General features: G+C 44.8%; 1 pseudogene; it reads left to right on the top strand.

Annotated features, from left to right (window-relative positions):
* The first annotated feature begins 67,535 nt into the window (after window positions 1–67,535).
* On the top strand, window positions 67,536–67,698 carry LOC121290995 (annotated as a pseudogene).
* The last annotated feature ends 76,481 nt before the right edge of the window (window positions 67,699–144,179 follow it).

Below are 144,179 nucleotides of genomic sequence, written 5' to 3'. Positions count from 1 at the left end.
AACTTACAAACATTAATTATGGTTTTGAGAACATCTGAATCACCTTTTACCTGAGTCAACTTTACTGTAACTTAAATTGAAACTTGCAAGTCCCAATGCTCTCAATAAATTGCTGATCACAGATATTAAGACATGTGGCATTCAGGATGTTTCTTCAATTGATTGCAGAGATAAATGTCTCATGGATTTGGGCGCATGCCGGCTCTCTATAATGGAGCCCAGTGCTTAAATGGTGTGTAAGCTGGCAACACTTAAGCTTAAGGCAATCAGGCCATTCCAGTGTCAACGTGTGCATAACTTCTGCACGCAAAAACATGGGAAGAATCTGGACGCAGATGCAGCTTCATTCCGACATGAAACTCAAAACGCTGAATTTACCGTCAAACAATTGTACTGGCTGATGATGGAATGTTGCCTCATTCCATGCAGTGTTTCAATGGTTGACTGGGAACGTGTACATTTAAGTGTAAGTGCACCTCACACAATTAAAAACAGATGGAATAAGTTTCAGGACTTGAAAGTATTACATTCCATCGGCCACTTGATGACGTCTGTACTGCCACGGAGGTAATAGCGCAGCAATTTATTAATGAAAGCGTAATTGCTTAGTAAATTATTAAATACTTATCTAAATATGAATGTCAATGACTCACTGAAGGGAACAATAATATTAATTAATGCTTTTATACTTTAACCAATCTAAATACACAAGAGTTTGGGCTGTGTATAAATTTGCACGATTGTTCTTTGTGGAAGGAGGCAAATAGTATACGTTTGTCACCTTGCAAAGGAAGAAATAACTTTTTCACTTGCAGTTCCTCATGTCAGCATCAAGTACTTCCAGATGAGGTACAGTATAGGTTAGCCGTTGGGTAAAGTTTTCTGTTTTGTCCCAGAGGAACAGTCTTGTGCATCTGTGCAGCATTTTCATGTTACAAATGAAGATGCATGAGCTAGAGTATCAGCAGCGACTCAACTGGTAGCTTCTGAGTCAAAAGGTGGTGGGGTTAAATTTGAGGCCAGAGATGTCAGCATAGGATCTGGAATAATGATTCAATGTAGTATTGAGGGAGTGCTGTACTTTCAGAGTTGCTGTCTTTCAGTTGAAATGTTAAACTGTGGCCCATGAAAGAATAACGAGGTTAAGGCACTTGATGGAGGAGTGATTTATGGAATGTGACTGATGTTCTCAGATGTATTATGTATCAATTGACAGATATTAAAATCTAGTAGTTTTAGCAGATGAATTTGACTCATATATAATCTGGGATGCAGCCAACCCATGATTGTGTTTTGTTTTGATTGAGAATACTTTGCAACTTGATAGAAGTTTTGAATAAATATTGAGGAAAGCAAAGCTTATTGTTGGTGTCTGGAGTCTGCAGTATATGTTTAATGTGATCCCTGTGACAGCCAGTACATTTTGCACCAAAGACAACTGACGCAAACGTCTCTTCAACATGACGCAAAGGATGGTTTCTCATTCTGGAACTACATCATGATCTCCGAGATCTGGCACTGGGAGATAATCGCTCTCCCTCATCACTTCTCTAGCATCAGGGTTGCAGTTGGTGATGGGCATGGGGATGGGGCAGAAGTGTTGGAGATTGTGGGAAAGCTACTGGCAGCTGTGACTCAGCCAAGAGACTTTTACATCTGTCCAACTGGATGGTGTTCAACTGATGCATTCCATCCTCAGCAACACACAGCAGCTTGAACTTTTGAAACTATCTGGGCTCCATCTACTTGTTCAAAAGCTATTGCAACAGTGGATTTCATACACAGAACAGAAGAGTTCATATAGAACAATCGTAAATTATTTTTTTAATGGTGTATCAGGCAGATGAATTATTGATATGGGTTCATAATAGAAACAATATTATCAGCTTAGATTCTCCCCAAGTGGCCGCTCAACAGAAAGTTGCCTAGTGCCATTAGAAGATCAACCTTCAGTCCACTGATCCTGTCTCTTTTTGATCCTCATTTTATTTATGTCTGTGAAACCTAACCAATTAATTAAATTTGAAATGCAAAATCCCATAAACAGCAAATGACCTGCCAAGATTTTTGTTTTTCTGGTGTGTGGTTGGTAGATGAATGTTGGCACTGTTCTTTTACACATTGTGCCCTGAGGTGTACTGCACCCGCCCGAACAGAGAGATGAAGATTTGCTGCAATGTTTCGACCAAAAGATAACACTCCTGATAATACATTCTACCCTCAGTGTCATGTTGGTGAATTAACCTATATTACCTGCAATGGTACTGGAGTGCAGCAAAGGTGGTGGGGGTGCTTGGACTGGCTTGATGCTTGAACCCACAACTTTCAGGTTTAATGTCACCCAAGCCACTAATTGAGCCAAACTGATACCAGAAACAACACAGAACATTCTATGCAATGTTCACAGGGTACTTAGTGAGCCATATCATATGCTCAGCATTCCTCCTTCCTCCTTCAGGTACTATGCCCTAAGAGGGCATTGGCAATCATGGATTTCCATTATATTGGTCCAAGAATATGCTTGGCAAAGCACTGCAGTGGTTTGCTGTTGCCTTCTGCAGGATGGCTGGCCAAGAAGTGCTCCACATTATTGCCTGTCAGTCATCAAATGTATTGGAAGGATTTACAGGCTGATAATCAAACTGTTTGGCCATGTTATGAATACAATTTCTGTGGCCATCAAGATCTGTAGTGGAATTTTAACCCAAGCTTCTGGCCCAGAGATAGGGATGCTACCACTGCACCACAAGACTTCCCCTCTCAACATTCACCCAGGCGCAAACCAGAACTTCTGACCTGAGACCAACAGTTGAGAAATAGGCTTCTTTCCTACTCCCTTAAGCTTTCAAAACTTTTCCTTTTGTTGTCTTCTTTATTGCTGAGCTTTGCTTTTTTTTATTATTATCCATGCTGTGTAAACTGTTCTCTTCTCTGGATTGGCTACTTAACCCTTGTGGTTCGGATGTCTACTCTGGATATCAATGACACAATGTACGCTTTACTTGCATTACAAGCAACACTTATATTAATGTAAATCCCTTAGCATATAAATCGATATCAATGTAAAAATATTGATACAAATATCTGCTAATGTACACTCACAATCTGGTTGCTTGGTTTCTTGAGAGACAGACAAGATCGGGTGGTCGAACCATTCTGTTCTGTAACTCACACTGATAGCTGACCAAGCTATCCTCTCTTCCAACCGCAGCCATGAGTCTCCTGCACATCCAGTACTTATACCCTTCTGTTGGGCCTGCATACTACATTTGCAGTGTGATGCTTTCTCATTGGCACAGTACTTTCAGCCTCAATTTACCCCACAAGGAGATGGTGGGACCTTGGGGTCATCACAACTGCCCACATCCTGATCGTAGCATTCAAACCACGCTGGGCTGATCCTTTGCTCTCGGGTGCTGCGTGTGTAAGTGTAATTTGACTCGTTTCTGCTTACATGACTAGGCATTTTCTCTCTCTTCTGGTCATTGCCTGTCCACAACCAAGCCTTCTTCCCATCAGTTCTTGGTACACATGTGCTAAACTAGAAATATATTGTTCAATCTCGAATATTATGTTTGGTATGACTTCTACAAAGAAAACCAGTACATAAATCATTTCAAAAATGTGGATCAAAGAACCAGACTACAAAAATGTCAACATCTATAATAACATATGGTGGGCAAGTTCCATTCTGACAATTTCATCACAATCTTGTTCTATCTCTATGCTGCAAAAGTAAGTGGTTAAGTTACAGATGTTATTCTCTTCATGTACTGACAACTAAACACTATCTATTGTTTAACAACAATGTATAGGTTGCTGTTGCCAGGCTTATTAACATTTTTGTGCACACAGCTCTAAATGGTAAATGCATTTTTTTTCACTTTATACTTGATCTACAGTCTTCAATTATCAATAGAATCATAGCTGCTGATACAATTTTTCCTTACAGGGAGGTGTTAGATTGACATCTTTTCCATCATGTGTTTAAATGTTTCCTGTTCTAACCGATGGCTGTATTTGCCAACTTTTCTTTCAACTGAATCTGGGCAAGGTCTCTATTAAGCTCATTATCATTCTATCAGGATAAAGTGACAGCCACTCCTAATGATTTATATGGATGTGCCATTTTAAGTCCATTTTTTTCATGGTGCGAGGGGACAGAAGAGTAACTCCTCTGATCCTACACCATCAGTGAGGAGCTGTGCATTATGAGGACACAGGTTTGAGAATCAGGAAGCTAAAGTACTGCAACCCTCTCTCTGACCTGTGAACTCGGCTCGCTGATGGGAAGCAGGGAATTGGTGAATTTACCTTTTAAATTACCTGTGAGAGATACAGAGCAGAATTCTGTGCTGCACCTGGAGACGAGCTTGGAGGGACAGAGGCCTATTAATCGGGTGGCAGGATGGAGGGTGGGTACTCTGCCACCTTTCCCCCTCTGCCTGGTTAAGGTCAGGGCAGGAAAGCACATGGGCACCCTCTCCACCTTGCCACCAATTGAGCCCCTTAACTGGGCAATTAATGTCCACTTAAGGGCCTCATCCCAATGCCATTGCTATTCAGTCAGTGGCGGGTGGAGGTGACGCCACATGGGAAGCCCCGAAAGCAAACTCTGTTGTGTTTGCTTGTGGGCTCCTAGGAGAGTTCCCTCATTCAAAGGCACACAGTGCCTGATCGAGGGACCCGGCATGAGGAAAGTGCAATGGGGAGAGGATGGTCCCACTGACAGCCCCCCTCCCTCCCCTTGCTGCCTGCCCGTCTCATCTGCCTCTCCGACAACCCCCATCTGGCGACCCCCATCTCATGCGGGCTGGGCTTGTGTTACATACTGCCCACAGAATGCATAGTATCTGTGATAGTGGCTGTCTGTGTAGGAGATAAATGGTCTGCAAACATCTAATGGTGCATCAGCAACCTTCTTTACACTTTTCATGATGTTTGATTTTCATTGAAATTAATGGGTAAGGAAATTGGGCAGGGTATAAACAGGTTGCCGGCACGCTTTCATCCATTCTCCATGCAGGGCCAATCATCTGCTGTGTTTTGAGGAATATAATGGTGCCACCAGCTAAGATTCTCTTTCAGATCCCTCCATAGTCTCTCCCCTTCCTATCTCTGTAATCTCCTACCACCTTAAAACCCTCCGAAATACCTGCATTCCTTTAATTCTGGCCTCTTGGGCATCCCCAATTTTAATTGCTCATCCATTGGTGGCCTTCAGCTGCCTAAGCCCTGAGCTCTGGAATTCCCTCCCTAAACCTTGCTGCCTTTCCACAGGCCAGGTTGTTTGTGGGGTCTGGGGGTTGGGGTGATCGGTGGTGGCGGGGGAATGGGCTGGTGGGGTGGTTAGTCAAGGGTGGGGGTCATGGGATTGGGGTAGTTGGCAGTGGGGGGTGGGGGGGGGGGGCAGATGTTCAGTGGGGTCCCATGGTGGGGGGAGGTGGTGTGGGGGATGGGGGGAGTCCAGTGGGGTGTCAGCGCTATAGCTACCCAGAAGCTAGAAGTGGTATTAATTCTTCTAACTTTTCCTGCATAACTATTACTGTAAGATAGTCGGAACCACCCGAAGTTTGCGATTTAAATCGTACTGTCAGACAGTTTCCACTGCAGGACATTTGCCTGACAGAAGCTTGAACTTCCTAGGCAATTACTGGGTAATCCTTATCTGGGGACTTCCAGGTGGTGGGGGGAATGCCCCAATGTATCTTTGGGGTACATTCCGAGTTACATCTCTTGCAAACTTGGAAGTTACGGGCCATAGAAATTAGTGTCGTCTCTACATGGATGCACCAGGAAGGAGCTAAGCTCAGGGCAGCTCACATCCTAGCTCTGCTGAGGACAGAGGTGCAGATCTTAAAAGAAAGTTAATTCCAGTCTTCCAATAATTGCTGATTGCACAAGACTGCTGCTTAGGAACCTTCCAGAATGTGTTACATAACCCTGGTGAGGTTCTCATTCTTTAAATAGATGCTTAGAGGCAAGCATGAATCTTGATTGTGGCTGGAGGTGAATCCCCAACAAGAATCTCCCAAGAATCTCTGAAGAAAGGTCACACAGACTCAAGACGTTAACTCTGTTTCTCGCTCCGCAGATGCTGTCAGACTTGCTGAGTTTTTCCAGCATTTTCGGTTTCTATTTAAAAATCTCTCAGGATTGTTTATACTGTGGTCACATCTGGAGTCAGCAATCTCCTCCAACTTGAACAAGCTGAGGTGACCAAATGGATAGGGCCACTAACTGGATGACAGAACTCCTACAATCTGCTCTTCTGCAGATCAGTCAGTGTGTTGAGAATCAACCTGTTTACAGGCACAATCCTGCACAATGGGATATGGATTGGATAAATAATTGCTCCAAAAAACTCTAAACAGCTTTACCTGAAAGCAGCCAAGGATCTTTTGAAGAAACATTTGAAATGGCTACCATGTTTGGTGGACAGTGGCTAGAAGTGACGGTGGCATTGGAGAATAGCATTTGCATCACAATAATGTTAATAGACATCTAACTGAATCTATTCTCGATGATGGGAGCTCTGGCTATCCAGGAATGATGCCACCTAGAAAATCAGATCAGCTATGAATGCAGTTGTAAGTGTGTGGAACAACTCATGGAATCATAGGATGGTTACAGTGTCATACCGGCCCTCTGAAGGAGCACTTTGCCTCTTGCCACTCCTCTGCCTTTACCCACAGTCCTGCAACATTTTCCTTTTCATTAATTCAGTAATGAATTAATTCCCTTTTGAAAGCCTCAATTGACCCTGCCTCCATCATAGTCTCAGGCAGTGCATTTCAGATCCTAATAACTTCATCTGTAAAAAAGATTTTCCTCATGTTGTCATCGCTTCTTTTGCCAATCACCTTAAATCTGCGTCCACTGGTTCTCGATCCTTTCAGCAATGGAAACAGTTTCTCCCTATCTAATCTGTCCAGATCCCTTATGATTTTGAATGCCTCTATCAAACCTGCTCTCAACCTTCCCTTCTCCGAGGCAAACAGCAACAATATTTCCAATCTATCTGCGTAACTGAAGTTCCTCAACCCTGGCACCAATCTCCTGAATCTTTTCTGTACCCTCTCTAATGCCTTCAAATCCTTCATAAATCGTGGTGCCCAGAAGTGAATCCAGAACTCCAGTTGAGTCTGAACCAGTGTTTTGTACAAGTTTAACATAACTTCCTTGCTTTTGTACTCAATGCTTCTATTGATAAAGTTCAGGATGTCATTTGCTTTATTAACTATGCTCTCAAGCTGTTCTCTTACCTTCAATGATTTATGCACATATACACACAGGTCCACCTTCTCCTGCACCCCACTTTAGAATTGTACCTTTTATTTTATATTTTCTCTTTGTGTTTTTCTAAACAAAATGAATCACTTCACACTTCTCTGCAGTAAATTTCATCTGCCCCTTGTCTATCCATATCAACAACCTGTCTATGTCCTTTTGAAGTTCTGCATTGGTTTCCTTATGGTTCACAAAGCTTGCAAGTTTCATATCATCTGCAAATTTTGAAATTGTGCCCTGTATACTAATGTCTAAGTCATTAACATATATCAGGAAGAGCAGGGGTCCAAAAACAAACCCCTGGGGTGCCCCACTATAACTTCACTATAACCTCCTTCCAGTCCGAAAAACAACCATTCTCCACTACTTTTTGTCTCCTGTCACTCAGCCAATTTTGTATCCATGTTGTTACTCTCCCTCTTAATCCATGAGCTCTACCTTTGCTCACAAGTCTGTTTTGTGGCGCTTCACAGGATTAGGTAGGTAGGTCAGGTGTTTCTCACGTGTCGGTGCAGACTCAATGGGCCAAAGGGCCTCTTCTGCACTGTGGTTCTGTGTTTCTGTGATTCATCAAATGCTTTTTGGAAGTCCATGTACACCACGGTCAGAAATTTTGCGCAGACGGAGAGGCTCTCTGTCTTTCCAAAAATTGTGCCGGAAGCCAGATGTGGAGGTCTTGTCCCCGAACCCAGCCTCTGTCATTTTCACAGTTTCTAATGTGCACATTCTTGGTTTAAAGAGGCAGCTGCACATATTAAAGTGCAGCTGCCTCAGTCAGATCCCATTTTTGCTAGTGGGAAGTCCAAAACTTGAACTGTGCATTGTCGACCTGATAGAAGAAGGTGTCAAGCTACCAGAGTTCTTTGGAGAGGAAAGAACGCTTTTGGAGAGGTGAAGTACCCTTTTGGATATGGTCCTGGGACACCTTTGGGAGAAGTCAGGTGCCATTTGGGATTGTTAAAAGTGGACATGAATGTGCCTAAAGAGTGCATAAACTCAATGGAACTGTCAAGAGAACTGGCAATCTGTCAAGGCATGTCCTGCCCTATAAATATTAGAAAAAACTGTCTGCAGCATTAAGAAAAATCATTGCTTGATATTTTACTCTGTTGACTTTAGCCAGAGGGTTATCATTACTGGGTCAGTGCTGCATGTTATCTTAGTTTCAGAAACTAAGATAATCACAGTGGGGTGCCTGGCAGTTCACAGTTTGATTGACAGATCCGATTGATTGTCAACTCTTTGAAGTGGGGTTATGAATACAAATGCTTCTTTTCATAAGGGGTTAAAGGAAGTTAAGTGTAGTGAATGGAGTTTTATCAACAAGTGTTTTTTTTTTAAATAATAGACACTGAAGCACTGAAGAACTTTATTTAGTCTCAGCATGAGTCCTGTGGTCTGCCCATGGTAGATACTTGGTGAATTGGCATGGTATTTTTAAGGGCAATTGGTGGGGGATGTGGTTGGCATGAGTTGGCACTACGTTGGAATGGGGCTATAAAGAGCCATGAGGAATGGGTAGAGAGGCATAAGATGGCATGTTTTTTATTCATTCATAGGATGTGGGCATTGCTAGCTATACCAGCATTTATTGTTCCTCCCTAACTGCCCTTGAGAAGGTTGTAGTGAGCTGCATATGGACTATAAAGGGCCTTGGTGGGTGGTTGGAAAAGCATAGGTTGGCATGAAGGATATGAGGGGCCATGGGAGTGGTTGTGGGGCATGACGTGTCATGGGCTGGCATGGATGGGGCATGGGAATTAGAGGTGAGGTGGTTTTAGGGTTGAGGGGCTGCTTTTGTCTTATTTATTTTTTGATATCTTCCAAAGTGCTGGAGCACTGAGGCAGACCTTCCACTTAGTCTGCCTCTGCACCTGGCAACCTCCAAACACTTTCTGGGGTTGCCCACCACCACTCCTGTTTTCACCTGCCAACCCACTGGACTGAAAATCTGAACTTCCGGGACATATTTTTCAAGGTCGGGTTTGTGGAGCCTGGAATTGTTCCAACTCTGTGCTCCTGACCAGGGAGCGAAAATTCAGGCCTACATCAACAGCTTTATCCATGTCAAGCCCCGCGATTACCTCATCAAAAACTCAAGCAAGTTAGTTAAACGCACGTTGCTCTTAACAAACCCATGCTGGCTTTCCTTAACTAACCTACATTTGCCCACGTGGATATTAATTTTATCCTGAATTATCATTTTTAGAAACTTGTGGTTGCTGGACTTATCTTTACACTCTTTTTTGAACAACGTTTGCAATTCTCCAGTCCTGGCACTATCCCTGAGTCAAAGGAAAATTGAAAAATTAAGGCCAGTGCCTCTGTAATTTCCATTCTCATTTCCCTCAGTATCCTTGGATACATCTCATCCACTTGTGGTGCTTTATCAACATTAAGTACAGGCAGCCTATCCAATATCAATTTTAAACACTTCAAGAGTCTGAACTATCTCCTTTTTCACTATGACCTCAGCAACATCTTCTTCCTTGGTAAAGACAGATGCAAAGTATTAATTTAATACCTCAGCCATGTCCCCACATCCACATATAAATCCCCTTTATGGTCTTAGTTGACCCCAATCCTCCTCGTACCATCCTTTTACTATTTATATGACTATAGAAGACTTTTGAATTTCCTTTTATGTTGGCTGCTAGTGTCTACTCATACTCTCTTTGCTTCTCTTATCTGCTTTTTCAATTTCCCTCTTCTATATTCAGCCTGGTTCTGATCCACCTGATATCTGTCATAAGCACACTTTTTCTGCTTCACCTTAATCTCTACCTCTTTTGTCATCCATGGAGCTCTGGATGTGTTTGCCCTTTCGTGGGAATATATCTTGACTGTATATAAACTATCTCTTCTTTAAGTGTAGACCATTATTTAGTTGCAGTTTTATTGCTAATCTTTGATTTCAATTTATCTGGGCCAACTACACTCTTACCCCATTGAAGTTGGCTTTTCCCCAGTTAATTATTCTTGGGGTGGATTGCTCCTTGTCCTTTTCCATAACCAACCTAAACATTATGATACAATGATCCTGTCCCTAAATGTTCCCCCACTGACACTTGATGCACTGAGCCCCACTTTATTTCCAAGAACCAGGTCTAGCAATTCCTCCTTTCAAGTTGGACTGGAAACATATTGTTGCAGAAAAACACTCTAATAACTATTGTCCTTCTCTGCACTTTACCCGACTACAATCCCAGTTTATATTTGGATAATTAAAGTCCCCCATTATAACTACTCTATAATTCTGGCATCTCTCTGTAATTTCCTTGCAAATTTGTTCCTCTACATTTTTTCAATTAATTGGTGGCCTATAGACTGTACTGAGCATTGTAATTGCATCTTTTTTGTTCCTTAGCTCTAGGCAAATAGATTCTGTCCTTGACCCCTCTGGGACATCCTCCATCTCCAGTACTACAATGTTCTGCTCAATCAATATTCCGACCTCTCTTCCTTTCCATCTGTTTCTATCTTTCTGGATACCTTGAATAAATAAATATTTGATACCCAGCCCTGCCATTCTATTATCACCAAAACATCATATTTCCATGTGGCTAGCTGCATTTGAAGCTCACTAATCTTATTTGCCACACTTTGCACATTCATATACATGCACTGGAACATTAATTTAGACTTTATTACTTTCTGTCTCATGCTGAACCCACCTAATACCTTATTATTTCCTACTTTAATACTACTTGTGTCTCCCAATATTCTTTGCGCCTTGGTATCCCATTTTATTATTATCTCCTGGTCCCATATCCCTGCCATTTTAATATAAACTCTTCTCAATAGCACTAGCAAATTGCCCCACAAGGCAATTTGTCCCGGCTTTGTTTAGGTACAAACTATTCAGCCTGTACAAGTCCCATCTCTCCAGGACCGATCCCAATGTCCCAAGAATCCAAAGTCTTTCCTCCTGCACCACCTACCAACCACATATTCATCTGCTGTATCCTTCTATTTCTATAATCACCTACACATAATACAGGGAGTAATCGGAGATTATTGCTTTTGAGGTCCTGCTTGCCAATTTCCTAAATTCTGACTGCAGGGACACATCCCTCTTTCTACCTATGTCATTGGTACCGATGTGGACCATGATCTTCCCCTTCAGGGTGCTCTGTAGTCGTTCATAGAATTATCCTTTACACTGACTATTTTACCCTCTGTCCCTTATAGCCCCATTTATGAAAAAAATGAAAGACTTGCATTCATATACAAAGAACAAAGAAAAGTACAGCACAGGAACAGGCCATTCGGCCCTCCAAGCCTGTGCCGATCATATTGCCCGTCAAACTAAAACATTTTGCACTTCCGGGGTCTGTATTCCTCTATTCCCACCTATCCCTGTATTTGTCAAGCTGCCTCTTAAACACCATTATCGTATCTGCTTCCACCACCTCCTCTGGCAGCGAATTCCAAACACTCACTACACTCTGTGTAAAAAACTTGCCCCGCATATCTCCTCTAAAGTTTTCTCCTCTCACCTTAAACCTATGTCCCCTAGTAATTAACTCTTCCACTCTGGGAAAAAGCTTCTGACTATCTACTCTGTCCATGCCACTTATAATTTTGTAAACTTCTATCATGCCGCCCCTCAATCTCCGTCGCTCTAGTAAGAACAATCCGAGTTTCTCCAACCTCTCCTCATAGCTAATAACCTCCAGACCAGGCAGCATCCTGGTAAACCTCCTCTGCACCCTCTCCAATACCTCCATATCTTTCAGGTAATGTGGCGACGAGAATTGCACACAATATTTCAAGTGTGGCCTAACCAAAGTTCTATACAGCTTCAGCATGACTTCCCAGCTTTTATACTCAATACCCCTGCCAATGAAGGCAAGCATGCCATATGCCTTCCTGACTACCTTATCCACCTGCGTTGCCACTTTCAGTGACCTGTGGACCTGTACACCCAGATCCCTCTGCCTGTCGATGCACTTAAGGGTTCTGCCATTTACTGTATAATTCCTGCCCGTATTAGACCTTTCAAAATGCATTACCTCGCATTTGTCCGGATTAAACTCCATCTGCCATTTCTCCGCCCAAGTCTCCAACCGATCTATATCCCGTTGTATCCTTTGACAATCCTCTTCGCTATCTGCAACTCCTCCAACCTTAGTGTCGTCTGCAAACTTAGTAATTAGCCCAGTTACATTTTCCTCCAAATCATTTACATATACTACAAACAGCAAAGGTCCCAGCATTGATCCCTGCGGAACACCACTAGTCACAGCTCTCCATTCAGAAAAGCACATTTCCACTGCTACCCTCTGTCTTCTATGACCAAGCTAATTCTGTATTCATCTTGCCAGCTCACCTCTGATCCCGTGCGACTTTACCTTCTGTACCAGTCTGCCATGAGGGACCTTGTCAAAGGCCTTACTGAAATCCATGTAGATAACATCCACTGCCCTTCCATCATTGATCATCTTTGTCACTTCAATCAAGTTAGTGAGACATGACATCCCCTTCACAAAACCAAGCTGCCTCTCACTAATACGCCCATTTGCTTCCAAATGGTAGTAAATCCTGTCAAAAAGAATCTTCTCCAATAATTTCCCTACCACTGACGTAAGGCTCACCAGCCTGTAATTTCCTGGATTATCCCTGCTACCCTTCTTAAACAATGGAGCAACATTGGCCATTCTCCAGTCCTCTGGGACCTCATCCATAGCCAGTGAGGATACAAAGATTTCTGTCAAGGCCCCAGCAATCTGCCCCCTTGCCTCCCTCAGTACTCTGGGGTAGATCCCATCTGGCCCTGGGGACATATCCACTTTAATATTCTTCAAGACGTCTAACACCTCCTCGTTTTTGATCTCAACATGATCCAGGCTATCTATACACTCTTCCCTAGACAAATCGACCGCTAAGTCCTTCTCTTTGGTGAATACTGAAGAGAAGTACTCATTTAGTATCTCTCCCATTTCTTCTGGCTCCACACACAGATTCCCACCTCTGTCCCTGAGTGGGCCTACCCTTTACCTGGCTACCCTCTTGCTTTTTACATATGTTCACTTCATAACCTCAGGACATCCCAAAGTGTTTTACAATCAACAACAGATTTTTTGAAGTGTAGTTCCTGCTGTAATGCAGGAAAAGCAACAGCCAATTTATGCACAGCAAGCCCCCTCAAACAGTGATGAGTACAGGGTGGTGAAAAGTCACATGCTACCTCAGCCTGTGTATTGACTGCACACCGCAAAATAAAGTGCACATTGCAATAAAGTATTGACAACATGTGAAAAATAGAGTATACTGTCTGTAATTAGTGTGAGTGTGAGACTGATAGAAAATGCACAGTTCTGTTAAGTAGTGAGAGTATGTGAAAAAGCACGCACAGTCTCTGTAATTATCCTGGCTGCATATGATAGAGAGTGCACACTTCTGATAAGTAGTGACGGTGTCTGAAAGAGAGCGTACAGTGCATGCGATATTGAGTATGAAACAGTGCATAAAAGAGAGTGTGTGAAAAAGAGAGAGATAAAGAACATATGGAAAGAATATAAATATGAGAGACTGTGGAGGAAAGAAGTCTGGTGCCAGAAAAGTGAGATTGAGAAAAGCTAATTGAGAGATCAGAAGGCAACATTACAGAAACAGATGAGGAAGTTTCTTTAGAAAATTGTCAATTATGCAACTTAAAATTCAAAGTTTATCTCACTGATGTTTTTAAGTGTAGTTTTCCATATGTAGTGCAATGGTTTGTTTTGGTTACCCACACTGCTCTTTTCATAAACAAGGTCTTACAGCAGTACCTCCAAACTTTGTTTATCATGTGGGAGGTCACAGGACTCAGAGACAGGCTTTGGGCTAGTAAGCTGAAATTGAACTAATTATCTTGTTTATCTGATGGAGCAGGGTGCACTATCTGGAAGGTGAGTTATTTAGTAGCTGAGGGGACACTTACCAGCCCCTACAGCTCATTGTGTCCAATCAGAAGAAGAACGTTACATAGTGCCCTGTCAAGATAGTCAGGAATCCCATGATGGAGCTGTCTCTTGGTTCCCAATTGTGTCTGTATTACTGTCTCCTCTATTCTATCCGTTTCTATGGTACTCCACCCCTGCAATTCATTCATTCATTAAATATTACAGCAGAGAAACAGTCAATGTGGCCAGCTATGTTCGTGTATTTTTCCACACGAGACCCTTAGTCAAATCCTTCCCTCTTTCCTGCTCACTCCCCATTCCCTTTAATAGTCCTCTGTTTCAAGCGGCTATCTAATCTCTTTAAGAATATGTTTTTATACACAGCTTCAACAATGATTGATGGCAGAGAACTCAAAATTTAAATCACCCCCCTATGCCAAATAAAATGCCTAACTTCTCCTTTAATTCCTTTTATGATTATTGTAAACCTGTGCCTTCCTTTTACCCTCTCATGGAACAGCTGCACCAATCCATCAGTATAATTGGATAATTCTTCATAAGTGTATTACTCGCTCGCCTTTTCTCAGTCGCTCTTTGGGACGTCCTAAGGTAATAAAAGGCACCATATAAATCCAAGGGTTTTTTTTTTACATTCCATATAAGACAGAATAAACAGCGCAGAAACCAGCCCACTCGGCCCAAATAGTCCATGCTGGATCAATGTTCCAAGAGGCAGTTCCCACCTTTCTTGATTCATTTCTCATGACCTTCTATTTCCATCTCCACCATCTGCTTATCTAGCCCCTGCTGAACAGCATCTGTACTGTTTGCCCCAACTACACCCTATGTAGTCAATTCTACATTCTCACCACTCTCTGGGTAAAGAAATTCCTTCTGAAGATCGTTGAACAGAATGTAAGATCGGGATGAGAGGCTTCATGTCTTTTTGTGCCATACTGTTGCTTGCTTTATTCTACAAAATCTTTGATATACACTCCGTAGAAATATTGGGCGGAACTTTTCCACCATGAAACTAAGGGCAGTTTCAGTAGAAGCCAGCCCGCTGTCTGTAATGGTGGCAACTCACCCCCGATTCTGCTCTCGGAACCTCATTAATTATGCATATCTGTCCGAATGACCTGGTGGGTCGGGAGATGATTCGTTGGCCTGCCATCAGCTGGTTGGTTCAAAGGCTTGGGCGCCATATTTTAAGGCCAGTCCAACACACAATCTCACTCTCTCCAGCCCACCAGGGATGTCTGGCGGCCAGAAGGGGAAGGGCTGAGAGCCTGAACAAGAAGGCAGCACCCTGCTTCATGCAGCAGGCCCTCCAGGCCTTGATCAGAGTGGTGCCAGCACACAGGCAAGTGCCCTATCCCAGGGATGGCTGAAGGAAGCACGGCAGCCTCGCCTCTCCAGCTTAGGAGATTGTCGTGGAGCAGGTTAACGCGGCACATGCCTGAAGGGCCACCCAGTGCAGGAAGGAGATGAATGATCTCATCCGCTCCAGGGTAAGTCATCATTCAACAACGTCTAGTATCAAAATCTCATCATAGCACCATACACTCAAATGGCTTACTCTCTTCAGGGGTTTCACGCAATCATTAGTGGGAGGCACATATCAACACTCATTCTCTCGCTGAGACTTTCACATCACCACTATCCCATCTGTTGTGTTGTTCACTGTCCATCCTCTGGCCCTTCTGAGGAGGGCTCACCAAACACAGGGGACGTGCACCTCACCCAACTTCTGCTCCATCCCTGCTCATTACATACCTTTCTTTCTTCTTCATACAGACCAAGCTGGCTCACAACAGACAGGAGAGAGCATAGACCAGGGGAGGGATGTTCGACATCATCACCCTCACTGAGTTTAAGGAGGCTGCAGCTAAGCTAGCTGGAGAGGACAGGGATCGCTTCTGTGGGGAAGGGGGGATTGGCTTCTCCCACCCACCCAGTATGAATCACGGCTCCATCACTTCATTAAATTCTGACAATCTCAGTGAATCACATGCAATCTTACCTGCCAAATGCTCATTAGCCGAAAATCTGTCTTCCATTTTCTAGGCACCAGCAGATCGAGGACCCCCAAGCCAGTCCAGCACCACCAGTGCGAGACCCCAGACTTCATCTGAAGAGGAAGAACCATTACTGCACTCATGTGCCTCCCCAACCAGCTCAGAGACACACAGGTCGATGGGGCACAGATGCAGATTAGACTCAGACTCACTTTCTGGGGAACACCTCACTGACACATCCCCACAGCCCTCAGAGGCAGGGACAGCCCAGGTCTCCAGCACTCGAAGGGCTGCTGGAGACCAGCCACCCGCTCGGTCAGAGTCGGATGATGAGCCTCTGGAAGCGGCTGCCAAATCTATGTTGGAGACGCAATGGCAGGAGGTGGAACATCAGGCAGAGATTCGGTAGTCACTCAGGAGACTAGAGTGAACGATGGAGGAGTCCGTCCGGGTTCTGTCTGATATCATGGCTCCGACATGTGAGCACATTGAGGTCACCATGAGAAGGCTGGCAACCACCATGGAGACCTTGTCCAGCAGGCGTTGCCAGATTTGCACTTGGGCCTGCACTCCATAGCCACACACCCTGGTGGGTACCATCAAGAGGTAAGTGACACGGGAATGAGGCACCTTGACCTCCCTCCAGGTGCACCATCTCCTGCAGGAATCAGGGCAAGGACCCCCAGGCATCCACAGGGAGAATAAGTGTCAGCCGGACACCCCAGGGGCCTCCTCGCAAGACATTCCAAGGATGTGCAGCCGCTCACAGCCCCCTCTGACTGTGACCCCATCCACTCCAGCTTCTCAGGCCGCTGAGGGTGCTTCTGCCCCTGAGTAGGTGGCCCTTAGCAGGCCGGGACCTTTCAGGCCATGGGCCACCAGAGGATGTCCGCCAAGGTCATCACAGGCATCAGGATGTAGCAGTCAGCAGGCTGCCTCCACCTCTGCAGCAGATGTCGGGGCTGTACCCAGGCATCGAACTGGAGTTAGGAGGGTTAAAAAAAAAATGTCACTTTTGGGTCACGGGTGTGCTATACATGTAAATAACTTGAACTTTTCTAAATACATTTGGTGATTATGTGTATGTTCCTGTCAAATGGAGGCATTGGGATTTTGTACTTTGGATCCTCTTATTTCAAAATTTAACCTTCCTCAGTGATAGTGTCCCACTGTGAGATTCACAATCCTATGATGTCAACCTCAGTTGAACAAATATCCACACCCCTTGTGTGATGTCAGGGAGATGTGTTTAAATCTTTATTGGAAATGTGTGATGTAAGTGTTTCTAACCCTTCTTCCCATAAGGAACAACATTGGGTGAGGGCAGCTCATCAGCATTGATAATCCAGAGCAATTTGTGTCTCCTGAGCAGTAATGGCAGAAGAATAGACATGCACAGGAGAAGGAGATCCCTAGGTTTATCCGCCACTCAGTCACAGCAGTGTTTGCATCATGAGATATTGACGAAGGCTTCAAGTCTTCTCTTGCATCACTCTTGTTCCTAAGGTGGGCCTCAGTTCCCAGAATGAGCTCACTCACCGGGCCCAAAGATCAAAGCAGAGATCATGGTCTGGCGATTCTTGAGGCAAGTGTGAATGCGGGACTCATTCACCCTGCAAGTGGGTGCACATCCCCTGAGTTGAAAGAAAGTGGCATTGAGGGCCAGGATGGATGTGGCCATATTCCCTCATTTGACTTTACTCCTTCTGGAACCTGTCAGCGATTAACACATCAGGGGCACGTCTCCCACGTCTTCCTCCCTTCCTGGCATGATCATACTCATACTGACCCTCTGCAGCCTCCTGAGATTCATCGGCCTCTGGATCTTCATCCTCTGACGAGCTCTAACCCTCCTCCAGGTGGTCCTCTGGCAGAGGGGTGACCTCTTTGCATAGCCAGATTGTGAAGGGTGCAACACACTGCGATGATGAGGGAAACCCTGTTGGGAATGTATTGGGGTGAGTTAGCTGCATTGTCCAAGCATCTGAAACACATCTTCAGAAGCCCTATGGTCTGCTCTATAAGGGAGCATGTGAAACATTGAGCAGTGTTGTATCCCTCCTCAGAACGACTCTGAGAGCAACAAGCCGGTGTCATCAGCCAGCATTTCAGTGGTAACCCCATATCCCCACAGACGGAGTAGCCCCTCAAAAATCTCAGCCACCTGGGAGTGACTCAGGATGTTGGAGTCATGGCAACTCCCAGGGTACTGTGCACAAACATGCAGTATGTGCTGCCAGTGATCACACACCAGTTGTACATTGATGGAATGATAGCCATTGCGGTTTATAAACATTAGGACCCGCTATCAGGAAGCCCGTATAACCACATGGGTGCAGACTATTGTACCCTGGGCTCTTGGGAAGCCTGAGATGATGGCCAAGCCAGTGAATCTCGCAGCCTGGCTATCTTCATCCAGAGCAAACCTGACATAATGACGGGCCTTCATGTAAAGGGCATCTGTGACCTCCTTTATGCATCAATGTGTTGTGAACTGAGAGATAAAGCACAGGTTGCTTGTTGCTCCTTGGAAAGAACCAGAGGCCAAGATGTTGGGCGCTGCGGTCACCTTCAAAGCCACTGGCAGGGGATAGCTTCCAACTCCACATGGCATCAGGTCTTCATGAAGAATGTAGAACATGTGATGTACCAGAGCTCAGGAAAGTGCAGATCTGTGCGGCATTGCCTTTAACTCATTTGCAAATAGGAGATTCTCAGATGATAAAGCCTAAGCCTGGCAAATTGCCCCATTTGCCTGGGTCTCTTCTCCTGACCCTCCTGTTCATGCTGTGGCTCCACTTGGCCATGTCCCTCCTTTGCCTCTTCCATTGCACTGAGCCCTGAATCCATATCTGCTTTTGTCTTCCTTCTGAAAGGAAATATTGAAGACATTAATGATTCAAGGGGCAAGAAAGCGAAGCTCAGGAGGTAATACATTTGGAGACTGTGAGGGTCCGTAGTTTCTCCTGCCGTACTTGCTTGCTGGCTGATGCTGCCTTGTCCCTGAGACACGAGCACGCACATCAAGTTGACCAAGATGTCATCCAGATGTAATATCTTGAGCCCTGTGTGGGATGCTAAAGTTTAAGTGAAATGACTGAGCCAACCTAGCTCTGTGCTTCATTCTGATGTGGCATATTAATGACCAATCAATTGCTCATGGTCATTGAGTGGATGCCCTTTGGCCCATTAGGAGTGTGACATCTGGTGAACACGTGACAGGCCTCCATTGATGGAATGCCATATATGATACAGCTGTGCCTCCTTCGCTATTACCTGTATTCCCAAATTCTACATCCCAGTGTGTTACTCCTGAGATGCAGTGACTGCGATGTGTAGCCGCTGAGCTCTGAGTAGCCCTTTAACAGGGTTAATGAAGCCATCGGCTTTAAGTGGCTTTCATTGCAAGGAGGTATTACCCCTTTCTTTCTAAGCAGACTCCTGCTCAGTCCTGAGGTTAGAGGGCGACCCCAGAATACCTCCCATAGTGTTCACCCTTCCCTCTCACTGCCATTCCACAGCCTTCCCTCTCCGTTGTCCCCATCGTGTTCGTCACCCTGACTCTCGCCTCACAGACCACTCCTGGTTGAAGTGCTGGTCTCTGAAAGTAGATCCTGCATGAGTGCCACAGCACAGTGGTGGTCCTTGGGACAATGGAAGCAAAGGGAAGAAGCAGTTCAACCCTACAGTCCCAGCAGAGTGGTGTTCATCGCAACAAGGCCGGAGCAGTGCTACGACAAGTATGTTCCATTCACCTCAAAGTTACCAATGAACTGAGGTCCGACTAGTGCACTCCACTCCTTTTTCAAAACGGGCTTAAGGCCGACGTAATTTCCCGCTGGTGTGACGGAAGATTGGAAGATGTGGCAAGATTCCGGTGAGCAGCTGTTTCAATGAGCATTCATGACTTGCTAATGAATGCAAATGGCATTCGCACCACTAGCCGACGGGGTAATCGGTTGGCCATGAACATACCGTCTGGAGAATTACGACATGTTTTTACGATGTTACGGGTTTGCGGACTTTTTTTCCTGCCGCTGGATTCTCCACTCCCACCAGCCACAAAACCAGCCTCGAGCGGAATGGGAACATTCTGGCCATTGACTTTTTACATTGCAGCAATCTCCTTGCTCAGACCAAAAGCCTGTGTTTTAAAAGCATATATTTTTCATCTTGACAATTTCCTTAGCTCAATATTATCCAACTAGCTTATTTGTTTAATCATCTAAAAGTGTCCATCCTCACAGTACATCATCTTCAGACCTGAAGTTCATCTCCTCCAATGATTTTTTTTTTGATTTTTCTATTTTCCTTTCTCTGTTTTAATTATCTTCTTTCTCCCCCTCACATTCCTCTCTTTTGTTTTCCGAGTACATTACTGTACCTCTGTTGTGCTCTCTCTTGTTCTAACTTTCTACCTATGCCTCTGTTATTCGTTACTATTGTTGTTAAATCATCAGACTGCTTATTCAATATCTAGTGCTGGATGAGTAGAAAATTCCCCAATCAAATATTGGGAACATAAGAACATAAGAACTAGGAGCAGGGTAGGCAATTCAGCCCCTCGAGCGTGCCTCGCATTCAATAAGATCATGGCTAATCTCATTTCGGCCTCAACTCCAATTTCCCGTCCTCTCCCCATAACCTTTCAACACGTTACTAATTAAAAATCTGTCTATCTCCTCCTTAAATTTATTCAGCGTCCTGGCATCCACTGCACTCTGAGATAGTGAATTCCACAGATTCACGACCCTTTGAGAAAAGTAATTCCTCCTCATCTCTGATTTAAATCTACCACCCCTTAGCCTAAAACTATGGCCTCTCATTCTCGAATGCCCCACAAGGGGAAACATCCACTCCACGTCTACGTTGTCTATCCCCTTTAGCACCTTATATACTTCAATTAGATCTCCTCTCATCCTTCTAAACTCTAGCGATTAAAAGCCTAAACTGCTCAATCTCTCCTCACGAAACAAGGCCTGCATCTCTGGAATCAATCTAATGAACCTCCTCTGAACCACCTCCAAAGCGACTACATCCTGCCTCAAGTAAGGGGACCAAAACTGTACACAGTACTCCAGGTGCGGTCTCACCAATGCCTTGTACAGTTGCAATAACACCTCCCTATTTTGATACTCTATTCCTTTCGCAATAAATGCCAAAATTGCATTTGCCTTCCTTATTACCTGCTGTACCTGCATACTGGCTTTCAGCGATTCATGCTTGAGGACACTCAGATCCCTCTGCACTAAAGCATTCTGAAGTTTCTCTCCATTTAAATAAGTTGCTTTTTTATTCTTCCGACCAGAAGATGGAAGCCATTTTTTGTTTTCAGTTCTCGCTCCAAAACCCACTCCCTTTTACTGACTCTCTCTCCCTCCCTGACAGTAATCTCAGATTGAGCCAGTTGACTCACCACCTTGGTCTCATGTCTGATGCTGAGATGAGCTTCCAGCCTTATAATTCAGGCCATCACTATTCATGCCACCACTCTAAGGTCGCCTACTTCCACCTCTGTAATATTGCTCAACTTCGCTCCCGTCTCAGCTCATCTGCTGCTGAAACGCCAATTCTTGCCTTTGTCACTTTTAGACTAAAATATTCCAACACACTCTTGGATAGTCACCCACAATCTACCCCTCTGTAAACTTGAGGTCATTCAACACTTTGCTGCCTGTATCTTAACTTGCAGCAAGTCCCATTCCCCTATCATCCTGTGCTTGCTGACCTACATTGAATCCTAGTCAAGCAGCATCTTAACTTTAAAACTCTCATCCTTGTTTTCAAACCCCTCCACAGTCTTGGCCCTCCCTATCTCTGTAATCTCCTCCACAACACTTCGAGATATCTGTGCTCCTCTAATGCTGGCCTCTTATGCATTCCCAATTACAATTGCTGCACTTTTGGTGGCCTGGCCTTTGGCTGCCTGGGCCCCAAACTCTGGAATTCCCTCCCTACACCTCTCTGCCTCTCTTTCTTGCTTTCCTCTTTTAAGACACTCCTTAAAACTTGCACCTTTAACCAAACTTTTGGTCACCTCACCTAATATTACCTTATGTGACTGAATAGCATACTTGGTTTTATAATGCCCCTGTGAAGTGCCTTGGGACGCTTCATTATATTAACTGTGCTATGTGACTATGAGTTGTTGTTGTACTGTATTAGTCCATCACCATTAATGTTCCTGCCCTTAATCACTAATCCGAATGGAAATATGCATGTAGATGCTGGAGTGAGGACTTGGCTTACCAATAATTGAGAACCCTGCTGACTCTCACATCAGGCCTACAATTGCTATGGATAGGGTCCTGAAGGGTGTCTGCGGTTCATGAAACAATGCTTTTCTTTATTCATTCGTGGCATGTGGGCGTCACAGCATTTATTGTCCATCCAGAATTTTTAAGAGTCAACCACATTTCTGCAGGTCTGGAGTCACATATAGGCCAGTAGATTCCCTTCCCTAAAGGGCATTAGTGAACCAGATGGGTTTTTACAACAATCGACAATGGTTGCACAGTCATCATTAGACTTTTAATTGCAGGTTTTTACTGAATTCAAATTCCACCATCTGCCATGGCAGGATTCAAACCTGGGTCCCCAGAGCATTACCCTGGGTCTCTGGATTACTAGTCCAGCAACAATATCACTACACCATCGCCTCCCCCATTGCAGGCAGTCTTGTGCCTTCATCAGAGGTGTGAATGAAGGCAAGAGTGCATATGTTGAAAGAAAGGAAATGCCTAATATAAACTAAATATATAAATTCATTCAAACAATTACATTTTTGATGCATAAATTGTGTAAATTATTAAACAAATGTTTAAGTCATTCATATCAACAGCCTCTCTCCACTACTTTAACAAAGATATTAAGCTATTTATTATAATAAAAGTAGGGACGTGATACAACTGCATTAAACAGCTTGTAGTTGAGTCGTGTTTTTTTTCTCATTGGTTTATGGGATGTGGATGTCGCTGGCCAGGCCAGCATTTATTTTCCATCCCTAATAGCCCTTGTGGTGATGAGCTGCATTCTTGAACCGCTGCAGTCCATGTGGTGTAGATACACTCAGTGCTGTTAGGGAGAGAGTTCCAGGATTTCGACCCAGTGACAGTGAATGAATGGCGATATATTTCCAAGTCAGGATGGTGAGTGGCTTGGAGGTGAACTTCCAGGTGGTGGTGTTCCCATGTGCCTGTTGCCCTTGTCCTTCTAGATGGTTGCAATCACGGGTTTGGAAGGTGCTGTCTATGGAGCCTTGGTCAGTTCCTGCAGTGCATCTTGTAGATGGTACACACTGCTGCCACTGTGCGCCGTGGTGGAGGAAGTGAATGTTTGTGGATGGGTAGCCTTCAGTGATCTATTGACCCTGTCATGACAGCAGATGCAGTATCTCTGCTTCAACTGTCAACTACAAACAGCAGTTACAACTAAGGCATAAGGAAATGGCATTTTTGAAAATAGTCCTGTCAGAATACATTAACAACAGTCACAGATTTTTAACATCCCATGTGTCTTGGCCAATATTTATTCCTCAACTATCATTGAAACATATTGTCTGGTCATAATCATATTGATATTTGTGGGAGCTTGCACATGTCTTACATTACACAGTGACTGCACTTCAAAAAATAATTTATTGACTGTGAAGTGCTTTGAGATGTTCTGAAATCATAAACAACACAATATAGATGCAATTTCTTTTTCTTATTTTACTTCTTCTCTGAAGTTCTTTCTACTTCCCTGCCCCCTTATTTTAATATCCTCTTCCATTTTGGATCTCCCTATTGTCGTAAACCATTCCTCCATTGTCAGGGTTGGTGATGACCTGCTCCTAGGCCTTCACTATTGCTGCTCTTCATCTTTCAATTTTCTCCTTCAATCTTGGATAGCTATTTTTTTTTTCTCTGTCTGGTTCTACCTATGGGTTAAAAAGATGAGAATGACTCATTTGATGACAATGGGTGCGAAGCTATATCCTGTCTGTCTCAGTTGCACTGTATATTATAGCATTGTATACGGTATATAATATAAAATGTCTTCTTTTATTCTTTATATATACTATATATTGTATACAGTATACATTGCTATAATACGAAGTGTAACTGAGACTGACAGGATATAGCTTCGTACCCATTGTCCTCAAAAGAGTCATTCTCATCTTTCCAGGTAGAACAGAGAGAAAAAAAATTGCTACCCAAGAGTGAAGGGGGCAGGGAAGTAGAAATAACTTCAGAGAAGAAAGAAATAAGGAAAAGAAATTGCATCTATATTGTGTCGTTTATGATTTCAGAACATCTCAAAGCACTTCACAGTCAATAAATTATTTTTTGAAGTGCAGTCACTGTGTAATGTAAGACATGTGCAAGCTCCCACAAATATCAATATGATTATGACCAGATAATACGTTTTAATGATAGTTGAGGAATAAATATTGGCCAGGACACATGGGATGTTAAAAACCTGTGACTGTTGTTAATGTATTCTGACAGGACCCTTTTCAAAAGTGCCATTTCCTTATGCCTCAGTTGTAACTGCTGTTTGTAGTTGGCAGCTGAAGCAGAGATACTGCATCTGCTGTCATGACAGGGTCAATAGATCACTGAAGGCTGCTCTTTCTCAAGATGGGGCTATTCTGAGTTTGTACATCATTAGGATTGCGACAGAGTTGACAAAGTGCATCCAGAAAAAAATGTCTCCATGGTTATTGGGCATCCAGTCAAAATAAAACAAATTTGTCAAGCTAACAAAGTAGCGATGTTAAATTGTTAGGTCACTATGAACGCCGGAAGCATCGGTGAGGCAAAGGAAGCCATAGTGAATTCATTTGTTTAGAAAGGAAGATGTTTATAATTGTGAAGGAAATTGCTACATTTGATTCAAGCTAATTGTTCACCGTGACAAAAGGTTCAAGTACTGGGGAATGCAAGTTTAAAAATAGGCAATTAAAATTAAGAAGGTAAATTAGGCATTTTTCTTTTGCCAGTAGAGGATAATAAATTACAAGGGAACATTAATAAAGTTGACAGTATAAGTTAGTTGTCTTTCTGGGGAGATAATTAGGGATATGATGAGAAGGTAGATAGTATTGATCTAACAAGAAGAGATGAGTTCTTTAAAATTCCTACATTGTTATATAATTTGTAATTGTTTGCAGCTGTCAATAATTGGAGCTAATGTTAACCCTGCACAAGTTGCTGATCTAGATCAAAATTAATTGTCCATAATAGAAAGACTGAAGGAGATGGAGGAAATTGGCCACAATGAAAGCACAATGCCTTTGGTGAAAGTAAACTAACGTTTACATAATGCCTTCTACAACTTCAAGGTATCCCAGAATGCTTTACAGTTAGTTCAATATTTTTGCTGTAACGTAGGAAACGAGGTAGCCAATTTCCATACAGCAACCTCCCACAAGTAACAGTGATAGTGATTAAAAAGATACATATTGGTCTTGTTATAGACATGAGGGGGGTTAATTTAAACAGCCCCGATTTCTCCTCTCACCACCTGTCCATAAACAGAAAGGTGTTTTGACTTCGGTTTCTCCCTTTTATAAGCAATGGTGTATTTCCCAACCACTCAGTTTTGGTGTGATCCAATTTCTATTAATCAGCCCACAGCAAACTCAAGATAGGGTAAACTCAGAGGCTTAGTTTATTTACACACACTCAAAATGCAGGAGGGAGTTATCACTATGTAGTGCATTCATATAATAAAGGAGGGATAGAGAAAGAAAGATTCACAGGGCAAAGACCACAGAATAAGGAATTATTGTTTCACATGAGTCGAAAGTCCAGAATCAAATTCCAATGATGCATTCTTTCACAGAGGTTGGCAGGTAGAAGACGGAGATAAAAACAAAAAAACTGCGGATGCTGGAAATCCAAAACAAAAAACAGAATTACCTGGAAAAACTCAGCAGGTCTGGCAGCATTGGCGGAGAAGAAAAGAGTTGACGTTTCGCGTCCTCATGACCCTTCAACAGAACTAGGTTCTGTCGAAGGGTCATGAGGACTCGAAACGTCAACTCTTTTCTTCTCCGCCAATGCTGCCAGACCTGCTGAGTTTTTCCAGGTAATTCTGATTTTGTTTAGGTAGAAGACGGATGCTAGATAATTCACTTTTCCAGTTGAGATGACTTCCGTGACAAGATAGGCACACAGAAATGAATTAGTCTTGTTGACGTTAGTATAGAAGTTCAGAAGTTCCAGTAGAAACAACGTAGATGGGGCCCAGCTAAATCAGAGGTCCGACTGGCGACAAAAGACACACAATGAGGCCTGGGCCGAGGGCCTCACACTCTGCTCTAATTGTGCTTTTTTAAATGGTGCCAGGAGACATTAAATGACATGCTTCCCTGATCTGAACCATATCCTCCCCCTGCCTCCTCTCCGCCCTATGTGCCTCAGTCATGCCTGGCTGGGCAGGTATAGGGGCAAGTTAAAAATGTACATTAATTTGCGACATCATCGACATGATGTACAAAGCTTATAATGCAGTCGCCTCTACATTGGAGAGACCAAATGTAAACTGGGCGACCGCTTTGCAGAACACCTGCGGTCTGACCGCAAGAATGACCCAAACCTCCCTGTCACTTGCCATTTTAACACTCCACCCTGCTCTTTTGCCCACATGTCTGTCCTTGACTTGCTGCATTGTTCCAGTGAAGACCAATGCAACTGGAGGAACAGCACCTCATCTTCCGACTAGGCACTTTACAGTCTTCCGGACTGAATATTGAATTCAACAACTTTAGGTCTTGAACTCCCTCCTCCATCCCCACCCCCTTTCTGTTTCTTCCCCCTTCCTTTTGATTTTTCCAATAATTTATATAGATTTTTCTTTTCCCACCTATTTCCATTATTGTTAAATCTTTTATGCTCTCCCCACCCCCACTAGAGCTATACCTTGAGTGCCCTACCATCCATTCTTAATTAGCACATTCATTTAGATAATATCACCAACTTCAACACCTCTGTGTTCTTTTGTTCTTTTGTCTGTGACATCTTTTGATGATTTGCTCCTATCACTGCTTGCTTGTCCCTACAACCACACCCCCCTCCACTTCTCTCCCCCAACCCAACACCACCCCCCCCCACCTTAAACCAGCTTATATTTCACCCCTCTCCTTGGATTCACATAGTTCTGTTGAAGGGTCATGAGGACTCGAAATGTCAAATCTTTTCTTCTCTGCCGATGCTGCCAGACCTGCTGAGATTTTCCAGGTCATTCTGTTTTTGTTTTGGATTTCCAGCATCCGCAGTTTTTTGTTTATATATATATATATATATATATATATATGAGGGAGATGGGGGGCTGGTTTTGAGAGGCTAGAGTAGAGAGGGTAAAGGGGAAGTGTGACCTTGGTGGGATGGTGTCTCAGATGGGCAAAAGGACCCAAAAATAAGTCCCCAGCCCTTGCCCTACACCAGCCCACACAGCTCAAGCTGCTGGGCTTCCCACATGGTGTGTGCCTCCTGTGGTGCAGTTAAAATAGCAGCGGGGCTGGGGTGAAACGCTTAAGTGGCTATTAATTGGCCACCTAAGGGCCTCAATAGGCCTAAGGGTGTGCAGGCTGCCTGATGCCTCCACTACCCCCTGTAAAATTTCAGACTGGTCAGGGGTGGGTGGGTAGGTGGGGGGAAGGCTGGATTTTATGAGCACCCAACTTCAAACCTATTGGCGGGAGATTGGGAAATCCAGCCCCATATTTGAATTACCTTCTGTATAAAGACGTTTATCTTGAATTCTTTATTAGATTTATTATTGTCTATCTTATATTCACGTTCATTATTTTGGACTTTCCCATGAGTGGAGATATCTGCTTGCATCTGCTCTAGCAAATTTGAGGACCTCTATTAGGTCACCCTGAGCACTTCCCTTTTTTAGGGACTAAAGGCCTCACAGCCTGTACAGTTTCTTCCATTAGCTATAAACATAACTTTTCTATGAAATACAGAAATTCCAACAGATATTTCCCTGTGCACTCAAGTTACTGCAAAGGGAAACATAAATGGCAGAGATAGCATAGAATTATAAACCCTTTGATCACATATCCTATTCAAATGACTAAACTGGCAATTGGCATTCAAGTTTGAACACAATATAACTGCAATCTTTCTTGTCTTGGGAACATTATGCCCTTAATTTCAGCAATTAGGAAACAGGGACATTTTTATGTGGCTTTTAATTGGATTCATCTTTAACATTTGTTTAAAAAAAAACATACAAGGAGACATATACAAAACTATGAGATAATTAAAGCTTCTGTTCAAAGTAACCTTCAATGAAACCAACTTTACCAACAGGGACCCCACACTGGTTTCAATCTACATCAATGACTTGGTTCAGAATTTTAATGCAATTTGAGGTTGATGGGAACATAAGAACAGAAGTGAAACCTTCAGCCCTTTGAGCCTTTTCCACCATTTAATTAGATCACAGCTGATTTATATCTTAACTCCATTTAGCTACCTTGGTTACCTAGCCATTATACCCTCGCCTAACAAAAATCCCTCAATAATGAATACATCCATCAATTTTAGTTTTGAAATTTTCAATTGACCTCCAGCCTGAACAACTCTTTGGGAGGAGAATTCTGGATTTTCACTACCTTTTGTGTGAATAAGTGCTTCCTGACATCACTATTTGTTCTAGTTTTAAGGTTATGCCCACTGATTCTGACTCCCCCACTATCTACCCTAACAAATGACTATCTACCCCATCAAACAATCATCTCTTAAGCGTGTCATTTAGATCACCCCTTAACCTTCTATAATCAAGGGAATACAAGCTTAGTTTATGAAAACTGTTCTCATGATTTAACCCTTTTAGTCTCATTATCATTCAGTAAATCTATGTTGATTCCCTCCAAGGCCAATGTATCTTTCCTGAGATGCGGGGACAAACTGAGCGTAAGACTCCAGATGGAGTCTCACAAGAGCCTGATACAACTGTAGGACAACTTCCACTGCTTGACGTTCTTACTGGAGGGGCCTACTAGAGGGTGTTGTAATATGATGTATATGTACCTTTAATGATATGTATCTTAAACTGCTGTTGTTAATGCTTCTACTATCTTTACAACCCAGAAAGATAAACATATTCCCTCAAACTTATTGCTAGCTTAGAGACTCCAGTGAAAGAATTTTCAAATCATTAAAAGGAACATAGTTCGTTTAATGACTCGTTTCCGCTCCAAAGGCAGTGTTGGACCTGATTCTGGAAAATGAGTTGGCCCAAGTGGATCAAAAATCAGTGGAAGAGCATTTAGGGGACAGTGAGCATTGTATCATAAGGTTTAGGTTATCCATGGAAAAGGACAAGGAACAATCCAAAGATCAGATAATTAATTGGGGGAAAGCCAACTTTGATGGAATGAGAATGCATCTAAGTCTTGTGAGTTGGAAGCAAATGTTGGCAGAAAAGATGATGGCTGATCAATGGGCCACCTTTAAAGAAAAAACATTGCAGACAATGTCAACATATATTCCCTTTAAGGGAAAAGGCAGGCAAAATAAATCCAGAGCACCCTGGATGACAAGAGAGACCAAAGTGAAGATGAAAAGGAAGAAATGCACATACGACAGATGTCATGTAGAAAATACATTGGAGAATGGGGCTGAATATAGAAGGGTGAGGGGGAAGTGAAAAAACTAATAAGAAAAGCAAGGAGAGGACATGAAAAAAGACTGGTAGCCAACATAATAGAGAATCCCAAGGCCATCTATAAGCATATAATTAATAAAAGGGTTGGGAAAAAAGAGTGCGGTCAATTAGGGAGAAAAAAGGGACTTGCATTGGAGGCAGGGGAAATAGCAGAGGTATTAAGCTATTATTATTATTTTTATTCAGTCTAACCTTGATGATGGGGAAGATACTAGAAAGAATTCTGAGGGACAGAATATATCTGCACTTGGAGAGACATGGGTTAATCAGGGATAGTCAGCATGGATTTGTTAAGGGTGGGTTGTGTTTGACAAACTTGATTGAATTTCTTGAGGAGGTAACCAGGCGTGTTGATGAGGGTAATGCATTTGATGTGGTCTACCTGGACTTAAGGCTAGTCAAGAAAGTAAGAGCCCATGGGATCCAAGGCAAAGTGGCACACTGGATCAAAAATTGGCTGAGAGGCAGGAAGCAGAGGGTGATGGTAGAGGGGTGTTTCTGTGACTGGAAGTCTGGTTCCAGTGGGGTTCCGCAGGGCTTGGCACTGGGGCCCTTACTGTTTGTGGTGTACATAAATCATTTGGACTTAAATGCAGGAGGCATGATCAAGAAGTTTGCAGATGACACAAAAATTGGAAGGGTGGTAAACAGTGAGGAGGATAGCCGTAAACTGCAGGAGGATATCAATGGAATGGTCAGATGAGCAGAGCAGGTACAAATGGAATTCGGCCCAGAAAAGTGTGAGGCAATGCACTTGGGGAGGGCTAACAAGGCAAGGGATTACACTATGAAGGGTATGACCCTGGAAAGAACTGAAGATCAGGGGAACCTTGGTGTGCATACCGACAGGTCCCTGAGGGTAGCAGGGCAGGTAGATAAGGTGGTTAAAAAGGCATATGAGATATTTGGCTTTTTTTAGCCAAGGCATAAAATACAAGAGCAGGGAGGTTAGGCTGGAACTGTATAAGATGCTGGTCAGGCCACAACTGGAATACCGTGCTGAGGAGATTTACCAGAATGCCGCCTAGGCTGGAGGGTCTGAGCTATGAGGAAAGATTGGATAGGCTGGGGTTGTTCTCCTTGGAGCAGCAAAGGTAGGAGGGGACCTGTTAGAGGTGTTATTAAGATTATGAGGGGCATAGATAGGATGGATAGGAAGGCATTTTTTTTTTATTAGTAGAGGGGTCAATAACTAGGGGGCATGGATTTAAGGTAAGAGGTAGAAGGCTAAGAGGGGAGTTGAGGAGAAATGTTTTCACCCAGAGGGTGGTGGGAGTCTGGAACTCACCGCCTGAAAGGGTGGTTGAGCCATAAACTCTCTTAACATTTAAGAAGTATTTAGATATTCATTTGCACTGCCATAGCCTCTAGGGCTAAGGGCCAAGCGCTGGAAAATGGGATTAGTATTGTCAGGTCTTGTTGACCGGCATGGACACTGCGGGCTGAATGGCCTCCTTCTGTGCTGTAAATGTCCATGGGCAGAATCTTCTGGCCGGCGTGCAGGGGTGGGCCCTGCTTGCTGATGCGTAAAATGACGTGTGGTGATGTCGGGTGTGCGTCCCGATGTCACTGCGCGTCATTCTGATCTTCTGTTCAGCGGGTGCCCACCGGAGTCGGCTGTGCACGCGCCGAACTGTCAAAGGCCTTTTAAGGCCATTAATAAACTAATTAAAGCAATTGTCAGGGCTGGCCGTCCAGCCTTAAGGTTGTGGGGGGGGGGGCGGGGGTGGGGGGGGGGGGGGGTGGGGGGGGGGGGGGTGGGGGGGGGGCAGGCGAAGAGCCCAGGTGGCCTTCACATTTCTCATGAAACCTCATCCATGGGGCGGGATGAGTTTTCATGAAGTATTTGTTAATTAATTCAAACATTTTATTGACATTCATAAACATGTCCCAGCTCATGTGACACTGTCACTTGAGGGGGCATGTCTGAATAATTTTACATTTTTAATTTTTAACCACTTTTTCCACGGAACATAATCTCCCTGAAGCAGCCCCTTCCCTCAGGGAGATTTCTGAGCTCTTTCACAACTCTCTCCCTCCTTCCCCCACCCAGACAGGTAGCGCTGAGTGCTTCCGGGTACACATCACGCTGGGCAGGCCTTAAATGGACCACCCACGTAAAATGGCTGCGCACAGCCGATCATGGGCAGCAATTGGCTCCGTGCCCGCCCGCGCCCGCTCCTGACCATCCCGCCCAACGGGAATAAAATTCTCCCCTATGAGTCTATTAAATGAATATGTTGCATCTGTCTTTACAGAGGAAGAAGAGGCTACCTCTTCACCAGTGAAGCCCAACGCAAACGGGAGGAACAACACCTCATCTTCCGACTAGGCACTTTACAGCCTTCCGGACTGAATATTGAATTCAACAACTTTAGGTCTTGAGCTCCCTCCTCCATCCCCACCCCCTTTCTGTTTCCCCCTTCCTTTTGTTTTTTTTTTCCAATAAATTATATAGGTTTTTCTTTTCCCACCTATTTCCATTATTTTTAAGTATTTTAAAATATTTTATGCTCTCCCCACCCCCACTAGAGCTATACCTTGAGTGCCCTATAATCCAATCTTAATTAGCACATTCGTTTAGATAACATCACCAACTTTAACACCTATGTGTTCTTTTGTTCTATTGTTTGTGACATCTTTTGTTGATCTGCTTCTATCACTGCTTGTTTGTCCCTACAACCACACCCCCACTCCACTTCTCTCTCTCTCTCTCTCTCTCTCTCTCCCCCCACCCCTCCCCCACACCTTAAACCAGCTTATACTTCAACTCTTTCTTGGACTCGAACTCAAGTTCTGTCGAAGGGTCATGAGGACTCGAAACGTCAACTCTTTTCTTCTCTGCCGATGCTGCCAGACCTGCTGGGTTTTTCCAGGTAATTCTGTTTTTGTTTTTCATAATATAACTAGACTATTTAAGATACATAGAATTTTTTAACCCATCGGAATAACAGTTAGGATAAACAACCAAATACTGATTGAAGATAATTATACCCACAATCCAGTATAATTCCACCTTAATTTGACATATCTTTGTTTCAAGATGATAGGAAACCTTGGCTAGGCCAGGACTCAACCTATGTCTGAAGGTGGCTGACTAAAGTCTGCAAGCTATGGTGCCTTTTTAAAGACAGGTCAGCTAAAGTGAAACAGAGTTTCATTGTCTATTGTTCCCTTACAAAAACAGGCTTATTAATAAGTCTTATCAAATTAATAATTTTTGCAGGTCATGTTGTTTATGTCTAGAAAACACCAGCTGACTGGCATGCTTCCAACAGCAAGGATGTGATTGCACTGGAGAGGGTACAGACGAGATTCACCATGATGTTGCCTGGGCTGGAGCGTTTCAGCTATGAAGAGAAATTGGTTAGGCTGGGGTTGTTTTTCTTGGAACAGGGAAGGCTGAGGGGGTACCTGATAGAGATTTACAAAATTATGAGGGGCGTAGATAGGAAGAAACTTTTCCCCTTAGTGGAGGTGTCAATAACCAGGGGGCATCGATTTAAGGTAAGAGGCAGGAGGTTTAAGAGGGGATTTGTGGAAAGGTTTTTTTCACGCCGAGGGTGGTTGGAATCTGGAGCGCACTGCCTGAGGGGGTGGCAGGAACCCTCATAACATAAGAAGTATTTAGATAAGCACTTGAAATTCCATAGCATACAGGTCTAGGGGCCAAGTGCTGGAAAATGGGATTGGAATTGATGACAAAAACAGAAATACCTGGAAAAACTCAGCAGGTCTGGCAGCATCGACGGAGAAGAAAAGAGTCAATGTTTCAAGTCCTCATGACCCTTCGACCAAACTGATGGGTGCTTGATGGCCTGCATGGACATGATGGGCCGAAGGGCCTGTTTCTGTGCTGCATAACACTATGGCCAGGATTTTGCCCTCGGTGATTTGGGGGCGGGGCCCGACATCATCCCGGTCCCTTTAAATCTTCAGGAAGGCGGACGGACAGCAAAATCAGCTGTCTGCCCGCCGACCTGTCAATGGCCAATGAAGGCCATTGACAGGCTAATTAACCTTGTTAAAGACCCTGCCCGTCCAGGCTTAAGGCTGGCGGGCAGGCCAGGAGCTCCAGAGGGCTCCAGATTATTTATGAAACTTCATCCACTGGTGGGATGTAGTTTAATGTCCGTTTTTTAAAAAATTAATTAACTTTATGTGTTTCTTATTAACATGTCCCATCTCGTGTGACATTGTCACCTGAGGGGGACATGTTAATAACTTTAATATTTCTCTATTTTTTGACTTTTCTTACTTGTCAGTAAACTCCCTGAGAGCGCACTTTGACAGATGGGGAATCCCTCTACTCCCCCAGCACAGGAAGTGCATAGGGCTTCCTGTCAGGAAGGCCGCTGAGTGGGCCTTAATTGGCCCACCCACTCAAAATGACAGCCGGCCCCGTTTCGGCGGCAGAATTCAGCTGCCCGCCCACTGCCGAGCCGGTGGGGCCCACACGCCATCTGAGAGCAAAATTCTGCCCTTTGACTCCTATGACTCTATGGCCTCAAGGATTTCTGTAGTTGCTGGCTTTCTGACTATGCTCTAAACACAGCAGCCATGTTTTTAATGTCAAGCTGTATTCCTAATTGTTTATGCCTATTAATGCTAATTGACATCTTAAATTCCTCATCAAATGTGTTAATCCTGTCACTCTGTCAATCACTATCACTGACACAGAATGTGATGTAGTCCTCCTGTGACTTGTATTCATTCTACAGCAGTAAATGGTAGAAATCAGACATCTATACTTGGCCTCCTAGTTAACATTATTTGTATAAAGTCTTATTTTCAAAGAAAGAACCTACCTTATCATTTTACCAATCCTTGTCATATGATTGGCAGGTTTATGTTGAATATAAGAACGAAACAGAGGGAAGAAATAAAGGGATTTAAAGTCGTAAATTTAAATGCAGACAAGATTAAGCTACTGCACATTGGAAAGAAAAATATGTGTCACACATACACGATGGGTGATGTAGAAACAGCTAAAGGTGAAGCTGAAAGGGATCTGCACAGAAAACATGGAATCTGTTAATCTTGGTGGAGCGGCAATAAATAGATGAATAAAACAGAATACAATACTGAACTATCTCACTAAATCTGCTAAGTATAAGGGGGAGAGTGACACACTGAAAACGTAGTGTTCTGCTGAGATGATAACCTGAATACAATGTCCAGTTTTGGTCACATGAGCCAATGGGGAGATAGTAGTGTAGTGTTAATGTCACTGGGCCACTAATCTAGCAGCTTGGGCTAATGCTTTGGGGGCAAGATTTCACATCTCATCAGTACAGCTACTGTAATTTTAAATTTATTTAATAAATTCAATTAGTAGAATCTGGAATTGATAGCTGGTCATGAAACTATCATTGTTTGTTCACTAATGCCCCTTAGGGAAGGGAATCTGTTGCCCTCACTTGGTCTGGTCTGCATGTGACTCCAGACCCACAGCAATGTGGTTGACTCTTAACTGCCATCTGAAATGGCCTAGTATGACCCTCAGTTGTATCAAATCACTGCAAATAAATTGGAACAGATGGGCTACAGTGGTTCAATAAGGCGGCTTACAAGTCAGGATGGGCATTGACTTCACACTCCGTAAAAGAATAAAGAAAAGGGGAAGCTTTCATTTGCTGAGAACTGACCAGAGACAAACCATGGTGGCTGATACCTAGCTTTGAGTTCCGAGGAACTTGGCATGGTTGACTAATTCAGGCAAGGGTATTAAGTGTTATGACATATGTAGATAGTTAATATTCGTTCAGGTGATGTGGGCATCGCTGGCTAGGCCAGCACTTATTGCTCATCCCTAATTGCCCTTGAGAAGGCAGCGGTGAGCTGCCTTTTTTGATCTGCTGCAATCCATGTGGCTTAGGTATAACTGTAATGCTGTTAGGGCAGGAGTTCCGGGATTTTGACACAGCTACAGTGAAGGAATGGTGATATGATTCCAAGTCAGATGGTGTGTGGCTTGGAGGGGAACTTGCAGGTGACAGTGTTCCCATGTATCTGCTGCCCTTGTCCTTCTAGATGGTTAAGGGTTTGCAAGATGTTGTCGAAGGAGCCTTGATAAGTTGCTGCAGTGCACCTTGTAGATGTTATGCTCTGCTGCCAATGTGCATTGGTGGTGGACAAAGTGAATGTTAAGGTGATGGACGGAATGCCAATCAAGTGGGCTGCTTGTCCTGGATATTTAGCTTCTTGAGTGCTGTTTGAGCTGCACTTGTCCAGGCAATTGGAGAATATTCCATCACACTCCTGACTTGTGTCTTGAAGATGACCTGATGAATGGTGCAGATGCCTCGAGGGAATGAATGACCTACTTTGACATGGTACTGACCATTTATCTTCAATCCTTTCTTTTACTGTTTATAATATTACAAAGTTCCCTCTGATTCCCCTTCTTTTGGGACCAAGGATTTGTGTTGCAATTGGTGCCAAAAATGCAGCTCAGCAGCGATCACAATGATTCCCCTGCACTCCCCAACCTGAGAGTCTGTCCTTTAACAGACACGAAAGAGGGTGAAGTACCTCTTAAAGTTTCACGCCACCAAAACACAAGGTGGCTATTCTCCTTACCTCATGTGTCGAAGCTCTACTAGTGAGAAAAGAAACCAATCATTGTCAATGTGTGCTGGGAGAGATATCTTGGTTCAAGCTGAGTTTCCCGTACCATAACATGATGATCAATTTATTTTTACTTTGTTGGTCTCACTCGGGCATCTAGGAAGTGGTCTGCAGTGCAGAACAAAGAATGGTGAGTGCAACTTTTGTGTAAGAATAAATAGAAACAGGAAAAGTGAACTTCAACATCGAGAATGTCCCAAATCACTTTACAGCCAATGAAGTATTCATTTTGAAGTGTCAGTGGTAATGAGTAACTGACCAGACAATCTGATTCATAGTGAGGTTGCCTAAGGAAAAACTTATTGGGCAGTGTTCCAGGAAGAACTGCCCCTCTTTGAAATAGTGCCAAGGGACCTCTTACATCTGTTGTGATTTTTTTTCTTCTTGTGCTTACGCTGTAGATAAACATCAAGGCACTAGGAATGCTTAAGGGATTGACTAACAAGTAAAACATAGGTTCATCCATTAAGAATTGGATAAGATGGTAACAGTATTACACAGAGAACTTGCAAACATGCCTGAGCCGGACACTTCCTCAGAACAAATTGAAACTAAGCGCGGAATCACCCTTGCCCACTGGCATTGGGCGTGTTCGGTGGCATGAGCGGACAATATGGAGAGATGATCAAAAATTGGTTTTGCAACATCATGAAACCAGTTTGCGATCATCTGCTCCATTTGCCAATGGCAGGCCACATTTCTTGCCATTGGATGTTGAGAACCTCATTGTAATACATCAGCATATCATTATAAGGCCAGCCCGCTGGAATCATCCCCCCTCCGCTGCTGGATCATCCACTCACATCAGCCTGATTGCACAACAGCATATAAAAGACATGCACTTGGCAGGCTGCACTTTGAGGGGAAATCAGAGGTGAGTGCACAGGAAAGTTGGGGAGCACATGCCCAGGTCGTCTGTTGGACATCAAGGTTGAGACACGTTGAGGGGGCAGGGAAGGGTGCAGCAAAGGCTGCTGTGCAGTTGAGGTGCTTTGGGGGTGGGCAAGGGCAGCCCTGCATTTGAGTTGCATTGGGGAAGGGTGGGGGGGGGCAAAGGCTGCCCTGTAGCTGAGGTGGATTGGGGAAGGGGGGCAAGGGTTGCCCTGTGGTTGAGATGACTTGGGGGGTGTGGAGGCAAGGGCTGCCCTGCAGGTGAAAGTAGCGCATAAGCATGTGTGGGGTGAGGGGTGGGGGGTTTGCGGGTGAGGGGGTTGGAGGGAGGGTGCGGTGCTGGGTGAGGGAAGCGGCTACGAATTAGGGAAACCTTGTATAAAGTGACCATTCCCGAGCAGCTAAGACAGTTCAGTTGCAGCCACATTGATGATAGGAGTCAGGCTTCTAACTTATCTGCCCACTCAAACAACGCAGAGGCATCAAAGTGCCACCAAGTTCTCCAGATCTTTTCACCCTCGGGCACAGACAGCGAAGTAATGGGCCTTGTAGTGGACTGCAGGACAGTTGGATGGCTGGGCATGTTGTACAATCTCTTTGCTAAAGCTGGCCATGGAGCAGTCACTGGTGGAAGTGCTCACAGCCCCTTGCAATGTCATCATCCTGGTTTGGACCAATCTCTCCCATGGTTCAAGCTAACAGTGCAGCCTTGCAGTGTGGGTTAGGAGAATGTCTGCACCTGAGCTGAGAGCACAGCATGCAGCCCATGGGCAAAGCTGCCGCCAATTGGTCAGGTGGAGTCGGGCAGAGGTAGGTGGGGTTTTGGGCAGCCATGGAGCGCACTAAACTCTGCCCATCTAAATGGTGGCCAAACGGGGTACATTAAGGGGCCTTCAGACTTAAACAAGACAGGTTCTTTGTACACCTATGCTAACACACCCATCTCTCTCTTTCATCCTGCAGGAGGAGTACATCAGGGTCATGGAGCCTGGTGAACTAGCTGTATGCCTTGTGGAGTACAGAGAGCGAAGACGATGGAGAAGAGAGTGTCGGAGGTGTCTGGCTGCGCAGAGGGAGGAGCAGCAACCTCAAAAGAAGGGGTGGCTGGGGCTCCTGCACAGGCCTCCAAAGAGCCACAGCGAGCCATTGAAGGCCAGCATCTAGCGACACCCAGGATCTATAGATGCCGTCTTCCATTCCTGCAGATGACCGAGAACGAGTATTGATGAAGCCTGCACATGTCTTGGGAACTGGTCGGTCAAATCTGCCAGCTACTGCAGGATTTGGCGCCACATGGACATGGAGGGCGTCCTCTGCCAGTGGCCGTGAAAATGATGACAGTGCTCAATTCCTAGCCATTGGCTACTTTTACGGCTCCATAGGTGACCTCTGTGGGTTATCACAAGCCTCCACCAACAAATGCCTCCATGAGGCCATGGATGCCATCTTTGCGAGGCACAAACTTTGTGCATTTCACCTGGGACCAGGACAGCCAGGATGCAAGAGCGATTGGATTTGTTCAGATCTTGGGTTTCCCGCAGGTGCAGGATGCAATCGATTGCACTCATGTGGCACTCAGATCTCCATCGCAACATGTGGTCAACTATATCAACGACAAGAGATTCCATTCGCTGAGTGTGCAGCTGCTTTGCGACCATCACAAACGTATCCTGCAAATCTGCTCACGGTTTCCAGGGACCGTGCATGACTCCTACATTTTCAGTCAGTCACAAATCCCTGAAGTCTTCCAGGGTCCACAGAGGCTGCAGGGATGGTTCCTCGGGGACAAGGTCTACTCGCAGGGACTGCGGCTGATGACACCCATGTGGTGGCCTCAGACTGCAGCAGAGCGGAAGTATAACGAGGCTCAAGCTCACAACTTGGTGGAGCAGACCACCGGGATGCTGAAAAGGAAGATCTGGTGCCTGGACCAGTCTGGTGGAGCCCTGCAATATAGTCCACAGAGGGTGTCACGCATCATTGTCACCTGCTGTGCCCTTTACAATCTGGTGCTGCAACAGGGAGAGGAGTTGGCTGAAGAGGAGCTGGAGGTCTCCTTCGAAGAGGAAGATGCTGACTGGGATGAGGGTGAGAAGGTACTCTAAGACAAAGATGATGGGGATGAGGCCCTCGCACTAGCTAGATGAGGCAGGCGTGCTTGGGAGGCCATCATAGCTGGTAGATTTGTGGAGGATGATGATGACATGCAGTGAAGAAACACCATAGATCCTCACATTGCATCTGTGAATGTTTGACTCATGTCTGGCTTATGGTAATGCACACACCCTCTGTGAGAATGCTCCTGTCATTGAGACGTAGTGGAGACCCTAATAGTCGCTCGATTGCAGGAGGATGATGATGACATGCAGGTGAAGACATTCCACAGATCTTCAAATAGCCTGTGAGAATGTCTGACTCCTGTCCGGCCGAGGGCAGCTTGCTTACGCTCTGTCAGAGTCATATCATAGAGACACAGCCATGAAACTTTAAAGGCATCTGATTCTTTGTCAGCCTTCAGCACCTGAGCCCTTCAGGAGCACAACGTCATTGGTCACAGATGCTGAAGAGATCGGGTCCAGCCTCACCTTAAAAGTGCTGAGAGCTATGACGCCTGCCTAAAATACTCTGGCAGCAATGACAAGCACCATTAAGTCACAGGCATCAGTAATGTGTCCAGGGAGTGTGAGGCTGGACCATCATTTTGGTCTGAAGACTACAGAAAGCACAGGGAAGAGGCCCTGGACTGAGGCATCTACCTTTATCTTGTGCAGAAAGGTTTCATGTCTGAGTGACATGAACACTGCTCATCAGAACAAGGAGCCATAGGCAGGGAGACATTCTTGGGAGTCTATTTACAATAGTGAACATTAAGTACGAGCGATTAACATCCATGTCCAGGCTGTGCAACTTTTGAGCTTGGCCTAAATAGCCAAGTGGTTATGGTACTGGGTTTGTAACCCCAAGATCAAGATTTCAAATCTCACAATGGCAAACTATGAAACAATGTAACTTCATCTGAAACAGATGGAAACGGGTTTGTACTTGAACGAGTTACATCTTCTTAACTTTCCTAACCCTGCCATTGCATCTTGGTGCTTCCTGGGCATCTGCAGAGGAGGTGGAGGCAGCCTAATGACTGCTATGCCCTGTCTATGATGACCTTGGTATGCATCCTTGGGAGGGCTGAGACCTAGAGGGCCTCGGCCTGCTTTTGTGGTCCTGTTGTGTAAAATTGACACCCTCCTCGGCCTGCCGAGCTGGAGCTGCTAAGGTCAAGGAAGAGGGGGTTCAGATGGGCCAGACACTCCCGGAGTCATCTGGATGGATGGCCCTAGGGGGTACACTTCTGATCCTCCTCCCTATGGGTGCCCAAGGGCTCCTGGCTGGCTCCTTGAGGACAAAGGGTAGCTGGAGTGAGATCGAGCTGCCCTGCACCACTCTCTTGTACACACTGTTGGAGGTCAACTATGGTGTCAGCGATGGAGTTGAGCCCGCGCAGCAATGCAAGACCAGCGTCCTGGAACAAATTCTCCATAACACCCGCCATCCTACCAATGTTGACCTCGGTGCATTGGTATGCCAGTGCTATCACCTCAGCCTGAAGGTGGATTGACTCATCCATTGTGCCTTTCAATCTGAGGAGTGCAGTGGCCATTCCTTCCTGATGTTTCCAAGCTTGCCTTTCTAGCTCCAGCAACTGTGACATGACCAAGTCCAGTGTGTCATCATCTGACTCAGACTCAGCAGATTTTTGGACTCCAGCAGTCCTCTGAGAAGGAGGACACCTAGGAAGTCCATGTCGCCACCTGCTGTGGATCAAACTGTCTGATGTGCTCACAAGATTGTGATCCCGAGGCTACTCTAAAACCAGGTCCCACTGAGGTGTGTGTCTCTGCGCTGGTGGAGGGTGTGGGTGAGCGCTGTGATGGGACTTCAAGGAGGGTGCCTTCAGATTCCTCTTCAGAGGTTTCTTCGGTGCTTGATTGGAGGCCCTGGGTCGTGGATTCTGTCAGCTGTTTCCCAGATGTGCCTGTAGAAGCAAGGGGAGGTAATTAGTGCAGGGCAGTGGCATGTGAAACAGGACACATCTGATGGATGTTGCACAGCTGGATCCTCACTAGGTAGAGCACTGCCAACCTCACCATCAGCACAGGAATGGTCCAGATCATCACCAGCCAGCGGGATGGCTCTGTTTTCAAAGTACGTGAGGACCTTGATTTCAGGCATTCCTCCGCCAGTCTGCGACTTCTCCCTCTTATTGTGTGCCAGCTTGTCCTGCATGAATAGAGATGGAGAGAGTGTATGCAGGGCACCTGCCAGGCCAGATGATAAGGAAGCAGGACACCTGTCAGGCCAGATGATAAGGAAGCAGGACACTTGCCAGGCCAGATGATAAGTAAGCTTGGCATGTGTGGTTGGACGGGGTGAAGACAATGAAGGTGTGTATGAGAGAGTGAATGATGATGTCCCTTCAATCGGCATTGTGTGAGAGCCCTATGGATGTGTGGTGGGCTTGTGAGTGTGTGAGTTGAGAGTGATGAGAATAGTGACTTACCCTGGTGGTATGGAGGAGATCATTCATCCTCTTGCGGCACTGGATGTCTGTCCTCTTTTACAAGGCTTTGGTGTTGACCACCGCTGCCACCACCTCGCAAACTGGATTAGTGAGGTTGCTGCCCATACTGTGGCCAGAGCGGGGGTAGAGGACATCACGGCGAGCCTCCACTGCATCCAAGTGGCGCTTGAGAGACGCAGCATTGAACCTGGGGGCTGCAGTACTTTTGCCTTTCAGGGCCATGTCTTCTTTGCAGCAGCCGTGGGCTGGAAGCACCGTGATTTGTGTGCGCAGCTGGGCTTTAAATATGGCGCCCGGCGCGGTGAAGCAGCGGGGTGATGGCATGACAAGTGAATGAGTGCCCACCCGCCATGGAAACGGCATGTTTCCCGGGAATGCATAATTAATGCAGCGGGTTTGGGACGACACGGCATGAAAAGCCGCCATTGCGGCTGACAGGTAAAACGGTAGTGCACATCTGGTATGATTCCGCCCTAAGTCTGAATCACATGATACGCTGCATCCTTTCCCTTGCAGCAATACATAAAACATAACCACACCCATTGAAAGGCATACCACATCAACCACCTGAGAGGGCAGGTGGGGCCTGTTTTTCAATGTCTCTTTTGAAGGTTGGTGCCTCCGGCAGTGCATCACTTCCTCAGTACTGCACTGAAGTTCCAGCCTAGATTTGTACTCACATCCCTGGACTGGGACTAAACCCACAATCTTCTGCCTCAGAGGTGAGAGTGCAACCAATTGAACGATAGCTATGTTTGTGCAGTTGTTCCAGTGGTGCAACAACTTTCTTTCTTTCAATCGTACCACAGCAGATCTGGCACTAACAAATGACCACATGAGATCTAGATGCTGCCATTGGATAGCCTTGGATTTCCTTACAGATCACTAGGCTGTCTGGTCCAACAACTGCCATCAGATTTTGTTTTTTATTCATTCTTGGGATGTGGGCTTCACTGGCTGGGCTAGTATTTATTACCCATCCCTGGTTGCCCTTCAGAAGGTGGTGGTGAGTTGCCTTCTTGAACTGCTGCAGTCCATATGATGTAAGTACACCCACAGTGCTGTTAGGGAGGGAGTTCCATGATTTTGACCCAGCAACAGTGAAGGAACGGCGATATATTTCCAAGTCAGGATGGTGAGTGACTTGGAAGGGATCTTCCAAGTGGTGGTGTTCCCATCTATGTGCTGCCCTTGTCCTTCTCGATGGTAAAGGTCATATGTTTGGAAGGTGCTGTCTAAGGAGCCTTGGTGAATTCCTACAATCCATCTTGTAGATGGTACGCACTGCTGCTACTGTGCCTTTGTGGTAGAGGGAGTGAACGTTTGTGGGTGTGGTGCCAATCAAGCAGGCTGCTTTGTTCTGGACTGTGTCAAGCTTCTTGAGTTTTGTGGGAGCTACACTCATCCAGACAAGTGGGGAGCATTCCATCACATTCCTGACTTGTGCTTTGTAGATGGTGGACAGGCTTTGGGGAGTCAGGAGGTGAGTTACTTGGATTTCTAGCCTCTGACCTGCTTTTGTAGCCACAGTATTTATATGTCTAGACCAGTTCAGTTTCTGGTCAATGGTAACTCCCAGGATGTTGAAAGCTCTGAGGAACCTCAGCCTGCATCATGCCGCTGTGGTCATGACTAAGTCCCCCACCCCCATCACCCACCAGACTTTACATTGGATTACATAGGTTATATGGCACAGCAACAGGACATTAAGCCCAACCAGTCCATTCCTGTGTTTATGCTTCACTCGAGGCACAGTAGGAAGTGGAGTTGAGGCCACCATCAGATCAGCCATGATTTTATGGAATGGCAGGACAGGCTTAAGAGGCTGAATGACCTCCTCCACCTAATTTTTTGTGTTATTGTGACCCTCCTCCCATATTTCCTCATCTAAATCTATCATCAAAACTGTCTATTTCCTTCTCCCTCATATGCTTGTCCATTTTCCTTAAATTCATCTATACCATTTGCTTCAACCACTCCCCATGTGTGCCAGTTCCACATTCTCACCACACTTAGGATAAAAAAGCTCCTTCTGAATTCCCGATTGGATTTCTTGGTGACGGTCTTATTTTGATAAAAACAAAAAAACTGCAGATGCTGGAAATCCAAAACAAAAACAGAATTACCTGGAAAAACTCAGCAGGTCTGGCAGCATCAGCAGAGAAGAAAAGAGTTGACGTTTCGAGTCCTCATGACCCTTCGACAGAACTTGAGTTCGAGTCCAAGAAAGAGTTGAAATATAAGCTGGTTTAAGGTGTGTGTGTGTGTGTGTGTGTGTGTGTGGGGGGGGGGGGCGGGGGGGGGTGGTTGGGGGGGGGAGGGAGAGAGAGAGAGAGAGAAGTGGAGGGGGTTGGTGTGGTTGTAGGGACAAACAAGCAGTGATAGAAGCAGATCATCAAAAGATGTCACAAACAATAGAACAAAAGAACACATAGGTGTTAAAGTTGGTGATATCATCTAAACGAATGTGCTAATTGAGAATGGATGGTAGGGCACTCAAGGTATAGCTCTAGTGGGGGTGGGGAGAGCATAAAGATTTAAAAATATTTAAAAATAATGGAAATAGGTGGGAAAAGAAAAATCTATATAATTTATTGGAAAAAAAAACAGAAGGAAGGGGGAAACAGAAAGGGGGTGGGGATGGAGGAGGGAGCTCAAGACCTAAAGTTGTTGAATTCAATATTCAGTCCGGAAGGCTGTAAAGTGCCTAGTCGGAAGATGAGGTGTTGTTCCTCCAGTTTGCGTTGGGCTTCACTGGAACAATGCAGCAAGCCAAGGACAGACATGTGGGCAAGAGAGCAGGGTGGAGTGTTAAAATGGCAAGCGACAGGGAGGTTTGGGTCATTCTTGCGGACAGACCGTAGGTGTTCTGCAAAGCGGTCGCCCAGTTTACGTTTGGTCTCTCCAATGTAGAGGAGACCACATCGGGAGCAACGAATGCCGTAGACTAAGTTGGGGGAAATGCAAGTGAAATGCTGCTTCACTTGAAAGGAGTGTTTGGGCCCTTGGACGGTGAGGAGAGAGGAAGTGAAGGGGCAGGTGTTGCATCTTTTGCATGGGCATGGGGTGGTGCTATAGGAGGGGGTTGAGGAGTAGGGGGTGATGGAGGAGTGGACCAAGGTGTCTCTGATGGAGCGATCCCTACGGAATGCCGATAGGGGGGGTGAAGGGAAGATGTGTTTGGTGGTGGCATCATGCTGGAGTTGGCGGAAATGGCGGAGGATGATCCTTTGAATGCAGAGGCTGGTGGGGTGATAAGTGAGGACAAGGGGGACCCTATCATGTTTCTGGGAGGGAGGAAAAGACGTGAGGGCGGATGTGCGGGAGATGGGCCGGACACGGTTGAGGGCCCTGTCAATGACCGTGGGTGGAAAACTTCGGTTAAGGAAGAAGGAGGACATGTCTTATTTTGATGGCTTCTTCAGTACTTCAGTGGAGGGGGAGGCAATAGCTTATCTCTGGCCACCCTTTGCCAGGCTGACCTGCAGATATCTTTGAAACCCAGTTGATATTGTTACAGTCCGATGAGGAGAGATCGAATGGCTCCCCTCTTTTCCCACTTCTTATTTGACCACAACAGATTTTTTTTTGAACATATGTTTGCCAATTCAGAGTGTTTAACTGTTTACTTGCTGTGACTATTAAAAAAAAGACACAGGCAAGTTTTCTTCAGTTTTTTGATTATACTTCACTCAGTCTAAGAAAAATAATTTTAAAAAAGTTCCATCTTTCACGCACACACAGACACGCACACACACAGACGCACACACACAAACATAGACACACATACACACACACAGACACACACACACAGACACACAGATGCACACTCCAACATAAACACACATACACACACTCACACACATAGACAGACAGACACACACATACACGAATACACCCATGCACAAATACACACACATGCACATACACACACACACACACGCACACACACGTACACACACACACACACAGACACACAGGCACACACACAGACACACAGATGCACACACGAACATAAACACACATAAACACACACACACACACACACATAGACAGACAGACACACACACACACAAATATACCCATGCACAATTACACACACACACACAGACACACAGGCACACACACACACACACACACACACACAAACACACATGTACACACACACACATACACACACACACAGACACACATTCTAGGTTCAAATACAAATACATTATAGAGTGGGAGGATAGGTTAAGCAATTTAAAGTCCAGTAAAGTTAAAGGGATATATGGTTCTTGAAGTTTGGTCACTTGGCTGGCTTCAGGCTGAACTCAATGATCCTTCTGGATCGGCATCGAGGCAGATTAATGATGTAGACAGACATTTTATCTGTTCTTCAGAAGATAGTAGCTGTGGGTTTGAGTTTTTTAAAAAAATCTCTGTCTGTGGCTTGTGAAGAGTCAGAAACAGCAGACAGGGTTAGAACTTGTAAATTTTCTGGATGGAGAGAAAGAGAGAGAGAGAGATAGAGGGAGACCTGCACAGGGATTTTGCTTCTTCAACATCTCATGTACTTGTGCTGGTCTGCAGAGAAAACAAATGCTGAAACACACAAAGGATTAACTGGCTTGCCACAAAACCCTCTCTCTCCATCTGCCCAGTGACCCAATGTGGTCAAGGCTGGTGTATCCCAGGTGTAATTTGATTAGGTTATGGCTTGGATTTCCTTTCTCAGCCAGAGTCATTTGTCTTTAGTGATTACGTCTAGTGCTGGTTTCCCACACATTTGAGCCTGAATGTCCTGCAAATGGGGGACAGGAGATATGGTTCATTCAGGTTCCCCTAAGGTAATTGACTTTGATGGGCTTGGAATGTAGAAGGTACAGTGGTACCTTAATGGCCTTGTAATGTAGGAGACCCAGTGGTGCAAACGCGCGGTTATCTTTGGATGTGATTTCCAGTCACTGGAATGTGGACTTAGCGATTCTAAAAGTTAAATTAGTGGTTTCCAGCCAGTAAATTCATAAAGTTATTATTTCCATAAAGCATGGTTTCACAACAATATCAATAACAAAGATGAAGCCACCCTGATGTTACCCCTATTGAGCCTAGTGTCGGATAGAAGTATCAAGATGTACGACACAGAATGAAGCTATTCAACCCATCATGCCTATGTTGGGTCTTTGTAAGAGCAATCCAATTAGTACCGCTCCCACGATCCTTCCATGTACCCCTAAACTATTTTTTTCCTTTCAAACTATTAATCTAATTCCCTGATGATAGTTAGCATTGAATCCGTTGAGCAACCGTTTCAGGCAGTGCATTCCAGTTCATAACAAGTCACTGTATTAAACAATTTTCCTCATCTCCCCAGCTGAATTCCCTTCTTTTTTGCTAATTATCTGAAGCCTGTGACCTCTGCCATAGATAATTGTTCCCTCGTAAATCTCTGTTTTCTTTCCTGGTCCCCGCGGATTATGGGATTGTCATTTTCTTTTGGATTACAATCTAAGGATGCGTGATTTTCTGGAATATCTATCGATGAGCATACCCAGAATTGGACACTGCTCCTTGAGCTTTAAATTCAGTGAAGTGGAACTGGGAGCGCACAGTGGAAGAAAAATCGTGCGAAATTTCACAGTAATCCATTGAAACGCTTCTGAAATTTATGTTTCCTGGAAAGGAGATGAATCTTTAAACCACCTTTCCAGCGCTGGCAAGGCACTTGATGATGTACATTACACATGATACAACTCAACCTTCAATTAAAACAACACAATGTGCTGCTATAGCTAGAGTGGTAAAGATTGGGAATTGTAAAGGAAGGATTGAAAGCTGCCAAACCCAACACCCACTGCCCCATCTCCCTTGCCCTGACAATGTAAACTCATTTATTTTAACTCTACAGATTAATCAGTTTAGCAGTTGTCCTGCGGGGAAAAGAGGAAATGCTTTTTAGATTGGCTTCTGTGTAACTTCTTTACCGAACATCTGAGTTCACTATTTGCAGTATTTAAGGTGCCAATAAAGCCGCCATATTTTTAGTGGTTGTTATTGATAGGCTTACCCAGAACTCTGCAAAACTCATTTACTCAGCTCAGGTTTCTAGGAATTAGTTTTGTTATGACTTCAAGTAGAGTAGGATATGTTTTTTTTCTGTCATATTTGGAATCATAAAATTGTAGAATCTGACAGCACAGAAGGAGGCCATTCAGCCCATTGTTCTTTGAAAGAGCTATCCAATTAGTCTCATTCCCCTCTTCTTTCTACATCACTGAATCTCGAATTGTTACACCACAGAGGGAGGCCATTCGATCCATTGTGTCTGCGCTGGCTCTCTTGAAGGAGCAATTCACCTACTGCCATTGTCCCGTCTTCCCCCATAACACTGTGCAATCTTCCTTTTCAGTCTGCAATCCAATTTCCTCTTGAATGCCTCAATTGAACCTGCTTCCACCACACTCTCTGGCAGTGCATTCCAGGTCCTAATGTCTCGCTTTACGAAAAAACTTTTCCTCATGTCACCTTTGCTTCTTTTGCCAATTGCAACCCTAGACAAAACAGAACAGCAATAAAACAGCATAGTAACATATAAAGTTAGCAAAGTTGTATTCAAGATCAACGTATAATGCATCATATAAATATGAAAATCTGTGGTCTTAAAGTACTGCAAACTTTTTATTATTTTACGTGCTCACTAGTCTATTTTTCCAATTGAACTGTTCCAGCTCATGGACCAAGGCCAGGGAACAACAGAATCAGAATCACAGAATTCTTACAATGCAGAACGAGGCCGTTCAGCCCATCATGTCTGCACCGGCTCTCCAAATGAGAATTATGACTTCATGCCATTCTCCTGCCTTTTCCCTGCGACCCTGCACATTGTTTCTATTTAAATTTCTACTTAAACAAAAGCACAGGTTGAGAGTTTTGAGATGGCTGATATTGAAGTCCAAGTCTTTCCACAGCTTCAGGGTGCTGGGGTTGGGCTCGGACAGGCCTCACTGCTGGGTTCATGGTCGAGGCCAAGTTTCGATGCTCAGTGGAGTGGCCACAGGAAGGAACCATGGCCTGGGGAGAGAAAGCGAGAGAGACCAGGAGACCAGCTGGGAAAGGGCAGGCCAGACGCTGCCTGGGTACAGACACAGCCTTAGAGGAGGGGGAGCTTGTGACCCCATTCACTGTTTCTGCGACACCCAAGTGGCAACTGCTGGTAATACAAGAAGGGGAATGGAATAGAAAGATATGCTGTTGAGGGAAATAAAATAAGGTGGGAGGAAGTTCGCATGAGAACACCAGTGCACACCTTTCTGTGCTGCAAATTCTTTCATTCATTGAATGTAATGCCAAAACTGTTACAGTTTACAAAAAATACTGAAACACAAAAATCTGGAATAGTGTTGAAAACAATTGTGGAGCAGTGTGCAAGAAATATGAAAGCACTTGCTCGTTGGGAATTAAGTAGTGTGCGCTCTGTATCTATAAATGAAACCAGGCAGTCAAAACTCCAATCAGGATCTCTAGCCTGCAGGGTAAAGAGTCTTTGATTCTTCTCATAAATAAAAGGGTCGTAAGTACATAAGAACAAAAGAACTAGGAGCAGGAATAGGCAATTCAGCCCCTCGAGCCTGCCCCGCCATTCAATACGATCATGGTTGATCTCATTTTGGCCTCAACTCCAATTTCTCGCCCTCTCCCCATAACCTTTCAACCCATTACTAATTAAAAACTTGTCTATCTCCTCCTTAAATTTATTCAGCATCCCGGCATCCACTGCACTCTGAGGTAGTGAATTCCACAGATTCACGACCTTCTAAGAAAAGTAATTCCTCCTCATCTCTGATTTAAGTCTACCACCCCTTAGCCTAAAACTATGGCCTCTCGTTCTAGAATGCCCCACAAGGGGAAACATCCGCTCCATGTCTACTTTGTCTATTCCCTTTAGTTTCTTGTATACCTCAATTAGATCTCCTCTCATCCTTCTAAACTCTAACGAGAAAAGGCCTGAACTGCTCAATCTCTCCTCATAAAACAAGCCCCGCATCTCTGGAATCAATCTAGTGAACCTCCTCTGAACTGTATCCAATGCAAATACATCCTTCCTCAAGGGGTCCAAAACTGTGCACAGTACTCCAGGTGCAGTCTCACCAATGCCTTGTACAGTTGCAACAATAATTCCCTATTTTTATACTCTATTCCTTTAGCAATAAATGCCAAAATTCCATTTGCCTTCTTTATTAGCTGGTATACCTGCATACTAGCTTTCAGCGATTCATGCACGAGGACACCCAGATCCCTCTGCACTGAAGCATTCTGAAGTTTCTCTCCATTTAAATAATAAGTCATCTTTTTATTCTTCTGACCAAAATGGATAACCTCACACTTAACTACGTTAAACTCCATCTGCCAAACTTTGGTCCATTCACCTAACCTGTCCGTATCCATTTGTAAGCTTCTTATTTCTTCATTGCAACTTACTTTCCCACCTATTTTGGTGTCATCTACAAATTTAGCTATAGTACCTTCCATCCCTGAATCCAAGTCATTAATATAGATTGTAAATAGTTGGGGCCCAGTACAAAAAAGGGGCCCAGGAATGAGGAGAAGCACAGTAAAAATGCCATAAACTGAATTGGATCCACCATTTTAACTCAGGGCGCGTGGTGAGCATTACAATTTTAACTCCGTGGGTCTCATTTAAATAGATCAAGCCCAGCTCCTGGCCTCTCTGCAGCCTTAAGACAGCAAGCTGGTGTTAAAGCAGGGCAGCAGGTTCTAAGCCTGTGGGAATGATCCCTGGCAACACATAGCGGGAGGTCCGGTACAATTTCTTGAATCCTTGAGCAGGTGAGGGTCAATGATTCCTTGTGGGACCCGGAAAAGTGCTCCTGCACCTCCTGGTCCCCAAGGAAACAGTTTAAATATAAAAATAACAAACCATTTCAATCCTCTTGTTGACCTACAGATCTATATATTTAAGTAAATTGAGAATGAAAAGAATTGTAGGAAAGATAAAGGGGTGGCGCAGAAGCTGAAGCAGTCAATCACTTGACTTCCAATGAGAAGGTCGTGAGTCCAAGTACCGTAGCTGCCTGTTATTTGAGCTTGCTTGCCTTAACTGACTGGGTAAGTTCCAGCAACATTGCTGGATCTCTCTAGCAAAATGGAGCACCTGACTGCTGCTGATTAAAATGGGATCAGGACCTTGGAATCTAAATGAGGGTCTCACCTGATGCAGAATACTTGAAACACACCTGTTACAATGGGAGTGTCTGTGTACACAGCTCCAATCACAGTGTGACCAACCATCCCATGTTTTACAGGATGGCTCCTTAATTTCACTTTTTGTCCATTGACTCCCGGGGACACACTATTTGTCCCATATCTGAGTGCTGCGCTGTTAGCGATTTAATATGAGGCAAAGGGAGTCTAAATATAGGGCAGTAATGAATTTTTTTAGCTGCAATTTTGACTTTTTTTTGGATTACAAGGTGGATTTCTGTCAGACAGAAGGTAAATACCATTAGCAGGCTGCTTAGGGAGGATTTGTCCTGCAGGCATTTTAGTCAAAAGTCAGGGAGGCAAACAAGTGGAGTGTAGGTAATGGATGATATTTGGTGTCATTGCATTTGCAAAAATTGATGCAATAAATATAAAGGACTCTAAATGATGCTGTTATCTCCAAGGAGCAGCTTGATCTTGAGATCTAATGTCTGATCGCAGATCGGTCCTTTGTTAACTTCTGACTGGGAGTCTTGGAAATGCAGCAAAGTTGGAAGCGCCTGTCTTCACAAAGCTTGCACTGAGTGCCAACGCACACGTTCTCCCTGTTACTTAACATGATCCCCAGACTGTTCCTTCAGGACAGGAGACAGTGAGGATTTTTCAATCTGCAGCAACAGATTGGTTTCCCTCGGCCCCACATGCAGAGTCTGAGACTCCTGCGAATGGGAAACAGTGTTTACTGCCTCACAGGGATGAGCTCAGATAGGTGGGGAAGAATAGGTGGTCACCTTAACTGGTGGGCCACTTGACAATGAGGTGGTTGCCTTTTACTTAGAAACCATCTGAATGTGGTAGAGGATCAAAGGGGTCTAGGAGCATAAATACACAAATCACGAAAGTAGTGACGTGGGTTAATAAGACTGTAAAAATAATCAAACCAAAGACTAAACTTTATTTCTAGAGGGATAGAATTGAAAAGTAAAGTTATGTTAAACTCGCGACAGAGCTTAGTCAGACCACAGCATTGCTGCGTGCAATTCTGGTTGCCATATTATAAAAACGATATAGAGGGACTGAAGAGGGTTTTGATACCAGGAATACGGGGATTTACCTATGAGGGGAGGGTGAACAGACTTAGCCTGTTTTCTCTTGAATATAGAAGGCTGAGGGATGACCAAGTAGAGATCATTAAAATTATGAAATGTTTTGATAGATTAGACACGGAGAGTGTGAATAATTCCTGTCTAAGCATGTCTGAAACCCACCGACAGCTTCAGCGGCCTTTGCCCTAGCTTGTTGACTGAGCCATACCGTTAGCATCACACCTATCTGGCCAATCAGAAAGATTGGGCAGGATGAATCTGTCGAAAGAAGGATTTCTAATTAAAGGGACTCCAGCTGGGCTCAGGCTGGCACAACTGGGCACGGATCCCTGAGGGTGCAGCAACCACAAGAGGAGATCTGGGAAGGCTGCTCCCAGCATTTCTCACTCTTACCTGGAAGCCTTTCTGTGGGATCTGAGGGGCTACAATGAGGTAAACTCTCCCAAGGGTGAGATAAAGGGGCCAACCTTGCCAATCAATGAGGAAGTGGGACAGCAGGAGTTTGGTCTCTCCTACCTGCAGCCAGTGCACTAAAAGGATCCAGGATCTCAGGAGGGTGTGATGGGTGAGTGGTATAATACTGTCAGGTGCCAAGTTCCACAGTCTGACTTTCCCAGCATCCTCCTGCATTGCACTCTTCAGGTCAACACCCTTTGCAGCTCCATTCATTTCTTTATGTCCACGTGTTTTACACCCCCATCTAAACAGCTGACACTCAAACTCACCCTCAGCCTATTTCCCTCCATACCCATGCCTCACAATCATCTTCCACAAACGTTGTCCTTCCATCCTCTCCACACAAGCCAGTCCTGACCCTTTACTTTCTCCAGAAGAGTATGCACAACCTCGAGGAGAAGCAGAGAGAGTGAGGGATGGGGAGGGTGGTCCTCTGGTGACAAGCACCTTGTTAGCCATTGGTAATGCATCTGGACCATAAGGGAAGGAGACCTTGGTACAGCAGGCAGCTGTGGCAGCCTGAGCCTCCTGAAGCACTAGTGCTTAGACATTTCGAGAGAGCTGATCCTCTGCCTGTACACCCTGTGCTGGGGAGTCCAGCCTCCTTTGATCTGGATCTCTGTGTTCATCCTCTTTGCCCTGTAGAGGGGCATGTGACTAAGGAAAAAGTAGCTGGTGCTGCTACAGTTGTTGGTCCTGCTGGTGCTGTTAGCATTGATGTTGCTGGTGGGTAGTACCTTTGCTTCTGAGGCCCTTCAGTCCATCATGCCAGTGCTGGCTCTTTGAAAGAGTTACCCAATTAGTCCCACTCTCCTGCCATAGTCCATCCATTTTTTTACTGTTCAAGTATCTATCCAATTCCCTTTTGAAAGTAAATATTGAATCCAACTGTCCTTTCAGGCATTGCAATCAGATTACAACAGCTCACGGCATATTAAAAAAAAAATCTCTTCTTTCCCTCCTTGTTCTTTTGCCAATTATCTTAAAGCTGTGACCTCTGGTTACTGACTCTCATGCCAGCAGAAAATATTTTTTCTTTACTGTACAAATACCCCTTCATGACTCTCTGCTAAATTTCCCCTTAAACCTCTCTGCTCTGAGGAGTGTAAGCACACCTTCTCCTGTCTGTCCACATGAGTGATGTCTGTCATCCCTGATGCCATAGTGAATCCCATCTGAACCGTCTCTAGATCCATGACATCCTTCTCAAAGTAAAGTGTGCAGAATTGGACACAATGCTACAACAAGAGCTGTAGCTGACAGCTACTTGTCAGTGCCTTAGCCAAAGAACCAATTCCTCAAAATCCAGTCAGGACAATGGGTGGGGACGGGCAGTTTGACTGTTATGGGCATCACAACCAATAACATTCACACTGTGCAGCAGGAATTGCTGGCTACAGCAGGAGGTATACCAACTCCCCGAGCTCCCACCCGCGCTCCCAAGCACACACATACCACACTCCCCACCAGCTCACTCTGGAGTCTCCATGAATTGCTGATTAATCTCAGGGCACTGCTGCAAACAATCCTGGAGAAAGAATCATTGGGACATTAAAAGCATTGGGTGCTTTCTCACAATTTCTTTGAACACCCTCACTTACTGAATGAAGTTGGGAATCATCCATTCAGGTAGCTAAGAGTCTGTTTGCTTGCCAATTTGCTATGTAGTGCGTCGCGAAGATGGGCGCTACTGGAAGGCCAAGGCTTGAGGGGTTGGAAATTGGATGAAACCTTCTGGAATACAAGCTGCCAGAATTGACAACCCTAGGTAGCATTCAGGAGCAAAAAAAGAGAACTCCAGCTAATATTTTCTCCCTTCAGCAGGGCAGAGCTGATGTGGGCAATATGGTGAGCCACCTGAGGGGAGGTGGCAGGGACAGAGAGGTGACCTTGGCACCTGCTGCTTCTCAATTTGCTCCACATTCACCAGTTGAGCATTACATGGCTGTGCTTGGAATTAGGTTATGCAAAAGGGGAAAACCATAGCTTATTTAGAAACCCTAGACACAAATTCCAGTCTGTGTTCCTTCAGTGAAATCTCCCGGTGACCAAAATTTTATTAACTGCGTTTTTTTTTAATATTGGATTTCCTCCTTGGAGAAAGTACTTCTTGTCCAGAGATTCAGACCCAGAAGAGCAATAACTTAGAACCAAGAATCTGTGTTTGTGTTTCTGCTCCACTTCTTAAAAAAGTTTTATTTTTGACCGTTTTGTGCCATTCTTCCAACTGCTGATGTGAAACACCGATGCAGGCCTGTTTGTGTTGAAGTGATTTACTGCGGGGACACCTTCTCAGGGGTTGGCTACAACTCTGACCAGAATTGGCAAGGATCTGTTGTCAAACTGTCTCTGTCTAGCTTGGTTTAAGTAGGCAGCCTGGCACTGGACTGGCGTTGCGCCACTTCTAGGAAAGCCGTCGATGCTGAACGAGGCTGAAACTGATATTTTTCCAATGCATGTCACGTAAGATAATGGGCCTGCACAGTTTCTCCAACAGGGAGAGGGAAACACTGAAAGGGAAGCAAAGACATTCAGAGGGAAGGGCTGGCAGGAGGGAAGGGGGGGGGGGGGGTGAGGGTACCCGGGGTGGGGGTGGGGGTGGGGGGCAGCAATCGAAGTATTGAAAGAGGCTGGTTAATGGAAGCAGGGAGTGACACTATCCATCACCTTCTCCCCTATTCAACATTCAACACCACTGATACTAACGTAAAATAAAAACGGAATGTGCTGGAAATACTCGGCAGGTCTGGAGGAGAGAGAAACAGAGTTTATGTTTCGAGCTGAAAATTACCTTTTTTGATTCAGAAGAAGATTCATATTCAACTCAAGACATTAACTCTATTTCTCTCTCCACAGATGCTGCCAGACCTGCTGAACATTTCCAGGACATTTTGTTTTTATTTCAGATTTCCAGCATCTGCAGTATTTTGCTTTTATACCACTCATTAAATTAATTGTTCAATCACTGTGCCACTGTTGGTGGGACTTTGATTCAAATTGACTGCTGTGTTTGTCTACAGAGGAACACACGTCAAAGTAGCTTCATCCTTAAAAACCATTGGACAGAAATGAGTTGCACAAAATGGACAGTATGCAACTGCTCTCCATTATACACCCCATCTGTTGCACAAGTGGTTCAGTGAGTGAATGCATCTTCGCATTCTATAATCTTACAAATGAACTATTAGGCTCACACACTCTTCTGTTTGCCAGAACCACTTCACTCACTCAGCAAAAGTCCTCCAGGACTTTAGCCAACTTGACTCGAGCAGAGCTTGGAGCCCATCCTTTCTAACGTGGGAGTGGTGGCAAATTTCGTGAGAGAATTTGCAAACCTGACCATTTGGCAGAGTCTGACGGCTGTTGACAGTTTCGGTTTCCAGCACAAGCAGAAGCCACACAATGGTGCTTCAGCATCCCAATCATCTGCTCAAGAACGAATCCCATAGCACTATGGCTCTCATTATATGCCTTGCTGACACGTGTGGCTGGGTTTCAAAGGGGAGTCATCAGCCAGGTGTAGAGCAGACAGCCCTTATCGGCTAGCAACCACCTTCTGGCTTGACATGAGGAAACATGATGAATTGAGGTGGAGGTTGATGTCACTGAGGATGAGAAAACAGTTAGTGTGGAGGCTGAGGGAGGAAACCAGTGAAGATATCTCAATGACAAACTTGGAATGGTATTTGGGTATACAGTAGGGAATGAGGGTGTTAAACAAGAAGCAAGAAGGGTGCAACAGGGTGAGGTGTTCAAAGGAGGAGAAGTTGTCAGAGGAGTAGTGGACAGACCAAGATGCAATTTGATGATCAGAGCCACACCACCACCATGATTGTCTTGATGGGGTCAAGTGGTAGAAGTTATAGTTAGGTATGGAAGTTTCATGTAGAGAGAAGGCGTCATCAGTCCTCAGCCAGGCTTCCACTAAGACCGTGATATTTATGTAATCGTCCGTAATAAGCTCATGGGTGGCAAGGGCCTTGTTCACAAATGAATGGTCACCCTGGAGGGAGATACAGAGAAGGGAGGCGATCAGCTAGTAGAGCCCTCAGTGTCGGCACTGGGAGAGGTACAGTTTCCACTGAAATCTATGCCATTCACCTCAACAACCTCCACTGTAGTAGATGATTGGCTCCAGCAGGTCCACTGTCAGGAAAGGCAGTGAGAATGTAAGATGGAGAAGCTGGAGTTGCTGCTCACAAGGCACAGCGATGGGCCCCCTGGGTGCCATGAGAGGCACAGAGGGAAGCTGCAGTCTCATCTAAATGGAGGTCAAGATTGGGACAACAAAAGGACAAGGGGTGCTGTAGGGTTTGGGGTTGGGATAATGGAGGGTAGAGTACCCAAGAGAGGAAATAAGAGGGATGATGACAGGAGAGAGAAAAAGGAATAAAAAAGGGTAGAAAAATAAATGGGTGTGTGGCCTAGAGCTGTTGCCAAAATGCTATTTACATTTACCCTCCGTACATCGTGAAAAGTCAACATCAAAATAATTATCATAAACAAATGGCTTTTTAAAAATGTTTACTCCCCATACATTGGAAGCCATCTTACCCTGCAATAATATTTCATCTTTCAGAACAAACAGGACAAGGCTTCTAACGAATAAAGGTCAAGGATGTGTGGTAGCCTACAATTAAGTACAGGCTATTTTAGCTGATAAATTAATAAAACCAGAAAACATTTTGCTACAATCACAATAACATTACCACACTTAGAACGACATCGAATTTATAGCACAGAAACAGGCGACTTGGGCCCGACTGCTCTGTGCTCATGTTTATGCTCCATATGCCCCTCCGGCCTCCTTACTTCATCTTACCCCCATAAACATAGGCTTCTATTCCTTTTTCCCTCACGTAATTCTCTAGAGGTTATATTACTGAGCTACTAATACAGTAGGACTTCGGTGGAGTGATTTCAGTCATCAATTTTTAAGTGCAGCCTGTCATAAATCTAAAAAAGTCACTAATATGTCCAACAAGAAACTCAGAAGAAATTTCTTCATCTGCAAAGTGGTGAGAATATAGAACTGGCTACTACAATGATGGTAGCTGAGGTGAATGACATAGTGGAAACTGTACAATGATGTAACTTTCAGTAGATGGAGTAGAGTTCCCATCACAAGTGAATTACAGCTGTAGTTCACCAGCCAACATCTGTTATAACTTACATCATTTGGTTTTTAGTCACTTTGACTATGAGGTCACTTATAATTCAGAGGAAGTAGAGACAACAAGTTTTCTTCCCTGAATTGCATCAGTGAATTAGTTGGGTGTTTATTAGTTGGACAATCCAACAGTTTCACACTCACCTTTGCAGGTTCTTACCAGATTTTAAAAACCGAATTCAAATTCTCAAACTGCCGTGGTAGGATTTGAATTCCCATCGTACTGGGTTATTATTCCAGTTATGGGTTCCTGCATAAGCGGGAGCACCTTCTCCATGTCTACCCGCTCAAAACATTTTCAAAATTTTAAAGACCTCCATTTCAGCTCAGTCTCCCCTATTCTGGGAAAACAAATCGAGCTCCAGCTTGTTCAGTCTTTCCTCATGGTTGTAAATAGTTTCTCTGGAGAAAGCAGCTGTGCTTGCACAGCCCAACTCAGTGACCCTCAGTGCTTTGATATGACCAGTGGGTATATTAAACCATGGTGCATCTAGAAATTCCACATTGTATCCAACTGAAAATTCTATTCTTTCATTCTATTTGAAGGAACATAACAAAGCCTTCTTGTGTTCGCTAGCCCTTTGGGGGATGCTGCCTGAGTAATTGCCATATAGAAGGAGTTGGGAGACCTTTGTTCCTGCATAACCTGCTACTATGCTGCATGAGAAAATCTGAATTATTTTTATTTAAAAAGTACCTCTCACAACTTCAGCTTCATGACAGCCGGTCATCATAAAGTGCTTTGCAGCCAATTAAGTTACTTTGGAGGCTGGATTTAATGCTCAGGGTTTGAAGGCAGGAGGGTTCATCAAATCCAGCAGGAAGCCTGCCTGCTGCTTTTCTGCCGGCCTCTGCGCCTACTACCATTATACCAATGGGCCAAGTGAGACTCTTTAGCAGGTAAGTAATGCCCACTTAAGGGCCCCATTTTGCCACCGCCAGGAATCGACCAGTGGGCGAGAGCCCCCCCCCCCCACCCCCACTGAGTCTATCAGATTTCCCTGTATTTGCTGCTGTTGGGCTGGGTGGGGGGGGGAGAGGGTCCATCCTCAACTGACCCCCATCAACCCTTATCAGAGGGTCTAACCAAAGTTTTGCCTGTGCCTAAGTTGCCCACCCACTCCTCAAACCCCGGGCCCTCTCTCACCCCCCTCCTCGTCCCCTGTGCCAGGTCCTGCCAGCTTGGCACCCTGTGAGACCCCAACCATGCCCAAATGATCCAGCGCTCACTGCCCAAAAGTGCTGAAGAGTTTCCAGCTTCTGATTGGCCAGCAGCTCACTGAGGCGGGTCTCCTCGTTCCTGAAAGGTGCAAGTCCCGCCTCCAGTCTATTAATGGCCAATCGGCCATTGAATGATTGCGGGGTAGCCACTGTTCCTGAGATTTTATAGTCGGTGGGGGGCATTGTGGGGAATTTGGTGCCTATAGTATAATTCAGCCTTTGAAGTGTAGTCGCTGTTTCAATTTAGGAAACACAGCAGCCAATATATTTTGGTTATGTTAAGTGATAAATATTGCTCAGCACTATAAGGAAAATTTCTTGCTCTTTTTTGAAATATTGCCATGGGTTATTTTAAAGCCCATCTGAGGGGCAGACAAGGCCTGGGATTTAACCTGATCCCAAACGTCTGCCCATGAAACACTCCTTCCATTCAGCATTGAAGTGTCAGTCTGGATATTGCGTTTCAGTGTCCCATGTGGGAGTTGTACCTACAACCTTCTGACTCAGAGCACTGATGATAATGAGGACTTAATGAACTCATGATTTCAGTGGGTGAGTCTAAAGGAAGAATCCATTCAAACTGCTCCACGTTTGATGTGAAGACCAGTTAACCAATTAACAAAGTAAGACGATATGACCTAAAAAAAAAGCCATTGTTCCCACCAAGAGTTCTCTTCTGTTTCCTCCCAATAGGCACCAACTCTGCTGCAGCTCGATAGTTCACGGGACAGCAGACCGCTGCTACTAGCACCAGAGTGTTGCTCTTCATTTGACAGGCATGAAAACCATTCCCTCCATTCGGACCTCCATCCCTGCTTAAATTCCACACTTCCATGCCTTCCAACCAGGCTGTCAGTATATCATGGTCTGGAGGGGAGACCTTAGCTAATATTCCCCCAGCCAAGCTCAGATACATTGACATAAATCTTAGTCCTTCAATCAGCTAACTCAGCATAGAAAGGGAAATGAAAAGGGATAGCGTTCATTTTTGAAAGGTCCAACACATCCCTGCTCCTAAAGTTATATTAGTGATTAGCTTTGGTCTTGTTTTAGGGAGGCTGTTGGCAGTCCTGAGTGCTGTAGCATGGTCAGGGAGGCTGAGGTTGCCTGAGGAATTGAGTGGTCAATGCTCATTCTGGGAGAGTCATGGTTCCATGCGTAGCTCAGTGAGCAATGCTTTTTTGGGAAGATAAAGGTGTCCGCAGGAGCTTGGCAGGTAAGCTCATAGCCAGGGAGGGTCCTGGGTTCTGGGTGAGCTCGGCAGGTGATTCTTGGTCAGGAGTATTACTTGTGTATCAGGTGAGTGTTTACTTGTATTCTGGTGCTGGGTATTAATTGGGAACTCAACAAAAATCTATACATGTAGGAGCAGTCTGGATGTTTGTGTGATTGGAAATACCCAGTATGTAATGTGTGACTCTGTAAATCAAAGCCTGTAAATGGATAAAGGGAAGTCTCTAAAGTTTTATCCTTTACCACCAGCTTAGCTAAGTTCTGAGCATGGGTCTGGGAGGAGTTCAGAGGGCAATGCTCGTCTGGGAGGCTCAGGGTTCTCAGAAAGGTCAGTAGGCAATGCTCAGTCAGGTAGTCACAGGGAGCTCAGCAAACAGGCTTATGGTTAGAAAAGATCAGGGTTTCAATGTGACATCCTAAGTGGCCCTGATAAAGGTTACCTATCCTTCCTCGGCCTTCTCAACATGTTTGCCGCTTTGGACTTGGTTGACCACACCAGCCTCCTCCAATGCCTCTCTAATGCCATCCAGCTGGGTGGGGCTGCTCTCACCTGGTTCCATTCTTATCTATCTAACTGTAGCCAGAGAATCAATTGCCACGGTTCCTCTTTCTGTTTCTGGACCACCACCTCTTGAGTCCCCAAGGGATCCACCTTCAGCTTCCTTCTATTTTTCATCTCCAGCCTGCTTCCTAGCAACACATCTGAAAACATAGCATCAGATCCCACACATACACTGAGGACACCTGGCTCTACTTCACCACCATCTCTCCTGATGCCTCCAATGACTCCAAATTGTCAGACTGCTTGTTCACCATTCAGTACTTGCTGAGCACAAATTTACCCCAATTAAATATTGGGTTGGACCAAGGATATTGGCTGGGATTTTTCAGTCCCATCGTGGCGGAACCCGCAGTGGGAGATTTGGCGCTCAGCCAAAAGTTCATTGACTTTCGGCAGGGACCGGTGATTCCAGTGGTGGATGGAGCCAGAAAATCCTGTCCCATCCTGTTCACTGCAAACTCCATATTTTAGCTACCGATTCCACCCCTCTCCCAGGAAACAACCTGAGGCTGAACCCATATTGCTCACAAACCTGATGTCATAGTTAACCCTGCCAAGCACAAATCTGTGCCACTGCTAAGTCTGTCTATTTTCACCTCCACAACGTTACCCAACTCCACCTCTGCCTCAGCACAGATGCGGACCTCATCCATGCCTTTGTCATCTCTAGACCTGAATGTTCCATGGAGCTACTGCTTGATCTCATCTTTTCTATCCTCCATAAACTTGAGGTCATCCAAAACTCTGCTGCCCATGTCCTAACTTGTACCAAGTCCCTTTGACCCATCACCGCTGTACTCACTGACCTATATTGGCTCACAGTTAAACAGTACCTGCATTTTAAAATCCTCATCCTTGTTTTCAAATCCTTCTATGGCCTCACCCCTGCCAATCTCTGTAATCTCTAGTCCCACAACCCTTCACGTTTCTGGGTTCAGAGCTCTGGAATTCCCTTTCTCCCTATATAAAAAGATTTGCACTTATATAGCACCTTACGTGAGGTCTCAAAGCACTTTCCAGCCAATTAAATACTTTCGAAGGATAGTCACTGCTGTAATGTAATAAAGTGGCACCCAAGATGTGCATAGCAAGCTCCCACAAACAGCAATGTGAAATGGCCAGATAACATTTTTGTAATGTTGATTGAGGAGTATATATTGGCCACGACACTGGGGGTAACTTCCCTGTTCTCTGAAATAATGCCAGAAGAATTTATTTATGCTCGCCTGAGAGGGCAGACAGGGCCTCAGTTTAACATCTCACCTCATTGACCTCTACTGGCTCCTGGTTAAGCAATACCTTGATTTTAAAACTCACATCCTTGCTTTCAAATCCTCCTATGGCCTCATTCCCATATCTCCCCACTTTACTCCAACCCTAAGAGTACAGGTCAGCACTCCCCCAGTTATGCACGGGAGTATCAGCCTAGTCTCTGAAACTCAAGACTCTGAAGTGGGACTGGAACACACAATCTTAAGACTGCTATCACTGGGTCACAGCTGACTCCCCTTAGAAGGACACCTCAAAAGTAGATAAACTATAGCAGGGGTGGAAATGGAAACTGTTACAGAGGTGGAAGTAATTGGCCCATAATCTAATTGGGTTTTGTCATGAGCAAATTGGTTTCTTGTACTTGCCTATGTAAACACAATGGCAGCATTAATAAGTTATCTTTTAACTGTGAAGCACATTCCCGCATCCGAAAAGATGTCACACAAATGCAAGTTTCTCCAAACAAGTTCCATCCTATAAGTGGGTTTTCTCAACGCTTCTGCTGTGACTTCAAAAGTTTTCCCAGCCTCGGACTGTTGAATGGGCACAATTTTCAATATACAGCCCTGCGTTCCAAGGGTGGATGTTTCACTCTGTGATGCACTATCACTGTCTACTTGGCTGCTTGCATTTTTGACTATGCGACAACAAGGGCTAAAATGGTGGAAACAACCATTTACACCATCTCTCTGGATTTCTGCCAACCTTCATTTGTGGGAAGATTAGGAGAAATCTGCAGAAATTCAACCTCCCCACCACAATGCAGCCTTGAAAAAGCTTTGGTTTCCCAAAAGTTTTATGGAGCTTCTCAAAAAGAAGGATATCTCAGTGTGTTGTGTATGAGAAGGGTATCAAGCAAAATACATGAAGGAACAAGGGTGGATGCATGGACCAAAAGAAGTGATTCTGAAGAGGCTTTTAAAGGGAAGGAGTGTGGTAATGATGGAGCAGTGGACCTGAGGAAGAAACAGTAGCAGGAATCCTACCAGGGTTGTTCTCTTTGGTGTACTGACCTATATTTATCTCTCACCCAGCATCTGAGACAGTTTGTTTGATCATTAACAACTGCTGTTAGTGGGGCCTTACTGGCTGCTGGGTTTGCCTACATCACAAGAGTGACAACACTCCAAAATTATTTCATTGGTTGTAAAGTGCTTTGGAGCATTCAGGGGTTGTGAAAGGTGCTATACAAATGCACAATTCTTTTGCCAACGGGGCAGGGGAGGCACTCCAAATCCTGTGTGATTTGGCCCTGTTGGCAACGATCCCCTAATCTGAAATAATCACCAAGAATGTTTACAGAGTTGCCTTGGTCAGTGTTCCCATGGAGATGGCAGGAGATGATGGGGTTTCTTCCAAGAGATAATTAACATCTGATAAAAGGTCACCAACCGGAAAGGTTAACTCTGCATCTTTCTCTTCCCAGATGCTGCCTGTAGTGCTGAGTCTTTACAGCACTTTTTGTTTCCAGCATTTTTTGTTTCATTTCAGCTTTCCAACACCTGCAGTATATTGCTTACAGTCAGTTTTATTAGTCTGTTCTCCTGCGTGCTCGCCCTGTATCATTCAACAGTTTCCAATTTAGATGATTCACACTGGTGGTCAAAGAGTCAGGAAGTGAAAACATTGGGATTGGTAACAGAAGCAGCAGGAAGTGAAAACATTGGGATTGGTAACAGAAGCAGCGGAAGTGAAACACTGGGAGTGGTAACAGAAGCAGCAGGAAGTGAAACACTGGGAGTGGTAACAGGAGCAGCAGGATGGGAAGTGGATGTATTGGGATAGAAGAGGAACCATCGCAGATCATTGATTAGCTGAGGCGGACCTCCTTAGGCATCAGGGAAAATAGTTGTGAGGAAATCATTTCAACAGAACTGCTGAAGCCAACTAGGACCAGCTCCTGCGAGAATTGATCCATGGGTTTGTATATGCGTCAAGTTCAAGTCTCTGAAACACTTGTGTTTTTAAAATTGGAAGTGGAGGACCATGTCCTGCTGTGCAATAGGTTTGTAGGATTTCATCTGAGTGCCACCTTAGGCTACCTAACAATGGTAACTTTGTTCAGATCTTCCATTGCCTCAGCGTGCAGCCGATGGATGCAAGATCAGAAAATTCAGGATTATTTTCCTTTTTTAACAAATGCTTTAGTTTTATTTCCAGTTTCATGCTGGATGCCCCTCAGGTATTCCTCATCACCTCCAAATAATGCGCACCCACTGAACTTTCTAAACTCTAACCACATAAAAATCAGTCCAAAAAATTCAATGCAATTTAATATATAAGAAAAATGCTTCTGTTCAATCACTGTACAAAGAATTTCATATAGCAGGTTTGTATAATAAAATTGCACTGCACGATTTCAAATCTATTAGGCTTTTCCTTGATAATTTTTTTCAGTAGCATTTGAACACTGGTTTAAATTTAATCTTGATGCTTTGAAGATGAGAATAAGTTTGAAGTGGAAGCATTGGAACTGACATAAAATATATATTTTTTGGGGGGAAAGATGGGTCTTTGTTGGTATACAAGCATTGGTTAGGTTGCTTAGCATTGAGTTTAGATGTTAATGGAATTGGCCTTTGGAAGAAGTTTAAGCTTCTGTACAAACACTTTGGGCAGACAAATGTTTATAATTCTAAAGTTCTCCTCGTGCTTTTAAAACCAAGTATTAACCAAATAAATTTAAAATACTCAGTTGCCATTTCAAGCCACGTCTAGACTCATGACTTAACCTCAGGGTGGATTCAGGATGTGTTCAGGGAGGTTGGGTCACTGAACATTAGACACAGGCCATTTTAACTCTTGGGCCTCAGTTGCATTTCTCTAGACAAAGCTGACAGAAATAACATAAGAGCCAGCTGGTGGGAGTGGAAAATTGAGCAGGAGGCCAAACACCACTGAGGACTCAAGTGTTCCCCAGCAAGGTCAGAGAGATGGAAAGGCAGTTGAGGGCTCAATAGGATGTGTTTATATACTCAGTGATTCTCAGGAGGGTAGCCAAGTCATCTGATATGGGCCCGGACACAATTACTGGCAACCCATAATTGTTCTTCTAAGGTAGTGGTGGGCTTTTCCTTGGGCTGTTGCTGTCCACAGGTGATGGTCCTTCCACAAAACTGTTAGATAGACATTCCCAGCACTTTGACCCAGCAATGATGGAAGAACAACCACAATATGTCCAAGTCAAAATGGGGTATGATATGGAGAAAAATATAGAGCTGATGGTGCCCCCATAATATTGTCACTCTTGGTAAAAAAGGAGGTGGTGTCAAAACCACCTTATTGGTGGTGGAGGGAGTAGATACGGAGTTCAGTGGCAGGGGCGTCAATCAGTTAAGCTGCTCTGGTGGTTTTGATTTCCTTGAATGCTGTTGTAGCTGTACCCATGCATGAAGAGAGTGAGTATTCCATCACGCTCCAGCCGAGTCAATTATGTTCCAAAAGAAAGAAAGACTTGCATTTCTATTACGCTTTTCATGATCACTGGATGTTTAAAGTGCTTTAAAGTCAAATAAGTGTTTTTTTGAAATGTAGTCACTGTTGTCATGTAGGAAATGCAGCAGCCAATTTACGCACGTAAATTCCCATAAGTAGCAATGTAATAATGGCCAAATAACCTGCTTTTTCTTACCAGGTTGATTAAGTGATAAATATTGGCCAGCGTATCATAGATAACTCTTCTGCTCTTCTTGAAATAGTGCCATGGGATCATTTATAACCACTCGAGCAGGCAGATGGGCCCTCAGTTTAATATCCCATCTGGAAGATGCCACGTTTGACAAGGCAGCACTTCCTCAGTACTGCAGTGAAGTGTCAGCTTTAATTTTTGTGCTCAAGACCTGGAGTGAGACTTGGACCCAGAAACCTGTGACATAAAGGTGAGAGTGCTGCCAACTGGACCTTGGCTGACACTCTAAATGCTGACAATTGTTATGGCAGGGATGGGCTAGCAGATCTGTCAGTTCAGTCTAAGGATTGCTGTCATATATATTATTTTAAAGTACTTTCTGAAAAGCTGTTGATCTATTGCAGTTATCAGAGCTACAATTTACTATTGCATTTTGTTCTGGCATCTTCACTGAATCTTGGAAATGTCATGGGAGTAATCTAGCTCAGGTCAGTGGGTCAAACCATGATGGGGTTCCAGATTGACATCTTGTTGGACCCTGTACCCTGGTTTGTTGGGACTTAAGGAACTAGGTTGCACTCTTGTTTCGAGATGACCAAGTTGATACAATAGACAGAAATCAGTAGATCATTCTTAGAAGAAACACATTCTGTTTATTTACAAAAGGAGGCCAGCAGCTATCCTTGTGCGCTCACAACTCAAAACTCTGTCTTTAAACTTCAGACTCTAACTCAAGGCTACTGACTGCAGAGGTAGCCCACTACTCTGCCATTGGATACCAAGATCATGTGATCTTCCATTACAACATTTGTCTTAAAGATACATTATACATCAGATTACTACACAGCTTTAATTGGAGTGAAGACATGGCGGAGGGGAGGGGGGCTTTGATTTGAACCCTATACTCACCAGCGGTGGAGAGTTAAGAACGAGCAGGCTCCTTACCCGCTCAAAACCCAATTCTTTCGCACCATTTCCCACTTGAACCTGCAGGCAAATGAAGTGGCTGCCTAAAGCAAGTATGTCGGGGTCTTGTTCCATCCAGCAGATCCCGATTGATGATTCAACTGGGCTCTGAGCAAACTTTTTCAAATCTCTCTAACCAATTATACATTCTGACTAAAATGAGCAGATTGGAAAATATTGGTCTCCATTCATTTAGATGATATTTAAAGTCCTATTTTGAACAAGGAGAGCCCATCTATTTGTTCCTCTGCCAACTAGATTTCCTCTGGAGGGAATACGCCCGCGATTTCCATTTCTAATGACATTTCCAAGCTCTGCACATTAGCTGAGTGTGTGTTGACCATGTTTAGTAAAAAAACCTTGTATCTTCATTACAAGGTAGAGCTAATTCAGCAGGGCTCCCTCATGGAGTTGTGGGGGGGTGGGGGAGGAATCTTGAGTAATCCTCCTCCTACAGACAGAGGAAATATTTGTCCTTGCTCAGATATGAAGAGGAAGTGAAAAGTTCCTCTTGAAATGGCACTGGCTGAGCAGGATGCTCTATGCTGCTGGTGGCTTCATAGGTCATCGATTTAACATAAGCCCACAATTTTATGGCATTGCATCACAAAGATTACTTGATTAAACCTGCAGTTTATGACTCTGCATGGAATTTCATTTTAAAATATCGAAAAGCACCTCTTTAAGAAATGCCCATATATCTTGGCAGGATATATAAAACATATGTATGAAGTCTATTTTGCCCATTTGTATTGCTTCTCAGCCTTTTGGCTCAGATCAAATGTTGCATCTGCCCTTGTCGGCTTAATATCTGACATGTCCCCTATCTGGGGAGCAAATACTAAATTGATTTTCGGGAAAATGGAAAAATCTACCTGGCATTGCAGTACTTTCAGGGGACAGCTTTCACTCTTTGGGGTGGAAAGAAAAGTCTGCACTGATCATGTTTTCTATCTCACAAGCCTACAAGGCTGTCATGTGACGCTTTATCAAAAGTTCTTTAGAAATCTATGTACACCGCGTCAACAATATTATCCACATTAACCCTTTCCGTTACCTCATCAAAAAACTCAATCAATTCAGTTACTTGCCCTCAACATATCTATGCTGTATTTTTTTTAATTTAATCCACATTTGCCAATGTGATTGTTAATTTTGTCCTGAATTATTGTCTCTAAAATCTTTCCCACTTAAACTGATTGGCCTGTAGTTGCTGGGCTCATCCTAACACCCTTTTCTGAACAAGGGAGTAACACTTGCAATTCTCCAGTCCTCTGGCAACACCATGTATCTAAGGAAGATTGAAAGATTATGGCTGATGCCTCTGCCAATTCCAACTTCCAAATATATTTGGATGCATCTCATGTAATTTTGATGACTTATAACTTTAAATACAGTCAGCCATTCTAAAATCAATTATCAATTTCATCAATTTTTAGCCCATCCAGTGTCTCAGTTACCTTCTATTTCACCATGACTTGGGCAGCATCTTTACAGATGCAAAGTGTTCATTCAACACCTCAGTTATGCCCCCTGTTTCCATGGCTAACTCCACTTTGAGGTCCCCAGTTGTCCCCATTCCACCTTTTACCATCCTTTTTCTATTTATATGTCTATAGAAGACTTTTGATTTCCCTTTTATGTTAGCTGCCAGTCTCTTCTCACGTTCTCTTTGCTTCTCTTTTTTTTATTAATTTACAGGATGTGGGTGTCACTAGCTAGGGCAGCACTTATTGTCTATCCCTACTTGTCCTTGGGAAGGTGGTGATGAGCAGCCTTCTTGAACTGCTGCAGTCCATGTGGTGTAGGTGCATCCACAGTGCTGTTAGGGAAGGAGTTCCAGGATTTTGACCCAGCAACAGTGAAGGAATGGCGATATATTTCCAACTTAGAACGGTAAGTGGCTTGGAGGGGAACTTCCAGGTGGTAACGTTCTCATCTACCTGCTGCCCTTGTCCTTCCAGATGGTAGTGATTGCAGGTTTGGAAGGTGCTGTCTAAGGACACTTGGTGAGTTTCTGCAGTGCATCTTATAGATGGTACACACCGCTGCCACTGTTTGTCGGTGGTGGAGGGGTTGAGTGCTTTTGGATGGGGTGCCAAACAAGCGGGCTGTTTTGTCCTGGACGGTGTCAAGCTTCTTGAGTGTTGTTGGAGCTGCACTCACCCAGGAAATTGAAGAGTATTCCAACACAGTCTTGACTTGTGCCTTGTAGATGGTGGACAGGCCATGGGGAGTCAGGAGGTGAGTTACTTGCCACCTAGTGTTTCCTAGCCTCTGACCTGGTCTTGTAGCCACAGTATTTATATGGCTAGTCCAGTTCAGTTTCTGGTCAATGGTAACCCCCAGGATGTTGCTAGTGGAGGATTCAGTGAGGTTAATGCGATTGAATATCAAGGGGTGATGGTTAGATTCTCTCTTGTTGGAGATGGTCATTGCCTGGCACTTGGGTGACTCATATGTGACTTGGCACTTGTCTGCCCAAGCCTGGATATTGTCCAGTTCTTGCTGCATTTGAACATGGACTGCTTCAGTATCTGAGGGGTCGCCGATGGTGCTGAACATTGTGCAATCATCAGTGAACATCCCCACTTCTGACCTTATGATGGAAGGAAGGTCATTGATGAAGCAGCTGAAGATGGTCGGGCCAAGTACACTACCCGAAGGATTTGTCATTTTACTCTCCCTCTGAAGTTTCTATATTCAGCCTGATTCTGAATTGTACTATCCATTTGATTAGTTAACCTTTTTTTTCTGTTTCATCTTATTCTCTATCTCTCTTGTCATCCAGGGAGATCTGGATTTGTTTGCCCTACCTTTCCCCCTCATGGGAATGTGCCTTGACTCGATATAGCCCCTGGACTATCTCTTCCTTAATGGCAGCCCATCGTTCTGTTACAGTTTTACCTGCTAATCTTTGTCCAGTGAACGCGAGCAGCGTCCTTGATATTAACACATTAGTCGGTGCTTGAAACAATACAGGCAGAGAGACCGATTAACTGAATAAACACTGTTGGTTTATTGGAATAGGAACAGAGCACTAACACAATGTGATCATTTGACAGCAATCAAGAAAGCCGTGGTAAGCCAGCTACGTTACTTTGCAACTACCTTGAAGCTGCTTGAAAGTGCAGCCTCCTTAGTCATCGAGTATGCTGCAGTTTGGGCATCTTGAACCATTTGACCCCGCTTCCAATGACTGGTCTCATTACGTCAAACACCTAGCGTTCTTCTTTACCGCGAACAACATTGCGGGGGAGGACAAGAAGAGGGCGACATAATGCAGCACAGCCATAATGCAGACAAGAAGATGGTCAAAATACTGCGGCACTGTCAAGTGAGGCTGAGACAGCATCTTTAAAAAAAAAGGTAGGAATCGTGAAATCTGGCTCGTTGAAGAACCAGAGGAAGCAGAGTCTGACATCAATTCATTGTACGATCTGAAAGTGAGTAGAACTGAGCCAATCCAGGTCGTCATTAGACTTAATGAACAACCTATCCAGATGGAGGTCAAAACTGGGCCATCAATGTCTGTCATAGGAGAGCATATGTTCAGATACTTGAATAAAGGAGTCCGCCCTTTCAGTTTGGAAGAATCAGGCACTAAATTAAAAACATATACCGGTGAAGAGATAAGAGTGAAAGGAATATGTCAAGCCCTGGTGCAGTATAAGGATCAGTCTGCAAATTTACCCCTTATTATAGTAGCTGGGGCAAACCCCTCTTTAATTGGTCGCAACTGGCTCAAAAAGATTAAATTGAAATGGGCCGACATTTTTCAAATCAGAATGAGAAACTTACAGGAATTGTTACAAAAGTACACTTCCATTTTTCAGTGACAAGCTAAGAAGGATTCTTGGGCTGCAAGCCAAAATCCACGTAGACCCTAACGCAACCTCCAGATTTATCAGAGCCAGACCAGTCCCTTATACTCTATGGGACAAGGATGAGACCAAGCCAAACTGGCTAAAAAAGTTGTGTATCTTACAACCGGTGCAATTTTCCAAGTGGGTGGCACCCACAGTACCTGTACTGAAGCCAGACCAAAGTGCTGCCTTATGTGGTGACTATAAGTTAACTGTAAAGAGTGGCCAAACTTGATAGACACCCAATACCAAGGTTGACAAATTATATTTGAAATTTGCAGGGTCAGCACATATTCAAAACTCGACATAAGCCATGCTTACCAGCTGGTCGAGTTGTAGAAGGCTCTAGGGAATTTGTGACCATCAATACACATCGAGGATTGTATCAATATACTCGACTACACTTTGGGGCCTCATCGGCGTGCGCTATTTTCCAGCGTACCATGGAAAATCTACTTCAGAGACTGTCCCATGTCATTGTTTATCTGGATGATGTCTTAGTTACTGGATTAACTGGCAAAGGACACTTAGCTAATTTGGAGGAGGTGCTGAAATGCTTTTCACAAGCGGGGTGTGCTTGAAATGAGGGAAATGTCTTTTCCAAGCCAAGGAGGTAGTTTATTTGGGCCATAAGGTTGACGTGCAGGGCCTGCATCCCGTGGGAGAAAAGGTCAAGGCTGTTTGCGATGCACCTACACCAAAGAACACGATAGAACTAAAGACCTACTTAGGCATGATAAACTGCTATGGGCGATTTCTTCCAAATTTACCAACCGTACTGGCTCTGTTATATGCACTGCTTAAGAAAAACCATAAATGGATTTGGCAAGCTCCGCACCAGGAGGTGTTTCTGAAGGTAAAGCAGTTGTTAAGATCATTGGCCCTACTGGTTCACTTTGACTCAAAGAAATAACCGATTTTAACTTGCAGTGCATCCCTTTATGCAGTAGGGGCTGTGCTTTCACATTGAATGGCTCTGAACAACCCATTGGTTATACATCTCACACGTTCAGTGCTGCAAAGCGACAATATTCTCAACTTGATAAGGAGGGCTTGCTGGTTGTGTCTGGTGTTTGGAAATTCCATCCAAACCTCCACGGTCACCATTTTCACATTATATCTGACCACAAGCCTCTGCTGGGATTATTTGGAGAGGATAAGGTGATACCCCCCATCGCATCAGCCCACATTCAGAGGTGGGCACTCATATTGGCTGCTTACGAGTACACTTTTATTCACCAAACGGGAAGCCAGATCACACATGCTGACACGCTGAGCCGCCTCCCTCTGCCAGATAACAATGTGAAGGTTCCAATTCCCCAGGAACTTGTCTTAATACTACATTTTTTGGATTCCTTGCATGTCCAGGCCAAACAAATCCGTGGGTGGACAAGCCAAGATCCACTTTTATCTCAGAAGCGGGTCTTGAATGGATGGTCAGGAGAGCCAAAATCTGATGACATGAAGCCTTATTTCAATTTCAGATACGAACTCACCTGCCAGGATGGCAAATTGCTCTGGGGTGCAAGGGTTATCATGCCCCGAGGGGGCGAAAGCCATTACTGCTGAATTACATAACACTCACCCTGACATTGGTAGGATGAAGATGCTCATGCACAGCTACTTGTGCTGGCCAGGGATGGGTGTTGAAACCCAATCAAAGATTGCCAGCAGGTACAAAAGCTCTTAGCTCCATTGGGAATGGCCGGGGCAGTCATGGGTGCATCTCCACGTCGACGGCGTGGGGCCCTTTTTGGGCACAATGTTCCTTTTACTATTAGACGCCCACTCCAAGTGGATGGATGTCTACGAAGTCCGGTCATCCATGTCTGCTGCCACCATAAACAGTTTGTGACAGAGTTTTGCAGGTTACAGGAGGTGCTCATGTCGGACAACGGGACTGCATTTACCAGCAGTGAGTTCCACAGGTTTACAACCCTCAACAGAATAACTCATTTCAAAGCCTTGCCTTACCATTCTGCCTCTAATGGCTTGGCTGAGTGGGCAGTCCAAACTTTTAAGTCCGGGATGAAAAGGCTGAACAGGGATCCCATCAGCATCTTACTGTCATGGATCCTGTTCGAATACTGGATGATGTCACACATGGCCATGGTATTGCCCCCACTGAATTACTAATAAAGAGACACCCCCACACCCGTCTAATTCTTATCAGGCAGGATTTAGGGTGGAGAGAGGCGAAGAGGCCCAGAAGACCGGACATGATAGCCATAATCATGAAAGAAATTTCATGGTGGGAGACACAGTTCACGTGAAGAACTTTGGACATGGGCCCAATTGGCTGTAAGGTAAAGTGACTGCATGACAGGGCATCTCTCTGATAATGTATCGGTAAACGGCTGAATAATCTCCGGAGAAGAGAGACAGCTCTACAAGAAGGAATGCAGTCATCATTTGCATTTGAGTCTGCACTGCACGTGGAAGAAATGTCTTATGATTTGGAAGTACCAGTTGGAGACACAAGAGGCTTGAAGACACAAACTTGCCCACTTCCACTCAAGAGCCTGGTGAACATTTGACCCCTGAGGAGAGGGTCTCGGAAAAACCAGCTAAGGCCATTGAACCACGACGCTCGACACGTCTGAGGAAGCCTCCTGAGAGCCTTGACTTGTAAATAGTTATTCGTGTAAATAGTTGGGATGTTGTGAAGCTTGTCAATTGTACTTTCAAGTAAAGGGGGAGGGATGTGGTAAAGTGGAGTGCAATGTACCTTTAAGATAATGTAATTGGTTGACCATGGCAGGGTATTGACCAATCGATACACAGTGCGGGCTTCTTGGGTAACAGGAAGTCTAGAGCTGGAGGTGATTGAAGAAGCACACATTATGTTAGTCCTCTGTACTTAGTTACAATAAACCACCAGTGTTTGTTCAGCTAATCGGTCTCTCTGCCTATATTGTTTCAAGCACCAACTAATGTGTTAATATCAAGGGCACAGCTCATGTTTGCTGGACAAAGTAAACTTGATAACATAAAACATAAAACATAAAAGTCTCCCCCCTCAGAGTGTCCTACAGCTGCTCAGCGACATCCTTGACCGGGGAGGCAACGTACCATCCCCATTCACAGCCACAGAAATGCCATTCTGTTGTCCTATTGAATCCCTTATCACATGTAGTGTCAGTGACTAATAAAATGGAGGCCCTGAACCAAACCACACCCCCTGCTCCCTGCAAGGTTAATGCTGCTCTTGCCCACCAAGGAGAGAAGGAAAAGGTGAAGATAAATGGATAAGTCCGTTTATGGAAGCAGTGATTAAGCCTGTCTTCCCATCACATTTTCTGTCATTTTCAGCCCCAGAAAAGCACTAAAGTGGGCATGTAGCATCCCAGAGGAAAACATGGGCCTCCCATGAAGAATACACCACAGCCTAGCTCATCTTTCCTGGCTCCATGGTGTCCAGATACTTCAAGAGAATTACTGCCTGCTACTTGACGGGTTTGCTTTATTTTGACTAGGGGGGCCTGAAAGCCTGCGTCAAAGACTTGGCAAAATACTCTGAAAATGCATCAAGCACATGTTTCATCAATCACTGCTTTGCAACACTAAAAACTTTACTACCTCGCAACAGCACATTCTGTGATGGGGACGGGTGGGGGGAAGGGATGAGGAGGGGAGTGGGAGTTATATTGCAGTGACTGTTCTTGTTTTCATAAAATTCATTGTAAACACAGCGCAAGCCACAGACCAGAAAAATCCTACCGATCGAACCCTGGCAGGTTTCTAAGCAAAAAGAGAGAATAACAAAAAAATCCCTACAGAAAACGATTGTAATAGGATTTGCCTGGACCTGATATCTACTAGGCATGTGCTTAGAATGTGAAAAAATTGCTAGAACAAGGAGTAGCTGAGGTGAATAGCGTAGATGGATTTAAGGGAATGTTAGATCAGTACTTGAGGGTGAAGGGAATAGAAGGGCACGTTGATGGGGTTAGAAGAGGAGGAGACTCATGTGGAGCATAAATACCAGAATGGACACGATGGGTCAAATGGCCTGTTTCTTTGCTGTAAACACTTAGTAATATTTTTGTGATTCCTGGTATAATTCTGGTGAATCGCTGCTGCACTGCTTCCAAGAACAATATGTCTCTCCTGAGGTTTGGCATCCAAAACTGATCTCAGGAAGAGAAGCCATTGCCGGAGATGCTTTGGTGAGGATCAGATGGTTCAGGTCAGAGCAAGGGAAAGCAGTCCTACCAATGCAGAGGAATTGGAAGAGGATGGTGTGGGCGACAATGCACAGAGGTTGAGGAGGATCATAGTGTACCAAAGTCATAGCCATAAAAAGTGCCCATTTCTCTGTTTTGACAAGATCTGAAAGCTGACATAAGAGATGCAGATTGTCACACTCCATAGACCAGTATAACCAAACATGCTCATATAGTTATGCACCAGTATAACTATGCACTTTAAATAGCACTCCAATATTGCACACATATTTATATACCAGCATAACAGCACGCACTCAGTTGTACGTTAATATCACTACACTGTCATAGTTATGCACCAGTCTAATTATACAGACTGACACAAAATGGTTACCCGCTGTTAAAATGCTTCATTATACAATTCTTCTGAATGTGGTAAGATGGATAAGGGGTTAACTGAAGGGAAAAACATTCCCAATGTGCGGGTTGTATGGACTTCATGTGTGAACCTGACATGAGGTGGCAGTATAGCTCCATCATAGATCTCTGTGGGCAGGACGCCACCACAGGATTAGCTGAGATTGCAATGAGTGCTGTGAGTGAGGTAGGTTTTGCAGCTCAGCTTAAACCTATGACATAAGGCAGCCTGTTGACACAATGGGCAAAGTTTCAGAGCACCAACGCACCAAGTCAAAGAGTGCTGCTCAAACCCGCAATTCCCTTTCTGCTGACTTCCTTCAATAGAAGGCACAATACGACTGGAAAGGAGTAAGTGAAGTTCAAGCACTTGCAGAATGGGGGGAGAAATTGGGAGCAGTGCAACCTCATGTACCTGTCAGCAAGTCAGCACCCACCTGTCTTGAATGGTACATGGTTTGGAAAGGGGAGTGGGATGGAAGAAATATACGTGTACCAGTCAGCCTTCGGGACAAGCATTTCTAATGGCTCAATGGATAGTCAAATTGAATGGTACAGAAGTGAACAACACAGACCAGGCAATCTCGAGTTCAGTCTGTTACCTGTGCTGAGTGACGCGGTAAAGACTAGTATTGGCAGCACTATAATTGACCTCAGAATTTCCAAATTAGGATGGGTTAAGAAAGAAGTTGCATTTATATAGCACCTTTCACAACCTCAGGGTATCCCAAAGTGCCCAGCAGGCAATGAATTCTTCCAAAGCTCAGTCACTGTTGTAATATATGAAATGGCCAAACAATCTGCACACTGCAAGCTTCCAAAAACAGCAATGTGATACTGATCAGTTAATCTTGTTTTAGTGATGTTGGTTGAGGGATAAATATTGACCAGGTCACCAGGGTCCAGTTCTGGTATTCTTCAAAATAGTGCCGTGTGATATTTTATGGCAAGCAGGTCCGTGAATTAACATCTCATCTGAAATCTGAATCAGCAAACAGCGTAGCACTCCCTCGGATTGGTACCAGATTTTGTGCTCAGTGGAACTGACTCATAACAATCTGATTCAGAGACGAGAGGCCACAGTGACACTATGCAATATCATGCAAGGTTCTCATTCTTGATCACTGTATAGTGAGCCCCAGCTCGATTTGATATTGAACAGTGACCGGCCGGGGCTTTCCTGTAAAATAGCCAGGATTTTCCTTCATAGAATCACAGAATCACAGAATTGTTACGATACAGAAGGAGGCCACTTGGTCCATTGTGTCTGCACCGGCTCTTCGAATGAGCAACTCTCCTAGTGCCATCTCCCCCCCACCTCCATCTTCTCCCCATAACCCTGCACATTCTTCCTTTTCAGTTAACAGTCTAATTCCATTATGAATGCTTCAACTGAACCTGCCTCTACCACAGTCTCAGGCAGTGTATTTCAGACCCCAACCACTTGCTCCGTTAAAAAAAAGTCTTTCCTCATATTACTTTTGCTGTTTTTTCTAATTATTTTAAATCTGTGCCCTGTCCTTCTCGATCCCTTCATGAGTGGGAACGGTTTCTCCCTATCTATTCTGCCCAGGCCCCTCAAGATTTCATATAATGCTTCATCGGCTGTCAATGATCCACAGAAAGTGATGCACAATAAATGCAGTTGCAATGCAGTCACTGTGGTTGCTTGAGCGAATGTGGCAACTATTTTTCACAGTCTGATCCCACAAACAGCGGGGAGATTAATAATTGATCGGGTCGTTTTTAACTTCAGGGTGGCCGACTGCTGGGGCACTCTATAGGAGCTGCCCTTTCCGGGGATGAAGAGGCTGGAGCTATTTTGAGGCCACGGCCTCATTCAGATGGAAGAAGTGAGCTGCAAGGGCGTATCAGGTTCCCCATGCAGCTGCCCAGATTGAGGCATTGCCCGTGGTCTTCATGTCAGCAACAAGGTAAGTTTGGGGAGGGGGGGAATGTCACCATTGTGGAGGGGCAGCGTATAGCCCAGGGCAGCAGTGGCCCAGGTTATTTCTATAGGACCCCAAATGCCACTTCTGCTTTCACCCCACAAAATTAACTCAGGGCCTCATCGGCTCCATTGTCAGTGAATTTGGTTGGTGTGTGCACGGCGCAGGTTCTAGATTAAGATGGTGACCGGGATCTTTTGTGTTTTGTAGGAGCACTGATTTTCTTATTAAGGGTAATTACCACTTAAAATAGGCTGGTGCTCCAGCCACCTTGTTGTAGGCCCCTCTGAAAGTGTTAGTAGGCTGAGTGGCAGGGGGGGAGGGTGGGTGAAAGAAGGTGCGGAGAAGGAAGAGGGGAGAAGGTGGTGAGGTACAGGCAGTAGAGTGGCCAAATTACAGAGAGAGGGAGGGGGGGTGCAGAAAGAGAACCTGGAGGAGGAAGAGGGGAGGAGAAAAATATTGGACAGAAATTTCTCCTCATTTTCATGTCGTACCTTCATCTAATGTACTGGGATCTATAGTATCCACCTGAACTACCAATACAGGCCACAATTTATTGCCTCATTCAAAAGGTCAAACTTACTGTTTGCTACAGAAATTGTTGCTAACACTCATTAGACTTTAGATGAAGCATCACTGAATTTCCGTTATCAATGGAATTGCTACAAGTCACTAAGTGGGAGACCAAACTGGAAGGAAAAGGTCTGTTGATGAATTGTACCTCACTGATTGTATTATCCTTTTAGGTAAGTAAATCAGCTATTGGTGAAGGTTGGAACAAGCTATAGCAAAACAGGAAATGCTGCTAGTCAGCACCTTCACGCTGATGCCATTATCTTAGCTGATCTGAGATAGCCAGCATGGATTTGTAAATGGTGGAATGTTACCAGGGCTCCAAGAGTCAGATTATGAGGAGAGATTACATAAATTATGCTTGGTTTCCCTGGAATGTAGAAGGTTCTGGGATGACTTGTTTGAGCTTTTTCAGATTTTGAAAGGAATCGATAGGATAGATAGAGGAGAACAAGGCCTGCTGTTGTGGGAACCTAGGGAAAGCTGATATTACCTTTAAATCAGAGCCATTCAGGAGAGAACTTAGAAACTATTCTTCATGCAAAGAGCAGTAGATGCTATTCAATTAATCATTTTAAGTCTGGGGCCAATAGATTTTTGCTAGATATGGGTATAACTAGATTTGGAGCCAAAACAGGTGGGTAGGGTTAAGTTATCAATCACCCAAGATTTCACTGAATAGCTGAAGGGCTGAATGGCCCACTCTTGTTCCTATGTTCCCTCCTCTCAAGTTAAATAACCTGCTGATATTTATTATTTTGGCTCACAGATGCAAATTGACCAAGCTGGATGAGGTACTGAAGGATGACTGATGCCCTGCATAGTGCCAGGTACAATCAGTGCATTACATGTTTAACATTGAGGGGTAACTCTATGTCATGCACCCTGGAGGCACATGGACCATGGGAACCCAGGACCATTCAACCGTGATCGTGCTGAAGTGACTGTAATATGTCAGAGGGGTCTGAATCGAAGCTGTGGCACAATGTATCTGGCCCCTTTGGTTAGCAGACAAGAAGCAGAGAGTGGGCATAAGTGGGGCTTTATCAAGTTGGCAGGCAGTGAATAGCCGAGTGACGCAATGATCAGTACTGGGGCCTCAGCTATTTGCAATCCATATTATTGTCTTAGTTGAAGAGACAGAGAGTAATGCATCAAAAAAGCTAGGTGGAAAGGTAAGGAGAGGGGAGGAAACAGAGAGGCTGCAAAGAGATATAGACAGTTTAAATGAATGAGCAACAAGGTGGCAGATGGAGTATAATGTAGGGAAGTAAGAAGTTATTCACTGATCATAAAAAGAAAAAAGCAGAATATTTTTTAAAAGGTGTGAAACTTGTAAGTGTTGATGTTCAAAGCGACTTGGGCGTGCTTGTGCTTGTACAGGAAACACAGAAAGTTAGCACATAGGTAAAGCAAGCAATTAGGAAGGCAAATAGCATGTTGGCCTTTATTGCAAGGGGATTGGAGTACAAGAATAAAGAAGTCTTGCTACAATAGTACAAGATTTTGGTGAGACACACCTGGAGTACCGTGGGCAGTTTTGGCCTCCACGTTTAAGAAAGGATATACTTTCATTGGAAGCGGTACAGTGAAGGTTCACTAAACTGGTCCCTGGGATAAGGGAGTTGTCCTATGATGAGAAGCTGAATAAATTGGGCTTATATTTTCTGGAGTTTAGAAGAATGAGAGGCAATCTCATTGAAAAATGTAAGATTCGGAAGGGGCTTGATACGGTAGACCCTGAGCGCTTGTCGGAGAATCTAAAACATGTCTGAGGATAAGGGGCCGATGATTTAGGATTGAGATAAGGAGAAATAGCTTCACACATAGGTTCGTGAATCTTTGAAATTATCTATCCCAGAAGCTTGTGGATACTCCATAGATGAATACAATTAAGGCAGGATAGGCAGATCTTTTGGTCTGTCGTTGAATCAAGGAATATGGGGAGTGGGCAGAAAAGTGGAGTTGAAGCTCAAGGTCAGCCATGATCGTATCGAATGGCGGATCAAGCTCGGGGTCATATGGCCTAGTCCTGCTCCTATTTCTTGTGTTCTTGTTTTCATGTATCCTGGCATTTGCACCCACTTGCAACATGATCATTATTGTAAGATGTGCGCAGAGCTGGGGATGGGGACAAATTCCTCACAAGTTCCTCACAAACTTAAACTCTTCACAGACTCAAATTGCTCACACGTTCCTCACAAACAAAAACTCCTCACAAACACAAATTCATTACAAACTCTTCACAAACCTTACCTCCTAACAAGCCCATGCTCTTCACACATTGGAATTCCTCACACACTGAAACTCTTCACAAACTCCTCACAAACAGAAACCCCCTTACAAACATAAACTCTTTAAAAACTCTTTAGCCACTGAAACCTCCCAAAAACTCTTTACAGACTGAAATTCCTCAAATGTTCCTCACACACCTAAAATTCTCACAAATTCCCCACAAGCTTCTCACCCCCTAAACTCTTCAGAAACTCCTCATAATGCAAACTCTTCGCACATCAAAACTCTCCACATACAGAAACTCTACATATACAGGAACTCCACACACTGAACATGCATTCTAATTGAAGTTCCTTACATATTGAAATGCCTTCCACGTGTACCAATCATACTCCAGGTCTGAATTGCCTTATGAGCGGGGTCTTCAAATTTAAAGAAGTCCTCCTTCTGGTCCTCCTCCTGATCCTTCTATCAATGGCCTTGCAAGGGCATGTGGACACTCTACCCCCCAAGGGCACCAGAATTATTAACAGAAAGCCTAGCCAAAGTCAAGTTTATGGCTATGATGGGAATCTGCTGGAATATCTGTGGATCTTTTGGGCCAGTGTTCCTGATGAATTTAAACACAGTTCATAAATATGAATGCCACACATAAACATACTCATTGTTCAAATTGCAAAACGAAGGCAGAGGGAGATAAAAGATACCAGGGCATTCAAATATAGCATAAAGTGGGCATATGCTACCATTTTTAACTCCACTGGCACTCACCCCTACATTTACTGGAAGTCCTACAGTTTATTGGCTGCCTCTGCATTAATAACACATGAACTATTGAGTGGAGACAGAGATTGGAGCCAAATATCTGTACCTCTGCCAACAAATCTAGGTATTGGAACAAGTGGTATAGGACAAACAGTATTTCCTCACCTACATGATTTCCATGTGTTTGCACACTGACTTTCCCTCTATTGGCCGTCCCTTCCCTCTGGCAATGGCAACTTTTTTTTAGTGACTATGCCCCTTGTCGCTTTAAGTTAACAGTCTAATGTTTAATCTGTGTGAATAAACAGCTAATGCCTCTTGTCAAAATAGCAAAGTAATTTCAAACTAACTCCATAAAGCCCTGATATTAACCCTGCCTTGTCCAAGCAGGAACAATGCAAGTGGCGAGTTAAAATGGCGGTAAGTCGTCAATGCTAATGCATTAGTGGCCATAACCATTTTAACCCAGGGTTGGGGCTTCCCATCACAAGCAGGCTGGGGCCCTTGGTAATAATGAAATATCAAGGTCGGATGACCTCTTTTGGACCTTGACGCGATTTTAACTTGGGAACTCAGCTGTGGTTCTCGAGGTCAGAAGAGACCCAGGTAAGTTTAATTACTTTACCTTTTCAAATGTCCCCTTGTGATCTGGGAGTAGCAGGATTGTATTAATTGCAGCAATGGTCAATGGCTTAATCTTGTTGACCAAATAGCCTGTTTCTGCGCTGTAATTTTCTATGGGGTAATTTTGACTTTGTGTGAAATTGGAGCATCAGGCTTCAATGAAAATAAAAAATAAGGAGCAATGCATTGCAAGTGGCTGCCCTGGAATTGCCCATTTTACTCTATGGTCCAAAGTCAAAATTATCCATTATGATTCCATAACAAGTGCAATTCACAAGAGGAACACAATAAGCTTCTGTTGCGCAATTATATATTTTTAAAATTCGTTCATGGGATGTGAGCATCAACGGAAAGTCCAACATTGCCCTTCCCTAATCCTCCTTTGGGAAGGGGTGATGAGCCTCCTCTTTGACCCACTGCAGCCCAGGGGTGTAGGTAAACTCAGAGTGCTGTTAGGGAGGGAATTCAAAGAATTTTAACTTGGCAAATGTGAAGGAATGGGAGGATAGGCCTTTACAACACACATACCTCAAAGCATACTTGCAGGTGGAGGAGGGGGTGTAAAATCAGGTGGGATGGCAGGGACAAGTGCCATACCTGTCACCTTCCTGCCTCCGTTGGTATTTTACCAGCAGCAGGATAGCCTGCCCATGCATCCTTGGGCCAATTGAGACCCTAAAGTGCTTAACAAATGGTTACTTAAGGGCCCCTTCCTACTGCCACTGGCATTTTGCCATGTGGCAAGGCTGCCTGCGAGGTCAGGTGGGCAATTTGGCAAGCCTGTGTCTCATGTAGTGCCCCCATCTAGTGGCAAGGGACAACCATGCTTGAAGAACCCCCTGGCCTCTCAATGGTCCCCGCTTCCAGCCCTTTGCAGGGGCCTGCCTGATTCTATCTGAATGTGCGTAGCATTCGTAACAAAGTAAATGAATTGATGGTCCACATTAAAGTAAATAAATATGACCTGGTAGTAATTACAGAGACATGGCTGCAGGATGACAAAGATTGTGTCCTTAATATTGAGGGGTACATGATATTTAAGAAGAATAGGGAGCTAGGTAAAGGTGGAGGGGTAGCACTGTTACTCAAAGAGGGCATTGGTGCAATAGTTAGAGATGACCTTGGTTTAGGAGATCAGGATGCATGGTTGGTTTGGGTGGAGATGAACGATAGTAAGGGGAAAAAAGTCATTAGTGGGAGTGGTCTACAGGTCCCCTAACAGTAGCCACAGTGTAGGACAAAGTATTTAAGAGAAAATATTGTGAGCTTGTGATATAGGGATGGCAATAATCATGGGTGATTTTAATCTACATATAAACTGGAAAAATCAGATTGGCAGTAGTGGCCTGGATGAGGAGTTCTTAGGATGCTTTCGAGATACTTTCTAAGAGCAGAATATTCTGGAACCAACCAGAGAGCAGGTTACATTAGACTTGGTGTTGTGTAGCATGACAGAATTAATTAATGACCTCAGAGTAAAGGTACCCCTATGTAGCAGCAACCACAATATGATTGAATTTTAAATCCACTTTGAAAGGGAGAAGAGTGGATCTGAGACTAGTATCTTAAACTTAAATAAAGGCAACTACGTGTGGATGAGGAAGAGAACTGGGAAATTAGGCTAGAGGATAAATCAATAGAGAAACAGTGGCAGACATTTAAGGGGATATTTCAGACTGTTCAGAATAAGTACATTCCTATTATAAAGAAAAATTCTAAGGCGAGGACCCACCATCAGTGGTTAACTAAAGAATTAAGGAAAGCATCAAACTTAAGGAAAAAGCATACAATTCAGCAAAGGTGAGTGGCAGGACAGATGATTGGTCAGAATACAAAGAACAGCAGAGAATGGTTAAAAGGTTAACCAGGAGAAAGAAATTAGAGTATAAAAGGAAGCTAGGTAGAAATGTGAAAACAGATAGCAAGAGTTTCTATAGGTACTTAAAAGGGAAAGAGTAAGTAAAGTGAGTGTTGGTCATCTAGAGAGTGACAGTGGGGAGTTAATAATAGATAATAAAGAAATGGCAGAAAAAAGAAACAAATATTTTGCTTCTGTGTTCACCATAGAGGGCACAAAAACATTCCAGTAATAACTGCAAAGCAGGAGGTGAAAGGGAATGAGGGACTTGGTGAAATTGAAATCACTAGGGAAATGGAACTGCACAAATTGATGGAGCTGCGGGCTGGCAAGTCTCCGGGTCCTGTTGTACTACATCCTAGGGCCTCAAAAATGGTGGCTAATGAAGAAGCCGATGTGCAGGTGTTAATCTTCCAAAATTCACTAGATTCTGGAAAGGTTCCATCGGACTAGAAAGTAGCAAATATAGCCCCTTTATTCAAGAAGGGAGGGAGGCAGAAAACAATAGACCAGTTAGCTTGACATCATTCATGGGGAAGTTGTTAGAATCGATCATCAGAAAGGTTATAGCTGGGCACTTAGAAGAACTCAAGGCAATAGAGAAGAGACGTCAGCATGGTTTTGTAAAAGGAAAGTCACGTTTAACCAATTTATTGGAGTTTTTTGAAGGAGTAACATGTGCAGTGGATAAAGGGGAGCCTGCAGACGTACTGTACTTGGATTTCCAGAAGGCATTGATAAGGTGCCACATCAAAATTTATTATGGAAAATATAAGTGCATGGTGTAGGGGGTAACATATTAGCATGGATCAAAGATTGGCTGGTTGGCAGAAAGCAGAGAGTATGCATAAATGGGTCTTTTTTGGATTGGCAGGATCTGATGAGTGGAGTCCCACAGGAGTCTGTGCTGGGGCCAAAACTTTTTTATGATTTATTCAATGTCTTAGATGAGGGGAGTGAATATATGGTAGCTAAATTTGTAGATGACACAAAGATAGGTAGGAAAGTATGTTGTGAAGAGGACATGAGGAGGTTGCAGATGGATATAGATAGGTTGAGTGGATAGGCAAAGATGTCAAATTGAGCTTAATGTGGGAAAATGGGAAGTTGTTCACTTTGGCAGTAAGATTAAAAAAAGCAGAGTATTACTTAAATGGAGAAAGTTTGCATAATTCCGTGGTGCAGAGGGATCTAGGTGTTCTAGTACATGAGTAACAAAAAGTTAGTAAGCAGGTACAGCAAGTAATTAAAAAGGCTAATGGAATGCTGTCCTTTATTATGAGAGGGATTAAACATAAAAGTAAGGATGTTATGCTTCAGTTATACAGGGCATTGGTGAGACCACATCTCAAATAGTGCGTGCAATTTTGGTCTCCTTATTTAAGGAAGGATGTAAATGCATTGGAGGTGGTTCAGCGGAGATTTACTAGATTGATACTGGAATGAGTGGTTTGTCTTATGAGGAAAGATTGGACAGACTGGGCTTGTTTCCACTGGAGTTTAGAAGAGTGAGGGGTGATTTGATTGAAGTATACAAGATCCTGAGTGGCCTTGACAAGGTGGATGTCGAAAGGATGTTTCCTCTTGTGGGTGAGTCCATGACTAGGGAGCACTGTTTTAAAATTAGTGGTCATCCTTTTAGGACAGAGATGAGGAGAATTTTTCCCCTCAGCAGGTTGTGCGGCTTTGAAACTCTCTGCCTCAGAAGGCGGTGGAAGCAGGGTCATTGAATATTTGTAAAGCAGAAGTAGAAAGTTTCTTGTTAGGCAATTGAATCAAAGTTTATCGCGGGTAGATGGGAATGTGGAAATCGAAACGCAAGGGGGTCAGCCATGATCTTATTGAATGGCATAGCAGGCTTGAGGGGCCAAATGGTCTACTCCTATTCCATTTCATATATCCTTATGGCCCTGGCAAGCCCTGTCCTCTTAACTTCCCTCCAGGCCTCCAGTGTTGTTCCTAGTTGAGGTCTGGTTGCAGTCCCAGCAGTGGCTACCACTCTCAGTGGCGCTACTGGGACTGAAGAGCTTCTGGCCTTATGATTGGCCTCAAAGGAGCATGACTTCAGGCAACTAATTGCCCAAGCTACGTAAAATTCAGTCATGGCTTCCAGAGCCATTGGAGGTGCCTTTGCCCCTGACTTTCCAGCCAATGGGTGAGACCACTGCCTCTGCATAAATCCCAGCCTACTTCTAAGTTAAGATGGTGTCTGGTTTTGAAGCAAACTTGCAGGTGGTGGTGTTCTCTTGTGTCTGCTGGCCTTGTTCATCTAGATGGTGGAGTCCTTGAGTTTGGAAGCCGCTGTCTTAGGAGAGTTGGTGAGTTGCTGCTGTGCATCCTGTGGATGATACACACTGCTACCACTATGCAATGCTTGTTGAGGGAGTGAATGTTTAAGATGGGGGATGGGGTGCTGCACTCAGGCAAGCAAATGGAGAATATTCCATCACAACCCTATCTTGTGCCTTGTAGACTGTGGACAGGCATTGGGGAGTCAGAAGGTGAGTTGCTCCTTTCTGATATGTGATACACCAGGTGTAAACTCAACTTTTCAGCTCCACCAAGGTTTGAGAGCCTGAGCTGGTGCCTGGTCAGCATGACTCCTGTAATACTGCATCTTCAGAGTGAGTGAACTCCTCCTGAACTACCTCCTGCTGGATGATTGATGGCCCTGCGAGAGAGTAAAGATTGTGTCGAGTGAACGTTGTGCATCTGACCATGCTTTATTGGCTGCTGACTTCAAGTGAACATGAGTGAGCATTGTAGGCCATGCGGCTGAATGATATTCTGTCACCAGGTAGCTGTGGGCCTCATTTCTCCATCTTTGATGGCTAGGCATGCCAAAGCGTGGCATATCTCCAGCGTTCCCTGTTCTGCAGCTGTCAGTGTGGAAGTTGTTGGAGAGCCACCTCTGGTCTGCTGACTCTGCCCGGTGTCCTGTGTTCTCTTCCCTTGCAAAGAGGGAAAAAGGAGACCCACGACTAGAGTAATGGCATATTCCAAACAGATGGATTAAAATTCGCTGAGGGTGACTTTGAGGGGAAAATGGGACATTACATAGAGATGAGGGTGAGTGTCCATGGTGGATGGTGGGACGGGTATGTGAGGAAGTGCCTAGGCAGAGAAGGATGTGTTCACCTGCCAAGTAAGTTGGTGTGAGAAGCAAGGTGCAGGAGAAAGAAAAAGCAGAACAAAGTGTTTGGGATAATACACACATCAGAATGTAGTTGAATGTGTCATTGTACCCACCTTTCCTGGCCTGATCAGGTCATGAATCTGCTTCTGGTAGTGTATCCTGGAATGTTGCACCACACTCCTGTGCCAATCCCCTCAGCAAACTCCAGAAAAACCTTATTTACTCTCTGAGGCAAGTTTCTTCCTCCCATCAGCAGGGAACTGTGTCTAAATGTAAGCCCTTACAGCAACCAGCATCAAATCCAGGGAGGCAGCCATGAACTGAAACACAGCCATACCACGTTGGGAATCCATTAGTACAGTAGCTTCCTCGGTTTCCTCCCCACCTCCACAATCCTTCAACTGTCATCTTCACAGGACCCCTTTAAATAGTTCAACTGAAATAGACTCATGTGTTATCATATCTGCTCGCACTAATTAGTCAGAAAACCTAGAAATGCAGTGGTTGAGTTAAAAAACCACTGAGTCATAGAAATGTTACAACACAGAAGGAGGCCGTATGGCCTATCATATTTGCAGCAACCCATTGTGTGTTATGAGCTCAAAGACTACAATTTTTCTAGTGCAATGTCTTTATTGAACTGAATGTAAGTGGGCTGCCTGCATGGTGTCCCTCATGGCAGAGGTCACATGACAATGGCAAGCCAGATAGGACATGCAGTAATGATTGCATTTCAAAAGCCAAACATTCCCCTTTTCATAACAAATAAAAGATAACTTTGCTTGCACCATCATGTATAACTGTGAGTTACCCAAGTTACTCCCATACAACAACTGCTCTAATGCATTAACAAATTGTGCATTATTCTTGTCAGTCATTACACATGTATTGCATACATAGTCATTAAATCATACAGGTCTCTTAATGGTATGTGTGCGTGTTGTCATTGGCTATTTGTTAGGATGATGTTCCATCGCCGGGGAATGTCATTCCCATGGCACGTGTTATTACCGTGGTAACTGTTGCTGTTCCATTTCCATTGTGTGGGACCAGTGGACATTTGGGAGTGTACTCTGTACTCTGCAGGTAAGATCCCATCTTCCTGATTGGCTGCCTGCAGTAAAGAGAAAGCTTCTCTAGTTGTCCATATATGCCTGAGGTTGCACTAGTATCTTAGGTTGTTAATTTCCACAGTGTATGTTTGAGGCAACAACTGCTTTATGCTTGCCCCAAGTTACCACATGGGCTGGCTCCTGTTGAGAGCATTGAAGATTTGTGCCCTGGCTGGCTCTCCAATGCTCAACTCTGGTAATGGTTAGGCAGTCTTGTCAAAATGAAATTTGGCTTTCTATAATTCCAGCTTGATTTTTTTCTCTCACGCCTGTTAATACTTCTGGTTCTAGTAGCTTTATTGCTATTGGTAGAGAAGTTTGGTGCAGTGTGATATTAGCCTTTGGATTGGAGTACTTTCCATGCCTTCAATCAGTGTGTTTTCCACTCAAGGATTGCCTTATATATATCTGTGTAGAAGTTGCTCAATTTCTTGATGATTCCTTTGGTGATTTTTACTGTGGCCTCAGCCTTTCTATTCAACTGGGGATGGTGAGCTGCTGCTTCGCATTGAATATGGAAGATTTCACATTCTGTTGTAGAATCCTCAACTTTCTTCATGGGAAATTCTGCTCTTGACAGCATGTCAGCGATGTACATCTGTTTCTCTTGCTTGTACATCACATCCAGATGATATCTCTATAAACAAAGTAATATTCGTTGCAGGCGCTTTGCAGCAGACAGTAGCAGTTTGAGAAAAATGCTTTGAAGTGGCTTGTGGTCAGACTCCACTGTTATTTTTCTCTCCCTGGCAGGTATTGATGAAAACACTCATAAGTAAAAGCAATAGCCAGGCACTCTTCCTCGATCTGAGTATAGCGTTGTTCAGTTTGCATTAACACCCTGAATGAAAATGCAATTGGTTGTCCTTGCTGCATTGGGGTTGCTCCAAGACCTGTCTCACTGGCGTCACACTGCAAGGTGACTTTGTCATTAACATCATAGTACTTCAGCACTGGTGTTGTCATCACTAGTTGTTTGATTTTAGTGAATGCTGCTTCTTGTTCTGTTCCCCTGCACCAATGCACCTCTTTGGCAGTGAGCTTGCCTAATGGTTCACACTCCAACAAATTAGGCAAAAATTTTGCTAGTAGTTCATGAATCCAACAAATCGTTGCACTGCTTTCACATCTGTTGGTCACTGCATCGCTGTTACAGCTCTCACTTTGTCAGGATCTGGGTGAAGACTTTTTGCTGTCAGTTCATGACCCATGTACTTGACTTCAGGCATCTTCAGTTGCAATTTTTTCTTGTTCAGTATCAGGTTTATCTGGCGATCTCTCTCTAGCAGTCATACTAAATTCTGATCATGGTTAGCTATGACTTCTTCAATTGTGTCTCCACATCCATAGACCAGTAGATCATCCATTATGGCTTCCACTCCAGGAAGGGCACTGGCTATCTCATGTGGTCTGTGTTGATACTCTTCTGCAGCCATGGAAATGCCAAAAGGCACGTGCAACCATCTGTATCTCCCGAATGGTGTCCAAAGTGTAATTAGAAAGCTGCGGCTTTCATCCAGCTTTGTTCGCCAGTAATCATCTAGGGAGGTAAAGATCTTTGCCTTGGCAAGTTGTGGCAAAATTCCTTTGATGGTTGGCATGTGGTGGTGAGATCTCTTCAGTGCTTCATTTAACTCCTGTGGACCTAAGCATACTCACAGCTTTCCAGGTAGTTTCACTGCTACCATGCTGCTAATCCAGCCTGCAGGAGTTGGCACTTTCTTGATCACTCCCTTCTTTTTCAGTGCTTCATCTTGGTTTTTTAGGCTTGACTTGAGGACAGCTGGAACTCTTCTTGGTGGATGCTGAATTGGTCTTACACTCTCATCTACTTTGAGATGATATTCTCCAGGTAGACCTTACTTTCGAGGGCTTCATTTTTGGATCGCCATGTTGAGCCACTTCACACAGATCTATGAAGGTCATGATGTTGCATGAAGCGCCAGTGTTTACCTGGTACTGCTTGTTTACTTGGTGCTGTCCTTCTGCAGTCATCATTCTAAGAGTCACACATCATTTAACACCTATAGACTTGAAAGAACCAACCTGTTTTATGGTATATGGTGTTTCATCAGACTCTTCTGCTGCTATGACTCCAGTGGCCATCTGTATAAACTTGTTTTGCTTCTCTCTAGCCAAACACTTCTAGGCAAAATTATTCAGCTTCTTGCAGTTAAAACGGTGCTTTCCCCATCTGGACAATCCTCCTTTTCCACCTCAGTATTTGCATCCTTCCCTTTGTCCACAAATGTTCTGCTCTTTTGGCCTGGAATGTCTCTCAGTGTAATCTATCTCCTGGTCTGCTCTGTCATACATATACTCTAGTTGACGGTTTACAACTTCTGTGTTTCTGCAGTTGTCTATTACTTGCCTGAGAGTAAGTTTCTCCTCTCTCAGTAGACTTTTCTCACTTGTATGATTCTCTGATTCAATATTCCATTTCATAGTCGCTGTCAAATGTTTCCTGCTTGTATGTAAATATTGAGCAAGGGCAAGCTTTGCATAGGTTTTGATGCCTAACCCAGTTTATAACATTCACTGTCTACGGTCATACATAAACATCCAGTGACCAGTTCAGATGACTAAATGTACTGTGTCAATGAGGAAAGGTCAATTTAAAGTACAGTTTGTGACCCTATGACTTGGGAAACAAGTGTTGTGCTTCTAGTAGTTCTGGTAGTGGCAGGGGGTGGGATGGCATTCCATTAGTTGGTGGTGCCGATCTTTTGTGCTCTGGCAACACATCTGTTTCTCTTTGAGATAATGAAGAGCCACATTGTTTGGAAGCCTGAAGGCACATTGTTTTGAAACACAGCCTGTTGAGTGGATGGGTCATGTCCAATACTTATATTTTAACACTGGGTTCTCTGTTGTTGCAAATTCAATATCCTATTCCAAGACAGCCTTTTTGTGCTGGAAGGATAGTACAGTATTCCTGAATATTGGGCTGCTTATTGGGTTCTCAATGCAATGCATAATCCAATAGATTGGGTTTTCCGTTGGGCTGGGAGTTCATGCCCCATTCTTGAAGCCTGAATTGCAGTTGGGTTAGGATTACCAATCCTTCTGGAGTCTTCAGGAATTAAAGATTAATCTCTCTGACATTTCTGTGGGCAAGCTGGGAGAATAAAAATATCACTGAGTTTTTTAAAAAAACTTTGTACCTTGTTTTCATTTTCTTTGAACATTTTATTTGTTATAAAAATGTGGTGAAGGGACAATTGGCTACTTGATTGACAGTCAAGGATTATCCAATCAAGTTATAAAGACTTTGCTCATTTTACACTTGAAATAGATGTGCTGGCCAATCCTTCAGGCATATAGCAAACCAAAATTGGCAGCCCCAGGTGGAGCCCATAATGCTAAATATTGGCTTGCTGCTTTTAAATGTTTGGTTGTTGGACAGATTATAACATTTTAAAAGTACAATACCTATGCAGTTTGGATTGAAAAATATGCACTCACATAACCTTGTCATGTCTTTCAAAGTGGATTCAGAATTAATTGTGTTTGACGTGCAGTGACTGATGTGATGTTGGTCATTGAATTGTGAATGCAGCTATATTGTGAGATTTAATCCAAAATTTCAGCCCATATCAATTAGCTAATCACTTCTAGTGATATAATCAAAATCTCATTTACCTTTGCCGGATGAGTTTTCTCTTGAAGTCCAACTCAAGTATCGTTAACTGCAAGTGAAATCATGTCAGATAAAGTGATAATACTGTCTCAGAACTTTCTAATTGAGGCCTTTTATCCTTTAACTAGTTGGGCCGCTGTTAGCTGGGCTGGTGCCAGTCTTTTGTGCACTGGCATCACATCTGTTTGCTGTTTATCTTTGAGATAATGAAGAGCCACATTGTTTGGAAGCCTGAAGGCACACAGGCTGCTTTGGGGACTAAGATTATGTAAAAAAAAATCTTTCCATGACATTTATCTAACTCTAAATGCAAGAAAAATCTTAGCAGTAAAAAAATATATGCAGGCGGTGTACATTTGAAATAATATTTGTTGAAAATACACAGGCTCGTCAACATATAGAAACAGGAAAGATAGGCTAGTCGTTTCAGATGAAAGCCCTTAGTGAGAATCAAATTGGAGGTGGGTCGTGACCTAAAAACTTGAACTCAATGAAAAAGACTTTGAAATTGCACAGCAAGAACATAGAGTCTATGAAACACGTTAGATGTGTATGAAATTCATTTGTTAACCAATTTAATGAACATAACCTAGTTACCTTAAGTGGATTAAAATAGTCGAGAAAAATCAGTTAATCACTCAACTATTATAGGCACAGAGTAATTTTGAGGCTTCAGTATTGGAACACCTGCTGACCAAGGCCACTGAAATCTACAGAGATATTCATTTGAGTCCGTGCTGTGGACATTGTGGTGGGAGCTTCGCTCCTCAGTTGCAGTATTGTAGCCCTGTTTACCTAAATTACAACAGTGACTGCACTTCTAAGTACTTCATTGGCTGTAAAGTTCTTTGTGATGTCCTGATGTTGTGAAAGGTGCTATATAAATGCAAGTCTTTCTTTTTTTCTCTTTCATTATTTTATGCTCTCTTACAGCTCAACTCCTTTCTGGGAGGTAGGGATCAGGGAAGCATCCCTAATAAAAATTGTTTGTATTTTCTCATCTTGGAGGAGAGGTATGAGAAGGATTGGGCATTTCTCCCTTGTGGTTTTCTGTTCATTCATTCTAATATATGTTGTTGTATTTTTTAAATCTGAGAACGATGCAGAGATGACACTAGTTTCCAAGCATGTAACAGGTTTTATTTACACAGTTTTAATATGTCTAATCCATTTTTCAGCTCTGGCTCCCAGCTCTGATTACTTTTCCTTGAGACCACACCCAGGTTTAACTAATCAAGCACAGTGAGCATCAATAGCAAACAGACTCACATAATCAAACACAGAATAATTGAACCATTGAACACTGCATCTGCACTGGGTGGGAAATCTCTCCTTTGCTGTTAACTGAATAGCATCAGGTGATGGTGGCCGGACAGATGGTGGGGTAGCCCATCATAGAATGATCAGACAAGCATGGGCTTGATTAGCTTCTTCACTCACGGTTTACTTATGTTTGTATCCATTGCACAACCAATGGAAAGAGTTTAAAAATGGTTTAGGACATGAAAGTTCATTTCTCAATAGCATGCTCCTCGTAGGGAATTGGCATTAGAAGAGAATGTAATAATTAACACTGCATGATTGTAGGGATCATTCTCCAACCAGTAACCTCTGAGAGGACTGAACCCTGTTTTTGAATGCAGGGGTGCAGAATTCGCTCTACTTAGGTAACCCACATGAGAAACTAATATCCAGTCATACAGGACTAGAGCATCACCTGGCAAACACTGTATGGCCTGAACTGACATCTTGTGCAGTATTGCACCTTTACTGTAGCACCTGCTCTCATTTACTGTGTCACTCAGGTTGCAGCACAGTGCCGTCCACATAGTACAGTTTAAACTGAGGCCTGGCACATAGGCCATTGTTAGAAAATTGAATGACTTCTAGTATTCTTTTCCTCTATTTCAACTTTTCTCTCACTTCAATTCTCCTCTCCTGATGCAGTTCCAGAGACTGTAGATGCCGTCAATGATACCTCACCCAGTGTCTATTCTTACCTAAAAGCTCAATGAGAGAAACTACAATGAGAGTTCTCAGGCTATCTAATTGTGAAAGACAAGGTGTCCGAGTTTGATAATGTTTTTACCCAACATCCACAACCACACTAATATGAGTAGAAATCAATCAGGGGTTGATTGGAGAGAGCCAAGTGTTTTGACTAATACTATATAGAGAATACTCTGCATGGACTCTGCTGAGATTTGCAGTCAAGACTCCCTTGTGGACAATTTTAGATACTGCACTTAAAGTACAGCTGTGTACATGGGAGAATACAACATGCTTTATGCCAATAGTCACTTTACTGAGGTACAACAGGGTACTTGTGCCCAGGAAACTAAACTGCAGCGTTCCAGTGCTTTAAGGCGGACATACTTATAGAATTAGCTACATATATCATCCGCAGCGTAACTCATTGTGGTCGTTGTGCAGAGTACTAACCATTGCAATTGTATCCCATCTTCAAACATGGTGGACATAAACGTGAATATTAATTGGACAATCCTATTTAAGCTCTTCCTGAAACCATCAGCACACATATCTCGTGTGTCATGAAGAATTGGCATTGGGCACGGCGAAAGCTATGGGCCCTCATAACATCCTGACTGTAGTCCAAAGCTGGCCTTGCCACTTAAACAAGCTGTTCCGATGCTGCTATGACAATAGAATCTATCTGACAATGTGAAAATTGTCCACAAATGCCCTGTCCACTAAAAAACAGGGCAAAGTTAACCTGGTAATTTGCCATCATATCAACTTCCTGTTAATCACCAGAAAAGTCATGGAAGTAGACACCACCAGTTCCATCAGTGGTACTTACAAACTAATAACATGTTTGCCAGTTGTTAGTTTGGGTTAGGCCAGAATAACTCAGCTCCAGATCGCATCACACCCTTGACCCAAACTGGGACACAAGGGCTGAATGTCAGAGAGGAGAAATGAAAGCAGCTGCCCTCAACACCAAGGTGAGTATGACTGACAAAGAAGTCGTGAGAAAACTGAGGCCAATGAGGGGGTCAAGGAGAAAACTCCCCAGTGGCTGTAGGCCATACGGACAAACAGGAAAATAGCTGCAGTCAAAATTCAGGCCAGTCGTTGCAACCCCAGGATTTCCATGCAGGAATTCTCATGTGCATTTGATGTGGACCGGATGCTCCTGATGTTAATAATGCTGTTACTGTCAGACGTTTAGAACCTGACTCCTATCTTTCTCATGCTGCAGGCCTAAGTACTGCAAGGGTTACTGGGATAATTGAATGCAGGGTTGACACCACAGACTTATCTAATCAAGTGGCTTGGCCTGCTGGAAACCCTCCGGCAATAACTGGGAGCTTTAGAAATTGTGAGGCTGCTCTCCAGGCGAGAGTTAAAGCCTTTGTGAGTATTCCGAGCCTTTTAAACGATGTGAGGAGGTTCCAGAGCATTTTTGGGGCAGATGGTTTTTGTTTTTTGTGGCTTTCCTTCAGCTGCGTTCATTCTCTTGATTGTGATTTAGTGGACAAGGAGTTTGACAGTTTGGATAACCTCAGGGTCCGCTGGCTGTGGCCTGAGGAAATTCTGAGAGAAACTCCACAACTCTTGATCTGCTGTTCCATAAACACAGCTTTATCTCATCTGTGCTGCGAGCATGATGCCTCTCCCTCTTGCTTTCATCAGAGAATGTCTTTTGGGGCTTGATTATCTCCATCTTATAAAAGGAAGAAATTATCTTAAATGAAGCATTTCCTGTAAACACTGAAACACCAGCTTTGGTACAGAGACCTGTATTTGAGTGAGACTTTCCTATTGTTGGAAAAAAGGTTTACTTCCAGAAAAAAAATGGTGGAGTTTTTGGTCATTCTCACACGTGTCTATTGGTCTTGAGAGCTGCCCTTAAATTACATTTAATTTTCATCCCCAATTTCCAACTCTTCACTCCTGAAGACACTGACTCTACTGTTCAACAGGTGTTGAGGTTGCCATCCTTCAGTTGTGGCCAGGCCAGGCAGTGAATATTGGCATAATTGCCTCAATATACATAGTATGAAGCGTTATTGCTAAATATGCAAATATATAGTCTATATCATCAGTGACATAGGATCACATGATAACAGAGCATGGAAAGAGATAATTCTACGTAGAGTCTCATGCTGAGTCTGTATTGTACATAGTTAGTATAATGTTCAATAAAAGGTAGAGTTTATCAACAGTCTTGCCTCTAGCATTACCTGTAAGTCCAAACCCATGACTACTACATCTAAGACCCATAATGATGACAGGTGATGACAGCAGAAAACGCACAATTTTTTTTCTCATGGGATGGGGGGGTCACTGGCTAGACCAGCATTTATTGCCCATCCTTAATTGCCCTTGTGAACTGAATGGCTTGTCAGCCATTTAAAAGTCAACCATATTGCTGTGGGTCTGGAGTCACATGTAGGCCAGCAGATTTACTTTCCTAAAGGGCATTTGTGAACCAGACAGGTTTTTACAACAATCAGCAATGGTTTCATGGTCATCATTTGAATTTTAATTTAATTTTGATTGAATTCAAATTTCACCACCTGCCATGGTGGGATTGGAACCCATGTCTCTAGAGAATTATGCTGAATCCTAGGATTGCTAGTGCACTCACTGCACCATTGCCTCCCCTAAAGGACAGCATGTGAAAAGCCCAGCAACCGGAAGAAGCAGCAAGAGAAACAGCTTCAGGACAAGGACAGCACAGGAGAATCTTCAACAGAACTCCGGAGAAGGCAACAGTAACAGTAGGACATGGAAGAAATCTTACCTTTACCAGAGTGTTTCGACCATGTGGAAGGCTTGATTCAAGCTGAGAAGTGGCAGAACTGGCATCACAGGTTTGCCAGGTACAGAACCGTATCAAGACCAGCAGAGGAGACTAGCAAGGAATAGGTCAGCACTTTACTCTATGCCACGGGCAATAGCGCAGATGGAAGAGGTGTTCCAAATCTCTGGTCAGTAGTTCTTATGCTTGATGTAGGCATGAAAAAAAATCACAGGATCTTGTCCAGTGATTCACATTCCTAATAGAGAGAGGCTGAGGCTTCTCAGCACATTGATTAGTGAATCAGATCAATGAAATACTAATCAGGAATTTTGCAGTTTCTGATTCTTTCCGTGGGAACATATTCAGATGTAAATCACTAAAAAAATTATGTCATTGTTTCAAGGAGTGGAGGTGAAAAAGCTGAGTAAAATCTGGAAGTAAATGCTGCATAAAATACTAACCTAATTTTATCAGAGGTTATTTGGTTAAAGAAAAAGATTCAAGAACAAATTTTAAAAAGTCTCTAGGAACTAGAAGGAATATTTGGCTTTTAACATGGAGTTGGCTGGAAGAGGAGGACCGTTTGATCGATGCAGTTCAGTTCTAAACTCGCTCATCCATTGTTCCTTGCCCTTACTCTTAAGTCTCTCTGTGGTCTACCCATTGTCACCACCCCCCACCCCCACACCCTTCTGCAGTTTGTGCAGTTTATGGGGAGAATTTCCTCCCTGTTCGGGAGCCGAACGGCTCCCGAGGATAGCGGGAGTAGGCGGGCGGTGGTGGGAGTGCAATGACTGCCGGGCCCAATGGCGACCCAACAGCCTGTTTAAATAGCACGCAGACAGCCTTGCAAAGGCTGTTCATCGTGGTCAACAGAAGGGCTCCCCAGAGCGCCGCTGGAGAGCAGGCCAGGCAGGAGGGTAGGGCAGCAGGGCAGTGTGTCCCTTACTTTCCTGATGAGTGCCTAGTTGCCCTCCTGGAGGAGGTGGCAGCGCGGCTGGAGGTCCTCGTTCCTAGGGATGGGAGGAGGAGGTCCCGCCCACCTGACCAAGCGTGCCTGGGAGGAGGCGGCAGACATAGTCAGCTCCCATGACGTGGTGCGACGAGTGTGGGTCCAGTGACGCAGGTGCTACAACAACATCTTGCACTCGGGAAGGGTGAGCGCCATGTTGGCAGAGGTCACTTAGCACAGCAGGTAGGCTTTCCCCCCAGCATGGCTCAGGGTGATTCCTTACCTCTGCAGGTGGACGGGCACCCATGAGGCTACATCTTCCGGTCGGCGAGCAGGGGGTGGGAGCACACTCGCCAATGCGTAAAATGATGCGGGTGATGTCACCCCGCGTCATTTACATTTTCAGATCGGCGTGCGTGGACCCGAGTCAGCTGCGCACCCGCCGACCTGTCAACAGCCACTTAAGGCCATTAATAAAGTAATTGAGGTGATCAATGGACCTGCCCGTCCAACCTTAAGGTTAGCGGACAGGCCGGGAGTCCTGGCGGGCTTCAGAAAAAGCACCAAACCTCATCCACAGGCGGGATGAGGTTTCATGAGGGATTTTAAATGCTTACAAGATGTTGAAGTAAAAGAAATTGACATGTCCCAGCTCATGTGACTGTGTCACATGAGGGGACATGTCAGGAATTTTTTTTCACACGTCAAAAAATCTTTGAAACTTCTAGCGATCTCCCTGAGGCCACACTTTGCCTCAGGGACATCTGTGCGCGCGAAAGAGCACACTCTTGGCTCAGGGGATCCCTTGCCACCCGCACAGGGAGTGCTCAGCGCTTCCAAGCAGACAGTCCATGTCTCCTTAATTGGCCTGCCCACATAAAATGGTGGCGCACCCCCAACCGATCGGTCACCTGCCCACCCACGCCTCCTCCCACACATCCCCACCCCCCCCCAAAATGGGGGGATAATGTTGCCCATGATGTTATGAGTGACTTGCTTGTCGTTGACAAGGCACACAGTTAGTGTTCCTAACCAAATAGATGTTGCTCTCAGGTATCGAGTATGGAGCCTGCAGCCCAGGCTTGTCCTGTAGGTCCATATGTGGTGAGCTTGCTGAAGGTTCATTGGATTAAAGCCTCCCGGGTGTCCCTGCCTCCCTGCAGTATGCCCATGTCAGCATCCACCCCCTCGGAATTTCCCTGTGCATGTTCATCCCCGGACTCACTACTGGACTCATTGTGAGCAGCCGGAGCAACTGCATCTACATCTTCTTCCTCCACAGTCTCGCCCCTTTCCAGCGCCAGATTGTGGAGAGTGCAGCATGCAACCACTATCAGCGACACATGATCTGGGGGGTACTGGAGTGCGCCCCCTGGACAGTCCAGGCATCGGAAGCGCATCTTGAGAAGACCAATGGCTCTCTCCCACACACCCCTTGTGGTGCCATGGCTCCTATTGTACCACAGCTCAGCCTCTGTTCTTGGATGGCGAAGAGGTGTCACGAGCCATCTTTTGAGAGGATAGCCCTTGTCACCCAACAGCCATCCATCCAGCCGGGCTGGAGTACTGAAGAGCCCCGGCACCTGGGAGTGTCTGAGGATGTAGACATCGTGGGAGCTGCCTGGGTACCTTGCACAGACTTGTAGAATCAGCATCCTGTGATCACACACTATCTGCACGTTCAAGGAGTGGAATCCCTTCCTGTTGAAGTTGTAGAAAAGTTACAGCACAGAAGGACGCCATTCAGCCCAACTTGTCCATGCCAGCCCAAGGACACCCAGGTGCCCTTTCTAATCCCACCTTCCTGCACCCGACCCATAGCCCTGCAGCTTACAGCACATAACACTGCGTAATGTGCAGGAAGCTCTGGAGAGAGTGCAGAGGAGGTTTACAAGAATGTTGCCAGGGTTAGAAAAGTGTAGCTATGAGGAGAGATTGGATAGGTTGGGGTTATTTTCCTTGGAACAAAGAAGGCTGAGAGGTGACTTGATTGAGGTGTACAAAATCATGAGGGGACTACATAGACTGGACAGGATAAAATTGTTTCCCTTGGTGGAGAATTCTAGAACCAGGGGACATAGATTCAAGATGAGTGGCAGTAGGGGGGGACATGAGGAAGAACTTTTTTATGCAGAGGATAGTGGGTGTCTGGAATTCGCTGCCCAAGTTGGTGGTAGAGGCTGAAACTCTAAACTCTTTTAACAAGTACCTGGATCTGCACCTTAACACAAAGGCGCAAAGAACTAAGCACTGCAGGTAGCCTAGTAGAATATAGGAAGTGCAGGGACGAAGTAAAAAAGGAAATAAGGAAATCAAAGAGAGGCCATGAAAAAAGATTAGCAAGTAAAGTTAAAGATAACCCAAAGATGTTTTACCAATACATTAATGCTAAAAGGTTAGTTAAGGAAAAATTGGGGCCTATCAGAGATGAAGATGGAAACTTGTGTGTAGATGCAGAGGCTGTGGGAAGGGTTTTGAATTAATATTTTGTCTCTGTGTTTACAAAAGAAAGGGAGGATGTAGATATAGTAGTCCAGGAGGAACACTGCGAGATATTGGATGGGATAGTCATAAAGAGAGAGGAAGTACTCGAAGGGTTGATCCTTGAAAGTTGATAAGTCACCAGGGCCAGATGGATTGTTTCTGAGGCTGCTGAAAGAAGTCAGGGAGGAGATAGCAGATGTTCCGCACCGATGACACATTTGGGGGAGCTGATGAAGGCACCGGGCTCACCTGCTGGCACCTTGATGGCCACATGTGTGCAGATGTTGCACCCTGGACACAGGGGAAGCCATCAATCGCCTCTGGCTCACTCTCTCTGGCTGGCATCATCCCAGCAGTAGTGGATGAAAGTCAATGCGTGCCTGAACAGAGCATCTGTCACCTGCTTGACACAACTGTGGACAGCTGACTGGGAGACTCCGCAAAGATCACCCACCAACCCCTGGAAAGAGCCAGAGGCATAGAAGTTGAGGGCAGCCATGACCTTCAATGCCACTGGCATGGGGTGCCCACCCACACAGTTGGCGCTGATCTCAGGGCCTATCACCTGTCAAATTGAGGTCACTGTCTCCCTTGAGAGACAGAGCCTCCTTCGGCACTGCACCTCAGACATATTGAGGTAGCTTCTTCGCCGCCTGTAAACCCTGTCAGCAGGATAGTGGCATCTTCTGCAGCCCCTTCCGCCTTGGACTTCGTGCTGGCCCTGCGTCCCTTGTGCCTGCGTCTCTCCTCCAAAAGGTGGCTCCCCTGGAGGCTGAATGTGGACTCCTGGCCTCCTCCCCCTCCTGGTCCTTCCTTCCTCCTCAGAGGAGGTGTCCGCAGTGGATAGCACAACTCCCATTCCCAGGCTAAGGGAAGGCTTCCTGAAACCAGCAAGGCCCCAGAAATGATGAATACTCCAGAATCCTGATTTGAAGCTGGTTATTCCGGTCCAAGCAGCTGTGAAGAGTTTTGAAGTATTCCTGCTCACACAGGGAAGTATCAATAACTTTCACAATTAAATGTCTGACAAATAACATTCATGACCCCACTCACCCCTCTTATCCCGCCCGTGGATGAGGTTTATACAAGTGTGTCCTACCTGCCTGCCCACTGTGCCCGTGTGATGACCTGAAGATCGCACGGGCCCTGAAAAATTGGTGTCAATTACTGGCTCAAGGGCCTTAAGTGGCCTGTTAATTAATGGCGGGCGTGCATTAGAGATCATCACGCACCTGCCTGCCAAAATATTGCAATGGTGCGTGGTGACGCCGATGTGAAAATTCTGGCATTATGTCCTTGCCAATCCCCTGTCCTTGCCTCTGCCCTTCCTTTCCCCCACTCTGGTGACCCCCCTCCTTACACCACAGCCCCACCCCTACCCCGCCATCCCACCCACTGACCCAACTCCAGGAATCCAGCATGGACCCTCTAGGTAGGCCTTGAAGTATTACCAGCAGCAACCACCACTCCCAGTGGCAATGGAGAGATGCCAGCCTCTGATTGGCCAGCAGCTCTTGGGGGCAGGGTTTCTGTCCTCCAAGGTCCTTGATCCTCTGAGATGCCCGGTGCTGGCCAGCTAAGCGCCTGAATGCTCCCATGAAAGTGACATGGGGCTCCTCTGCGCTGGTTCTCCAACTAGTGAGAGAACTCCCTTTATTAGAACTAAATCCCAGCAATTGCTTTCAATGTGGTCACAGCTCCACAGTTCCACTCTATCACATATGGTGTGAGTCAACTAGCTTGTTGCTAGTTGGAACCAAGGGATAAAGAGTTGGATCTTACTAATGTTAATGCCAGCAAATTTATGTTGACCTTGAAATCAGACTGTGTCAAATCCAATATCAATCATTGAGTATATTTAAGGCTGAGATAGACAAATTTTTGCTCTCTCAGGGATTCAAGGGATATGGGAAGTGCGCAGGAAAGTAGAGCTGAGGCCAAAGGTCAGTCATGATCAGATTGAGTGGTGGAGCAGGCCCAAGGAGCCAAATGGCCTACTTCTGCTCCTATTTCATGTGCCCTTATGTTCTTATATTCAAGACATGAACCCCTGTAGCCCAAGCAAGAGTTTCTACTTTCAGACAAAAATTCAGGAGAGGAATGAGGCCACATAAACCATTTTCTTCTCACATTAAGGCTTCATGGACTATAGATATATACGTTCATCTAGTTTTTTTAATAGAGTTGCTACTACCTGGGTTTATACTAGATGGTCAACGTTCTGAATGTCTTGCGGTAAAGTTTCTAAAATATCAAAACCAAATTTTAACTTTTGAAGATAAATGTATTTATCCGCATCTGTGGCTTTTTAAAAGAGGTTACTAATTATGAAACTTTTTTGCCAAGAACAGTGGCAATACTAGCTTTTTCATCCCCACTGTGCTCACTATTCACTCACAAACATCGTAAAAATTAACAATTCCAGACACAAAAACAAAAAATGCTGGAAAGACTCAGCAGGTCTAACAGCATCTGCAGAGAGAAAAACAGAGTTAACGTTTTGAGTTCGTATGACTCTCCTTCAGTGCAATTGTAGACCCCTGGAGCCGTATGCAAACCCACTGGCCGGAATTCTCCAGCTCCCCCCCACCCCACCATGGGGTGGGGCTGGGGAGCCATTGAAATCTCTGTCCACATCAGCAGGACCTGAAGATTCCACCGGCGTTTGGGGCTGGAAAATTCTGGCCACTCCATCCAGTCAAGGTCGCCCAAGAACACAAACGTGTAACCATGGCCACACTTAGAGCACCAGACCAGCAAAGCGCCATCAGAGGGCAGATGTCGCACACAGCCCTTTATATTTTTTAGGTGCCCCCCTTCAATCAAGAAACTTGACCCGGAAAGTCCGAATGTTAGTTCTAGCTCTGTGTTGAGTAAGCTCAGTTCATCCACTGGGTTTGATACAATGGATCCTAGGTTAAAGCATGGGAAATCGTCTGGGCCTGTCACTAGGAATTGCTATCCAGAAATTCCACCTCATCCTGGAGATACGTGTGCTTGAGAACATTGGATAAAGATACAAGTAGCTGTGATGATTACCCTCCAGGCTACACCTCCTCCATCCCACTTTGCAGTCAAATAGTGAATATTCCACAGGCTCAGGGGAACACACATGGAAGCTCTAATTTGTACACACTTGAACGGGTAGCTGTGTTCAGTGTTTGTTGTGTTGTAGCCCTATTTTCCTGCATTATAACAGCGGCTATGCTTCAAAATGCAGTTTGGGACATCCTGAGGTCATGAAAGGTGCTACATAAATGCAAGTTCCTTCTTTCCTTAGTTGAGGACACTGGAAAGCAACATCTGGTTCAGTAAACATCCCTAACCAAAGTACAGCATGATCAAGTGTAGTATGGATAGGAGATTGAAGTTGGGACCTACTGGTTTGCATTAGGATGTGAGCGATGATTTTTCCCACTGGAATACTGAGAAAGCTACAATCATTAGATTTCTGTCTAACTTCTTAAAGCTCCTCACAGAAATACCATGATTGAAAGGGAGAGTTCAATTTGACCTCAATATGATGATCCATTTAGTTGTCAATTGGCGGGTGATGTGCTGTTCATGTTGCTATGACGCGACTTTTTGCATGCACCAAGGAAAAGATTGGCCCCAGATAAACGCTGCTGCTCTTCATAAAGTATTTAAACACAGCATTTATAATATTGTTTTCAACACTTTGGCCATATACCAAGAGCAACAAATGCCTTCCCAGCATCCTCTGCCGTAATCTGAGCAATTTTACTTAGACATCATGCGTCAAAGTTGTTTTAGCTTGAGTTCGCCAGATAAGAGTGAAGTTGTTGAGCAGCCTGCCAGCTTACTTCCTACATGAATCTAATTTCCTCTTACTCCCTGACACAGTTTGTGACATAGAGTCTGCTAACATGCGTCTTCCCTTAGCCTGCCACTTGCAGAAGGCCTGCCCCATGCATCCTCCCTTACCCCGCCCCACCCACCACCATGCTGAATGACTCAAAGCTTGCTGAATGGACCACCCACATCAGTTGCCCCAGTAATGACCCCACCCCTAGGCCTCTTACCGCGTCCTTCTTAACCATTGCAGCACCTTTTGTTACTTCAGTCTATTTTGCAAACTACTCTTTTCACTCCTTATCTGCTCAGCCTTTGAAATCTTTCTTTTGGATAGTTCTACTGCCAGGCGCAAGCTCTGGCATCACAGGAGCATGCTGGCAATGCTAACTTTGGTTGGACATGTTCCTGGAAATTTTGTCACGTTCCGCCATGCTCCCGCTATTGCTCACCCAGTGCATCCACCCTGCTTTCCCTCGCCAATTGACGCGATTGGATGATTCTTGACCATCCGTCAAACAGCCTTTTCCACCCATCTCCAATATTTTTATACCCAAATAAACAAAAGCATTCAAAGAAGGTAGCACATCATTGTGCTTTTAATTGAAAAGTGATTTCTTCCCCAGGTTTCTTGTTGCAATGTCCTTGAATTCCAGAATTCTAGGGTTTGGGAACCCTAGATACAGCAAACATCACCTTGTGATGGGTTTGTTGCCCCATGCTTCAGGGCATGGTGCCAATGGCAGAGGCAATTGGCTGCCAACAGAACTGTTTGACCTCTAAAGGCTGTCCTTGCATTGGTAGCCTGAACATTCCACAATCCAACATTAGGACCGACTCACATTCATGAATGCTGAGCAGGTGAACGACACTTTGCCTCGACCCTGTGTGCAAGAATACAAATCAGTTGAGCTGCTCCAGTGCTGCATTTGAATCCAGCCGATAGCATAAACAGGACAATGGGAAAATAAAGAAATGAAAGTGGGTATTTATTGCTGCTTTTTTTCTCTCTCTTATTTCTCTCTTTCTGTCCTCTGCTTTTGAACAATATTCATGATACTGACAGTCACACCTCTTCTAGGCACACTTTTTCTTTACATGGCCTATTATCAATCCCTTTGGCTTTGCACCATGAACTCCCTTGTCGTTTACTCTCTCCTGCCTTACACCCAGTCACATACCTTCACCTTTAAAGGCCGCCCTGCTCTCTCAACCTTGATTTCTTATGGTAGGATCCAAAAAATTAAAAACAAGGTTAAAAACACAGACGGACACTGTCACCCCCACCAGCAGAACCTGCTGCTACATTCAGCCATGCTTCTTTTGGCAGGGCTTTTCTTCTGCCCTTATGCTGCCTCATCATAGCTGCCCATAAAACGCTCCCAACCCTTTTCATGTCCAATGCCCAAAAAAATGCAGTGGGCAACAAAACATTGCAGACGTTTGGGCCATTAACAAGCTCAATAGCTGGTTAAATAGTCATTTCAAAATGGCAGGCGGGCTGCTGATTTCCGCATTCAGTCGCCTTCCGTAATTTCGGAGACTGGCGCGACGATGGTGGATTACCAACCCAACACTTTATTTTGCATTTGCCCAGGGGCTGGGGGTGGCGGTGGGGCAGAGAGGTCGGGGGGGGGGGGGGGGGGGGGGTGGTGGGTTGGTGGGTTGGGGCAGCCCATTTGATTTGCAGCCGTAATATCCAGCCCGTTAATTTGGTTTCTATCGTCGCAGATGCTGCCAAACCTCCTGGGTATTTCCAGCATTTTCCAAATCTAATGCATTTATGTAGTATCCTTCATGACATCAGGATGTCCTGAAATTCTTTTAGAGTTAAGGGAGCACTTGTGAAGCATAGTTCATGTTGCAATGAAGCAAACACAGCCTCTAATTTGGATACCGCCAAATATCATCACTGATCTACCATGAAGTAGGTGGGCTGATCTGATGTGGACATGCAGGTTGTGTGAGTGCAGCAAGTTGGTTGGTTGCTGATCATGCATTATGGTGCAATTAATGAGAGTCTGTGCCCCAGTAATGTCACACACTATGAGGAATGAGTATTTCTGCCCAATAGCCATGCATAAAATAAATCAGGACACATAGGATTTGTTAGAAGTTAATCGGCTTGAAGCAGACAAACAGAAATTGAACCAAAACTAAAAGGCATGCCAAGGTTTTGGAGGTAGCTCAGAGGAGCTTTACTAGTGCCACGACCACGTAAAAGGCAATTCAATCTTCAACCTTCCAGTCCCACTGTATTTAAGTCTCTTGCCACCGCATCTTTCCATCTGGTCTTAGGCTTTCCTTGCCTTCTTCCTGGCAGTTCCATCACTCACCTCACCACATTTCCTCTCTCTCTCCACAACAGATGACCATACCATTTCAACCTCTACTTGGCTACTTTCTTCGATGCTCCCACAATCTTCATTGACCACCTGACATGCTGATTTTTGATTTTGTCCTTTCTCATTACTCCACACATCGATATCAGCATCTGCATCTCATTAGTATCTAATCACTGTTCCTCTCTTCTTGATGTTGTCCAAGTTCCTGCACAATATAACAAAGCCAGTCTCACAACTGTCTCGTAGATTCTTCCTTTCAGTTTCAGTAATACTTTTCTATCGCATAAACTCCATTGCACTTCTTTCAGTTAATCCAACCGGAGCTACTCCAGTCATGTGTTGAACAGAGCCCAAGAGCCTCTATGGCTGTATCTGAATTCTAAGATTCAACACTGACAGAGTGAGGTCAGCTTCTGTGCTGTTTCAGTACAAACAGGACATTTTAATTCATTGTAATTGCCATTAACTCTTTAGGATCACTCTGAGATCTCAGTCCTTTCTGTGGTGAATTTTCATTTCGATTTGGGGGATCCCTTTAACTCATTTGGCTTGGCTTCAGCCCTTTTAATACCCAAGTGACTTCCCTCGCACTCTTTGACAAAATGGCATCTCCCTTGCTGTCCCTTGACTTGTTTGTGGGTTTCCTTGGCCTCTTTCTAAGTCTATCAAATCTGGCTGAGTCATTTCAACCTTTGTGGATTGAAACCCCTGCAGGGCTCCTGAAAGCTTTTCAGCTGTCTGCAGCTTTACAGATTGTCGTTGTTGAAATTGTTCAGTTTGCTCAGCCTCTCTGGACCATTTTTGAGTTTTGTGGGGTAACATCCTTTCAGCCTGCATGGTCACTTCCTAGCACAAGGTCAACTCTATGCATGGGCGAGCTTGAGATTACAACCACTATTACTAAACCAGTAACAAGTTCACTCTTTTCACTAACGGTACCTCAATACATTCTCCAGAGGGCTCTTTGACTATCAGTCTGGATCTTGTCCTGCTTCTGCATGGGCAACCCTCAATTCTCCATGCTAACAGTGTCTGCAAACAACCAGTATCCCAGAGAATGGCAATCTCCTTTCCCGGGTCTTTGGAACCACTCGGGGCCAGTTCCCATTTTACACATGATGAAGTTCTGTAAGTTTTCTGTGCCTTCCTTTGTATTTGCACAAAGGGTTACAATTTTAGCAACTGCATTGGAATACTGCATGTGGCTTTCTTTGCATGCCAGCAGTGTTCCTCTATTTGGCCCAGTTTGCCACATTTAAACAGACAGGGCGTGGTCCCAGAGCTCTTGCTTCTACGTTCCTTCTTTTCAGGATTGTGGCTCTCCCATTTTTCCCCATTCTCTTTCCCCTTAGGATCTATTTTCTTTCCCCCTGTATCCCTCTTGTCTCTTCCCTGCTGATATGAGCTTCTTGACTCACACCTGCTGTGATTCAATTCATAAGCCTCAGCCTTCACACCAGCTGAGGTAACCTCTTGTTCCTCAAGGCGCATTTTAATATTTTATTACAGGCAATTTTTGAACTCCTCTAACAACACCAGTTCCCTTATTCCATCATAAGTACGCTCTATCCATAAAGTGCGCATCGATCGGTCGAATGAAATAGGTTTGACTCTAGCAAATTCTAGATATGTTTGTGTGGGGCTTTTTACTCAAATTTCGGAATCTCTGATGATACGCCTCTGGCAGGAGTTCATAGGCATTCAGGATTGTATCCTTAGTCTGTTACGAATCAGCAGTCACTCCATGGGAGAGTGTAGAGAAGGCCTCTTGGGGCAGGATTTTCTGTTTGTCGGGTGGGGCACGCGATGACTTCGGGTGAGCATCCCAACGTCATCACTCACTTGCGCGATATTTCGGTCGGTGGGTGCGCGCGGGAGTCAGCAGTGTGCCCACCAACAGTGAACAGGCCTATTAAGGCCATTAAAGATCTAATTGAATTAAATTTTTCGCTGCCCGTCCAACCTTATGGTTGGCGGGCAGGTGAAAAGGCCAAGCAGACTTTGGGTATTTTGCAAAACCTCATCCACAGGTGGGATGAGGTTTCGATCTGTCATTAAAAAAAAAGAGACATTTTCGAACTAATCTCTAACACGTTCCTGCTCATGTGACAGGCTCACGTGAGGGGACATGTTGTTAACATTTTTAAAATCTTTCTTTTTTAATTTTTCAAACTGTTCATCTCCCTGAGGCAGCTCTGTGCCTTAGGCAGCTTTTCCTGTGCGCACTCGTGCACATGCGCAAGCTTACCTTCTCACCCTCCTCTGCCCCCCCCACCTCCCCCACACACACACCGGCAGCGCTGAGCACCACAGCATGCTATTCACGCTGGACCTGCCTTGATTGGCCCACCAGCGTGAAATTGCAGTCGGTCCCCGTTTGCAGGCAGCTTTCTGCTTCCCGACCGCTCCCACTAGCCCCCGCTGAGTCCTCCAGATGAGGGCAAAATCCTGGCCTTGAGCTTTTTTCTGTTGGCTGATCCTGGATTACCAGTGTCCACACTTCCTGAGGTAAATGTAGCTGATCTGCTACTTTTTGGGAGCAGCAAAGAAGGATTCTACATCTCCCTCTACAAATTCGGGAGCCAATTTGGAAACGTGTAGGGTTTTGCGGCCTTTTTCAGGGCTATGGGGATTTGGGTGGTCATTAGGCAGAGTGAGATTTCCCCAGCAACTTCAAGCTGTCTTGGTTCCCTATCTGGATGAGGTTGTTGCTGGCTGGGCCAGCATTTATTGCCCATCCCAAATTGCCTTTTTGAACCGGTTGCAGTTCCAATTCCAACTTCTGTGGCTGGAGATTCTGTTCTTCCCTTTCCCTGTCTTTCTGAGCTTCTCACTGTGCCTGTTCCCTGTCTGCTTGGGCTTACTTTTCATCTGTTTTGTACTGGGCCACAAACTCCAGCTCGACTTTCAACTTCAAAGCTCAAAAGCATTAGAGCTTTCCCAGCTCTCTTTTGGCTTTAGTAACCTGGTCTGGTTCTGAATCAGCTTCTATAGACTGTTCTGACTCTGGACTGAATTCAAAATGCTCAACCAGCATTTTCAGGAATCCCTGACTCTGTCTTACAAGGGATCTTAAGCTCAACTGCCTAGCAATGGCTTTAAGTTGCTCTAACTTTTGGACTCTAACTTCTGACAATTCAAACCTTCCTGATCGATAAGCTCTTGTGCATCAAATGTTGCCATCTTAATGTGTATTGTTAATACTATTTTTTTATAAAACAAAGTTTGCTGCTGTAGCTCTTGGTTTGGTTTCAAACAATTTGGACCTTGGTATTTCCCTTCTATTTCCAATTTCTTGCAGTTTAAACTTTGGCTCTTTTCACAACAGATTAAATTCCAGCTTTTAGTATAAATTTGACCTTGGCTTGCTTTGCAATGGGTACAATCCTTGACAAGAAACCCCAATTATCATGAACACATAAAATGCGCCTCCTCAAAGTTGTCTGTGAACTAAGAGATTGTGATTATGTGTGTGTGTGTGTGTGTATGTAGCCCCATTTTAATTTGTGAATGTTCGATTTAAAATTAACCAGCAGCAAATCTTAGTCTTAAACAGGATAAAGGTTAGCTTATTGCAAAACAACTGCCGAAAGATACTTAAGTAAAAGTGATAATGTTATCAACTAAAATACGAATACAAAGATTGAAATGCAGATAAAGAGAAAAGAAAGATACCTAAAGATGAGATTTCAAACTAGTCTCTGAGAGATATTGCGGGCTGGCTGCTTGAATTCCTTCTTCCTGAAGCGAAGGGGTTGAAACTTGCTGTTCTGTTCAGCAGCCACAATAGCTTCTGTAGTTATAAAAACAAAAAGCTGCGGATGCTGGAAATCCAAAACAAAAACAGAATTACCTGGAAAAACTCAGCAGGTCTGGCAGCATTGGTGGAGAAGAAAAGAGTTGACGTTTCAAGTCCTCATGACCCTTCAACAGAACAAGGGTCATGAGGACTCGAAACGTCAACTCTTTTCGTCTCCGCCGATGCTGCCAGACCTGCTGAGTTTTTCCAGGTAATTCTGTTGTAGCTTCTGTAGTTAGATATTCAGAGGTTTGCCTTTACAGCTAGACTCAGCAGGTAAGCATACTTTTGAGAGAGAGAGAGAAGACTTACTTTTCCTCACTAATTCTGCAGTTACAGCACTTGCAGATTGCCTGGACTCTTTTGGAAGGACAGCAGTTGATTTCTGAAGACCTTCCTCTTTGTCCTCCCTTGGCCAAGACCCCTCTCTGATGCTGCCCCTCGGAATTCTTCCTGGGGGTTCAGCAGCCAGAATTGCTGTTCTCAGCCAGACTGTATACGGTTCAAAACTTAAAATGGCTGCTATGTTAATTTTCAAGGAATCATCGTTTCAGTGGGCAAAGAAGTTAATTAGGTTGTGGACCTTCCTGTCTCCTGTTCCCTCAGAAGTAAAAGGGTTTTTCACGCTTTTTGGAAGATTCAGTGGACATCCCTGAAGGAGTCTTTGCATTTTAATGACTCCTTGCTGCTAGTTCTAGAGATATGAGCCTGACAAGGTTTGAAGAAACACAGAAAGATGTCCTATTATCTGTCCATATTTGCATTTTGAAAAAGGCTTTTAAGCTCAACGTAAAGATTTGAAAATAGAAATGTACATTTAAGACAGTTATCTCTAAAATTTATAATATCATAATTACACATTCATTACACTAGAATTATGTCACGCATCAGGGACTTCAGTTTTATCGAAGTTGGAATTGTATTCATTAGAGCACAGAAGATTAAGGAGAGATTTAATGGAGGTGTTTAAAATAAAAGGTGTTGATAAGAGTAAATATAACGAAACTCTTTCCATTGGATTGTGGGGCAGTAATTAAAAAATATAGACTTGAGATATATGCTAAAAGAACCAGTAAGGAGGTGAGTATTTTTTTATGCAGCATGTTGTTATGGTCTAGAATGATCTGTCTGGAAATGTGGAAGTAGATTCAAAGTGTCTTTCAAAGGGAACTGGGAAAGAAAAAGAAATGCAGGGCAATAGAGAGAAGAACAGGAAAATAGGATAGTTCTTTCAAAAAGTTTGCACAGGTATGATGGGCTGAATGGCTTCTTTGTGTGCTGTAAGATTCCATGATTCTATAAAATTTCCAGAAACACACAGCAGGTTAGGTTCAATCTAGGTTACATCTGTGATGTGGGATCCTTGAATACCATAACTTCTTCAACAGATTGGCTAAAACAACATTTACGCATTTATCTTGTGTTTACAGCAGTCATCCACTGAAGTTACAGCAGCCAACTGAGAGCTTAGGTAACCCCTAGTGATGTACTATTAGCCTTTAGCAGATGTTTGATGTGAAGTGAATTGGACTTGGATCAATACAGTTACTGATTCAGTTGATGGTTGAGTGCAACTTCTCTCTTTGATACACACAGTCTTCTTCCTTTTGGCTTCTCCCATTTTACTCAGGGGAACCACAATGCCGGTTTTTCACTCTTCTCCACCTCGTCCTGACAGTCACCCGTTTCTCCTCCAATCCCGCTGCATTTAAGTCTCTCGCCACCACATCTTTCCATCTGGTCTGAAGGCTTTCCTCCCCTCCACCCTGGTGGTCCTATCACATGCCTCACCACATTTCCTCCCTTTCTCCACTACTCCTCCGCTTATTTCCTTTGGTACTCCGACAATCTCCACTGACCCACACCAACACCGACCCCCCCCACCCCCCACAACTGATGCTGGTTCCTAATTTTGTTCTTTCTTGTTCACATCCATCTCAGCCTCCACCTCTCAATGGTATCCAGACATTGCTCTCTCTGTCTTGTAGATTCTTCCTTTCTGGCCTGAATTTTTCAGTCACCGTGTGTGGGCGGTCCCGACACACCGGCGTGTAAAATGATGCACGATGACACCGGGTGTGCGTCCTGATGTCATCGTGGCTGTCTCGCGATGTTTCGTTCAGCGGGTGCGTGCCGGAGTCGGCTGCGCGCCTGCTGATAACCGATGGGCCTAGTAAGGCCGTTAAGAACTTCATTAATGTAATTGTTTACGCTGCCCGTCCAACCTCACGGTCGGTGGGCAGGCGAAAAGGCCAAGCGGCCTTCACGTTTTTTAGGAAGCCTCATCCACAAGTGGGATGAGGTTTCCTAAAGCTTTTGCCAAGTAAAAACACTTCCTGAAATACGAAAGCAGGTCCCACCTCACGTGACACAGTCGCATGAGGGGACATGTTCAATTAAACTTTCAAAGCGTTTATTCATTTCAAAAGCGCTTCAATCTCCCTGAGGCAGCTCCGAGCCTCAGGGAGATTGAAGACCTCTTCCGCATGCATGCCCCGACTGGCCCCCTCCCTCCGTCCGCACAGGTAGCGCTGAACCCCACGGCTCCCGTCTTAAGGCCCGCCCGCGTAAAATGGCGGTGCGGATCCGATCACGGGTGGCAGTTGGTTCCGCGATCGCGCCCGCCTGCTCCCCGCCGAGGCCACCCGCTGACTGAAAAATTCAGGCCCTCTGTTTCAGCAATATTTTTCTTTCACATTTTATTCTGCTTCACTTCTTCAAATTACTCCAACCAGAACTAATCCATTGCTTAATTTCTATTTCTTAGTCTCAAACAGTCTATAAATTGGGTCCTAGGACTACTGATCTTCTGATGCCCTGTCTTCCAGTCTTTTTCTCCAGTGCTCCAGGTATTCAAACATGTTCTCAACAACCCCACACATTGCTCAATGTCATCTACAAACATCATTAGCTATGGCACTTCTGTCTCACTTGCTCAATTAGAACATCAATTTGATACACACTGTAACCTGTGAATTACCATACAGTTTTACCTTAACAAGTATTTAAAGGATTCATATCAAATTATTTTGGTCTGCTATTTTAATTGGGATATAATGGGTTAAGAGTTCATGTGGGTAATAGTAAGTAGCATTATTTCCAAAATAGGATCGAGTTGTAGTGGGAATAATTATGAAACATCAAAATGCAGATTATATGCCATCGATTACAGAATTATGTGAAAAGGAAAAATAAAAGATGAAAAGGAAAAACTCAATAATTCATAAATCTTGAAGCTAGTAATTTTCAGATGTAATGAAAGCTATTGAGTTATGTTTAATTGCAGCAAATGCAAAGTTCCTGAATGAGCGACAGTGTTATGATAATGCAAGTTCATAAAATCCCTTAGGTGTTGCCTTAATAATTCTACCACAGTCAGCCAAGAATTGCTGAATATATAAATAAGATTTAGAGGATTTACATGACAGGACTAAGTATATAAAATTGATTGTCCTATAGGATGAAGAGGAAAGTAGGAACAAGACTAGGTCATTCAGTCCCTCAAGCACATTGCGCCATTCAATTAGATTATGACAGAACTGTACCTTGACTCTGTTTATATTAACTAAGTAGTAGAGGGCAATATATATTCCGCTGTCAGACAACTAACCCTCGCTAATGATACACACTCCCTCTGTGACTTTTGTTGTGCTACAGCGTTTGCTCCCAGTTCAGTCTTAACAGCTTTGCGGGTTGGCAAAAAACTAATGCACCAAGTGCCATATTTTATAAGCCTGATGTATTTCAATTTTTCTTGCAGTGGTTCATTTTTCAGCCAAGTGAAATGGACATCTGTACAATGAAGACCATCTTCACATCGCAAGTATCTACTTTTTTGTGAATAATATTCCAGCTGTGTATAATCCAACACCACAGCAGTCACTGTCCAAGAGTTCACTGAGCATCAATTCTGCCTCACCACTTTGGTAATGTATATGCTCTTTTAACCACATCAGAGAAAGGACAGGGCCAGTACTACAAAATCCTTCAAGGCAAATTATTCACATCTTAGAAATTGGCAGAATTATTTTCGGTATTTATTTACAGAAGACAAGGAACTTGAAAGCAAGTGACTGAGAAGGGATCTCGAAGGTTTAAACGAAGGCAAGTAGTGTATAAAGGCAAATGAGGAACCGTTTTTCAAATGAAACCATGATGGTAGAACAAAGAATCTTGGGATAAATTGAGTGAGAGGCAACTAAAGAACCAATGTTTAGAAGTTCTTCATTCAAAGATGGTCAACACATGGAATAGACTTCAGGGTAGGGTACTGGATGCAAAAATCCTGTGATGATTTTAAGAAGAGTAAGGCAGAAGAATAAAATATGGCAACCTTTTAACAGTCGAATGTTGTGATTGGGGAATTGTAGGCCCACCCACTTCTTTAACCAAGCTTTTAGTCACCCCTTTCCCAATCCTTCTTGAGCTCCACTTCTATTTTTGCCTGAATATACTTCGGTGAGGGAATGTATTTTCCTATGGGAGAGGTGCTATCTAAATGCATGTTGTTGTTGCTTTTGTTCCTCCTTCTTCTTCTGGGTGGGTGAAATTAAGATGGGTTCAATGGCCTTTATCATCAACATTTCTTTTCTGCAACATTGTGAGCTGTCACATCTCAGTCGACTGATAAAGGATGTTATTGCTGGCTCTGAACCTGCGATGCAGGATCGCCTGAGCTGAACAAACATTGAAAAAATAGGCAGATAGAATTGTGAATCTTGCGAAGGTTTGATTTTTCTTCCATTTGCGCATTGCTGGTCTGTTTTTTTTATGGAGAATAGCGCTGATTTGTCTCTTGTGTCATTCCCTGATTCTGAAAAGTGCTCCAGAGTGCAGGAGCACTCCAAAGGTTAAATCAATCTTGACACCTTCCAATATAGTCAACAAACAGAAACCTGTGTCGCCTCACAAACAATTGAACATTTAGGGAGTGCAATCCTTTTTGGTTTCCATGGTGCTGTGGGTCAACAGTAAGAACTCGTAAAGTCAGGTGAATATAACCTACAGCTCCAAAGGCTAGTGGGAATCCTGAGAACTAATAAAAGTGAATGACCCGCTCGCCCATTGGTTTTGCTTTTTCATCAAATGTATGAACGGGGCTGTCATAACCAGCAGGGCATTTATCCATCACTTGTCTTATGTAAACATGGCCTGGCAGAAGTCATTTGTTACCCTTGGAATGATCCAGTGGCTAGGAAATGAAGTGTTGTGGTATTGTTTTAAACCATGCTAATTACTGTTCTGGTTCTTGATGAAGAAGTTTGCAGATCTTCTTATAGGATTGTGCGAACCTCTTTTAGGGTCTGCGTGTTAATTCGATCCCAAGCCAGGTAGTGAAACGTGAAACGAGACACTGATCATTTTCCTTGATAACAGGTTTATTTACAGAATGCAGCATGTTTGCCTCTTACTGAATAACACCCCAGTGTCCCAGCAGTCTCTATTTATATTCTCTTGTATTCCCCCCACCCCACCCACCTCACTGGGTGATCAAAGATCAGGAGCGTGGGTCTGAAGTGCAACCAAAGATTTTGGAGCAGTCCCTGAAAATAATGAAAAAGGGCTGCAACCTCTGGCAATCTTCATAAACACGGTGGAACACGGACTCCCCTAGGCTGCAGAAAACACAGTCCATGAAACTCATTAACCTATGGTTGCTTGGCACTGCTGCACGCATCACCCTCCATGCCAGGTCCCAGATGGGGAAAGGGAGGACTCCCATGTAAAGAGCTACCCCCACTGGTGACAGTGTCTATATATAACTCTTTGTTACAAACAAAATAAACTAAATTAACAAACCAAGGGACAAATTAAAAGGCAGCTCCTTAAGGGAAACCACAAAAACAAAAGACAAAATTTGAAAGAATCTTACAAACATTAAACCAAAATGCGATTAAAGGGGCCTATAAAGCACCCCAGTCCCCACAGAGCCCACCAAGCATGGAAGGCCTCGACAGTGCCGGCGGACACCACATGCTCCTTCTCCGCCTGGCTGCGAACATAGAAGCAGAAGAGGGGCATCCAGTCAGGTCAGATGAGCCACTCGATCGCCCGTGGCCTGGACCTGTTGATGGCCAACTTGGTCAGGCCCAGGAACCAGTTCACGAGGAGGTCCTCCTCCTTCCCTGCCCCGCTCTGCACCAAGTGCCCATAGATCAGGAGTGTGGGAATGAAGTGCAAACAAAAATTGAGCAGTAGTCCCTTCAAATAATGGAAAAGGGGCTGCAACCTCTGGCAATCTTCATAAACATGGAACACAAACTCCACTGGGCCACAGAAAACACATGCGGCCTGGGAGCCCATAAAACATCTTAACTTATGGTTGCAAGGCACCGCTGCACGCAACACCCTCCATGCCAGGTCCCAGATGGGGAAAGGGAGGACTCCCATGTAAAGAGCCCTCTAGTGGGGAGAGTCTCTATTTATATTTTTTTTATAATCTTCAGAATTGTCGACCTAAACGGAGTTGGTGTATTTGGTGACTGCTTTGGTGCCTTCGGAGACGGCGTGTTTGGCCAATACCCCTGGCAGCGTGAGACGGACGGCGCTCTGGATCTCTTGGGCCGAGACGGTGTGGCGCTTGTTGTGGTGAGTGAGGTGTGACGCCTCGGAGGCGATGCGCTCGAAAATGTCGGTAACGAAGGAATTCATAACACTCATGGCCTTTGACGAGATCCTGGTGGAAGGGTGGACCTGGGTCAGCACCCTGTACATGTAAATGGAATAGCTCTGCTTGCAAGATTTTCTCCGCTTCTTAGGCGGCTTCTTGGTGACTTTAATCAATGACTGTTTCGACGCCTTACTGGACGTACTGCCCTTGGTCGCAGCTGCCAGGTGAGGCATTGCACCCAACTCTGCCTGTCACCTGTGTATCCTTAACCTTAATAATATAATTAACATACAATTAACACTCTGACCTGCAGCCTCCAGAACTTGAGGGTGAAATATTTGATTAAGATTTTCTGGGTCTGTACACTCTGGTGACTGGGTATTTCCTTGCTGATGTTCCAGATCTCTTTCAGTGCTCCTTTATGAGCTTTGCCCTCCCAGTTTCTCTGCAATTCCCCATCTTTCCCCCAATATCTTTTTCATAAAGAGGGGAATCCCATTGGGAATCCTATACTACCATACTGTAATTCTGCTTTATAGTATAAGAGCATTTTCCAAACAGGAAACAAGGAAGACTTCCAAATAAAACTAGGGTCTTTGAAAATAAATAGCAAAGAAAGAAATTGACAAAAAAGGAATGGAAAATCATTATTGACCTCCATCTGACTTCACAATTGAACTTAGCAACCCACCTTTAAGACCCCAGCATGAAGTTTCCTCAGATGCTGTTTCAATTTATTCAGTTTTACCGTGGAATAGTTTAGCTGAGCTCCTCAAGGCGGAAATCATGGAATTTAGGTCATATGATGTTGCACTGTCTTAAATACCCTATTTATGTGGCTACCCTTTAGCTCGGCTGAGTGCATCTTACCTCCAGTAGAACTTAGGGCAATACTTGAGGGAGGCACAGCACTGGCCATCCTCTTCCTCTAAAATTGCAACCCCTTAATAGATCTCTTGTGTTTAAGTCCTACCAAACCATTGGTGCCAAACGTTTTGTAAAGACCCCATAAAAAACACTAAAAGTGGCAAATAAGGAAGGCCCCTCAGGAAGTTTTTATTTTGTTCTTTCACGGAGTGTGGGCATCACTGGCAAGGCCAGATTTTGCCCATCCCTAATTGCCCTTGAACTGAGTGGCTTGCTGAGTGAATTCAGAGGGCAGTTAAGAGTCAGAGATTCCACAAGTCTGGAGTCATGTTTAGGCGAGACCTGGTAAGGATGGCAGATTTCCTCCTCTAAAGGACATCAGTGAACCAGTTGGATTTTACATCAATCAATGATAGTTCTCAATATCACGTTTACTGACTTGCATTATATTCCAGATTTAAATTCCTCTGGCTGGGATTTGAATTTGTCCCCAGAGAATTAGCCTGGGCCTCTGAATTATTAGTCCAGTGACATTATATCTAGTGTTAAAAAATAATAGGGTAAGCAATAGTGGGGTATTTCAACTTCCTCAACGTTAACTGGGTTAGTCATAGTGTGATAGATTTAGAGGGAGCGGAATTCTTAAAATGCATCCAGGAGAACTTTTTAAGCCAGTACATAAAAGGTCCTACAAGGGAGGGGCTGGTCCTGGACTTAATTTTAGGGAATGAAGCCAGGCATGTGGTAGAGGTATCAATGGGGGAGCATTTTACAGACAGTGATCATGACTCCATTAGATTCAAGGTTTTTATGGAAAAGGACAAGGATGGGCCAGAAATCAAAGTTCTAAATTGGGGGAAGGCCGATTTTAATAAGATCAGAAATGATTTGGCCAGAATGGACTGGGAGCAGCTACTTTTAGGTAAATCTGCGTCAGAGCAGTGGGACTCATTCAAGAAGGAAACAGGGAGAGTCCAGGGCCAACATATTCCAGTAAAGAGAAAGGGTGGGGCCAACAAATCCAGGAAACCCTTGATGTCGAGGGATGTACAGGATTGGATAAACAGAAAAAGGGAGGCTTATGGTAGATACCAAGGGCTCAAAACAATGGATGCCCTAGAGGAGTATAGAATGTGTTGGAGGAAAATTAAAAAGGAAATTGGGAGAGCAAAAAGGGGGCATGAAAAAACAGTGGCAGGTAAAATAAAGGAAAATCCAAAGCTTTTTTACAAGTATATTAACAGTAAGAGGATAGCTAGGGAAAGAGTAGGGCCCATTAAGGACCATAGTGGTAATTTGTGTGTGGAGCCGGAAGACATAGGTAAGATTCTAAATGAATAAACAAAAACAGAATTACCTGGAAAAACTCAGCGGGTCTGGCAGCATCGGCGGAGAAGAAAAGAGTTGACGTTTCGAATCCTCATGACCCTTCAACAGAACAGAGTGTGTTCTGTTGAAGGGTCATGTGGATTCGAAATGTCAACTCTTTTCTTCTCCGCCGATGCTGCCAGACCTGCTGAGTTTTTCCAGGTAATTTTGTTTTTGTTTTGGATTTCCAGCATCCGCAGTTTTTTGTTTTTATTTCTAAATGAATACTTTGTGTCGGTGTTCACAAATGAGAGCGATGACATGGGTATGGAAATCAGGCAGAAGGACTGTGTTATAATGGAAGAAATTAGCATAGTAAGGGTGGGAGTTCTAAGTGGTCTGGCAGGGTTAAAAGTAGATGAAATATATCCCATGCTATTGAGTGAGGCAAGGGAGGAGATAGCAGGGGTGCTGGCAATAATTTTCAATACCTCTCTGGTTGGAGGAGAGGTGCCAGAGGACTGGAGGACAGCCAATGTGGTACCGTTATTCAAGAAGGGAGGAAGGGATAAACCAGGGAACTACAGGTCAGTCAGTCTAACCTCAGTAGTGGAGAAACTATTGGAAGCAATTCTGAAGGACAGAATTAATCTACATTTGGAGAGGCAGGGATTAATCAAGGACAGTCAGCATGGTTTTTGTTAAGGGGAGGTCATGTCTGACCAATGTGATTGAATTTTTCAAAGAGGTGACCAGGTGTGTAGATGAAGGCAATGCATTTGATGTAATCTACTTGGACTGCAGCAAGGCTTTTGATAAGGTCCCACATGGAAGGCTGATAATGAAGATAAGAGCCCATGGAATCCAAGGCAATTTGGCAAATTGGATCCAGTTAATTGGCTGAGTGGCAGGAAGCAGAGGGTGGTGGTCAAAGGGTGTTTTTGTGACTGGGTGCTTATGTCCAGTGGGGTTCTGCAGGGATTGGTGTTGGGTCCCTTGCTGTTTGTAGTATATATAAACGATTTAGACTTGAATGTAGGAGGGTTGATCAGTAAGTTTGTAGATGACACAAAAATTGGTGGGGTGGTAAATAGTGAGGAGGATAACCTTAGATTACAGGAGGATATAGACAGGCTGGTCAGGTGGGCTGATCAGTGGCAAATGGAATTTCATCTGGATAAGTGTGAGGTGATGCACTTGGGCAGGACAAACAAGGCACAGGAATACACAATGAATCGTAGGACCCTGGGAATTGCTGAGGTGTGCATGTCCACCGGTCCCTTAAGGTAGCGGGACAGGTAGATAAGGTGGTTAAGAAGGCATATGGGATACTTGCCTTCATTAGCCGAGGCATAGAATATAAGAGCAAGGAGGTTAGGCTGGAACTGTATAAAACGCTGGTTAGGCCACAGCTAGAGTATTGCGTGCAGTTCCGGAATCCACATTGTAAGAAGGATGTGATTGCACTAGAGAGAGTGCAGAGGAGATTCACCAGGATGTTGCCTGGGCTGGAGAGTTTTAGTTATGAGGAGAGATTGGATAGACTGGAGTCATTTTCCCTGAAGTTGAGGAGACTGAGGGGGACACATGACTGATTGATTGAGGTGTATAAAATTATGAGGGGCATAGAGAGGGTATACAGGAAGGAACTTTAGCCCTTGGTGGAGGGATCAATAACCAGGAGGCATAGATGTAAAGTAAGGGGCAGGAGGTTTAGAGGGGGTGTGAGGAACAATCTTTTCACCCAGAGGGTGATGGGAATCTAGAACTCGCTGCCTGAAAGAGTGGTAGGGACAGAAACCCTCATAACATTTAAGAAGTATTTGTATGTGCACTTGTGATGCCATGGCATACAAGGCTATGGGCCTAGTGCTGGAAAATGGGATTAGAATAGTTAGGTACTTGTTTGACCAACGCAGACTCGATGGGCCAAAGGGCCTTTTTCTGTGCTGTAGACCTCTTTGACTCTATTACCAGAATGCCACTGTCTCCCCATCATTAACTGAACCAACACGTGAAGTCTGTACAACCACTTAGTAAAAAATGCCATGTTTTTTTTAATTTTAAACGTATCCACCCGAATGTGTTGACTATGGTTCAATAAAGAGTGTAGGAGGGGAAGCCAGGAGTGCCACCAGGCATATGTAAAAATGAGATGCCAACTGGTGAAGCTCCAGCTCAGGACTACATGCGTGCCAAACAGCATGAGCAGCATGCAATAGACAGAGCTAAGCGATCCCAAAACCAATGATCAGACCTAAGCTCTGCAGTCCAACACACATCCAGTGGTGAATGGCAATGGACAATTAAACATTAAGGAGGCACCACAAATATCTCCATCCTCAATGCTGGGGAGCCTAACACAAAAGTGCAAAATACAGGACTAAAACATTCGCATCCACCTTCAGCCAGAAGGGCCGAGTGGATGATCATGCCTCTCCTCGGACGACTAAAGTGCAAAGTCGGCCACGGTGTAAGTTAAGCGTATGATCTGAACTTTCCCTGTTTTTGCAGAGTAGGTTAGGTTAACATCAGGGTTACTGTATTATCATTTCAACTGATCCAGAACTAAGAATCAGCTTTAACTTTTTAAGAGCCTTAACTTGCTTGAAATTCTGTAACTTATTTTTCCATCAGGGACTTGAAGCACTTCACTTCGCAGTTGCGTGAATGTAGAATTCGAAGGTTTGGCAGAAGTATACAGTTTTGGAGAGGTTTTAGGCAATCTGTTGAAACAATTTTCATTTTCTGGCAGGGAAGGAAAGGTCTTCTTGATGATAGTAATGTTATCCTTAGAAAATCTTATCGAAAAACAAAGTTAGCAATAATAAGTTACCAGGGACTAATCTACTGCCAAATTCCTGCAGATGGTGAGGATGAGGACCTTTAGGACTGATGCTGCAACAATGTAGACTTAAACACAACATAAACATGGCAAAAGATATTTCATAAGAGGAGAGGAAATCTGGAAGTCGATGAGCAATTGGGAGAAAGGTTAGGTCACTAAAAGCATAATATAAATAGTAAGATTCCACAAGTCTTTTGAAGTGTGCACTGATGCAGGAAGACAAAGAACAAATTAGCAAGTGGATTTCAGAGTGCAGATGAACGTTTGCTAATGGCTCAATCATCCTTGGCGGTGTAGAGGGCAGAGAGTTCAAACAGTGCATGGAACTGGAAGACTTCAATGTCAATCACCAAAAGTGGCTTGGTAGCACCACGACTGACTGAGCTGGCAAAGTCCTGAAGGACATAGCTGCCAGGTGGGCCTGTGGCAGGTGGAAAGAGAACCAGCAAGAGGGATAAGCCTATGTGACTTTGTTCTCACCAATCCATGGCAGTACTGGTAGGAGTAACCACTGCACAGTCCTTGTGGAGACAAAGCCCCATCTTCACAGGGAGGACACACACAATTGTGTTGTCTAGCATTACTGCTGTGTTTTTACATTATTCTTCTTGGGATGTGGGTGAAGCCAGCATCTGTGTTAAATGAGATAGTTTTCGAACAGACCTAGCAGCTCAAGACCGGGCACCCATGAGACACAGTGAGCCATTAGCAGTGACAGAATTATATTCAATCATAAGATGGAACCTCATGACCCAGCATGTTCCTCATTCTACCAAGTGAGGAAATCAACACTGGTTCAAGAAGGAGTGTAAGAGGGCATGCCAGGAGTAGCACCAGGCATATGTAAAAATGGGATGCCAACCTGGTGAAGCTCCAGCCCAGGACTACTTGCATGCCAAACAGCATAAGCAGCATGCAATAGACGGAGCTAAGTGATCCCAAAACCAATGGATCAGACCTAAGCTCTGCAGTCCAACACATCCAGTGGTGAATGGCGATGGACAATTAAACATTGAGGAGGCTTCATAAGTATCTCCATCCTCAATGATGGGGGAGCCTAACACATCAGTGCAAAATACAGGAGTAAAACATTTGCCAACACCTTCAGCCAGAAGTGCCGAGTGGATGATCCATCCCAGCCTCCTCCAGAGGTCCCCAGCATCACAGATGCCAGGCTTCAGCCTATTCGATTCACTGCACATGATATCAAAAAAACAGCTGAAGACACTGGATACTGCAAAGGCTATGGACCCTGACAACATTTTGGCATTAATACTGAAGATTTGTGCTTCAGGTCTAACCATGCCCCAAACAAAGCTATTCAAAAACAACTACAACACCAGTAGTCACATAACAATTTGGAAAATTGCCAAGGTATGTCCTGTAGACAAGATCAGGACAAATTCAATCTAGCCAATTACCACCCCATCAGTCTACTCTCGATCATCAGCAAAGTTATGGAAGGGATTGTTGACAGTGCCATCAAGCGATATTTACTCAGCCATAATCTGCACACTGATGCTGAGTTTGGATTCCACCAGGACCCTCAGCTCCTAACCTCATTACAGTCTTGGTTCAAACATGGACAAAACAGCTGAACTCAAGGGGTGGAGTGAGAGTGACTGCCATTAGTGTCATTTGACCAGTGTGGCATCAAGCAGTCCAAGCAAAATTGAAGTCATTGGGACCCAAGGGAAATTCTTCACTGGGTTGGCGTCATACCTAGCACAAAGCAAGATGGTTGAAGTTGTTGGAGGCCAATCATCTGCATCTCAAGAGATCTCTGTGTGAGTTTCTCAGGGTAGTGTCCTAGGTCCAACCATCTTTAGTTCCTTCATTAATGGCCTTCCCTTCAGCATAAGATCAAAATTGGAGATGTTTACTGAACGCTGGTACTGAACACTGTGCATTCATTAATGCTGAAGCAGTCCATACCTGCATGCAGCAAAACCTGGTCAAAATTCAGGCTTGGGCTTATAAGTGGCAAATAACATTCATGCCACACAAGTGCCAGGCAATGACCATCTCCAGTAGGAGAGAATCTGACCATCTCCCCTTGACATTCAATGACAATACCATTGCTGAATGCCCCATCATCAACATCCTGGACGTTACCATTGACCGGAAACTGAACTTGACCAGCCATATAAATACTGTGGCTACAAAACCAGGTCAGAGACTGGGAATTCTGTGGAGAGTAACTCACCTTCTGACTCCCCAAAGCCTGATCACCGTCTACAAGGCACAGGAGTCAGGAGTGTGATGGAATACTCTCCACTTGCCTGGATGAGTGCAGCTCTAACAACATTCAAAAAGCTGGACACCATCCAGGGCAAAACAGCCTGCTTGATTGGCACTTATCCCACCGCCTTAAATATTTACTCCATCCACTATTGTTGCTATGTAGCAAATGCAGCAATCAATTTACGCTGGCCTAGTTCCCACAAAAAAACAATGAAATTATGGGCTGAAAATTTGTTTACATGATTTATTTATTTGCAGATATGTTGCTTGATGTAGGGAAGCAAAGTTCCTCAGGCATCCTCCAATAGAGGTGGAACTTTGTTTCTTTATTCTTTCATGGGATGTGAGTGTCAGCAGCATTTGTTGCCCATCCCTACTCGTCCTTGAACTGAGTGGATTGCTAGGCCATTTTAGATTGTTAGGCCATGTTGCTGTGGGTCTGGAGTCACATGTAGGACAAGTCAGGTAAGGATGGCAGATTCCCTTCCCTAAAATGCATTAGTGCACCAGATGGGATTTTTACAACAATCAATGACCATTACTGATGACTAGCTTTCAATTACAAGTTTTTATTAATTGAATTTAAATGTCACCAGTTCTCATGGTAGGATTTGAACCCATACCCCCAGAACCCCTGGATTAGTGGTCCAGTGATATTACCACTGTACCACTTCATCCCCACCCTCAGTTTGGAAATTTGGAAATTTGGACGATCAGTCTGTCTTGGAGTCGATCTTGTCTTAGATCATGAGGAAGTAACCATTTTCATAAAGATGGTGTGTGACTGAACTATTTGCCACACAGCATAGTGACTTAGATGTATATCACTGTTCCTTCATTGTTGTTGGGTCAAGACCCTAGAACTCCCTATCCAGAAGGGAGCACCTTTACTACACAGACTGCAGCAGTTCAGGAAGAATGCTGACCAGTACCTTATATATGGTGAATCTGAGGGTTTGGAAGTCATTGTCAAGGAAGCCTTGACCATAATGTTATGTTGAACAGGCTGATGGCTCAGCAGACAGGTGTTTGGAAACAGAGTGGTGATGGTGGAGGGGGTGGATGGGTGTGGGAAAGGGTGGATTGAAGCAACTTATGTCCAAATTTGCCACCCAAGATAATAGTTTCCCCCAATATTATGCAGAGAAACCACCAGAAATGGCATCAGATTTGGAGTCTCCATTTACAGTATAGCTAGGAAACAGAGGGCAACTTCATGACCACTTCACGGCATTGGTACATATAGTGGCCACAGGGATTTGGAAACTTGGTTTGGTTATAAACAAAATTGGTGTTCCTTCATCCATCTACTTGACATATTGCCCAGCGTTTAATATCCTGGAGCCTCTGTTCTTGCCGCACAGTCATAGTTCCAACATGTGTGGTTATCAATGACCTTTTAAAAGTGACTCAAATTGATTCTGCTGGAGATTAATATTTCTGTTTTGACAAAACATATACATGAGCCAATCTTTACATTACGTATGTACAAAGCCACAACATGCCTGAAATAAAAGTTTTCATGGACATTGTAAACAGAGTCATCCAGCTGGCCGATGAGGATCTGGACTGGTCCTGTGCTGATGGTGAGATCGGCGGTGCTCTACAAAGTGAGGATCCAGCAGTGCAACATACATCAGACAACCATGCTGTGAGTGATGTATCCTGGTTCACAGGCCACTGCCGTACACTAATTATCTTCCTTTGCTTCCTTTGCACATCTGGGAAACAGTCGACAGAGTTCACAACCCAGGATCTCCAATCGAACACCAGAGAAACCTCTGAAGAGTAATCTGGAGGCACCCTACTTGAAGTCCTGTCACAGCGCTCACCTACACTCTCCACCAGCTCAAAGACACACACGTTAGTGGGACATAGCTTTAGAGTAGCTTCAGGATCACAATCTGGTGAGCATATTGCACCATCTGATCCATAGCAGACAGCGGCAGGGGCTTCCCAGGGGTCCTGCACATGGAGGACTGCTGGAGGCCAGAACTTCGCTTAGTCCTAGTCAGATGATAAGCCTCTGGACTCAGTCATGGCACAGTTGCTGGAGTTGCAAACGCAAGCTTGGGAGCACCAGGAGGATTTATATATTTTTTTTATTCGTTCATGGGATGTGGGCATCGCTGGCTAGGCCAGCATTTATTGCCCATCCCTAGTTGCCCTTGTTCAGAGGGCATTTAAGAGTCAACCACATTGCTGCAGGCCTGGAGTCACATGTAGACCAGACCAGGTAAGGGTGGCAGATTTCTTTCCCTAAAGGACATCAATGAACCAGATGTATTTTTATATGACAATCGGCAATGGTCTTCATCAGACTTTTAATTCCAAATTTTTATTGAATTCAAATTTCACCATTTGCCATGATGGGATTTGAACCCGGGCCCCCAGACCATTATCCTGAGCCTCTAGAATATTAGTCATGTGACAAAAGCATTATGCCACCACCTCCCCCATCGCACTCCTCAAATTGCAAGGCATGATGTAGGAGTCCATCTGCCTTCAGGCTGAGGTGATAGCGCTGACATGTCAACGCATCAAGGTCAACACCGGTAGGATGGTGGTCACCATGGAGACCTTGGTTCAGGATGTTGCTCCCGCACTGCTGCACGGGCTCAACTCCATCGCTGACACCATAGTTGGCCTCCAACAGTGCATACACGAGAGTGGTGCAGGGCAGCTCGATCTCACTCCAGCTACCCATTGTCCTCAAGGAGTCAGCTGGGGCCCTTGGGCACCCATGAGGAGGAGGAGCAGCAGGTGTACACCCTGGGCCATCCATCCACCCACGTGACCCTGGGTGTGTCTGATGCATCTGAACCCTCTCTTCCTGTGACCTCAGCAGCTCTAGCTCCACAGACCGAGGAGGGTGCCACTGCTACACAACAGGACCCCAAAAGCAAGCTAGGGCTCTCCAGAGGAGCCCAACAAAGGTCATCACAGACAGGGCGTTGCAGGCAGCAGGCTACCTCCACATTTGCTGTGCGTGTCTGGGGAGCACCAAAACGTAGTGGCAGGGTTAGGAAAGTTAAGATGTACTTGCGCAACCTGAGCATGGGTATTAATCACTTGTAATTACTGTTCACTATTGTCAATAAACTCCCAAGAATGTCTCCCTGCCTATGGCTGCTTGTTCTGATGGGCTGTGTTCTTGTCATTCAGGTGTGAAACCTTTCTGCACAAGATAAAGGCAGGTGTCTCAGTCCAGGGCCTCTTCCTGGTACCAAGTGCAACCTTCAGACCAAAGTAACGGTCTGGCCTCATAATGGACACATTACTAATGCCTGCACCTTGGTAGTGCTTGTCATTGCTGCCAGAATGTTGTGGGCACGTGTCACTGAGTACTGTCATTCTCTCAATGCGCTCTCAGCACTTTTAAGGTGAGGCTGGCCCCCAAGTCTTCAGCACCTGTGACCAGTGATGCTGTGCTCCTGAAGGGGTCAGGTGCTGAAGTCGGACTAAGGATCAGGTGCTTTTAATGTTTCCTGGCTGTATCTCTATGATATGACCAGATGACAGAGCACAAGCGAGCTTCCCTCGGCCAGACTGGAGACAGACATTCTCAGGCTATTTGAAGATCTATGGAGTGTCCTCACTACATGTCGCCATCATCCTCCTGCAACTGAGTGACTATTAGGGCCTCCAGTGCACCTCCATGACAGGAGAATTATCACAGAGGGTATGTGCGCTGCCATAGGCCAGTCTGGAGTCAAACGTTTCCAAATGCGATGTGAGGATCTATGGGGTCACCCACTGCATGTTGTCATCACCCTCCACAAATCTAACAGCTCTGAGGGCTTCCCAAGTGTGCCACATCTGGCCAGTGCGAGGGCCTCATCCCCGTCATCGACATCTTCAAGGACCTCCTCACTTTCATCACCGTTGGCATCTGCCTCATCAGAGGAGACCTGCAGCTCCTGCATCTCCTCCATAGCCAGCTCCTCTCCCCATTGCAGCACCAGGTTGTAAAGGATGCAGCAGACGATGACAATGCTTGACACCCTCTTTGGACTATACTTCAGTGCTCCAACAGACCGGTCCAGGCACTTGAACCTCATGTTCAACATCTCGATGGTTTGCTCCACCAAGATGTGAGTTGCAGCATGAGCCTCATTATACCGTCGCTCTGCTGCAGCCTGAGGCCACCGCACGGGTGTCATCAGCAACGGCCTCTGTGGGTAGCCCTTGTCCCTGAGGAGCCATCCCTGCAATTTCTGTGGATGCTGGAAGATGTCAGGGATCTGTGACTGACTAAGAATGTAGGAGCCGTGGACAGTCCCTGGGAACTGTGCGCAGTTCTGCAGAATGCGTTTGTGATGGTCGCACAGCAGCTGCACATTCAGCGAATGGAATTCCTTGCTGCTGAAATAGTTGACCACATGTTGCGACAGAGATCTGAGCGCCACATGAGTGCAGTAGATGACACCCTGCACCGATGGAAAACCCGAGACCTGGGCAAATTCAATCGCTCTTGCATCCTGGCTGTACTGGTCCCGGACGAATTGCACAAAGTTGTGTGCCCTCGTGAAGGTGGCATCCATGACCTCACGGATGCATTTGTGGGTGGAGGCTTGTGATACCCCACAGAGGTCACCTATGGAGCCCTGAAAGGAACCAATGGTGCAAAAGTTGAGGACCGCAGTCACTTTCACGGCCACTGGCAGTGGATCATGTCCCCATGGCACCAAATCCTGCAGTAGCTAGCAGATGTGACCGGCCAGTTCCCTAGACATGCGCAGTCTTTGGCAACACTGCTTCATGATCATCTGTAGGAATGAAAGGTGGCATCTATAGACCCTGGGTCTAGCTAGGGACCCACCAGCGACATCTTGCTGTGGCTCTTTGGTGGCTTGCGCAGGAGCCCTAGTCGCCTCTTCTTCCAGAGGTTGCTGTTCCTCCCACTGCGCAGCCAGGCACCTCAGTCACTCTCATCCCTGTCGTCTCTGCTCTCTGTTCGTCATGAGGCACACAGCTAGGTCACCAGGCTCTATGACTCTGATGTACTCCTCCTGCCGGATTAAAGAGAGGGCCAGGTTAGCATGGGTCTACTAAGAACCTGTCTGAGTTAAATCTGAAGGCCCTTTAATGCATCCTGGAGACTGCTGGCCGCCACTTGGACAGCCAGAGTTTAGTGTGCTGCATGGCTGCCCAAAACCCCACCCACCGCTGCCCCACTCCACCCGACTGATTGGCAGCAGCTTTGCCCATTGGGCTGCATGCTGTGCTCTCAGCTCAGGTGCAGACATTCTCCTAACCCACGCTGCAAGGCTGCACTGTTAGCTTGAACCACTGGGGAGACTGATCCAAACTGGGGTGATGACATTACAAGGGGATGTGAGTGCCTCCACCAGTGACTGCTCCATGTTCAGCTTTAGCAAGGAGATTGTACAATGTGCCCAGCCAACCAACTGTTCTGCAGTCCACTAAAACGCTCATTAGTTTGCAGCCTGTGCCCAAGGGGTGAAAAGCTCTGGAGTACTTAATGGCACTTTCATTCCTCTGTGTTGCTTGAGTTGGCAGGTTAGCTAGAGGCCCGACTTCAATCATATCAATGTGGCTGCGCCTGAACTGTCTCAGCTGTAGAGGAATGATCCCTTTATATAAGGCTTCTCTAATGCGTGGCCGCTTCCCTCACCCACCTCTCCCCACCCTACCTTCAACCTCAAGGCAGCCCTTGGCCCCTACTCCACCCCCCCAAAGTCACCACCTTTGCAGGTCTGGCCTTGCCCCCCCCACCCCATAGCACCTCAACCTTGAAGTCCAACAGGCGACCCAGGCGAGCGCTCTACAGTATAACTGTGCACCCATCTCCAAGTTCCCCTCAAAGCACAGTCCGCCAAGTGCACACCTTTTATATGCTGTTGTGAAACACATTGGCATGTACTCACACTGACGTGGGCAGACGATCCAGCGGGTGAGGGATGATTCCGGCGGGCTGGCCTTATAATGATATGTAAATGTATTATAATGAGGTTCCGGGCATCCGGTGGCAGGAAACATGCACCATCATCGGCAGGTGGCGCGGTTGATTGCAAACTTGGTGTCACAACATTGTGAAAATGATTTTTGGCCTTCTCGCCATATTGTCTGCTCACTCTGCTGAATACCCCCCAACCCCCCATCCCCCCCCCACCCCAATGCCAGGGAACATGGAAAATCCCGGCCAGTGTGATTGTCCAAATTTCCAAATGGTGGCTGGGGCGGAGGGAGACACTGGGGGGTATAATGCCAATGTCACTGGACGAGTAATCCTATGTTGCATTATGTACCTGTTTCTAGAGTTGTAAATTGTTGGTAGGATGGGGCAGAAGGAATCATTTCTTCTGCTCTTTGTGGCCAGCTGCAAAACTGACTGCTAACTTCTTGGCACAAGAGCCACATTTGCCTTTGCCACCTAGGCAGGGAGCAGCAAAGGTGGCAATAGACCCCACCTGATGGAAATGAATGAAAGGACAAGTGGGCAGGCAACAGTCCCCTTTCTGCAATGTGCCCGAACCATGCTCAATGCCCAGTTGGTGATGATGAAGAGCCTCTGCATTATGCTTACAACCTCCGATATATGCATCAGAAGATGGGACTGCAGCCATTTAGAATTCACTGCCAAGCATTATCGCCGGGTACAACAGAACAGAACAGCCTCTGTTAGCGACAGCCCAGAAATGCATCAGAATAGGTCTCAGAGCATCAGCATCATTTGTTTAGTCAATTTGTGTCACTCATTTGGAGAAATTACTAGTGCCAAAAGGTGCCTATCAGACCCTACATGGGGTAATTATAATGGGGGAATTATAAATTTATCGCAAGTTTCTGAGTTCAGAAGTGCATGTAACGCCATATTGGTCCTGGCACTCAATAGGAGTCCACAGCGTCTCCCTGTAATAAACACAGGCATTATTTAAACTGACGGGAAGGGCCCTGTGCCTAAATCAGGTCGTTCTGTTAAATTGGTGTCTATACGAGCATAGAACGTCAATTCCTTAACTCGCCTAGTTCTTATGGGGGATCAATCAGCAAGCACCTTTCACAAGTGGCATTTAAAGGGATTCTCGCCTTCTTTGTTCTTTATAGCAGCTTGCTGTGAACAAATTGGCTGCCATGTTTCTTACATTAGCATAATGATTACATTAGGACATCATGAGGTGTGAAAGGCATTATGAAATATAAGCCTTTGTTTCTTTATATAACCAGTGATTTTGCAAAATTTATTTTAAAATATCTTTCATTTAGTGAAACATTGTTGGATTTCAGTGATGGCTTTAGTTTAGCTACTTGTACTGGTAATTGTTACTTATTCACCAGTTTGCTGTATATCTTAGATGTCTGAATTATGTCAGAGCAATGCAGAGATGACACTAGTTCCAAATCTACTACAGGTTTATTTCACAGGATCAGAGAATTTTAATAGCACAGAAGGAGGCCATTCAGCCCATCGTTTCTGCACCGGCTCTCCAAATGAGCATTATGACCTAGTGCCATTGCCCTGCTTTTTCTCCATTCCTTTTCCTTTTACGAGCGGGAACAACTTCTCCCTATCTACTCTGTCCAGCCCTCTCATGCTTTTGATCATAAATTAAGCTTAAGCTCCTTGCTCTTGTATTCTATGCCCCTATTAATAAAGCCCAGGATACATATGCTTTAGTAACTGCTCTCTCCACCTGTTCTACCATCTTCAAAGATCTAAGCACATATACACCCAGGTCTTTCTGCTCCTGCACCCTCTTCAAAATTTCACCCTTTATTTTATATTGTCTGTCCAAGTTCTTCCTACCAAAATACATCACCTCTCACTTCTCTGCATTGAACTTCATCTGCCACCTATCTGCCCACACCACCAACTTGTCTATGTCCTCTTGAAGTTCCACACCATCTTCCTCACAGTTCACAACACTCCCAAGCTTCGGATCATCCGCAAACTTTGAAATTGTTCCCTGCTCACCGAGATTTAGATCATTAATATATATCAGGAAAAGCAAGGGTCCCAATACCGACCCCTGGGGAGCTCCACTACAAACTTTCAAAAACCTTCCTCCAGCCTGAAAAATATCCATTGACCATTATTCTCTGCTTCCTATTTTTCAGCCAATTTTGTAACAACATTGCTACAGTCCCTTTTATTCCATGAGCAATAACTTTTCTCAAAGTCTCTTGTGTGGCACTGTATCAAATGCCTTTTGAAAATCCATGTACACCACATCAACAGCATTACTCTCATCGAACTTTTCTGTTACCTCTTCAAAAAACTCCAGCAAGTTAGTTAAAGATAATTTCCCCTTTAGAAATCCATTCTGGCTCTTCCTTATTAGCCCATATTTTTCTGTATGACTACTAATTCTATCCTGAATAATTGTTTCTAGAATCTTGCCCACCACTGAAGTTAAACTGACAAGTCTATAATTGCTGAGCTTATCCTTACAACCTTTTTTGAACAAGGGTATAATGTTAGCAATTCTCCAGTCCTCTGGCACCTCTCCTGAACCTAGGGAAGACTGAAAAATTATGGCCAGTGCCCCTGTAATTTCTACTCTCACTTCCTTAAATATTCTTCGATGCATTTCGTCCAGTCCCGGTGCCTTGTCAACTTTATATACCGACAGTCTATTCAACACTTCCTCCTTATCAATTTTGAGCCCTGCTAGTGACAGAGTTTCCTCATCTGTCATCATGGCCTGGGTAGCATCTGCCTCCTTGGTAAAGACGGATGAAAAGTATTAATTTAATACCTCAGCCATGGCCCCTTCATCCATGTGTAAATTCCCTCTTAGGTTCCTCATTGATCCTACTCCCCCTTTTACCACCCCCTTACTATTTATATGCCTATAGAAGAGTTTAGGTTTTCCCTTTATGTTGGCTGCCAGTCTTTCTTATAATGCCTCTCCACTTCTCTAATATGCTTTTTCACTTCCCTTCTGAACCTTCTATATTCCTCTTGGCTCTCAATTGTATTTTCTAACTGACACCCATCATAAGCATGCTTTTTCTTCTTTATCTTAATTTCTATCTCCATTTTCATCCAGGGAGCTCTGATTTTGTTTGCCGTACCTTTCCCTTTCATTGGAATATACCTTGACTGTGCCCAAACCAATTCTTTTTTGAAGATATCCCTTATTCAGCTGCAAATTTTCCCACCAATCTTTCCTTACAGTCTATCTGGTCCAGATCCGTTCTTGCCCCATCGAAGTCGGCTCTTGTCCAGTTAATTTTTCTTACTCTGGATTGTCCATCGTCCTTTTCTATTATCATCCTAAAACATAAAATACAATGATCACTGTCTCCTAAATGTTCCCCCACTGACATTTGATCTATTTGGCCCACCTCATTTCCAAGAACCAGGTCCAACAGTGCGTCTTTTCTTGTTGGATTGGACACATACTGCTGTAGAAAATTCTCCTAATACAATCTAGGAACTTTTTCCCCTCTCCACCCTTTACACTCCTACTGTCCCAATCTACTTTCGGGTAATTAAAGTGCCTCATTATAACTACTCTATAATGCTCACATCTCTGCAATTTCCCTGGAGATTCGGTCTCCTACGTCTTTCTCACTAATTGTCAGTCTATAGATTACACTGAGCAATGTAATTGCGCCATTTTTGTTCCTTAGCTCCAGCCAAATTGATTCTTCCCTTGACTCCTTTGGGACATCCTGTTTCTCTAGCACTGCAATGCTCTCCCTAACCAATACAGCCACCCCTCCTCCTTTCCTATCTTTTCTGAACGCCTTGTACCCGGGAATATTTAACACCCAATCCTGCCCTTCCTTGAGCCAGGTCTCTGTTATCACCACAACATCATATTTCCACATGGCAATCTGCACCTGTAACTCCCCAATCTTATTTACTATACTCCATGCATTCACATACATGCATTATTTACAATGCCTTAAATCAGGATTCGCTACACAAACATGGTGTCAGCCGGACCCCAGGGGCAGAATTTTTCATCCCGCAAGTGGGCGTGTGCTTGACCTGAACGGGAGTGAAATAATGCGCAAAGACCTTGGCCGGGCGTCCCAACATCATTGTGCACTTGTGATCTTTCAGTCGACAGGTGCATGCAAGAGGCGGCAACCCACCTGCTGACAATTGAAAGGCCTATTAAGGCCCTTCAGCAATTAATTAATTTGCATTTTTCGCTGCCTGTCAACCATTCAGTTGGGGGTGGGTGGTCGAATAGGCCAGGTGCTCTTTACATTTTTCACAAAACTACGGGCGGGATGATGTTTCCAACGGTTAGCGAAAATACAGGAATTTTTTTTTCACATCCTTTTTTACATGTCTCTCTTCATGTGACTTAGTCACGTGTGGGGACATGCTTATATCATTTGTAAAATGTTTGTTTTTGTATTTAATATTCTTCAGCTCCCTCAGGCAGCTCTGCGCCTTCAGGGAAGTTTCAGTGTGCGCTCCCCAGCGCACGTGCACACGTCAGCACTCGCGTTCCTCCTGCCCCCACCCCCCCTCCTCACCGCGGCTGTGCTGAGGCTCTTAGCGAGTGTTTCACACTGACTGGCCGTTAATTGTCCAGCCAGCATGAAATCGCGGTTGAAGCCCGATCACGGGCGGCAGTCAGCGTCACGGCTATTCCTGGACCCACCCACCATGTCCGCCCAAGAAGGGGAAAATCCTGACCCAGGTCTTCTCTCTGGAAGCTTCTCCGTCTAATTCGTTCTGTAGTTCTACCCACAGGCTTAAGCAACCAAGAATAGTTACATAGACCAAAGAACCAACTAACATAATCAAACTACAGTAATTAACCTTCAGTGACTTCCAATCCTATCAATAATGCACCTACATTAAGTGTCCTTAATTATTGTACATACTCTTTTTCACCTTGTATTAATACCTAGCTCTGTTATACGTAAATATTCAATGCTAGCAGCGCTAGGCTGGATGTGCAGCTGTTTGTAGTCATGTCCAGAGATCACTGGAGAAGGTGGGAGGCTGAAAGGGTCCAAGAGTAGGAACCTCAACACTCCTTTGCCTGCCCAAACTAATATTTTGATACTGCAATGCCTGTAGAAAGATTTGCAGCTACACAGCCTGGCAGTGGTTAACAATACAAAGCACATAATGTGGGGCTCATCAGATAGACTGAGGCGTTTGGCAGGAGCCACTGATCTGAAAAACATAAAGCATGGAATAAGAAAAGGGCCATTTGTTTCATATCACCCACACAACTAATAATGTTAGTATTAACCTGACAGGAAGTGCTTTGGGAAAGTCCTGATAGACATGATAAAGCATTACATAAATGAAATCTCATCTCTCTATTAGCCTCCTCATAGACCATCTGCAATTCGCTTCATCACATACTGCACCCATCCATTTATTCCAAGCGAAGATTTCTCAAGTGCGGTCCAATGCAAATGGAACAAAGCTGTAGGATGGCAAACAGTGCATCCTATATGATGAATTCTTGTCTAGTCATAGGGCTGGTACTTGTCTTATATTTTTGTTGAGAAACCCATTTTTTGAACAACCCATTGATTATTTTACATCAGGTTTTCAGGTGATTTATTTTTCACCCACTGCCGTGTTTACAGTGAAAATTGAACAGTTCTGGCAGCTGCAAATCCACTAGGGCCTTGAAGTGACAATCAAAATCGCCAACAAGGAAGTATGTGTATGTATGCTATATATATGTCTACGTTATATTTATGCATGTATATATCTATTTGCTGGAATGGGAGGTACAAGAGGAGCTCAAGTAGCCATAGAGCTGCCAGATGGAGAAAGAAATGTGGATGTAAAGGCAACAACTGGGAACAGTTCCACTTGTGCATGACACACAACAGTGTGTGACCCAGTTCCTCGTCCAGAACCAAGATCTATTCTGCCAGAGGGAAAATTCATTCAATCATCAATGGAGCTATAGCAGGGTAAGAAACAGGGACACGGCTTTGAAATAAATCTAAAAGTCAGAGTCAACACTAATCATACATACCAAATGTAACATTTCAAATACTTTAGAAAAATAAATATTAACATTAAAAGATTCCAAATACATCATAACTGGGATCAAGGGAATGGCTCCAAACATATAGGTAACAAAATAATACAGAATATCTTACAAATACTGAACAATATTAAGGAGAAAGAGACTACAGCTGAATCTTTAGCGTCTAAATAAATAACTGGCAAAACAGCAGGAATGAGCAAATCTTTCAACAGGGTAGCTGATAAAAAAGTAGACAGAGTGTATTATTTTCAAAATTCCATCCTGAGATGGAGACTGGAAGAGAATCTGAGAAGGAGACAGAGACAGACAGACAGGCAGAGATGGACAGAGACAGTGGGTGCAGCAAGTTGGGCCTCTCGAGATGACAATGTCTTTCTAAGATGTACTGGGAAGAATTTTCCAGTCGGCTAGTGGGGGCGGGGCCCGCTCGCCGACACGTAACATGACACGAGGTGATGTTGCGCACGCTTTCTGACGTCAACCCGTGTCGTTTAGATTTTCTGTTCGGCCTATTAAGGCCATTAACAAAGTAATTAAAGTTGTTAAGAATGCTGCCCATCCAAACTTAAGGTTGGGGGTGGGGTGGGCAGGCGAAGATACCAGGCGGCCTTCACATTTTTCGTGAAACTTCAACCACGGATGGAATGAGGTTTCATGAAGGGTTTATTAATTTAATTAAAATTTTTGAAAAAATTAATGGACATGTCCCAGCTCATGTGACAGCTTCACATGAGGGGACATGTCCTTAAAATTTTTTTTCAACTTGATTAAATTTTCCAGAAATTCAACTCATCTTAGCGTGCACTAAAGAGCACAGGCCCCGAGTCAGGGAATACCCCCCGCTCACACAGGGAGCGCACAGCGCTTCCGGGTGTGCGTCATCCTGGGCAAGCCTTAATTGGTCCGCCCACATAAAATGGTGGCACGCCCCCAATCAGGGGCGCCGATCGGGTTCACATACGCTTCCGCCCACCCTCGCACAACTTCTCCCAATGGGGGGAAAATTCTGCCCACTGCGATTGAGCCAATTAAATACAAACCATCCTAGGCCCAACCAGCTTCGGCTGCTTCATCAATGATCTTCCTTCCATCATAAGGTCAGAAAAGGGGATGTTCGCTGATGATTGCACAATGTTCAGCACCATTCAAAACTCCTCAGGTATTGAAGCAGCCTAATGTTCAAATGCAGCAAGACCAGGACAATATTCAGACTTGGGCTGACAGGTGGCAAGTAACATTCGTGCCACTCAAGTGTCAGGCAATGACCATCTCCAGCAAGAGACAGTCTAACCATTACCACTTGACATTCAATGGCATTATCATCACTGAGTCCCCCACTAAGGGCATTACCTCTAACCAGAAACTGAAGTAGACCAGCCACATAAATACTGTGGCTACAAGAGCAGGTCAGAGGCTAGGAATCCTGTGGCGAGTTACTCACCTCCTGGCTCCCCAAAGCCTGTCCATCGACAAAGCACAAGCAAGGAGTGTGATGGAATAGTTTCCACTTGCCTGGATGATTGCAGTTCCCACAACACTCAAGAAGCTTGACACCATCCAGGACAAAGCAGCCTTGATTGGCACCCTTTCCACTTTCACTCCCTCCACCACTGACGAACAGCGGCTGCATTGTATATCTTCTACAAGATGGACTGCAGAGTTCCTTCAGCAGCACCATCTGAACCCACTACCTCTACCATCTAGGAGGACAAGGGCAGCAGATACATGAGAATGCCACCACCTGGAAGTTGCCCCCCCCCCCCCAAGCCACTCAGCATCCTAACTTGGAAATATATTGCCATTCCTTCACTGTCACTGGGTCCAAATCCTGGAACTCCCTCCCTAAAAGTACTGTGGGTGTGTCGACACCATATGGATTGCAACAGTTCAAGAAGGCAGCTCACCACCACCTTCTCAAGGGCAATTAGAGTTGGGTAATAAAAGCTGGCCTAGCCAGTGATGCCCACATCCCATAAATGAATAAAAATAAACAATGGCTGGTCAGATACTTACATATAGAGTGTGCTGCAGTGGCCTCCCTTGGGAATAGAAGTCTCCAGGGCAAAGGGCACCTCCCATTGTGAGGAATCTGCACTTGTAGCTGCAGATGCAGATACTAGCCATTGGGCACAGAGCAGCTCTGATACAACATAGCCTATCTGATCTTATCCTTCCTCCTCCAAAAGATTGAGTTGGTTGGCATTAATGAAGTAGGAAAAAAGAGAAAGTGCACTGGTCACAAACATTCTTTTAAATTGATTTGCACCTGCAGTTTCAGCACCTAGCATACCTATTTATGGGTGGCATGGCAACCTCATACTTTACCAACATAGAGGCTGAAAATTATGCCAGTTACATTGTGATGTCCCTCCTACCTCATTTAAATATGGTTATGAGGCCCCCGCTTATTTCAGTTTGGATCTTCCACAAGGCAACTGAAGATCCATCAGAAATGCAAATGGCAGGCGCAAATCAGCGAGCTAGAACTCCATCCAAGATTACAATCTATTAATTTGCGACAACATCTGTTTCTGATGATTGGCAGCCCTTAGGAGTAGAATTTGCCTTTGTGTGATTGGTGATAGTGAATTGGCACTCCATTTTACATCTCCTATCACTCTTATTTCCATTAAAGTCACACAGGTATGATGTAAAACAGGTTGTTGACTCATTTATCAGAAAGTCAAAATTTATCTCCTTACTGTATAATTAGGGGTTACTTTGTGCTGAATGCCCATAGCCACCAATTTGATTAAGGTTTGCACTGTTACGACCATGTGAAGAGAGGTGAGATGACTCCCCTGTTCTCCCTCTCTAGGTCAGACTGTAACATGGTTTTTTGTGAATTTAGAGAGGATGTGCTTTGCCAATACTTCAGGAGTCCCACTATTTAAGCTTTCAGATTATAAAGAATTCATCAGACTAGCTTTCTTTGGTTAAACAAAGAACAAGTTAAATTTATTGAAACTATTTCCCAAAGTTAAAGAAAACTATATAGTTTTTTGTTCCTTAATGGGATGTGGGTGTCACTGGCTAGGCCAGCGTTTATTACCCATCCCTAATTGCCCTTGTTCAGAGGATCAGGAGTCAGATATAGGCCAGAGCAGGTCAGGACAGCAGATCCCCAGAGCAGGTCAGGACAGCAGATCCCCTTCCCTAAAGGACATCAGTGACATTACAACAATGGATTCATGGTCATCATCAGACTTTTAATTCCGAATTTTTATTGGTTTCAAATGTTACCATCTGCCCATGGTGGGATTCGAATCCAAGTTTCTGGCTTGTTCCCCTAAGTTTGTAGAATACTAGTTTAAGGATAATACCACTGCCTCCCCAAATTGGAACCATCATTCATTCATCACACACAGTCCCTGGGCCCCCCCACACACTCACAAGTACAGGCAGTGGAACAAGAAGATAGACTTCAGGGTTTTTCACAGTTTGTGAAGAAGATTAAACAAAGGAGTATACAGTTAGCTCTTCTTTGGTTGGTCTCAGTGTGGTGATTCCACATTGCAGCCAATTTTGTTCAGTTGCCTTCTTGGGTGTAACTGCATGGAGCAGATTTCCACATTTTATTCCCAAAAGATCTCAGTTTGTAGCCAATTCCTCATCTCAGGATGGTTACATTACAAGTTCGGGCACAATGCTTCCAAGAATGAGGGAGAGAGAGAGAAAAAAACAGCTTCAGCCTGTCTCAGTATAGCATTGTCTTGATCTCTCTCCTGCTTAGTAAAAGTCTATATATTCCAGAGAAATTCTAGAAGTCCATGTCTACTGCAGTCATTGTTTTAGAACAGGTAATTAAACAAATAACCTCATCTCAGGACCTTTGCAAAGTTTCAGGACAGTATAAAGCAACAGGAGATGGGGTCTTTCATGCTCCCCAGGAAGTTGAGCATCTCTCTTATCCATCCCACTTGGTGGAATGCAAGCTGCATATAATAGCCGTCTGGGCAGTTTCCATTGTCTTCAGAAGGTTTCAGTTTTTTGTTAATCCAGCCAGTAAAAAGAAGAAAAATTTGAAATGGCATCATTAAAGAAAACACATCCTTGTAACAGTACTGCATAGAAAGTTCAGGAACAGTGTGACTGACTCGATCACCTGGGGCCGGGGGAGGGGTTGGAGAGCAATTTCCCAGATTATTTTCCTCAAATTGGCCTGAGTTATTTATCATTTTTCTGCCTCTCACATGGTTTTGTATGGGATGGTGAGTATGTCTATGATGCACAAAATAGCATAATTGAATGGGATAGGCTAGATTGATCAGCGGCTCTTTTCCTGCTTCTATGTTCATTTGGTAACACCCAAACGCATTTTTCATCAGATTTTTCCAAATAACTCAGAGAAGAGACTATTAACCTTGGTCAGCGGAGGTAAAACATCAACATGAAGCTTTGCAATGCCAAATCCTAATCTGCCATTCATCACCTTCTATGTTAAAACCTAATGTAGAAAGGAAAACAATGTCAGTAAAACCAGTCCCTGAGGGACAATTACTGCATTCTCCATTAACAGAACAAGCCTCTGGCATTGCTGTGAAACAGGTATTGAGCAAGAAATAGCCTCACAGAGATTTCTCAATTTTCTAAAAGTTTTCATAAAACTTGTCAGTGCTTCTGTGCAGTAGCTACTGTTAGGGGAGAATTTTCCTTATGTCAGGTGAACCGAGTGGGAGCAGATGCGGGCGGGCGCCATGTTGGCTGAGATCACTTCGTGCAGCCCACAAACCCACCCCCCCCCCCCCACCCCCTCCCAGCAACTCGGAGTACAGTTACTGCAATGAATCCTTCACGGCGTGTATCCCTTGCTGGGTGGACCAGCAGATATTGCCCATGCCTAGTTGACCCTGAGATGGTTGTGCTGAGATGGGTTCTGCACTCGCAGCATGTGTGACACTGACACCCAGAGTGTAGAATCGGGGGTTGGGGGGGCGGCGGGGGGACTCAAAGATCTGCACCTAAGCGCAGTGCTGGAACTGGCATGTCAAAGTCAGGGTGATAACATGCTGGGAGGGAAGCTTCCGGGTGGCGGGCACCATTCCACAGGCTGGCCTTTGCGCTCCATGTGCTTGTGCCTCCTTTGCAAGGTAACACCGTGTGCTGCAAAATGTGTTGGAGGCAGCATTTGGGCAAGGGGAGGTCAGCCCTGGCTTCTTTGTGTGAGCGTGCATCAGCTGCTGGGTGACGACACACTGGGGCCCTGCAATGTCCCACTCTGGCTGGGGTGGCAGGGTTGCGATGGGAATTCAGGTACAGGCTGGACTAATCAATGCTCCTCTCTGCTTTTCAGGAGAAGACTGCACACAATTCCGCCAAGCAGTTGCAGAATGGCGGAAGCCAGGCTCAGTTGCCTTTATGGCTAGATTCGAGCAGGAGGCCATGGATCTGGAGAGGCGCCATGTGCCCAGGTTTACCGATGGCGGTGAGGCTGGAGTGCCACGGGGAGGTATGTTTGCCGAGCACTGAAGGTCACCATGTGTGTCCCAGCAGCAATGGCACTGCTGAATTCTCATTGATTGAAGTTTGCAACACGGGTTGACCATTGATTATGGAAGGATGAGCGCAGACTGATCCAGGGGACAGGGATGCACATTGACATTGTCTCCATGTTAACTAATCAAATGTCCTTGTTCTTCCTTTCAACATCACTGGAGCAGGGCCAGGAGGAGGAGGCAGAGGGGCTGCCTCTCACACCTGAGGGCTCTGAACATTTTGACTCACCAGCATCAAACCATCTCTACCAGGCAGGCACCAGCGCAGATACTAGCACCTCAGTGGGAATTAGATCTTCGGCTAGTGCCCCAGAGCACAGCGGTGAGGGCACTTCACACTCACTTGAGGTGCGAGCAGAAACAGAGAGTGCCCATGGCGTCGGCAGTCGGAGGACTGCAGGGGATCAGGCACATGCTCGATCAGTGCTGATGATGTGCCTCTGGAATGATCCATGAGGCAGCAGACGCTGGAAGTGCAGCAGGATATGTGGGAGGATCTGACGGAGATACATGAGGCATGCGTGGCATGGTGCCCGTGCTGGAGGAGTCTACGCGGAGCATCACCAATGCAATGAGCCTCATGGTCGAGCGCCATGCTTCCTCCATGGAGAGAGTGGCGACTCTCATGGAGATGCTCCTCCAGAAGAACAATCAGGTCCTCCTGGGGTTGCACTCGGACCTGCAAACCCTCACAGCGGCATTGACATCAGCTGGTTAGTGCCAATGTGGGAGATGATTTGGGCACCATGTATCCCAGCTCGGTGCCCTTTCATCTATGGTGAGCAGGGAGGTCTGAAGCGACCTCACATTAGCACGGCAGCTGCCTCTTGTCTCTGCGGGCTCCTTTCAGGGCGCTCTGATTGAGGGCAGCAATTCCTGCGCCCCTCTGCCAGTGATCGTGGCATCTGGATGAGGCTGCGGTGACTGGGGAGATGCCAGCTGTGGAACTGGCCACTCTTTCCCAGGCGGGGCCATCAAAGGCTCCACGGGCCAGAGGATGCCCACCAAGGTCATCGAGGCTAACAGGACAGCAGAGTGAGCAGGCTGTCTCAGATGCCACTCCCAGCGAAGGGACAGCACCTAGACACAGCTCCCGTAAGCGTAAATTTAAGGCATGTTAGGCACACTACCAGTTTCTCGCTGGTGCTTATATGTTGCCCCACATTAGTTCATTAAGACTTGGTGTGATGTGCAACACTTTTTTTGGTTTCTGAAGCTAATTTTGTAATCTCATTAATTTTTGATATGTAAACATGGCTCAGGGTGATTCTTACTTCTGCCGGTGGACGGGAAGCTATGATGTTATGAGTGAGTTGTGTGATAATGAGCTTTATTGACAAGGGCCTTAATGTTATTATCCAGGCAGATTTAGCACTGAGGTATCGAGTGTGGAGCCTATAGCCCTGCCGTGTGTTGGAGTTTCATCTGTGGTGGGCTAGCTAAAGGATGTTTGGATTAAAGCCTCCTGGGTGTCCCTGCCTCCCTGGAGTATGCCTGGGTCAGTGTCGACCCCGTCAGCATTTCCCTTTGCGTGCTCATCCTCGGACTCACTGCTGGACTCATCGTGTGCAGCCGGAGCAACTACGTCCACATCTTCCTCATCCACTGCATCAACCATTTCCAGCGCCAGATTGTGGAGAGTGCAGCATGCAACCACTATCAGCAATGCATGATCTGGGGGGGTACTGGAGTGTGCCCCCAAGCAGTCCAGGCATCGGAAGCACGTCTTGAGAAGAGCACTGGCTCTCTCCACCACAGCCCTTGTGGAGCCGTGGCTCCTATTGTACCGTTGCTCAGCTTCTGTTCTTGGATGGCGGAGAGGTGTCATTTGCCATTTCTGAGGGGATAGCCCTTGTCACCCAGCAGCCATCCATCCAGCCAGGCTATAGCACTGAAGAGCCCCAGCACCTGAGAGTGTCTGAGGATGTAAGCATCGTGGGAGCTGCCTGGGTACCTTGCACAGACTTGTAGAATCTGCATCTTGTGATGACACACTATCTGCATGTTCATGGAGTGGATGCCCTTCCTGTTGATGACTGGCCTCACCCACTGGCACCTTGATGGCCACATTTGTGCAGTCAATTGTACCCTGGACACGGGGGAAGCCAGCAATCACGGTGAAGCCTCTGGCTCACTCTGTCTGGCTGGCATCGTCCCAGCGGTAGTGGATGAAAGTCAATGCTCGCCTAAACAGAGCATCTGCAACCTGCTTGACACTAGTGTGGACAGCTGACTGGCTGTTTCCCTGCAAAGATCACCCACCGACCCCTTGAAAGAGCCAAAGGCATAGAAGTTGAGGGCAGCTGTGACCTTCAGCACCACTGGCATGGGGTGCCCACCCACACAGTTGGCACAGATCTCAGGGCCTATCATCTGACAAATGGAGGTGACTGTTTCCCTTGAGAGATGGAGTCTCCTTCAGCACTGCAGCTCAGACATATTGAGGTAGCTGCTTCACCGCCTGTAAACCCTGGCAGCAGGATAGTGGTGTATTCTGTTGCCCCTTCCGCCTTGTACTTGTTGTTGACTCTGCGCCCCTTGTGCCTGTGCCTGTCCTCTCAAAGGTCACTCCCCTGGAAGTTGAATGTGGCCTCCCGGCCTCCTCCCCCTTCTGGACCTCCCTTCCTCCTCAGAGGAGGTGCCTCCAGTGGAGAGCACAACTCCCATTCCCAGGCTAAGGGAAGACTTCCTGAAACCTGCAGGCCCCAAAAATGATGTTTACTCAAGAGTCTTGACCTGAAGACTGCTACTCCTGTCCAAGCAGCTGGTATGAGTTTTGAAGTATTTCTGCTCACACAGGCAAGAAGAAGTAACTTTCACAATTAAATATCTAACAGATATCATTGGCGACCCCACTCACCCCTCTTATCCCGCCTATGGATGAGGTTTATACAAATATCTCCTACCCGCCTGCCCATTGCGCCTGTGCAACGTCTTGAAGATCGCACAGGCCCCGAAAAATTGCAGACAATTGCCGCCTCAAGGGCCTTAAGTATCCACTTAATTGATGGCGGGTGCGCATTGGAGAACATGGTGCACCCGCCCACCTATATATTGCAATGGCGCGAGGTGACGCCGGCACACACAGCCGATGTCACCGCGCGTCATGTTACGTGTCGGAGTGCAGGAAAATTCTGAACTTAATTATTGATTACAATTCTGTTTTGTTTTTAAAAGTTGTGACCAGATTGTCGGGATCAAGAAACACTTCCCGGTTTGCATTATGGAGCATTGTACTCATAGCACTGAGTCAGATTGAACAGAATGGCACCATGGAAACGACACAACATTATTCTGGGAGAAATGTCAAGGTGGTCATATGGTCTTGAGAAGTACATCTCATTCAGTTAATGAGGCATGCAAAGTTTCTTTTTCAAATTAGAGTTTGTGCTTCAGGCAACACAATGTAGAGGCCTCTTGGTTAATGCTTCACTACAGGATATTTTGTTAAGGTATTTGCTTAAGCACTACACATCTTGCTGTGAAAACGCACTGGGATATTTGGCACACCTACCGAGGGCTTTTGAGTTGCACAGATAATCAGGTGCTCATGTCAAC

Source organism: Carcharodon carcharias, chromosome 18, assembly GCF_017639515.1.
Source record: "Carcharodon carcharias isolate sCarCar2 chromosome 18, sCarCar2.pri, whole genome shotgun sequence".
Taxonomy (NCBI): Eukaryota; Metazoa; Chordata; class Chondrichthyes; order Lamniformes; family Lamnidae; genus Carcharodon; species Carcharodon carcharias.
The sequence above is the reverse complement of the archived record's forward strand: the minus strand, read 5'-3'. Positions and strand labels throughout refer to the sequence as shown.